Here is a 144,179-nt window from a genome sequence, read left to right as displayed (position 1 = left end):
ATGATAAGGAGCAGTCAGGACATGTAAGTTACTGAGTCACTATTATTTGATTTTTTTTTAAATGAATGACACAGAGAAGTCTAGCATAAGAGGAAGAGGAGTTAAAATATTTTCTGAAACCATTCCAAGTCAAATAGAAACTCAAGCCTCAGAAATGGACAAAATACATGTTTCAAGCTTTTGAATCTCCAGTCGCTTCTTCAAGTTGTCTCCATCCTTTGTGAAACTATAAGCTTTTACCCCTGGATATGTTTTCTATAAATAAGACCTGTTAGTCTGTCATTATAAAGTCTAGGCAGGGATGCAAAGAGATCCTGTAGCACCTTTGAGACTCACTGACAGAAAGGTAGCATAAGCTTTTGTAGACTTAATTCTACTTCCTCAGATGCACCAGAGGAAATAGACTTAAGTCCACAAAATCTATGCTATCAACTTTTTTCTTTTTCCTAGTTACTCAAAAGAGCTACAAGATCCCTTTGCATACTGATCCAGGCTAACATGGCTATGTTTTTGAATTCTAGACAGGGGTGCTCACATATTATTCAGTGGGCCCTTGGCATCCTGCTGGTTCCAGGATACTCCCTCCCCTGTGGATGCTCAAATCCTGTTAAATAAAATAAAGGTAAAGGTATTTCCCATTGACAAGGTTGTCAAGTCATGTCCGATCATAGGGGGCAGTGCTCATCTCCATTACTAAGCTGAAGAGCCAGCATTGTCAGAGATTACTCTGTGATCATGTGGCCAGCATAATTGCACAGAAAGCTGTTTACCTTCTCACCAGAGTGGTACTTATTTATTTACTTGCATTTGCAAGCTTTCAAACTGTTAGATTGGTAGAGGCTGGGACTAGTGATGGGAGCTCACCCCATCATCCATCACCTGGGCCTTGAAATGCCAACCTGCCTATCTTGCAGTCAACAGATTCAGCGTCTTAACCACTTGAGCCACCGCATCCCTATATTAAATGCAATGACATAGTAAAATGGTGTCCCTTATGAAAAATAACAAAATCAAGATTTGCTTTTTGGTGTGTGTGTGTGTGTGTGAGAGAGAGAGAGAGAGAGAGAGAGAGAGAGAGAGAATGTAATTTTCAAACCATGGATGGTTTAATCTGTTGATAAAGAATCCGTGGAAATGGGGGGGGGGGGCTGACTGCATTCAACATAGGTATAGTCTGTGTTCATCCATACAAAGATTGTTGATCTGTACACTGACATGGTGATTCACATGTAACATACCATATTTATATGCTGTACACACACACTTCTGATCAATACGTCCATACCCATACCCATACCATTCATGGGTAATCAAGTTGGTAGATGATGGTTTCCATGTCAGTGAGATAGTAAATCCAACTTAAAGGATCTATTCAAGGTGCTGAATTCTATCCCCAAAAGAGGTTCAGCAATGTGGATGACACCTTGCAAGTTCAGATTCAGAGCAGATTCACCAACTCAAAGACATGGCTGTCATGGTATGTAGTTAAATTTACACGTGCTCATGCAGAGGTTTCAGAATTTGGAGTGCATTGATGAACAAAAGAAAATGAATCAATGCAAAATACAACTAAATGTCCTTGTGAACTTCTCTGTCCCCTTGAAAGTTGCCAGAAACCCTCCCACATTTAAGGGAGACATAGGCTGCATCTGCACTGCAGAAATAATCAAGTTCGACACCACCTTAACTGTCATGGCTCTATGCTATAGAATATCGCATTTGCATAGCTGAACATAGCTTTGTTCTGGTACCACAACACACTACCACTCCCAGAATTCCATAGGAGTGATACATGGCAGTAAAAAGCGAGACAGATTAGGATTGTCAAATCACACCTGGGTATTCTCTTGTGTGAAGAAGAGCATTTGCAGATCTTTTATGCACGGCTGCTCTGGAATACAAGGTTCAGTAGCAGAATTATGATTTCCACATTTTCCCTCATCCAGGTATATTGCACGGTTTTAAAATAAAAATTGCAACCTTTCCGAATCATTTGTGTCAGCAGATTTAGTTCATCTTTGAGTCCCCCAAAACTTGACAGTCTATTTGTTATTATGGTAGTAAATAAACAAGAAACTTGTCAGAAGCAAAACTGGTCTGTATGCCTTTGTGAGATAAATGATACTGTTGAACAGACAAATATTTATGAACGTGGAGGGCAATGTTGTCAACCTAGCTAAAAATCCTACATTTGCCATTAAAGCGAAATACATAAATAAGCTATTTTTGGCTTCTGTATCCAAAAGGAGTAGAGATGAGTCAACTAATAAGAATTTATCTGCAAATTTCACAGTAGCAGGCAGAGCATAATTCAAATGCTACAACTCTATAGCTTTGGCTCCATAATAAAATGCATCATAAATGTTCTCAGTTTTAATAGTGAATGTGTTTAAGCAAAGCAACTTTACCCTGAGCTTTTGCATCGCAAAGGTTTGTATTGTATCTTGGAATTAGTATTTTGGGAAATGCATGCTATTCACTTGCTACAGCTATTTAACAGAAAGAAAAACTTTCCTTGTCTAGCCAACATTGTTCCTACTGCAACCTGGCATCAAGCTTTCTCTGGAAATGATCTCATTCTCATCGAACTTCCTGTGCATTCTCACAGGGCTCAGGTAGCTCAGTTTGAGAAGCTCTCTGCTTGGCTGAGCCAATATTTTTGCTTTTAGCTCCTTTCAGTTATAGCTCCATGTACCTTATACACTAGACTATTATTATCTACACACACACCACAATTTCACAGCATTCTACTGCATTATTTCTAATATTATGCCTACTTCTAACATGATCAGGAAATAGAAGTAAAGGTGAATCTGTGCAGATGAATTTTGTGTTGCTTCTGCTGAGCATTAGAGATAAAGGTTAATAATAGTAACAGTAACAACAACAACAACAACAACAACAATAATAATAATAATCATAATAATACCCACCTATCTTCATGGATCAAGGTGGGAACAACAGCAAATAAACAATGCACAAAAAGGCGAGTTTACATTCTGTTAAGAGGAGACTTTACTTCTCATGTCAGTTGCTGAGCTCAGAAGGGGTTGTTGGTAATGTCTGCCCATATTCTAGTGCTCTCCCTGTTTGCCTTTACACTTGTTCCTCCATATTTGCTAGGGTTAGGGGCACAGCACACCCATGAATATGGAAAAACTGCAAATAACAAAAACACCATGTCTTTACCTGAGAGGACACCTCTCTAGGAATCTCTAGGTCCTCCACTGCAACTCTGTGGTCAACGTCCAGCAGACACTGACCATAGAACTGCACTAGAGGAGCTACAAATGCCTAGTAGAGTATTCTCTCTAGGAATCTCTAGGCCTTTCAGTGCAACTTTTAGTTAAATAGAGTTGCGCTGGAGGACCTAGATATTCCTAGAGAGAACAAATCCATGAATAATCAAATCCGCAAATATCAAATCCGCAGATATGGAGGGATGATTGTATTATAGTCAGCCCTCCATATCCTCCATATCCACAGAATTCTTATCCATGGCTTCAACCATCCATGGTTTCAAAATATTTTTTATCGTATGTAAATTCCAAAAAGGAAACCTTGATTTTGTCATTTTACATAAGGGACACCATTTTACTACACCTAATCTTGCCTTCTTATTGACAAGCCAGGATTTTGGCTTGCCATTCTGTGTGAATATGACTGCCAGGATTAACCTCTGAATAAATATGCAAAGAACTACAGTGATAGATGATGCATAGGAGGGAGTATGATCACCAGTGGGGGTATCAAGGGGATCATTAGAGCCACATACACTTTGCTCTTCTCTGCTGGTTGGAAGAAGTATTGGGGCTTAGATGGGCAGTGCCACATCTGCCCAAGTGGTAGGACCATTCCTGGGTGTACATCAAGCATATACAGTTGAATTATTCACCTTAAACTGTCTCCTTAAACTGCTTTCTAATATTTGTAATATACATTTTTTTGATTGAACTACTCCCAGCATCTCCCAGTTTATAAGGCAGTTGTTGCTTTTGGAAAGCACCTAGAAAGCTCCTCAGTAAAACATGATTGTCCTCCATGAAAGACTAAAACAATCAAGATTAAATACCATCTAATTTCTACTTCTCAGTATTGTCTATAACACATGGCAGATAGAGCAGAATCTCCAAGGGTTTTGGCTGAACCACTGTCTGGCAGCCTGGGTGGTAGACAATATATTATTTATCATACTCAGTGGAATGAGGCGGGAACTAAAACTACTTACAGGAGCAGCTGTGAACCCCCACTCTCCTCAATTTCCCAAACAGGTAATTAACTGGAAAGTCATTTATAATAACTGCTGACATCTCCAGAGACCACAAAATGGACTGTTAAGTTTGTAGCATTGTCATAGTGATGTATTTGATGACAGTTCATCTTTTGAATTCATAAAAAAAATCTCAGTTGTTTATATTATATACACATTTTGCTACACAGGAGTCATGGTCCATGGCTTGATGGTTTGGGAGAGGAAAATGCTATCACAGGTCATTTTTGATGACTGCCCAAGGGTGATTATTTCCTAATAGTTTGTTGTTTCAGTGGCTGTCACAGTTCTAGAACATGATCTTTCAAAACTGGGCTTAACCAAATGTTTACAGAATTTGCATTATGACAGGATTTAATAATATGTTTTAGGCACAGTGCTTTCTCTATCAGAAAAATATGAGGAGTTGCCGTTTGGAAACTCTTAGTATATTTAATTCTGATTATCCAACTTTTTGGATCTCCCATTATATTGCAAACAATGATGTTATTGTATGTTCCAGTTTCAAAAACTAAATTTACTTCTATTACAGTATTAACAATGTATTAATTATTTACAAGAGGAAGAAGCAGGACTTCGATATACTACAGTGTTTATTATGGCTATACTGATTTGCTAATACCATCTGATACCATTTGGTGATACCAGCTGCAATATGTGGTGGGGAGGGGGGAGTCAACACTAATATATTACCGCTTCCATAGAAATCACCTCTACTAACTTCATCCAGTTCAATTGTGAATGCACTCAATAGTCTGTTTCCACCCACTAGCACCGAGTTATCAGAAGTTTCAACAGCTGTGTTCCAGATCTGCCAAGATAATTTCTTTAGTTTTCCATCACAGTTGGTGTTGAATTACTCCAAAAGACATAAACCCCATGCAGAGCAATCCTATGCAAATGTACTGACAACTAAGCCCTATTTAATTCAATGGGGCTTACTCCTAGGTAAGTGTGTATCAGATTGCAGACTTAATTTTGTTTCAGAAAGGGTAGAATGCACTACATGCTGCTATTCTCTTAGTTCCCATGATGATATTACCTAATTCATTCTCACAAGAGTCTTTCTAGCACACCATACTCAACTTTAATGCTCCCTAAACTTCTTTTATGTTCTAGAACACATTTTTTTTTGTTTCCATGTTTTCAAGTTTGCCTAATTTAATTGGTTTTTGCCTATTGAGGCAGGAAGCACATCTTCCTTCTTTGCTGAACATAAAATTAGCTTTCACTGCTGATTCGTGTTTGTTTGGCTCTGTATAAACTCTCCGTCTAAATGAGTTTGTTCATTCGAAAGCAAATATCGCTCACATATTTTGAAAGTGCAGGGAAAAAAAATCATAATCTGCTTTCTTCATTCTCCTTATTATGTTCTGTTAATTTATGTATACATTAGCATGTATTTGCATGATTTATTCATTTAAAGCTGTATATGTTTATTTGTATAGCAGCTCAGCAAGCTTTATCACAAAAAGTAAAGACTAAGTTTCAATACCATTCATGGATTATGGTCTTGGAATTTAGCCATGAGAGAATGATTCTGAGGCTTTGTCAGTTCGGCAAGAATGTTTCCAAGTAAGATGTTTACACTGTTTAACTCAGTAGTAGTGAAATTTATCCTGTAAAACTGATTCCTTGGAGTGCAGCTGCAATGCAAAGGGACTCAAGCAACCTCTCCAAAGTGACAGAGGAATTGCTGATGAGGCATGTGTCCATACTTCTCCTACCTTGACATTGTCAAATATGGTAGCAGCATATGACATTCCTGTGCCAAAATCAATGATAAGTATACCTTTGCTCCAGCTTAGCATTTGGCCTGGAAGCATCAGTGACCACAATGCTACTGAAACTGACCGACTTGGTCTAGTCAGGAGCAGAGCTTAGAAAAATTACTTTTTGAACTACAGCTCCCAGAATCCACCATCCAGCGTAGCAGGTTGGGGATTTTGGGTGTTGTCATCCATACAGCAATTTTTCAAATCGGGTCAATGCCTGAAATCAACTGGGAACCTTGAATACTTCTTCCTTCCTTCCTTCCTTCCTTCCTTCCTTCCTTCCTTCCTTCTTTCCTTCCCTCCTTCCTTCCTTTTTCAACAGATAAAAGAAGGAATCTAAATGAAATGCACAAACCCTGATGGAATAATTATGGCTGTATTATTTAAAAAGTAGCATAAGACTGAATTCTACTGAGGCTATCCAATGCTACTGTAGATTTCAAGTTGATTAGATTAGCGACTTTTGATTAAGAGGGAGAAATGGATAAACTAATTATTTTAATACATTTTAATAGACATGGGCTTTAGTGGAAAAGGTATGCACAAAACATGATATGTATTGACTTGAAAGCTTTTGTGTGACAGCTTGTACTTTTGCTGATGAGATTGGAAAGCTTTTGAGTGTCTAGATAGGTTGTTCCTGGAACTTCTCTCTCTGGATGATCCAACAATGTGTCTCTCCAGTGCTGTGATGCACAATTTTCACTAGATACCAGTGTCAGTGGAGCAGAGAATCTGAACTTTGTATTTTGAATTTTGTAGTATTTTGGAGATAGTGTTCAGCAGCTTGGGTAGCTCCTTCAAACTTCAGACTAAACCCAGAGCAGATTCACCACCCCACTGACATGGTACCTATGTCTGCCATGTTATATCTGTGTGGGAAAGAGAATGATCTGGTTTGGCATTTGAGTTGTATGATTAAGAAAATCTCAGAACTGGTAGGCAGAAAAGTTGCCACATGGAGTTGATCTATGCATTGCATGAAGAAAAGTTGTTATCTGGACTGGAGTTGTGTCTTCTGGGCAGAGGGAGCAGAGTTATGCTTTGCAGGCAAGAAAGCAGCAGCAATTTTGAGGACTGGCTTTGTATGGGAGATGTAATAATATCCAATTTGGCAATTTGTGCTCACTCTATCCTTTCTTCTGCCCTGTGCCATTAGACTAACCCACATCTGGAATGTGTCTCCCAACCCTTCCCAAATTAGAATTTGGCTCCTGAGCCAAAAAAACAGTTTTCTACTGTTTCTTTAGAACTCAGGAGCAGCTGTGTTTAACAGGTTAAACCAGTGTCCACCTACTTAGGCATGCTAATGTCTAACAGTGGCATTAGGACTGTCATTCACAGTTGAAACTGCAATTACAAGTATGATATTCCATAAAGAATTTTTCAGATCAAAAACATACTTTTTTTTGGACTCCAGCTTTCAGAAACATTCAAACAGCATGTCCACTGGACATATATGCCCCAAAGGTGAGTTTTCTAAGCTCTGAGTAAGACCACTATTTTTAATACCCATTTCTGTTATTAAAAGCAGCCTTGAAAGTCTTGGCTGGACCATAAGAAGTTATATAAAGTTGAAAAGTGAAATGTACAAAAATGAGAAAATTTTAAAGGGAAGAGAGAGAAAGGAAGGAATCAAGTAACACTTTTAAGACTAACTCATTTATTTCAGTGTGAGCTTTTATGAATAGCAATTCATTTCCTCAGGTGCACTGAGTAGTCTCTATCAATCTGAAGAAGTGGATTTAGATGGTGGATAGCTTATATATACTGAAATAAATCAGCTAGTCTTAAAGATGCTACTAGATTCCTTCTCTCTTTATAATCCTATTCCGATTCTCCTTTTTATCCTGTGAAAGACTAACATGGCTATTTTACTGAAAACTGAGAATACTCCCATCCTTTGGACTTCAAGAAAACTTCCAGTTAGTTTAGGGGAATATTGGGTGAGATTCCATGGTCAGAAATGCTCAAAGTGAAGGCAATTCATGATGTATGGTAGTTTCTGAAAAGTGCGATATTGAAGGCAATTTGCAAACACTTCCAGTGAGGAAGAAAAATGGGCAGTATCTAAAAAAAAAGGAGGGGGTTGATATACCTTCAGATGAGCTGAGATTCAAAAGAGACATGTGTAAGAAATGGAAGAAGGGGGAAATCACCAAAGAGGAATATAATGAATGGCCAGTACTTGCAGGAGAAAGCTAGAAAAGGAAAAGCTCAGTCTTGCTAGAGAGGTTAAAAATAATTTTTACAAAGGGTGGGTTTTTTGGCTATATTTAGAGCCAGAGGAAAAACAAGGAAATTGTAGAGCCACTGTGTAGAGAAGATGGTGAACTGTTCACAGGGGATAGTGAGAAGGATAGAATTATTTAACACTTTATTTGTCTCAGTCTTCTTCCAAAAGGAAAGCAGTGCTGGTAAAAATAGAGCAAATGATGCAGTAAGGGGACAGCAGTCCATAATAGCTTAAGAGATAGAAAAGGAATAACCAGCCACCATAAATAAATTGAAGTCTCTAGGGCTGGATGAAGTGCATGTAGGAGTATTTTTTTTAAAAAACTTGCAGACATTATCACAGAGCTACTGATCAAATATCTTTAAGATGAATTGAACAGGACAGAATAGGGGAATTTCAGCACAAAATAAGTAAAGAGATAGTACAGGAATACCTGTTTAACCTAAATGAATTTAAGTCTCCAGGACCAGATGAGCTACATCCAAGGGTATTAAAAGAACTGGCTAATGTAATATCGGAGCCATTGGCAATAATCTTTGAAAACTCCTGGAAAACAGGAGAGATCCCAGCCGACTGGAGGAGGGCAAACGTTGTCCCCATCTTCAAAAAGGGGAAAAAAGAGGATCCCAACAATTATCGTCCAGTTAGTCTGACATCAGTACTAGGAAAGATTCTGGAGCAGATCATTAAACAGAGAGTCTGTGAACATCTAGAAGCCAATGCCATAATCACAAAAAGTCAACATGGGTTTCAGAGAAACAAGTCATGCCAGACAAACCTAATCTCTTTCTTTGATAAAATTACCAGCTTGGTAGATGAAGGGAATGCTGTGGATATAGTATATCTTGATTTCAGTAAGGCCTTTGACAGGGTTCCCCATGACATTCTCACAAACAAGCTTGTAAAATGTGGGCTGGACAAGGCAACTGTTAAGTGGATTTGTAATTGGTTGACCGGCCGAACCCAAAGGGTGCTCAACAATGGCACCTTTTCATCCTGGAGAGAAGTAACCAGTGGGGTCCCACAGGGCTCTGTCCTTGGCCCAGTGCTATTCAACATCTTTATCAATGACTTGGAGGAAAAAATTGGGGGAATACTTATCAAATTTGCAGATGACACTAAAGTAGGAGGAATAGCTAATACTCCAGAGGACAGGATCAAAATTCAAAATGACCTGAATAGACTAGAAAGCTGGGCCAGAGCTAACAGAATGAACTTCAACAGGGAGAAATGTAAGGTACTGCACTTAGGGCAAAAAAATGAAATGCACAGATATAGGATGGGAGACACCTGGCTTAAGGAGACAACATGTGAAAGGGATCTAGGAGTCCAAGTAGACCACAAGTTGAACATGAGTCAACAGTGTGATGCGGCAGCTAACAAGGCCAATGCGATTTTAGGCTGCATCAATAGAAGTATCGTATCTAGATCCAGGGAAGTAATAGTGCCACTATATTCTGCTCTGGTCAGGCCCCACCTGGAATATTGTGTCCAGTTCTGGGCGCCACAATTCAAAAAGGACATTGAGAAACTGGAGCGTGTCCAAAGGAGGGCGACTAAAATGGTGAAAGGTCTGGAAACCTTGCCCTATGAGGAACGACTCAGGGAGCTGGGGATGTTTAGCCTGGAGAAGAGAAGGTTAAGAGGTGATATGATAGCCCTATTTAAATACTTGAAGGGATGTCATATTGAGGAGGGAGCAAACTTGTTTTCTGCTGCTCCAGAGACTAGGACCCGGAGCAATGGATGCAAGCTACAGGAAAAGAGATTCCACCTCAACATTAGGAGGAATTTCCTGACAGTAAGGGCTGTTCGACAGTGGAATGCACTTCCTCGGAGTGTAGTGGAGTCTCCCTCCTTGGAGGTCTTCAAACAGAGGCTGGATGGCCATCTGTCGACGATGCTTTGATCTGGATTTCCTGCATGGCAGGGGGTTGGACTGGATGGCCCTTGCGGTCTCTTCCAACTCTATGATTCTATGATTCTATGATTCTATGATTCTATGAAGAACAGGAGAGGGCCCATCAGATTGGAGGAAGGTGGATGTTGTCTCTGTCTTCAAAAGTGGGTGAGGGAAATTGCTGACCAATCACCTTGGTATATCAAGGAAAGGTTCTAGGATAGATCATTAAACAGTCAATCTATGCACATAGAAAGGAATGCTCTAATTAGTAAGAGCCAGAAAGGATTTTTTTTAAAAGTAATGCCAAACCAGTCATCTCTTTTTTGGGGATAGAGTTAAAAGATTGGAAGATCAGGGGAGTGTTGTAGATGTAGCATATATTGATTTCAGTAAGGCCTTTGATAAGGTTCCCCATCCTACTATGACATATTGGTTAACTGTGGGCTAGAAAGTGCTACTGTTAGATGGATTTCTAATTGGTTCATGCATCAAACCCAAAGAGTGCTTACCAATGGTTCCTCGTCATTCTGGAAAGAAGTGACTAGAGGGTTTCCTTAGGGTTCTGTCCTGGGCCCAGTGTTGTTCAAATTAGAAAGGGTAACTAACACCACAAAGGAAAGATATAGAATTCAAAATTACTTGAATGGATTGGAGAGCTTGTCCAAAATTAACAAAATTAATTTCAACAGGAATAAATATAATAATAATAATAAAGTTTTTATTTCTATCCCACTCCTTCCTACGATCAGGGTGGCTTACAGTATAAGTTAAAAACAACGACATTATAATACAATATAAAATACAAACACTTAAAAACAAACCATACAATCAAAAAAAAAAAAAAAATAACAGGCTAAAAGCCCCATAGCCCAACCTCTTGGCCACGGAAGAGGAGGGAGGCCCACAGGATTTTATTCGGGGAATGCCTGTTGAAACAGGAAGGTTTTTAGGTCCTTCCTGAATTGGGCCAGGGTGGTAGTCAGCGGAGCTCAGTGGGCAGCGTATTCCAAAGGGCTGGGCAGCAGTGGAAAATGTCCTCCGTGTGGTGGAGGATAATCTAGCCCCAGCACCCGTAATTGCTGCCCAGACGTTCTGAGGTGCGAGGCGGAATGTACGGGGAGAGGCGGTCCTTTAGGTATCCTGGGCCCAAGCCATTTAGGGCTTTATAGGTAATCACCAACACCTTATATTGAGCCCGGAAGCAAATGGGCAGCCAATGGAGATCTTTCAGTACCGGTGTTATGTGGCTGGTCCTGGAAACGCCAGTGACCAGCCGGGCAGCCATGTTCTGCACCATTTGCAGCTTCCGAGTTTGGTATAAGGGTTGCCTTATAATGTATTACATTTAGCCAGGGAAAATGAAATGCACAGATATAGAATGGGTAACAACTGGCCTGAAAGCAGTACATATTTAAAAGGACCCAGTGTTCTTAGGAGATCACAGGGAAAAGCATGAGTCAAAAGTATGAACACACCAGCCAAAAAAAAACCAATGCAACTCTAGGCTGTATCAATGGGAGTATAGTGTCCAGTATTTGAGAATCAAGTGTGAGAATCGTAGCACTATTCTTTTTTCTTTGGTCAGATGCTACCTGGAATAGTCTGGTTCTGGGCACCACAATTCAGGAAATATAAAGACAAGCTGGAACATGTCCAGAGGATGGTGACCAAGATGATATAGGAAACAAAGGCCTATATGGAACAATTTAGGGAGTTGTATATGTTTAGCTTGGAGAAGACAACGCTAAGAGGTGATATAACATATCTAAAGGGATGCCATCTAGATGATGTAGTGAGATTGCTTTCTACTGCTGGAGAGACTAGAACACAAACCAATGGTTTAAAATGGCAAGAAAAGATATTCCACCTAAGCATTAATAGAATAATGATTTAATGTATTTTGAACTGTTTTTGTCTGGTTTTAATAGTATTGTTATTTTTTATAAACTTTTGTAACATAACATTTAGCTAACTTCTGATTTACATTATTGTAAGCCATCTTTGATCCCATGGCATAAATAAGGCAGGATATAATTGAATAAATAAATAAATAAAATGGAAGATGCTAAACTCTCTTTCTTTGAAGGCCTCTAAAGAGAGATTGGATAGCCATGTCTCAGGAGTACTTTAGTTGTATATTCCTACATGACCCTTGGCATTACTTCCAGCTCTGTGATCCCATGGTTCCTTTCTAAGGTCTGATTTGCTCTCCCCCATCCCCACATATCTTATTTATTTATTTATTTATTTATTTATTTATTGTAATTTAAGCACCTCCACATACTTAATTCTCAGAGATATTACCATCCTGGACCTTCTTTCAAAGGTCTGAAAAATGCCAAATGTGACATATACATAATGACATTCTGAGGAAAATTGAAAATCGGTAGCACTGCATGGTGCTGCATGGAATAATTGATGTTAATTGCTGTTTGGAGCAGGAAATCAGTAATTTTCAATTGATGTTAAATGGAAAAATCACTTAATGACAATTGCTATTAAAATGATACAATTGTAGAAAAATATCAAATTCGAGCAAGGAAAAAGACATACCTTTAGAGGGATTTTCCAGCAAATGAACTGATGGTAACTGGGATGAACAGTATATCATAGAATTGTCTGGATTACCATAACAACACCATAATGGATATGGTCAAGGATTTAGTCTACTTTCAGAACAGGTCCAAGGGATCTATGGATTGCCCTTAATGATTGCTGCACTTTCTACCTTAGAAGCAACCCATTCACAGTTGGGATGCAGCACTTAAGGGTATGCCAATCCTTCCTGGCACTATCAACACATATGTGGGATGGTAAATCATGTAGCTTAGTTTTCACATATCTGTTGACAACACTGAGCAATTGACAGAAACAGTCACAACAGCTAGAGGAAAGGAAACATGTATTTTTAAAATTCTATGTAAAGAGATTTTGTAGCACCTTTGAAACTAACTAAAGAAAGACGTTGGAAGCATGAGCTTTCATAGACGTAGTACCTAATGTATCTGAGGAAGTAGAGTTAAGTCTATGAAAGCTCATACTGCCAACTTCTTTCTTTAGTTAGCGTCAAAAGTGCTACAGGATCTCTCTACATACTGATTCTACAGACTAACACAGCTATATCGTTGAATTCTACTACTTTTGAAATTCTAGTCCAAGCTGTCAATTACTGAGACAATTCTAGCTTCAAATAGTGGGTTACAATAAAATAGAAAGTGCCCTCAAATTAGAGGACAGTTAAATGTGCATGTATGATTGACACAAATGAAACATAATCTGACAGTGATCTTATAAATCAAATGCCTGTGGAGAAGTCTCTCCAACAGTCAAGCTGCATTACATGTGAATATGAAGAAGTCATATTTGCCACACAGATTGAGAAAATCCATTCCAGTATTGGACCCTCCTAACTTTTATGCTTTTCCTGCTCCCAGCATTCCTGTAGATTACTCTATGGGAAAATCTAAAGCCATCACATCATTTATAACAGTAGAGCCCCATTTGAATGTCTGCAGACCCCTTCCCTCTCAGTATATCATGCAAATGTCATGATTTTGACATCATATGTAATAACATGTGTAATATTATGAGGGGAAAAGTCTTTATTATGAATGGATCTTTATTATTATGGATCTAAGGCCTGGAACAGACCACCGCTTTGTGGCGGCCTGGGGCCAAAATTAGGGTTAGGGAGAATGGAGCAACCACATGCTATCGAACCCTAGTACGTGCCGGCAGCACCATCAAGGAGGCCTCCCATCCACACAGGGGGCTGCAATAATGATGCAAGCATGACACAGCATCTGCACATTGTGGCACCGTGCTTGCATCATTGATGCATGACAGTGCGCCAATGGCGCACTCATGGCGTCTGCTACATGAGCCAAAAAGAACCTGCTTTTAGCAGGTTCTTTTTGGTGCAGAGGAAGGCTGCGTGGTTTGGCTGCTGCGGGGCCCCTCAGGGGCAAACATGGGTGCCTCCAGCCTGCCTTTTCGGGCTGGTCTGTCGAGCCCCTAAGTGACTTTTACAGGGTTGAAAAATTTACTTTAAAAAGCAATTAGTTGCTGTTACAGTTTCATACTCCTTAGCTAGTTCAAATTTGAGTACTGTACCAGTTTTAAACAAGTACCTGATTCCATTGAATATTGCTTGTAGCAGTTAAAGTGGAATCATAGTGCTATGTTTGTATAGTCTGAAATGGCCTCTGATCTTATTTTGGACTTTTTGTTCCTGTTTCCTTTGTTGAACTTTTGTTTCTTCACCATGGGATCACAAATTTTGTTCCTTTTCTTTCTCGACTTCATGGAATTCATCATCAGTGGTGACCATTTCAATAGGATCTGTTAGCTCACAACTGTTCCAAACCTTGAAAAACTATGCATGGAGAGCACTGCCTGAAAACACTCCTATCTGCAGGTTTCAATAACATATACAGCAGGCTGCAGTCAATGTTTTGTTTTGTTTTTAAACATTTTGGGGAGTAATAAAAAATCCAGGGGAAGCTTTCAAAATAAAATGTAAATTGTAATAGCTGTTACAGGAACACACGGGAGTTTAATTATTTCTATTTTAATATAATTTTCCCCACAGCAGAGATGCAACAGTCATTAACTGTTTGCTCTAAACTCCCCTGCCCTCCACTGGTTTCTGCCTGCTTGCATCTGCTTGGAGTTGTATCCATCACATGCTTGGACAGGTCTGTTACTGAGAGCTCCTGACAAGAGACAGTATGATAAGAACACTATTTCTCGCCATATATTCATCTTCTGGCAACATGTTCACCTTTTCTGACACTGCGAGGTTATTCCAACCAGAAACATATGCTATAGTCATTTTATTCCATCTAAATCTATTCAGTTGTTGCCACAGCTTGGCAAAGTTATTTTCTGGGACTACAACTGGTCACACAGTCTGCGACATTCTGGAAGATGTGGGCCAAAGAAGTATCTTTTTTCAAGCTCTTGTTTTTGTGTGTCACTAGGGTTGTTTTCACCCCCAGAGAGCCACCCAGCCACCCCACAGTTCAGGTGAGTGGAACCACAAGTGAAGGGAAGGATCTGCTTTTGGTTACTTCCCTCTGTCCTTGGGGAAAAGATATGGGTAGGGTGGGGTACAAACTGGGGATTTCCCCTGGCACTGCAGAAGTGAGAGGCATGGAGAGAAAAAGGAGTATGCCAATGTCCTTGCAGTAGCTCCACCCAGCGTGATGCCTCAAAACCTATAGCAGGCAGTACCAGGTGCTGAGTCCTCCCTCCTCTCCATTCAGGATGTGCAATCCTAGGGAGAGAGTGTGACGGGAGATGGCAGTGGAAGGAGAAGCAGCAGCAGCAGGCAGGGAGGGAGGGGTACCCAGCATCACCCTCCCCATACTGCCCACCTCAGCACCACCTCTGTCTTTTCCCAGCTGCCTAGTACAGCACTGCCCTCCCTTCCCTTCTGCTGTACTTTCATCTGGGAAAAGGAAGGAGACCATGGTCACCACTGTCACTGTTTGCACCTCTTTTTCCTAGCTTGCCCAGGAGCCCTTCCAGACCTGGAAGGGGCTGCCAGGCAGCAAGGGTACACCACACCCACTAGTGGCCACAGACGAAGGATGGCAGAGGTACTTCAGCAGTCCAGAGGGGCAGTCGAGGAGGAAAGAGATCTTGAGATAGATAGTGAGTGATCACCCCACGGTGTCACTCGCTTCTGATGGTGTCACCCGATGTGATCCATATTTCCTGCACTGCCTTAGTGACACCACAGAGGAAGAGGGATAAACTGGAACATTTTTAATACATCTGAAAAAGTGGCAGAGGATTAATAAGGACTTTTCCTGCCAAACTGGGACAGCAGGAAGGTACATAGCCCTAAATTACAATTGTCAGAGGACTGGGGCCCTTGAAAGAAATAGCCCCTGTGTTTGATACTACCAAATCACACTTTGAAACTGATATTAAATTTGCCCACTTTGGCTCTCAGTTTCATGTCTTGGCAGTCAGTTCCTATCCCTAGTGTGCTTTAACTGTCTTTTTACCCTGGAGAGATTTTGTTGTGTAGCATTTCAAGATTTTGCTCCCACAAATTGATTGAGGTTTCCAGGATCACATGCTATGTTCAAAGTGCTATAAAATTATGTGGTTCCTGCAACACAAGCAGCAGCAAACAACAACAAAGTGCCTTTCTCTTTCATCTGCTCTTCACTCTTGGTTCACTCCATCCATCATAGGCTTTTTCTCCTTTTCTGTTTCTTTTTCCATTACCTGGCACAAACTACCCAAAATATTTTGTTTAACTCACCTTTCAGAAGATTCAGCAACACTTCTTGTGTCTTTTGTACTTATTTTTACCATGGCTACACCAGCACTTAAAGACTGCATTATTTTTTATTATTATTAAGAGATCTTAAATAGATAGAAGAGTTATACACAGAAGAATTATACAAAAGAGATGAGGGAATTAATGATATTTGGAATGAGAATCCATATGATGATGAACCACAAATTCTAAGAAGTGAAGTGGAATAAAGAAAATGGGAAAAATAAATCACCAAGAACAGATGATATCCCAATTGAACTGCTACAGTGCCTACAGACAGATGCAACGCTAGTGCTAACTGAAATATGCCAACCCACATGGAAAACAAAGTGGTGGCCAACAGACTGGAAATACTTGATATACATACCAGTCCACAAGAAAGGAAATACAAAAGACTGCGGCAACTATAGGACAATAGCACTAATCTCACTTGCAAGCAAAATGATGCTCAAAATTCTGCAGCATAGATTCCAACCATACATGGACAGAGAAATTCTAGAGGTGCAAGAAGGATTCAGAAAAGGAAGGGGTACTAGGGACTACATTACAAACATGCAATGGCTAATGGAGTGCACCAAATAATTTTAAAAAATCAGTATGTGTTTTATAGACTACAGCAAAGCATTTGGTTGTATTGATCATGAAAAGCTATGGAATGCACTCAAAGACACGAGTGTGCCACTACATCTGATAGTCCTGATGAGGAATGTGTACCAAAGACAAGAGGCTGCCATCAGAACAGAATTAGGGGAAACAGAGTGGTTCCCAATAGGCAAAGGGGTCAGGCAAGGCTGCATCCTATCACCTTACTTTTTTAATTTATATGCTGAAAACATCATAAGAAAAGCAGAATTAGAATCAGAAAAAGGAGTTCAGATAGGAGGAAGCAACATTAACAACCTAAGATATGCAGACGACACCATAATATTTACAAAAGACATTCAGGAACTGGAACAGTTAATATGGAAGGTAAAATATGAAAGTGCAAAGGTAGGTCTGATGCTGAACATAAAGAAAACAAAAATAATGACTACAGATGAAATACACAAATTCAATCTAGACAACGAGGAAATAGAAATAGTTAAAGAATTCCCATATCTAGGTCAAACATTGACCAAAATGGAGACTGCAGTAAAGAAATAAGAAGAAGACTAGGAATGGGAAGGGCAGCTATAAAAGAACTGGAAAAGATACTGAAGAGCAAAGCCATACAACTGAGCACTAAAATCAGAATTGTTCAGGCCATTCTATTCCCAATAACCATTTATGGTTGTGAGAGCTGGATAGTGAAGGGAGCAGATAGGAAAAAAAGCAACTCATTTGAAATATAGTGGTGGAGAAGAGAACTTAGGATACCATGGACAGTGAAGTAGACAAACAAATGGGTTCTTGAACAGATCAGATGAGGGCTCTCCTTGGAAGCAAAGATGATCAAGTTGAGACTACTGTATTGTACTTTGGCCACATAATGAGAAGGCATGGATCACTAGAAAAAACAGTAATGCTAGGAAAGGTAGAGGGTAGAAAGAGAAGAAGATCACAAACAAGATGGATAGACTCAATCAGGGGGATTATGGGCAAGGGCTTGCAGTATCTGGGCAGGGCAGTGGAGGACAGGGATTTTTGGAGATGTCTCATCCACGGGGTAGCCATGTGTCGGAACTGACTCAAGGGCAGCTAGCAACAAAATAGGTAGAATTTATATCCTCCATTTAATGCTTATAATTTTAAAAGAAATGGTTAAAAGTCATTGCAATCATTTATTAAAGCAGTTGAAAACTGTATCTGCCAGAGAGTCCTTTTAAAAATCTCTCTTCATTATAGTTTTTATATTCAAAGTTAAATCACTGGGATGCAGTGTCATCTCAAAGACAGAAAGAACAGTAATAGTGGATGAAAACATTGCTGATCAATCATGGAATAATGGGACCAGACACAGATAATTGAGTTGAACAAGGAACACTTAATTTAACCTGGAACCTATTTAATTGTGTTGAACCTGCAAAGATGGAAGAAGGGCAACATAGTGTAGAATCAGCACTGCCAAGGCAGATGTCAACCTTTTACTTCCTCTTTAGCCTTCCCTTGGGTGAAACACTGAAGCCCAAGGGCAATCCAATAGCTGGGTTGCTCCCCATCTGGCTATCCTCTGAAAGGCAAGACCGAAGGAACCCCCTTCCAAGTTGAAGAACTTGAAGGGCGCCAAATCCAAAGGGTAGTCTCCTTCCTCACCTGCCAGGTCCCAAGACCTAACAAGCCAATTCCAGAACTTCCTTTCACCAAAAGGGTACAAGGTGTTCATAATAACTGCTACTTTTCTGCCCACTACCTGCCAAGTAACTCCTATTTTAGAATTCTGCCCTTAGCCAATTGTCAAAGTCCCCTAGATACAGGATGGAATAAGTTATAAAAATCAGGTAAAAGAGAGCCAGCATGGTGTAGAGGTTTGAGCACGGGACTAGGCTCTGGAAACCAAAGTTCAATTCCCCATTCAGCCATGGAAACCCACTGAGTGATCCTGGGCAAGTCACACACTCTCCTCCCTAAGACTCCATGATTGCCATAAGTCAGAAATTACTTGAAGACACACAACAACAACAACAAAAGAGGAAAAATCCCTACCTGATCCCAAAGCAACCAGCAAAGCTCAAATTGCACTGGAAGTAGGAGGGTGTGTTTTTTTAGCCTCCAAAAGAGAATGCAAAGGGGGCTGAAGGGCCATAAATATTCTCCATCTCCACTATCCCCACGCTCACCATCCAAGCATAGTTGCACTTGGCATAAAAACCACCTGTCCTCTTTCCATTGGAAGCCAATAGAGGTGTTTCTTCCCCCATAGTGCCTTGTGCATTGCTGGTCCAGAGTGGCATTATTAAAGAGTGCCTCACAAATGTTGAGTAACTTATTTTTGTTATTCCTGGCCAGATTTTTGTTTCTGGAAATGGAAAAGGCATTTTGCAGGTTCTGCACTCAGAATCAGAACCGTAATGCTTTATGATTCCTGTTTCTACCCAGTGACTTCCTATTTAAATATAAGTTGAAATAGGTTCAATCAAACAACTTAACATGGCAATCCTGTAAGGCAATTCTGGAAATGAAAGAATCTCTTATTGCTACTTTATTATGATCACATTCTGCATGCTCAAATACCTGAATGCTTGCCCAACAAGGCAAATAGTCTTACTGTGGGGACCACACAACATGCCTTCTCACTCTTATTTTGCAATTGTTTGCTGAGCCAGCTGAGTTTCCTTTTGATTACATATATGTGATAAAACTGTGTAGTTTTTGATTTCTATTTTAGCACTCTGTTCTCCCATGACAGGGATATTAATCGGCATTTTAGTTTAGACCCAAAGCAATTAGTTCCCAGATCTATCTGTAAATCATGTGGCCAATGAAGCTTGATTAATATCCATCCTTTCTCTTTATGAAGCTGCAGCAGGTCTGGATTCAGCATTCTCAAAGTTACTGAACAACCTCAAAATGTCACATTTGCAAATTGAGCCATGAAGAAGTTATCCACCTGGGCATGAAGCAACATGGACCACAACCATGGTAAAGTCTTTATGTCCTTTTTATGCATAACAACTGAATCTTCTCTAGCTGGAATAGTCAAAGTGGTTACAATTTATTTCCTCATTATCAGATGTAATTGCTCTATTAATATGGAAATAAGACTGTCCTCTATAGATTCATCAGGGTACTTAATGCAGTAAAAGCTGGAGAATTGTTTAGGTTAAAGCAGAACAAATGAATATGTTATTCTTTATTATAAGTAGGGTGAAGATCAAAAGATGCAAGAATGAAATCCAGAAATAGACCTCCTTCAAAAACTATGCAAACAAAGATTCTCATTTGCTTTTAAAATACAAATAGCCTATTGTTTATTCATTGTCTAACCGCAAGTGAAAGCAGAACATTTATTTATTTTGCTTCATTTATTGTTAGGAAGGACTTTTGTTTCCCTCTGAATTGTTCCCTTACTCTCTGAAGGACTGCTTTGCACACAATTTTTTCCTGACACTTTGATTAACATTAGTGTTGGTATAACATATGTAACCTGTAACATTGGTGTCTTTTCCAGCACCAGACTCTGAGCTTCTTTCATGAGGATCACAAAGGCAGTCTGAGCCTTTTCTGTATGTAGGCCATGAGCAGTAGGTGTGAATTTCATGGTAAATATTACTTATCATGTCTGCTTTCATTAATAGCACTCTGCTTAGAAATTTTTCACATACAGTTTTTAAATCTGAGTTGATGCACTTGGCTGATGGAGGTGTTTGCATGATGTTGCCACTATCTTGCCACAATTCAACATTTATCTCCTTCAAAACCCAACTGTTTTCAGCTATAAAATATCCCACTGATTTTTAAAGGCCATTTTAAAACTTCCTGTAATACTCCTGTAATATGAAGTGGAGGTGGTTATTTTGGGTCATGCTTTTTACTTCTCTTTTTACAACAAACTGCTGAAAGGAAAGAACATGGATAATTCCAGCAGTATTTGCTGGGGGCGGAGGGAGAGGGATGGAGAAAAGAAGGAATGGAAGGATCCAGACTCCTGGGAAGGGGACAGGGGCACATGTTACGCAGAAGTCAATGCAGGCTTCAGTTAGGTGTTTCATTGCTCTTTCCTAAAGCCTTTGTGGGAAGGTGAACTGATTCACTCCAAAATGTTAATAGAACTGTTTTAACCTCCTTTTAACTTTCATCTCCTTTAGTAGTAAAATAAGTTTTAGCTTATTTTTATGGTTTTTATATCAGTTGCACTTGTTCACTGTCCTGAGATCTCATGAGTAAAAGGGCAAGAAGAAGCAGTGATACTTGAAGGCACCCAAACATCTACCTTGTATCTAGGAGCAGCAAGTGCCAGGGAAGTCAGTAAGGTTGGGAAGTCACAGGAAAGAGTGACTTCATACACATACACTCTAGAACAGTGGTTTTCAACCTTCCTAATGCTGTGACCTTTTAATACAGTTCCTCATGTTGTGGTGACCCCCAATCATAAAATTATGGCTGGAGATGGATAGAAGAGTGGTTTTGATCTTAGGCGACCCCTGTGAAAGGATCATTTGACCCCCAAAGGGGTGATGACCCACAGGTTGAGAACCACTGTTCTAGAAAGTTACATGAGAATGAAGGAAGGCACAGTAGCAAGGTCTCAAATGTCCTAAAGACAGTCCCCAGAAGGAAAAAGTTGTAGTTGGTCTTAAGGGTGATTCACATTCTGGTCTGTGGGTGGACATAACATTTTTGCATGCCATGATCTAAGAATTTGCAGGATGTGTGACTGTTGTCCAGATTTAGGAAACTCCTTTGGGCTGGCAGCCATCTGAAGCATGTGACCACAGTGTGTATCTTTATGTATACTGGCATGTTTAATAGCTCACTCACTCCTGGTTGCACAAATGGCTCTTCTGTAGACAGAGGCAGCTTATACTGTTAGTGCATTAGCATAGCACCAAAGCTGTGAGCCTGAGTGAGAAGAGTGATAGAAGTATCAGTTTCACATTACAGCCTTGTTTCTGTAGTACAACTCTCTTTGACTCAAAGATCCAAAGTAAGAGAATTTTTTAAAAACACAGCTCTTGGCTTTCACTTTGCACCATCTTTGTGTATAATAATTTGTAAAATGCTTTGGGATTTGGGTGCATACAATGTGCAATATAAACATCAACTAGACTTTCCACATTTGGGAAAACCATGAAATCTGAAAACAGAAATCTGAGTCAAAGATTTAAAAAGCTGAATCAAGCGGCTGTGTCTGTAAAGTATTTAGGTACCTAGTGGTAACTTAAGAAGTATCACCTTGCAGGATTGAGAAAAGAATTAGATAGGTTTGTCCTCTTCTCCTCTGTATGGATCAGTGTTTAATTTGCTAATGAGGATACTTTTTACTGCCTTCACCTCAACCCAGGTATAATATTTATCATGTAGTTTCCCCAAGGGCCACCAAGAGGTTTAATTCTCTTTAAAACACCAAAGAGAAAATAAATAGGATTGTGTGTTATCTTCTATGATAAAAGCTTAGCCAAAAGATCAAGGAAATATATGCAAGAGAGAAAAACAAATGAGACCAGGAAACCCTCCTAGGGCCACCTTGAATACCCTTGATTTTGTCTGATTTCAGTAACTAAGATCTGGCTAGTACTTGGATGGGAGATCATTCATAAGTGATTTCGAGGGGTTCTTTCATACTACAAAATCATAATGATATAATTCCATTTTAACTGCCACAATTCTAGGATCTATTATTATTATTATTATTATTATTATTATTATTATGCTTTATTTATATAGCGCTGTAGATTTGCACAGCACTTACATATAAACAATAAAATAGATAAGAGTAAACCTGCCCATGGTGTACAATCTAAGAAATGATAGCATAATATATATAAATAAAACATAACAATACAGGAAAGGGTTCAATAAAACAGGCAACAAATTAAAAATGTCAACTAGCAAATAATAGTCACACAGTGCTTGGGAACGCTTCTCTGAACAGGATGGTGTTAAAATGTTTCTGAAAAGCCACTTTTTATTTTCCCCTGCCTGCCTAGACAGTTTCAGCTTATTTTGAGCTTGAGCTTTCCTTATACTATTCCTGCATGTGTGGACTGTACATCTGTACTCTTCTTTAGTGGTTCGTCCTTGCATCCATTCTTTATGCATACTCTTTTTAATTTTCACTTCTTCTTTGATTTTGCTGTGCAGTATCACTGGCTTTTTCAGATATTTTCCATTTTTTCCCCTTCCATGGTATTTTTTGTGCTTTTGAAACTCCTTCTTCAAGAAAGCCTACCCTTGCTGGGTGTCTTTTTTGTTTAGCATTTCTAGCCGTGGGATTCCACCCAGTATTTCCTTGAGCTTGTTAAAACCAGCTTTCCTGAAATCCGAGGTCTATATTTGACTGTCCTTTTCTTTGTCCTGTCTGACAGTTATGAATTCTAGCATTACATGGTCATTTTTATCATAAAGTAACAACTATTTTGATACCAATGACCATCTCCACCCTATTGATTAGGATCAAGTCCAGGATTGCTGATCCCCTTGGTTCTTCCTCTGCATTTTTGAGACAGGAAAGCATCTGAACCAGGAATTTGTTGGGCAGCTTATACTTAGCAGAATTAGTCTCCCAGTTGATATCAGGACAATTTAAGTCCCTCATAACTACTAATTCTTGCATCTTTGAGATTTCCAAGATTTGTTTTTGAAAAGCATAACCCATCACCACAATGTGCACAATGACATGGGCAGGATATGACAGGCCAACCCCATCAATCCAGCCCATTCCCCTCTCAACACTTATCTGGTCCAGCACATCAATGGGCAGGTGTTCAGATGCCAACTCAGCCACCATGCCATGGTTAAAGAAGTGATGGCCCTTGCTCGTGGGGGAAGAAGATCTCTGTCGTAGATTTCTGTACAAGTTAATTTGACATATAATGTTACTCCTCATCTTTTTTTTATTTTTTTTATTTTTTTTTTTTTGGATAAGGCTTTAAACTAGCTAGCTAGAATAAAAAGTTGTTTATCTTCTGTACTGCAAATGCTGGCACTACACAGCTGCTATTAAGGCTCGTTTATAAGAGTCTTATGTGCTTCTTCCAGTGTCATTTCCACAGCAGATGGTAAGCCTCCTAGCTTAATTCAAACTATATTCTGAATCCAGTGAATAGCACTAAGGTTTACTGAAATTCCTAGTCATAGGTTAACTGATTAAAGCAAGGGAGATATCACAAATGGAGATACATGCATTCTCCAGCCATCAGTGATACAGTAATACTTCTGAACATAAGACATTAGTGATTTTTTTTACTTAATGAATTTACAAATGAGATATTTGACAATAAAAGTGCAGATCTATTAAGTTAAATGGTTAACCATGAGCAATTACAAAAATGTAGTTCTTTCTAGAACGTGGATACAAAATCAATGCAAATACAGGAATGCCTCTGTTAACAAAACTTCTGACCAAGAAATTCCTTTTTTCAAAGTCTTTCCAGACACACACACACACACACTCCCTCCCTCCTTCCCTCCTTTCCTACTTATCCTCTGTCTGGTAAAATTGAAGCAATATCAGCATAGGGAGGATGGTGAAGGAGGGATGGAGAAACACAGACTTGCAGTGTCAAGTTGCAGCATCTTTCTTCAGTATTCAATATACTGTATTTTCCAGCGTATAAGACGACCCCCAACTTTTCCAGTTAAAATATAGAGTTTGGGATATACTCGCCGTATAAGACTACCCCTTTTCCAACACACACCAAATAAAAATTGAAAAACATCAGATTTGATTTCAATATGGTAATTTTAATTCAAAGGCTTATGACATGCAGATATTTAACAGGAAAACTTATTGTATACCAAGCCTGCTTGGATTGGTCAGCTCTCCCTGCCTGCTCAGCCCTCCCTGTCTCCAAGACTATCAGAGCGGTATTGCAAACACAGCTCTTTTTCCCATACCCCGGGCATCCTGGATACCTGCAGCTTGTCCACCCTTCAGTTACATATGAGGCGACTGCAGATTCTCCAGTCTGTCTCAGAAGTTTCAGCACCTGCCCTATAAGATGACCCCTGACTTTTGAGAAGATTTTCCTGGGTTAAAAAGTAGTCTTATACGCCAGAAAATACAGTAATAAAGATTGAGCAGAGAAAGAATGAGCTGCTGCTTTAATTCATCTTACTGCAACTCTGCATGCCTGCATAGAAAAGGCAAGGTAAGCAGCAGCTACCTCCAGAATTTTTTACTGAGCATGTGTGAACAACAAAACTGAGAGACAAGGGGAAAGGACATAAGGTGAGATATAACTAGACAATTTAAATAAAATTAATACTGAGAAAAATAAAAGTGAAGGGTCATTTTCAATTCACTTTGGAGGCAGAATTCAGGATGCATAACGCCCTGGGTTTGCAACTATAAAGGGACTTCCAATATTTACAAAAGATAGGAATTCAGCAGTCTGAAGGATGCTTCAGTGGATGAAATTTACTTTATGTCATTTTGAGAAAGAATGTCTGAATTGCTCTTCAGGAAAAATAGTGCCATATCCCTAAAATTAATATATAGGAGGATAGTTAATAATGTGCAATATTCAAATAAAGGCAGCACATGCTCACCGGTACAGTTTAATCATTTTGAATAATTTAGTACAATAGAGGTACAGTATTATCTTATTGCAAGTTCAATTCAAATCTAAAAGTGGTTAGACCCAGGCTCAAGGCCAGTGCCTATGATTAGAAATGTTCTCTGGCGAATCCATTGTGAAGTTATTCTTGTACATTTATAAGGAAAGTGGATTAATAAAGTTGCTATTTTTTCTGACTTAAAAGCTTCACCAAAACAAGAGAACAGGAAGAAGAATGAGAAATGAAGGAATACTTGCTAATGTTTGAGAAAATGGAATTATTAACCATGGCACACTGAGGCATAGGGGTTGCTGGATATCATCACTGTTCAGTTCTCCTTGAAATTATGTTTATTTGCCCAAGATGATTTCCATTTGATATTCTTTTGGAGGAGGAAATATTCTGTGCTGGAATCCCAAACTGCTGAGGCTGTGTCCTTTTCATCCCTGTTTGTGATACCACAACAGCTGCAGCAGCAGCAGCAACAACAAAAGCACACACAGTCGCTAGCTAGGTACCTTATTATTGTGGTCACACTCCAGCACACAGCTGACTTGTTGGAACTTTCCAGAAATATTACACTGCAGTCATTTTCCTCGCCGTTATGCTAATGGAATCAGGAAAATCAATTGTCCTTAAGGAACAGGGGAATGAGATGTGCTGTAAATGCCACAGGATGAGTGATTGGTTGATTGCAGGGATGGTGATTCAAACGCGTCTCATCTCTACATTATCCTGATGAATTTTTATGGCCCTGCCTCCCCCCCCCCTTCTATAGCTGTGGAGGAAGGTTTATGGCTTGCAGCTTTTTAGTTGATTGAATGCAGCTGGCATTGTTGCAGTGCAGAACAAATAGGTGCTTTTTCTTTATAGCTTTAAAAAAATAGATGGAAGATATTGCACACCAACATTTTTTTTTTGCAACAAAAGCATTCTTTCCCTCCTCCCTTTTTTAATGCAGATATTTTGCGAAATTACCTTGGCGCCACTTTTGCTGCTAGGAAAAAAAAAAAGCAGGAGAGAAAATGGAAACATGGCTTCAGATTCTGAAGGGATATTGCATCATTAAAAACAGAAATCCTTCTCAGAAAGACATTATTTCATTATTACTCATTTTCATATGTTGTTTTCTACTTTAAAAAGAAAAGAAAAGAAAAGAAGACAACATCTTTGGTTGCATTTTTTTTGTTCCTAATAGCAGCTTGGCGGGAGTTGGCATAGATTTATACATAGGAAATACTACCTATCAGGAAAAGGTTAAAAATCTGCTGTCTCAGGACTGTGTTCCACTCAGATCCAGCCAGCTCCCCCCTGTTTGATTCAAAATCGTCATCAATATAATCACTGGAGTATCTTACATTGGACATTCTGTATCACATATGGTTTGGACCTTAGACGTTTTCTGTAACTATTTCAGACATTATGGCCAGGGTTGTAAAAATAAGTGCTTCAACACAAATTGTAACACTCCACTTTAAAGTACATGTAGTGTCATGTACTGTACCTGATCTTATTGGCTTGAGTTAAATAACACAGATGGTTGGCTTTATAAGGCATGAATTTGCGGATGGATTTTTTTTTTAAAGGCTCAAAGCCTTCTGTTTGGGTCAGGTTGAACTGTTTATGATTTATTCTTCTACTCATTTCACTCTGCATTTTGAGAGATGTTTGGGTTGCACACAAGAGGACTTTTAAAAAGGAATATTTCCTTTTACACAGAGGATTCTTCTCTGATTCATGTTGTGCTCATAATGTTTGTAATAGCCAATAAAAAACTGCAGTGGCTGTATTTTCTAACCCAATTTTCTGTAATGATGTGTTCATAGGTTTGGAGTTTCTGCAGTAATACACTCCCATACCTCCCCCTGAAAATTTAGTTGGCTCCATGAGCATGCACATTTTAGAAATATCGTACCCTCCGCCTATCCCAATTTGGCAGAAACAGTGCCTACTAATCCTCTATCACCCCACTTTTCACCTGCTTTTAAAATGTCCCAGTTTCTTTCTCTTCTCCTCTTCCTCATCACCGCTTTCCCCCCTTTGTCCTCAGCTTACCTCAGTTGCTGCCAACTGTGTCCAAAGTGAAAATTTAGTTTTCATTCAGTTAACTCATCAGAGAGGAGGAGAGAAATGGGGCAAAATCTTTCCATTCCCAATAGTCTCAGGCAAAAACAAACTGCTGTGGCTTCTGCTAACTCACATGTCCTTCGTTGTTAATGACTTTTACCATCTTGACCACACTCTTGTTAATGGCTTTTGCCATCTTGACCACAGGCCACATGTGTCCTGGTTTTCATCTTTGAAATGTATGCGATATTCCTTGCCTATTTCTATAAATGTGCATGATACTGGGATTTCAGGGAGACAAAAGTGCTAGAAATGCACTCACTATTATGTGGCTTTGGATTATTGATTGTCATTTGACATAATTTAATAGGCAATGGTTGGAATCCTGTCACTTCCTGCTTCATTCCCTATTAAGTGTGTACAATACTATAATCTAAGAGGTTTGAAAGCCTCAGTGATGTACAGTACCTTGTTAAAAGCTGGAGAAAGGATTAACTTGGGTGTTTTACATTAACATCCTTATTGGTTGCTCAGTAGTAAAATGACAGCTTGTTTCCAACAGCTCCAGCCTGTCTATACCTAATTCTCTCAACCACCATTAATGCATCCAAAGCTTTGTGTAGCTACAGTAGTCATATAATGATCCATAAATGATTATTGCAATGAGCACAACACTTCAGTTAGCATCAATTTACAGATAGTATGTTTGAAGTTGGGATTCTTTTAATAATCTGCGTATCCATGTATGCATTCTAAATGATTTATATGCTGCCTTTTCTTCAGGTAATAAAAGTGGCATACATATGCACATTTTAAAAGGAGGAAAAAACCCACTGGATACCTACAGATATAGTAACAGCAGTAAAAAAGCATAAAATAATTTGCCTATTATTACAACCAAAAATTTGATAGTTCAAACACCTGCTGGAATTAAATATTAAGAAATATGACCAGATATTCTATAGGGGAGACAAAAATCCATTTGCAGAAATAATAAAAGATATTTGTAGCTTTGCACATTTTATAATTTCTGTGAGGTAAAGTGTGCCCTAACCTCTGGAAAAAAATTCATTCTTCCGCCTAGCAAACCTTCAAAAGTTTTTTTGGGGGAGAAAGCTAGCGTAATAGTCATGCCATTGCTCTACTCTCTAAACAAACATTCAGATGACTCTGGAGGATTCCAGTGGACCTCAGGGTTGATGTAACCATTTTGTATCTGGTTACAGGGCCATAGCTATATGCATCTCCAATTCTGCCAACTCCCACAAGCATGAAATTGACATTCTGAGGGGCTTCAGGGGTTGTATGGTAAGTCCAGGTGGTGATGACATATGGCTCAGCCTAGTGTAAGTCCTCATACAGAACTACTACATGGTGCTGAGCCGTATAGAGTTGAGTCTGAAAACAAGTTAGCCTGAAACAAGTCCCCTTAAGTTTAGTAAGACACTAAGGATTTTATCACACAAGGCAGAGAATCGCAATTGGAGCTGGAGAACTGTGGCTTTGGCTGGCACTTATCACATGATGCTGGTCCTCTTCTGTTGTTCTCCCAGTGGGAGACTGTTTGGAAAGTGTTTCTTTTCATTAATTTCAAAAACTCCACTAATGACTTCCTTTCCTGTTACTGCTGAGCTATTATTCACAGTGTGATAATTCAGTTCTGTAAGTAGGTGGGCTTGAGGTGTGGCTTTAGTGCCCTTTGCTTATCAGTGATCAGGGTAAAAGGAGAAGGGGTGGACATTTCCATTTGATTTCCTTTCAATTAGCAATGTATTTGAGAAACTTTTAAAAATTTAAGCATTTGTTTCATTGCCCCTGTTCTGTTGTTCTCGTTGCTCAGCCTCAGACTTGATTAATTGCTGGCAGATTAATTGTTACTTTAGCTGCTGGCTTTCATCTCTGTCAGCAGAAACTCCCCCCCCCCCCCAATAAAAGGCTTTTTTTAAAACACAAGACTTTAAATTCTATTTTATATTTCAGGGGGGAAATCTGTGTGTGTGTGTGCATGCATATGCACACATGTGTTCAGACCAGGAAAAGAGATAGAGATAATGTATTGGGGAAGATAGTGGTTGGCATTGCCAGATGTTGTGTGTGACAAGCTGTGTGATAAGCTCTTAGCATGAAAGGAAGTTGCAGTGTTGGAAAGGTGCCAAAGGTGTGATAGGGAAGAGAGGAATCCCGATTGTGCAGGTTGAGTCTCCCTTATCCAGAGTTCCAAAATCCAAAACACTCCAAAATTGTCTGCCCAGGGGCTGAAATAGTGACACCTTTGCTTTCTGATGGTTCAGTGTACACAAACTTTGTTTCATACACAAAACTATTAAAAATATTGTGTATAAAATTATCTTCAGATTATGTGTATATGAACCATAAATGAATGTCTCATTTAGACTGTGGTCCCATCTCTAAGCCTTCTATGACATTTGAAAGTATTGCATTACCAGTTTATGAGCAGAGGACTGTGCGTATCTGGTGTTTATGTGTGGTACCATTCAACAGAGTATTTGACAGAAAATCTTTTCTGAGAATCTTTCTTTTGTTTCTGGTTCTTCTTCATATGAATTCAGGTTTTAAAATGCAAAATATAAAGATCTCATCATGTGGTAATATTCTACTTGGGATGTCCCATTTCAAATTGTAAGTGGAAGCTTTGCATGGATCAATATTCTTCAGTATCAACAAAAGCAAATAAGCAGACATTTCTCTTTGGACTGGATCCAAATTCAGATGAATGCAACTGCACTAGTCAAAGTAGATAGTCCTGTTACCATCTCACCATACATCCATCTCCATCTTTTCCTACGGAGAAGATTGTGGTACATGAAGGTGGGGGGTGGAGGGTGTGCCCCCTAAAATCTTTGAGAGGCACGTTCTAAGAAGTCCACTGTATGGACTGACTTATCCACCCATGAAAGCCAAATTCTTTCTGCACTTCAGTGTCATAGAAAAGTGTTCAAGATACATTTGTCATTATTTGAGTCAGAATTCACAATCTTGGCTGAATTACAAACCAAGCAATATGTGCAGCCTCACATCTTCTCAACCCTAGCATATTTATCAATTATTTGGCAAGCAGAGATTAGTAAAGCATCCTGGGAAGTATAGTTTTCCAAGGCATCTGCCATTTCTACTGATTACTTGGGCATTGTAGAAAACTGCATCAGCCAAACTATTTGTGCCTGGAATGCTATATAAAGCTAGTTGGCAATGCCGTAAGAGCCCAGGGACATTTAATTTCAGAAACACCTCATGAACCTATTTAATGTTTAGGTGCATTTCCCTGGGCATAGGGAGGTGAAACCATCAAGTACTAGGGAGAAATGTAAGCCTTCACTGAGGTATCTTCATGACTGATCTGTCTAACAGGATTATTCTATCACACCTACAATGAGGTAGTCAGAAGCACAGTGGACTTCCTAAATTTTAGAATGGGATCAGGGGGAAAAATCTCCTTCTCACAAGGAAACAGCTTTTATTTTCTGAGCTCATTCTGAAGTGAGCTGAAGCATATTTGCATAAATCTATGCTAACCCTTATATTTAGAAGCATCAATAGTCAAATATTCATGGAATCACAGAAACAGAGAGTTGGAAGAGATCACAAGGGCAATCCAATGCAGCTACCTGCCATGCATAGATAATCAAAACACTCCCAACAGATAGCCATCCTGACTGTTTGAAAACCTACAAAGAAGGATACTCCAACAAACTCCAAGGAAGTGTGTTCCACTGTAAAACAACTGATACCATCATGATGTCCTTCCTAATATTATCAGATAAGTTGGATAAGAGCCAACTTAGATGCCATTGTTATAGCAGAAGTTGACAATGGAGCGTCTGACAACTCTATGAGTAGGATTACACTGGATCAGTTTCAGTTTCAGTTGGTGAGTATTGTAAGATGGGGGACAGGTTGCTAGGACAAGTAAGGAAGACACCTTATCTTTCTTGGCTGGTCATCCAGAGAGGAGATGCAGTTAGATCTCAGCTGCAATGTATTATAAATGCATCTCTCAGGGAGGGAAATTTTCCATCCTGTGTGTTTTTTTAAATGTATGACCACATCTAGAAAGCCCTCCCTGGACCCCCCAGACCTAAACAACTATAGACTAGCATCAAACATCCCTTTTCTGAACAAGGTAATCAAGAGAACAGTTGCCTCTCAACTCCAGGCATTCTTGGATGATACAAGTTAACCCATTTCAAACTGACTTCAGAGCAAAATACCAAGTTGAGACTGTTAATGGTCACCTTTGTGGATGATCTTTGCTTGAGCATTGATAGGTAGAATGTATCTCGGCTGTTGCTTTTGGGCCTCTCAGCAGCATTCAACACCATCAACCATGGTATCCTTCTGAAATGTCTGTGGAGGCTGGGAATTGGAGGCACTGTGCATCAGTGGTTCTGGTCCTATCTCTCAGGTAGATTCCAGATGGTGGTGCTTGGGAACAGCTGCGCAACTCCACAAATCATGTATCTCTTCACAGATGTAAATATCATTGACATATAACACTACTTCTTCTCCTTTCCCGTTTGGTCTATTTTTCTGAAATAGGTTATGCCTCTCAGTCACTACATTCCAGGCATGAGACTCATCCCACCAGGTTTCATTAGTGCCTATTTGCTTCACCGTGTTAAGAGTTCTAGTTCAGCTTGTTTATTTCCCATGTTCTATTAATTAGAGATATCTAAGTCCATGGGTAAATTTCCTTATCTGTTTATTTAAGGGTTCCCCCCCCCCCCCCCCACTATTGGGTTCTTCTGCTATTTATCCCATTCTCTCTAATATTCTGGCCATTATTTCCAGCACTTGATGAACTCTTGTCCTCAAGAATACTGTCTCCCTCCCCCACATAACTAAGTTTAAAGCCCTGCTGATCAGGTTTGTGAGACTCTTAGCAAAAGCATTCCTGTCAACTGCTGTGAGGTGCAACCCATCACTTGTCAGAAATCCATTTTCAAGAAACTTCAGATCATGGTCCAAGAAACTAAATTGTTTTCAATGGCACCATTTCTGGAGCCAGTTTTTCATCTCAGCCATTCTTCTCTCCTTTCCTGGGTCATGTCCTTCAAATGGGAGGAGAATTAAAATGACATTTAAGTTCTTCAGTTTCCTACCCAGAGCTTCGTAACCACTTGTGATATCCTGAAGTGATTTCTTGCAGTGTCATTGGTTCCCACATGGACCAGAAGGAAAGGGTAATGGTCAGTGAGCTTGGTGGGTCTTGTCAGTCTCTCTGTTACATCACATATTTTGTCCCAGGGAGACAACCTATTTATTGAGATATATTGTCAGGCGCACAAACCACTGCTTATGTTCTCCTTAGCAAGGAGTCCCGTACCACCACTACCCATTTCCTGAGGATTACCAAAGGTCAATCCATGTGTTGAAACTTCCAAGGTCACCTGCATGTTCTCTGAGGACTGACTGTTGCTCTTGTTGCTGCTTCTTATAATCACTAATAAGTGAGAGAGCTTCAAATCAATTCTGTAGCTCCAAATTTACAGAATAATCCCTGGACCTTCTTCATCTCTGTGTCACATTGCTCTAAATGCCTACTCCCTGTATTTGGGAACTGATCTTGGAGACTTCCGCTGTGTGTTCCTTATCCAGGACAGTCTGTTCTGCCAAGAAAACCTTATGCTCCCTATTATGCTGAAGAGTAGATATACAGGGATCATGTTATTGTAACTTTCCTTCCAACAGGGCAACCATCTTCCATTTACTGCAGGTGTAACTAACCACTTGCTGCAGATGTAACTAACCACTTGCTGCAGGTGTATCTAACCACATCTTGACAGTTAGAGCTGTTCAAGAGTGGAACTCAGTCCCTCAGAGTGTGGTGCAGTCTCCTTCTTTGGAGGTCTTTAAGCAGAAGCTGGATTGTCATCTGTTGGGGGTGCTTTGATTGTGAGTTCCTGCATGGCAGGGGGTTGGACTGAATGGCCCTTGTGGTCTCTTCCAACTCTATGATTCTATGATTCTGCATCCTCATGGCAAGAATACAGACATACCAAAGCTGTTGCAGGTGATTGCAAAGCTCCCTCACCATGCATATTTAGCAGTCCTAAGTAGGCATTGAAACAGAACTCTAGGTCTCCCCCCAAAACTCCCCAACTAAACACCTGTTGGTTTTGCCCGTTGGCCAAGCTGTGCTCTAGGGACTGGGGCTGCGGCTATATTCTTCTGCACCCAGCATCTCCTTTCTGAAGCAGTGCATTATAGAAACAATTTACCATGTGTCAAGCAGTTTCTGTAGTGCAGAACTAATTTATGCAAATTATATAACATTTATGTCAACCTCATAATTTACACAATTGATCCTGAATATTCAGTATAGGTTTCCTTGGAGAAGTATTTGACATTTGGTGCGGAGAACACATGCAACATTATCAGCAGCCTCTATCTGGCTAGACTAGAAACCTAAGCAATTGTAGCTCAAAAAAGTCATCATTGTGGTGGGCTGTCAAGGTCTTAAGGACATATGTTAGTGATGTTTGTAAAGTGTCAGGCAGGATTTTGCAGAGCTTTCATGTGGCTATTTTTACACAAAATGCAGCCATCACATCCAAAAAGACGAATGAACAAAATTCATGAGAAGGACATTGATTTTCTTTGTACCCAGTTATAAAATACATCTAAATGCAAAAGATCAGCGAGATATCTTCTTACTTCTTTTTCTTTTTGTCACCCAGTATTAGACTGTTATGCATATCTCCGTACATTAAATCACAGTAGCAGAGAGGAGCAGGCGATACATCTTTCTGTGCATATTTAATATAATACACCATGTCAGCAGAATTTGCATTATTATCTAGGGGGCAGTTGCAATTGACCAAACTTCATTGCTACAAAAAAATTGTATGGACATTGTTAACATATATACTGTAAATGAGTTCTTGAGTATGTGGTTTTGCCAAATCAGGGTTATTTATCACATGTAAAGAATATGTATACAAGGAGGTGTACATTTTATAATAGGGCAATGGATATGATGGGACCAAACTGGCTCTTCAGGAAGGAGGGATTTGTTGTTGTTATGCCTCACTTACTCTGGCTTATGTGTTTAAGTTGTATCCTGCCTGTCTTTCATGAGCATACAATTGCATTAATAGTACTCCAAGGGTCACTTCCCATCTTGACATAGCAAGGCCAAAACCTCTTGAACAGCAGTAAAAGTGACATGTCCCTGCAAATATTATTGGATGCAATTCCCAGCATTCTTTATCATTGGGTCTGTTGATAGTCCATCTTCATTGGGAAGGCCATATGATTCCCACCCCAACTATGGGTCCCATTTTGGGAGAAAGGCAGGATAAAAATAGATAGATAGATAGATAGATAGATAGATCAGGTTGGGCAAGTTTGTGTGTGCTTGAGCAGATAAGGATCAAGACTATTTTTCCTGAGGAATACACAGAACATTTAAAAAGAATGGACCCAGGCCTCTAATCCATTTTTCAAATCTGTGTAAAGATGGAGTGCAGGACTCAGCTGTTTCAAAAGTAGCTTTTTAACTGGAATGAATTGTGGGCATGTGTTTTCTTATTCCTAAATCTAATCCAATTTAAATGTATTTGTGAAGCAATAGGAGAGGTGTGACTATTGGGCAGTACAGAAAGATAACAAATGAATAAGTGTATGATTTATGAGCTGCTTCATAAATGTCATTTTGAATGTGTTCATGTTCCATATTTTCCACATACAAGGAAATAGTTGAAATGCATGTTAATGACTTATGTATTAGAAATATATATGATCTTATTAGTGACATATGTTGATGTAATACTGGTCTATACCTTTTAATGAGGGTTGTGGAAGTAGGAATTCATGACATTCTTTGCACAATGATCCCCACCCCTTAGACATTTGCCTTTCTCTCACACTCCCACAATATGTCCGTATAGTGGCCAGGAGAAAGCAGGGAAGACTGAAGAGCACTCTGCTAGGTCTCTAAATCCAGATGCACAATGATGCTGTCATTTTTGGGACCTCTGGAGGAACCCCAAGAAGTTCTGGAGGATGGCTTTGTTAATATAGCAACATAGGGAGAAAATTCCCAGCTCCGTGGGCCACTAAATGGCTGTGGTTGGAGAAGAGGGAGAGGGAAGAGGAGGGAGGGGAACACTGCAGGAGGGGAGAGGAGAGATGGACCTTTCACCTGAGGGAATCATAGATTCACAGTTCACAAACTATGGAACAAGGACCAGCTACCTGTTGCCTTCAAAATGCTATTGGATTACAACACCCAGCTGCCCTAGCCAGTGGTGAAGACTAATGGGGGCTGCATTCCCAGCACATCTGGAGCTCCACAGTTTGCCTTTCCTTGGTACAGAACCATAGTAAGACAGGCTGTTGGCCTGTTGCAGGTCAGGGGGCAGCTAGATTAGAAAGTTCTGCTGACAGGTTGGCAAGGCTGGATCTCAGCTTCCAAGCTGGCCTTTCGCTCCCCCTTTTTATTCCTTTCTCACCGTTTCTACCTAGGTATGCCTGGTAGATTGTTTTGACAAGAAAATCTAAAGGAAAAACCTAAATCAAGAAAAGCATAGAATGCCAGTTATGGCTATATAAAATGACTTGATTTCTGTTTTCTTCATGTAATTCAGTTTTCATGTGCCATTTTCATTGACTCTTAGGTCATAAAAGGGCCTGACACTGAAAGTGGCATCAGAAAATTATACACAGCAACCTAAGATTACCACAAATGGCACTAAATTGATGTACTAAATGGTTGAAACCTTGGTTGTGTGCCTTCCATCTTTTCTTTCTTCTTTCTTTTCTGAATGCACTGTCTTCCGCTGAATCAGTTTAATTGCTGCTTTGTAAACTGGGGGGGGGGTGTCAATAAACAGAACTAAGAGCTTATCTTGTAAATAGCAAAGATGTCAACCAGTATAGCACAGCATAATAGCCACATGGTAGTTCAGGAGCAGACATTAAGTTTTCAAATAAAAGAGAAATAGATTCTTAGTTAAAGGAAGAAACTTGATGTTTTTCACTATAGTTTATCACTATGAATATGCCAATATGCCATTGCCTTAATGTAGAAAAAGATGTAAAAGGAAATCTTTCACTGTGTTGATAATGCATAGATTTAATGGAAGTCAAAGGGACTTGTTTGCTCAAAACCAGTGGCAGGATTGAACCAAGGGAAAGAAGAATAAGAATGAAAATTGGTATTTTTATTAATCTAAAAGGAACCCACTAGAGGGTGCAAGAGAGTAAATTACATTCAGCATGTAAATATGCTAAAATGAAAATTGCCATTTGTCAGAAAGCAGTTCCTAGAGTGAAATATGAAATGCAGTAACCTCCTATATCTGAATTGCCTGGGGGACATTGAGCACATTTGGATAATCAGAGGTTCATGCAAAAGGGAAAGCTATTTGCTGAGGGTTATGTTAACATTGGGTCTGTCTCTACAAAAGGTGCATTGTGAACTCCTTCTCTCCTGTTAGTTTACTCATTGCCAACTGTGAGCTGCAGTCCCGCATTTAGTAAAATGACCTGAATCCCACTGAAGTAAATAGATCTTCTGTTCATGCAGCTGTCCACTAATTCCCCCCATCACAAAAGTTATGATTTGTGCGATATACCCCATTGCAGGGAATTCTGCACTTGGCAGATGAGCAGAGACATTCTCTGTATTGTAATACATCCCACACCATCTTTTGTTTTTTAAAATGTCAAGGCTGAACTGACCAAATTGCTCTAGGTCTGTTAGTGTGTGTGTGTGTGTGTGTGTGTGAGAGAGAGAGAGAGAGAGAGAGAGAGAGAGAGAGAGAGCTACCCTTTCCACCAGTCCCACATTGCTATAATACAATTGCTGGGAAGCAGTCCAGCAAAACTGGGAAAGCTGTAGTGATGGTGGCAACTGGTCAGCTGTACTCTCAAAATTCAAAACATAAAATCTGCAAAAGATGAGAGCTGCTCATCCTTTTTTTGGGGTGAGGGAATAGACATTTCCTCCCCTATTCTAGTTACGTAGAGAACTGTTACAGAAAAGGCATCAAAGAGGAATCATTTTGCTGTTTTAATGGTGTTTTTTCCTCCCTCTTGGGCTCAGTTTCCAGAATATTATCTCATAATAACTGTAGATTTTCTTTAAATCTATATTTTAAAATAAGGAAAATGATTCAACCCGATACATCATCATCATAATCATCATCTTCATCACTATGATTTAAAAATCCAGCTATAGACAATCACAGTTTAATGCCATTCTTAGCTGGAAGAAATTTACAGATGTGTGCAGCTTTTGCCAATACAATAACAACTGACATCAAGCCAAGGAATTTAATGTATGAGCATTCTGGTAAATGAAACCATTTTATGTAAAAGTGCAGGTCATCATTTTCTTCCTGCATTCTAAAAGATAACAGCCACATCCCAGCTATAGTGTTTCCGAAAGAAGTAAGGGTACAGTCCTCTGCATTTTTACATAAAATGGTTTTGCTTACTGGCATATGCTTGCACTGTCTACTTCTTTGCTTAATGTCAGTTACTGTTGTTTTCTGTGGGCTTACATGTGCCTAATGTTGTGCTCAGTTATAACCAATGGTGCTTTTCTTTTTCAATTTGAGTTAGTTCATACCATATCTAAGCATGCAGTCATGTATTTCATAGCAAGTGGCTTTTTTTGCTTCTTGAAGTATAGATAAAAACTAGCACCCTCCGTTGCTGTTTTTCCCCAAGAGGGTTTTAAAACGCATTGATTCTCTTTGGTTTTTAACTGAAAATATTTTTTTAAATTGCATGCTGCTTTTGTCACTGGTTTATTTTTAAATTTGGTAAAATTAATGTTTACATGGGTGTATAATTGTATGTTTCATATGTTAAGCTGGTTTGAAAAGATGGTAGTCTAATGAGGGTTGCTAGGGTCCAAAACACAGTGCAGAAATAATCTAGTTTGAGACCGCTTTAACTGCCCTTGCTCAATGCTAGAGAATTGTGGAGACTGTAGTTTTTATGAGATATTTAGCCTTCTCTGTCAGACAGTGTAGGTCACTTCATTGTCTGCTGGGAAACCCCCCTCACCGTGGGTGGTTTTCATTTGCATTTGCTGGGTCTTGATTTTGGTTACTATAAGGGTTTCTTCTACCCACTGAAGTTGTCCAGGTATTTATGGATTTCAATGGCTTCCCTGTGCATTCTGACCTGATAGTTGTTAACATGATCCAGAATTTCAGTGCTTTCAAACAGCATTTTATACTCAGGATGGTTTATAACATGTTCTGCTACTGCTGATTTTTCTGGCTGACTCAGTTTGCAGTGTCTCTCATGTTCCCTGATTCGTGTTTGAACACTGCGTTTGGTGGTCCCAATGTAGACTTGTCCACAGCTGCATAGTATGCGGTAAACTCCTGCGGCCATGAGAGGGTCCCTCTTGTCCTTCTCTGAGTGCAGCACTGACTGAATTTTCTTGGTTGGTTTGTAGTCCATTTAGAGGTTGTGTTTCCTCACCAGTTTCCCTATTCTGTCTGTGACTCGTTTGATGTATGGTAAAAATACCTTCCCTTTGGGTGGTTGTTTGGCTTCACTCCTCTGTTATTTTCTGTGTCTGGTAGCTCTTCTGATGTCTGAGCTGGAATAACCATTAGCCAGTAGAGCCCAATCTAGGTGCTTCAATTCATCTTCCAGGAAGTGGGGTTCACAGATCATTTTGAGACAGAGCCTTTAGGGCTGAAGGTTGGGGTATAAAGACTGTCAATAAACAAACAAACAAACAAACAAATTTATTTGCACACCCTACCAGAGTTTTTATTGTGCTTCTTTTTTGTCCTGGCTGTTTGTGAGAGTTCTTGTCTCTGTGTGTAGGTTTTCTCTATACTGTGTACTGTGTGGCCCAACCATCGGTTTGGTTTGCTGATGACCAGGACAGCCAAGAATGGCAATATTCCTTCATTTTCTTTTTCTATTGTGAATTGAATGTTTGGGTGGATGTTGTTTAGATGGTTCAAAAACATAGTTAGATCTTCTTCTCCATGGCTCTAGATGGTGAAAGTGTTATCCATGTATTGGAACCATGTTGTGGACTTTTTTGGTGCTATTTCAAGGGCTTGCTTTTCAAAGTGTTCCATGTAAAAGTTTGCTATCACGGGGCTCAGAGGGCGTCTCATGGCTACCCCATCTCTCTGATTGTAGAATCCATTGTCCCACTGGAAGTAGCTTGTGGTGAGGCAGTGTTTGAACAGGGCTATGATGTCTTCTGTTTCTGGCCATACAATTACAAACCCATATTGGGCAACCATCCACTACATTAAGGATTCAGCTCAGTTCATAGAAAAAAAACCAACAACCTCAAACTCAAACCTGGAGGCATACTAATCAGCTTTGATGTGGTCTCCTTGTTCACCAAAGTCCCCATAATGGGCACCATGGCACTCATCCGACAATTTTTTCTGGAAGACATCACAGCCCTGAATATACAAAGAAAGTCAGTGTGGTATAGGGCTTTCAGTGTTGGTCTATGATTCTAGAGACCAGAGTTAAATTCTCCGTTCAGCCACTGGGTAACCTTGGACAAGCCACATGCTCTCAGCTTCAGGGGAAGGCAGTGGCAAATCTCCTCTGAACAAATCTTGCCGAGAAAACCCCATGATAGGGCCTCCAAAAGTCAGAACCAACTTGAAGGCACACAACAACAACATCAAATCCAACAAGGTGGCAAAATTTTGTGCATCTCCTATTTCTTGCAGGAAAGTGGTTATAAACAGTAAATAATTGGTTGAAATAATAAAACTTTTTACTTTATATAGTATAGTGTGTGTTTATTTTGTTTCAGCTGTGTGCTTTCATCTAAAATTATTTCTTTTTGCACATTGCAGTATCGTATATAGTTCTATTGTCAGTAAAATACTGCTGGTTTTTGGCCATAATACTTGTTTACATTTCACCTAAAAACTAAATCTACAATTGAGCAATACCTTTATGAAGAATAAATAATAGGACAAAAAGATATGCAAATTTTAAAGTTTTCTAGAGCACTTCATCAAGCCAATTACTAAATAAAATAAAATAGAAGAAAGATGGGGGAAAATTCATCCCGAGGTAGTAGGCATGGTTTGTTAATTTTTGTAGCATTTTGTTTGGTCTTATTAAGTATTATCCAAATGTGAATATTGGTTACTTGCCCTCTCATGTACCACAATGGCTACCATTGTTAAAAACAAAACAAAAGTTAAGGTAGATCCCACAAGTCTGTCCTTGGATTAGGATCCCTGGTGGCAAAGTGGTTAAATGCCCATACTCCAACCACTCACTCACAAACCATAAGATTGTGAGTTTATACCAGCCAGCGCTCAAGCTTGACTCAGGCTTGCATCCTTCTGAGGTCGCTAAAATGAGTACTGTACCCAGCTTGTTGGGGGCAATTAGCTTACAGTTGTAAACTGCTTAGACTGCTTAGTTCGGTATGAAGTGATATTTAAATGAAGCTGCTATTGCTGCTATTGCAATTAGATCCTAGCATATAGACCACATCTATAGTACTGCTGCTCTTGCCACTACAGAATCAAGGAAAAAATATTTTGTGCAAGCATGAGATGCCATGATGAGGGCTGATCCATCTTTCAGTGTTACAAGTAATTACCCATATGCAGGCCAGGCAAAAGAGTGATAGGAACACCTTCTTTGGGGCCATGGGCTATGGGATTTGCACAAAAAGAATGGCTTCTTTTCAGGCATTAACAGTGCCAGATGGTGCCTTTTGTAGAACAGCCAGTATGGCCTGGGTTGAAACAATCAAGAGAATGAAAGCTGCTTGCAGCTCCTGGCACCTCAATTCCATGGTATTTGGATTTGTCTAAAATAAACTGACAATGAGACAAATAGACCCAATATTATGGAACACATTAATAAAGTGTTCTGTTAAATATTTTATTTTTTGGTTGAAAAAGTGAATTGTTAGGCCTATTCATAACTGTTCAATGAAAGGGAAGAGTCAGTTTCTTCCAACTATCATGTGATTATATGGAGATGTAGAGAAATTAACATTTGCCACAAAATTAACAACCAACTTTTGCATGTCCTAAGTATAAATTTAGAAAGTATATAAAAGAGATATGAAGTATATAAAAGCAGAATGTTAGAGCTTTCCAGAAGAACCTAAATGACTGAGAGTCCTGTGTAAGGTATCTCAGATGGACTGCCAAAGACTTCTGAAAACCCAGAAAGCTCAGACATTCCAATTTTTCTCCTCCCCAGCACCTGGGAATCAATGGCATACTGCCACCAAACCTGGATGTTCCAGATTGGAAAGGTTACTGTTTTGGACTACAGCTCCCACCAACTCCCAGCCAGCTTTGCAAAAACCCACTCATTTGATTTCTGCTAACTGTTGTTGAGGGACCTGTCAACCATGAATACAGGTATACCTAAAAGAATGCAGTAGAAGACGTGATCCTGTGCATTGCTTCTTTAAATCTTTTATTCACAACTAACAATACATGCGTGTGAAATGAAACAAATAGGTCAGGTAAACCTTGCATATTTAAAAAAGAACATTTCCATCCTTCTAGAGAACACTTGAAGGTGTCTTCCAAAATGCATTCAAGAATGACTTTCCTTTCACCAGCCTCTGCTGTTCTTACGATTTCCATTCTGGTGGCCAGACTTCTCCATCTATACTTTTTAACATGCTGGTGGAAGCTGGTGAGGCAAAGTTATTTGCTCTCTTCCTTTTGTTCTATTTTACTGTTCACACATGCTCAGTAAGGGATTCTGGAGGCAACTGCTGTTCACCTTGCTTGTTGTAGGCAGTCACACACAGCTACATTAAGAACAGCCACAGTAGAATTATTACATTGTGTACGATAGTGGTGATGGTGCAACTCAACATCAAAAATCTGTCCTCCTTCATTGGCCTCCCAGTGCCAATTTTACTAAAATAAAATAAAAATAATTGTGTAATATAAATATTTTGAAATAGTGATTTAAAAACAAAACTGGGGACAAATAAAAAACCCAAATGTTCCTGTCTTTCCTCATAGGGAAGGTGCTTTAGCTCTCTGAATGGACTGTGAGTTCCATTAATGGACTGAGACCAAAAGTGAATATCAGGCACTTTTCAGCAATACGGAAAGTTATAAGGAATACTATCTTTTTGGATGGGAAGACAGCCAAGTTGATTATTATATAAGAGTTCTGAACCATGTGCCGATCTAGAATAATACTAATTCTTTTAGTTGTGTTGCTTATCATGGTTAATGTCGTAGTACTGTATAGGATATTTTTTATCCATGGATCCAACCATCCACAGCTTGAAAATATTTTGAAAATATGTAAATTCTAAAACAAACCATGATTTGCCATTTTATATAAAGACACCATTTTACTATGCCATTTATTTAATGGTACTTAAGCATCCACAGATTTTGGCATCCATGGGGATGGGGTGGGGTCCTGGAACCAAATTCTAGCAGATACCATTGTACCACAATTCTTAGCTTGCTTACTATGTCAGCCTAGCAAATATAGTTCCAGATCAGATAATATTTGTTTATGTAATGTCTTCTGATAACTTTGTCTAAGATCTTTTCCTAATCTTGACATCTGTTCCTACAAAGCACCGTGCAAGAAAAGAATGCATTAAAGGTTTTTCTATGTAATTGCTCTCCATTCCACTACCATCACAAGTGAGGACATTGGAGACATCCTTCTTGGTGGCTGTTCCCACACTATGAAACTGTGGAAAGATCCCACAGGAGGTTAGGTTGACCCCCTCTTCGATATATTTGTACCAGCAGGCAAAGACATCTTTATTTGAACAAGCATTTTGTCTTCAACTGGGTGTGGCAGAAGAGCCTTTTAATGGGCTGGACTATACTTTTATCTTATATTTTACATGTATTTGAAACTGTTTTAATATAATTGTTTATTGAATGGTTTTTAAATGTTTGTATCATATGTTGTTGTAAGTGTATTTAACTATATTGTAAGCTGCTTTGAGTCTCACATTGAGAGAATGGTGAGATTTAAATAAAAGGGGAAAAAAAACAAAAAAAAATATACTGCAACATTTGCCATAGCAGTAAGAGGAAAGAACAAGAGGAGTCATGTTATATCTGGATACTTCATGCAACAAAGTTGTAGAATATCCCAAGGTATTGCCCTGATACGATTAATCAGCAATGATATGTGAGGACATCACTGATTTACACCAAATGTCCTAAAATGAGCAGTGCATTCTGTTGCCAGGAAACATATGTTATACCGTGTACATTACTGATGGGACAAGAAGGGACATATCAGATTCTTCCACTATAGTGACTAGCTGAAATGTCATTTTGGTCTAGATGTTCAGTGCAGGATACTGTCTGTGATTTTCAGGACAAAGCCAACACACAGATGGGAAACAGATTTCTAACAAAATTCTCAGAACGAAGATGCCAGTTTGTCTGGAGTAAACTAATTGGAAAGCTGTTTCCTGTGAGACAGGGCTCCAGAGAAACGGCTGTTTGGTACCTTTGGGAACTCTTCTCTCACGTTGGTCTGTCTTTCCCTGTATTATTGAGTGCTTTCTAGGCAATTTCCTCCTAGGTAATGCACTTAGCTTTGTAATTAGAAAATAGAAGCTCATTATTAATTCATAAGAAAATGTTTTGGTGGGGGTTTTTTTATAAAAAGGATATAATCACAGTATGACTACTCAGAAAACACAAAGGCTGTGAAACTTCCTTGAACAGATGCAGCACCCATATGGAAATGCATAGATATTTCTTCCTTTCTGTTTATGAACACAGCCAGCACAACACCAAGTCAATACAGAGAACAGAAGGTCATATGTTCCCATTCTGCCCACTTCGGTTAGAGCTTATGTAATTTGCCTGAGCAAGGACAGAGGGCCAGATAGAGATATTGGAAGAAAACAAAATGGTTGTAAATCTCTCTTAGCAAAAGCATGGTATCTGCACCAAGATGCCTCTGGTTACCTCCTAAACAAGGATAATTCTTAGAAAGAAGAAGCTAGATCTATTGCAATAATGATATTGTCTTACCAATGTCATTTAGGAGTTCCCTTTGCCCACCCCTGAATTTGTGGAAGAGATATTGGTGAAGAACTTAGCTTGAAGACAAGCTCCAGATTGATCAAAGTGAAATTTCCATTTGGGAAGACATTTGTATTGTAAATAATCTCCTCCTGTCCTTACACTCTGGGGTGTATAAGCACTTATAAATGCTGGACCTACTTTAAATTATATGGGTTTCTGCATAATTTTCCTTCTTGACTGAGGCTCAACTATGCTGCCAATATAATGCAGGATCCTGTTTTATCCCTCAGTGAAGCATGGGGCATGTGTGGTCTTCCAGATATTATTAGACTGCAAATGCCAGCATTCTAACCAGCCTAGCAAACATTAAGAGATTTGGGGAGTTGATATGCAACAACACCTGGTGAGACTGATGTTTTGCACAATGAATCAGAAGCAAGACAAACTAACTATTGAAGGAATCCATGCCGTAGTGAATCAGAAATGAGATAAACTATACAAATATATTACTCCCAAAACATGGTCATGTAACCTCTGCTTTTGTTGTTGCTTGGTGCCTTCAAGGAGACTCCAATATATGCCCTATCATAGGGGTTTCTTGACAAGAGTATTTAGATGAGATTTTTGATTACCTTCTTCTAAAGCTGAGAGAGTATGGTTGCTTAAGTCACCAAGTAGGTTTCCATGTCTGAGCAGGAATTCCAACCTCAATCTCTTGGAGACATAGTCCAGCACTCAAACCACTACACAACACCAACTTTTAAACTTCTGCTTAAAGATTTCCAAACTACTGAGTGTAATGGGGTGCAAGTGGTGGGATCATTAGGTGGAAGTGACCATGTTCTCCTGGAGTTTGTAATACAGTGGAAAGGAGAAGCCAGGCATAGTCAGACACGCATCCTAGACTTTAGGAGAGCGGATTTCAGTAAAATTAGAGAAGTATTGAGGGCGATTCCATGGTCAGAAATACTAAAAGATAAAGGAGTTCAGGACGGATGGGACTTTCTCAAAAGGGAGATACTGAAGGCACAATTTCAAACAGTTCCAGTGAAAAAGAAAAATGGGAAGTGTCTCAAGAAACCAGGATGGATGACTAAGGAACTTTCAACCGAGCTAAGTTTGAAACGGAACATGTATAAGAAATGGAAAAAAGGGGAAATCACGAAAAAGGAATTCAAAGAAATAGCAGGCATGTGCAGGGGTAAAGTCAGAAAAGCTAAAGCGCAGAATGAACTCAGACTTGCTAGAGAGGTTAAAGACAACAAAAAGGGATTTTTTGGATATGTCCGCAGCAAAAGTAAGAAGAAGGAAATAGTAGGGCCACTGTGTCGAGAGGATGGCAAAATGTTAACAGGGGACAGAGAAAAGGCAGAATTACTCAACACCTTCTTTGCCTCAGTCTTCTCAGAAAAGGAAAAGGGTGCTCAACCTGAGGATAATGGAGCAGAGGACAGAATAGGGGAATTTCAGCACAGAATAAGTAAAGAGATAGTAGAGGAACACCTTATTAATCTAAATGAATTTAAGTCTCCAGGACCAGATGAACTCCATCCAAGGGTATTAAAAGAACTGGCAAATGTAATATCGGAACCATTGGCAATAATCTTTGAAAACTCCTGGAAAACAGGAGAGATCCCAGCAGACTGGCGGAGGGCAAACGTTGTCCCCATCTTCAAAAAGGGGAAAAAAGAGGATCCCAACAATTATCGTCCAGTTAGTCTGACATCAGTACTAGGAAAGATTCTGGAGCAGATCATTAAACAGAGAGTCTGTGAACATCTAGAAGGCAATGCCATAATCACAAAAAGTCAACATGGATTTCAGAGAAACAAGTCATGCCAGACAAACCTAATCTCTTTCTTTGATAAAATTACCAGCTTGGTAGATGAAGGGAATGCTGTGGATATAGTATATCTTGATTTCAGTAAGGCCTTTGACAAGGTTTCCCATGACATTCTTGCAAACAAGCTTGTAAAATGTGGACTAGACAAGGTAACTGTTACATGGATTTGTAACTGGTTGACTGGCCGAACCCAAAGGGTGCTCAACAATGGCTCCTTTTCATCCTGGAGAGAAGTGACCAGTGGGGTCCCACAGGGCTCTGTCCTGGGCCCAGTGATATTCAACATCTTTATCAATGACCTGGATGACAGAATTGGGAGCATACTTATCAAATTTGCAGATGATACCAAATTAGGGGGAATAGCTAATACCCCAGAGGACAGGATCAAGATTCAAAATGACCTGAATAGACTAGAAAGCTGGGCCAAAGCTAACAAAATGAAATTCAACACGGAGAAATGTAAGGTATTGCACTTAGGGCGGAAAAATAAAATGCACAGATATAGGATGGGTGACACCTGGCTGAATGAAACTACATGTGAAAGGGATCTAGGAGTCCAAGTAGACCACAAGTTGAACATGAGTGAACAGTGTGATGCGGCAGCTAAAAAGGCCAATGCGATTTTAGGCTGCATCAATAGAAGTATAGTGTCTAGATCAAGAGAAGTAATAGTGCCACTGTATTCTGCTTTGGTCAGGCCCCACCTAGAATATTGTGTCCAGTTCTGGGCGCCACAATTAAGAAAGGACATTGAGAAACTGGAGCGTGTCCAAAGGAGGGCGACAAAAATGGTGAAGGGTCTGGAAACCATGCCCTATGAGGAACGACTTAGGGAGCTGGGGATGTTTAGCCTGGAGAAAAGAAGGTTAAGAGGTGATATGACTGCCCTGTTTAAATATTTGAAGGGATGTCATATTGAGGAGGGAGCAAGCTTATTTTCTGCTGCTCCAGAGAACAGGACCCAGAACAATGGATGCAAGCTACAGGAAAAGAGATTCCACCTGAACATTAGGAGGAACTTCCTGACAGTAAGGGCTGTTCGACAGTGGAATGCACTCCCTCGGAGGGTGATAGAGTCTCCTTCCTTGGAGGTCTTTAAACAGAGGCTGGATGGCCATCTGTCAGGGATGCTTTGATTTGGATTTCCTGCATGGCAGGGGGTTGGACTGGATGGCCCGTGCGGTCTCTTCCAACTCTACGATTCTATGATTCTATGATTCTACTGAACAGCTCTTACTGTCAGGACATTCCCAGTATTAGAGGTGGAATCTCTTTTCTTGTGTTTAGGATCCATTGGTTCATGTGCAAGTATCTGGAGTAGCAGAAAACAAAAAGAAAACATCCAAAAGTGTGGCATTGTACACTTACCCTTTAGCAAGTGTGGCACTGTGCACTTATGCTTTATTTTTAACTGGTTTACTATGCACTGTGTACTACAAATAAAAAGACATGAATGTGTGTTGCTTTTACTAATTTTGTGCTTTTTTTGATTTGGGGGCAATTGCCTGTAGCAATAAGCAGTAAATGCTCTTTACTTCCTTAGCAGCAGTCTTCTGATATTGGGAAATTGTTGTGAAGAGTTCCCCTGCCATCTTTTCTTAATGTTAGAAATATCTATTTCCTTTAACCTTTCCTCATATAATTTTCCTTTTTCTTCAAAATCGTGAAGTGCATTTGGACATGAAGACATTTGACAATGCCCTGTAGACCCATGTAATAAGGGAAGTATGCTTTCTATCACCTAGACAAAAGAATGAGAAGGAATTAAATTGGACTAAGGAGTGATTTGTTTTGCCAGAAAAGCAGTGTGAATTGGCAAGCAAAGACAAAGATAGAGTGATTACCTATGAGGTTGGAAACATACTAATCAACTTTAGCAAAGCAGCCTCAGTTCTGGATGATAATTATCAAGTGTTTGACCTCTTTGTTGACCTGGCCAAGAAAAGCAAAATGTGCAAGATGAAGGGGTGCATGTAAGGAGATTATAGCATACAGCAGGCAAGCTGAGTGGTTTGCAATTCAAAGGCATACAAACAAAAGAGAATTGTTTAGAATAAATGTGCTAGTTTGGGGAATGGAAAAAGTTGGAAATTGAGGGGAGGAAAGAAGGCAAAACATCCAGTGGGAGGCAGAGAGGAGTGAAGGAAAAATAGTAGGTTTATGAACATCACCAATAAAGACAGGGTTTCGAGTAATGGGGTTCAAACAGTGGAAGATATGACAGATAGTTTGAGCTAATTCAACATGGAATAAGCAGCTGAAGTTAAATCATATATATGTCTCGTGGAAATGACAGATTTGCCTGGAAATGAGGTGAAAAATCACTCTCCATTGTGCAAAGATAATGGAATATAAAACCATTTCTCCAAAATTGGTTTCAAAAACCACTGACAAATACATGCAGTATTGCCACTGTGGAAAAACTGGACTTAAAATGTTAGTTATTCTTCTTGCAACAACAGAACAGAGGGACAGGTCTGCTTGTAAATTGCATGTAAATCGAGAAATTCGCTTGGGCTTCCGAAAAGGAAGGGCAGTGGCAGAGTCCCAACATTATATGTGTGCCTGGGTCCTTAAACTGACAGGTGGCTTTGGAGGGGAAGTGAAAAACACATGGTGTTGCCTACATCATTTATAATGGGGTTTTAAAGAATATGTTATGGTGGGGGGCAGGGGTGAGAATCATGTGGCTCTTCAGATATTGGCTGCATCTGCACTGCAGAAATAATGCAGTTTGACACCACTTTAACTGCATGGCTCAATGCTATGGAATTCTGTGAGCTGTAGTTTTGTAATACATTCAGGCTCTGGTGCTACAACAAACTACAATTCCCAGAATTCCAATAGCATTGAACCATGGCAATTAAAGTGGAGTCACACTTAATTATTTCTGCATTGTTGATGCAGTCCTAGTTTCACTAGTTTCAGCCTTGGTGATGCTGGCTAGGTCTGCTGGAAGATGCAGTTCAACAACATCTGGAGGGCTGCATGGTTCCCACCCATGTATTAGATCAGAACTTCATTGATTTTCACCTGTTTCTACTGAGCCATTTTTATTAATACAGTATGTAGGAGTTACAGTCAAGCTGCTGAAGTTCTTTAGCAATATACCACTAGTTAAACATTAGGATCATTTTGTTTTTGGTGCAAACATTCTTCTTTCTCTTGCCCGATCTCTACTGAATCTGTGTCCTAGAACAATAGCTGTGTTTACTGGCAGTGGCCAACTTAGCTGATTTTGAGATAATAAAACAGATAGCCAAGTAGAGATATATTTCATTTCAGAAAATGCTAGTTCAAGTTAAACTGACTTGGGAAGCAGGAATGAAAAGTCCTTGGTGAAGCTGGGAGTTCCCAGGAAATACTTCAAAATGAAAAAAAAATCTCATGTGGATCTCCAAAATAAAATTGGTTTACACAGGAACACAACGTGGGACTTTCAGAGACCTATTTCTTGCCTGAAGGGGCTCACAATTATGGACATGCATAGCACTAGTGAACAAGGAGCCACAATCATTATAAAGTTTTTTTATTCTTGCACCAAAAAGTTTCCAGGAAGTACCATCCAGGCTTAAAAGCTTGGGTGAATAACAGTTTAAAAGCAAAGCCACACTTTAAATTAATTATGAAAACCAAATTAAAATATGAAACTCATCAGATCTTACCATCAGCTTAGCTTTGGTCATCAAATACTAAAACAACAACAGCAACAGCTTGTGTAATATAATGGAATATCTATTGTACTATAAGATGAAATAATGGTTAAAAAAACCCAGACCTTGGCATCCTTCAGTATTATCATGCCCCAAAGCAATTGAGATTTTAGAAGAAACCCTTGGGAAATTGCAACTGCTGAGATGGAGTAAGAATATGTAAAGTTAAAAAAAATAAATATAAATCTTCTAAAATTCACTGGGGTATAGAGTTTAATATTTATTTCAATGATATTTGAAGTGGGATTTCTTTTTTATATATAAAAACGTCTGCCTCTAGGGATAAAGCAAATAGCTCCATTTACTCTAACTGTTTGATTAAATTCCCAAAGTAGCAAAGTTACTGGGCAACACTAATAAAGTTTGTAGCTATGTAAGCTAAAATAATGATTAGCACAATCAAGTCTAATGCTTCAAGGCGTAAGTTGATCATCTGTGGAGATCAGGAAGAAAATTTTCTACCCTTTTCCAGCAATGGATAATTTGTTTGGTATGTTCTGGAGCTTTTTTATTCCACTGTCTTCCAAGCATCAGGTATTAGTTACTGTTGTATTAATGTGGCTGCCTCCCACTGATAAGGATGACTAAAACAACAATATGTTGGATCAGAAATCATATTCAGCTTATGCTAATTATATTGCTAGCATGGGAGAACCAAGAGCTGGGAGGCAAAAGTAACTATTATTGTTGCAGATAATAGGAGTCTGAAATATGGCTTAGGATGTTGGGAGACACGAACAAGGTTCTCTGTTATTTTCATCCCTATCCCCTTATTGACATATGAGTATTTAGGATTCACTGAGAATGGGTCTTCCGGTTTGGCATGGCATCTAAATAGGTGAAAGGTTTACCTCCAATATACTGTACTGTCAGAAGTACATTGCTTTTCTCCCTGCTCCTGATGGCCTCCTCATAGTCCCTAATCATTGCACAGTAATGAAAGAATCATTGCACAGTAATGAAAGATGATGGCTTAGATTCTGGGAGCTGACAAGAATTGTGTATATGATGTGTATGTGTCTCTTTGTTTTTCAAAGGCACTTTCCGAAAGGGGCCAAAACTCAGTGGCTAAACCCAGTTCTTTTAGTAGGCAGAATGAAACAGCCATTTAAGAAGCTGATTGGTAGTACCTATGGGAATTTTTAATTTGATTGATGATAGGTACTGTGTAGTGTGACTTTGAGAGGAAGGACATCAGGTGCTGCTCCACTTTAGGAAGGGAAATATCTTGGGCCAGTCCTGTCAGGTGGCGTTCCCACTGGCCTAAAACGTGGATTAGGATGCGAATTAAGGGGGCATCATTCTCATTTAACCCCGAATCTGATCCCCATTGCCCCGGAATCGTTCCCATTCAGTTTCAAATCTGAATCGGGTTTTATTGTATAATCAGGATTATATGCCTATAAACCGCTTTAAAAAAACAGTAGGTTTTAAAGCGGATTATTTTTGCTCTTAGGGTCCGATTCGCGGTATCCGAATGGGAACGACAAGGGTATCTGATTCAGGAACCTGGAGATGGGAGGAGCAACGCTCAAGGGGCTGGCCTGGGGGTGTCACCCTCTTTGTTCTCTTTCTGCATCACCAGCGCCATTTTCTTCCATTCGCATAGCCTTTCCCCCGGTGGATTGCAACCTCCCCTCTGCTCCATATTCATAGACCGATGTGCGAGAAGAGCCATTGAACACCATTTTAAACTATTATTTTTTCTTCTTTTGCTTCTGCCTGAGCCCCTGAGCAGCAGATGGGTTTTGCAGTACATGCCTGCTTGATCGCCCCCCAAACAGCCCAGAGAGCAATGGGGCAGGCAAAGGGATTTGGGGGAATGGAGGCTCCTTCCCTCTTTCCCAGAGGAACTATGGGAAGACACAGCAGAGCCTGGACACCCAGGGATCTGAGGGGGGGACCTTCTCTTCTCTCTTCCCCAAAGAGTCTCTCCCCACTGAAGCCCACTGCCTTTCCCCCTTGATCCGATTTGCCAAGCTTGGGCTTTGAGTGCAGAGTCTCTCTCCACTGAAACAGTAGGTTTTATATGTGTGTGTGTGTGTGTGTGTGTGTGTGTATTTCTAAAGTAAATTATAAAGTAACAACTTTTTTAATTTATGAAAAAAACTGATCTGTAGTTCAAAACCCACTGTAGAAATAATATAGTTTGAGACCCCTTAATCTGCCCTACCTCAGTACTAAGGAATTATGGGAACTGTTGTGTTTGTGAGACATTTATCCTCCTCTGCCAGAGAGTGCTGGTGCCATAATAAACTACCATTCCCAGGATTCCCTAGCACTGAGTTATGGCAGTAAATATGGGGAGACACAGAAGAGCAAGGGGTTTAGGATGAATAGAGGCTCCTTCTAGTCTGCGGAGACACAACAGAAGAGTCTTGGATACAGCCGATTTTCATTGGCTGCCCCACCAAAAAAAAAACCAACAAAAACCCAAGACTTGTGACGTCTGAAGCCTACGTGCTTGATTGACAGCTTGCAGACACAAATGGGAACGGGGAGCAAATTAATCCGCTTTAAAATAAAGCAATTTAAAATAAATGGGAACGAAAACAGGATCTAAATGAATCGAGGTAATTTGCCTCTTTTCGTAATGGAAACAATGGAAAAAAATCGAATTATTCCTGGAACATAATCTGAATCAGAATCGCACCAATATAATCCATTTTATCTGCCAAGTGGGAACACCCCCTCAGTGGTAGAGCATATGCTTTGCATGTAAAAACAACCTGGTTCAGTCTCTAGGTGCTTCCAGACAGAGGAATTTTATCATTCCAAACACCTCACCAGCTATTCTGCATTTCCCTCTTTAAAGGTAAGAAAAAAGACCAAAGAAGAGACAGGAAAGCAAGGGAGCGTTACAAATGGAAAATAGTATAGACCCTTGTAAAAGATCATGGCCAAGATAGAGTATGGAATAAAAATCTCGCTTGGAAGCAGTTGTGGTGGAAATTCCTTGTTGAAATAGAAAGCTATAGAAAGATGGAGTCACCTTTATCAGCCAGAGAGATAGTTTTTAAAATGAGGCCTGAAAATTAGAGCAAAGGAGTAAAAAGAGCATCATGACCCGTAAGAAGTTGGCACCAACAGAATTAGACATAATATACACAATTTAAGATAAGGATACATTGTTGATGTTCAAAAGCAAGGTTAGAAGGAAAGCTACTAAATTCCTAAGGAGGGGGTAAGGAGTGATGATGCAGTTTTAATGTATGCATGTATTTCTGTTCTGATTGTAAGAATTCTGTATGTTTAAATTGTAATTAGCCAATCAGGTTTATTGAAGAAGCTTCTTTGTCTTCAATAATATAAAAAGAGCCATTTTGTCTTGTTCGGGGCCTCAGCTTTTTGGAACTTGAATTCCACTGAGTTCAATGTTTTCCTTTGTTGACAATTGGAAATAAACTTATGGATTTTCTATCTACTAGGTCCTCTTGTCAGTCATTGCTATGCCAGGCCTAGATCTTTAAGTTTCCTGAAATTTCTGTTCAAAAAAATTTTTTTTGAACTAAAACTCCCTATGTCCATTGGTTGGAGGATTCTGGGTTTTGTAGCTATACCAAATAACTTTTCCAGTGTCTCTTTGGAATTTCCAGCCCATCTTTTAAAGTTCTATGGTAGTGGTAATGATGACTAATGAAATTACAGTTTACTTGTATATAGGGTAATTTTGTTATATTCTACCAGTGGTCCAATGGTGAGAGTCAATGATGAAACAAACAATGGGGGGGGGTGCTTTACAAAAGAATGATTTACGAGCAGTACAACTGGTGAGTTCCCCTGATGAACTCCCCTGCAATGCTTTAAGGTATTTGATAATTTGGCCTGGTACTAGACACATTCATGGGTCTATAGTTTCTTCCAGAGGAGGACTGACAAGAGAACTACTGCTGCTGTTCCTACTATTGTCAAGAGAGTCATCACCCTTTGTTTTTGATCCATGTTACCTAGCTCTGGGACTTTTCTGTTTCTGCCATAAGCCAAACCACTTGGTGCTGCCTTTTGAGGTACTGGGGTAGACTTCTGGTATTGTAAAGCCCTGGCGTTTTGTCCTAGCTCATTTGTTCATATAGTGAATACAGATTGTAATCTTGGGAACTGCTTCTATTTTAAATTGTCACAGACAAAGTCCTGCCTTTTCTGACTCACACTGCCTGTCTTCCATCAAACCCCTAATAGCAACAATAAAAACATGTAGGAGAAATTGAGTTGAGGGGAGAGAACACGTTCTGACACTTAAAATTGTTATACAGACAAATTAACAAATTAAAAAGAAAAAATTCTAGGAGATTAGGCTAAGATGATCAACCAGCTAAAAGGGAATTAAAAAGAGTCTGAGACCAACTCAGATGCCAGCCCACAACCATTTACTTCTCACCTCAATTCTTTCACAATTTGCTAATAACATAGACTGAAGAGATGCCAAAGGAGATAACAGATAACTAACTGTATAACTTCAGTAATTTCCTACAGAGAACCAATGTGGGTAGTGGTTTGAGTGCTGGACAACAATTCTGGAAATCAGGGTTCGATTCCCTGCTCAGCTATGGAAACCCACTGAGTAACTTTGGGTGAATCACATACTCTGAGCCCAGAACCCATGATAGGTTTGTTTTAGGACTTGAAGGCATACAACAACACATCTCAAACAATCCCTTCTCATAAGCATTGTGTTTGGAAAGTGTGAGATTCATGCCCCAGTGTGCATGATATTGCTGTGAATGAACAAGGCTGGTTTCTCTACTCCACTCTACATCACACTAGCTTGGTAGTTTTTCTTACAATTGGCCTTCTGTATCCACGGATTTTTATCCATGGATTCAACAATCCACTGCTTTAAAATATTAAAAAATAATATAAATTCCAAAAACAAACTTTCTTTTTGCCATTTTATATAAGGGATACCATTTTAATATGTTATCCATGAGGGCTTCTGGAAGCAAATCCCAGCAGATATCAAGGGCGCATTGTACTTAGTTATGTTGGAGATGCTTATCTTAGGGGGTGGTACAGACAACCTCCAAAGGGGCGCTCTACACCTGCCCTTTTTCATGCTGGATTGGGGCCAGTGCAGCCTCACTGGCAGCCCTGAGGCCCTGAGGCACCAATCTGGCGTTTTCTGGGTCATGGAGAAGTAGTAAAATGCCGCCATGACCCGGAAAAGGGGTGTCCTTGGGGCTTCATGCCCCCGGACGCTCCGACCCTACAGAAGAGAAAGGGGTGGCCTCTTTCTCCTCAGAATCGTTGGCAGGGCTGTGTAGCTGCTGCGCAAACGATCCACTGGCAGGAAGAAGTTGTCTAGAGCAGCTTCTTCCTGAGATGTCATAAGGGCTGCGCAGCCCTAATGACATGTCTATGTGTCATGGACGTGTAGACGCTGTGCACTGCGCACGTCAATCATGGCAGCCCCCGTGTGGACAGGAGGCCACCATGATGATGGCGTCCACACATTCTAGGGTTCCGGACTGTGCAGTTGCCACGCAGTCTGGAACTGTAGAATCGGTGGCAGTCCGCCCCTTTATGCCTGTCTGTTCTGGGCCTTAATTATGTAATGTTATTTTATTATGTTGTTTATGTTGGAGGTTATGTCAGTTATGTCCAACTTCCTCCCACTTATTTTTACTATGTAGATCACAATTTTTATCTGAAGTGCTTTGGACTGCATAGCTCTGCTCTGCATATGAGGCAGGCCAATCCTGATCCAGATGTTGTACAGATTAATTTGTATCAGTCCAATTTGCTACATAGGCCCTGTACAGACCACCAGGACGCACCGTTCTGGAGGCAATAGTAGGGCTCTGGAGCGTGCACCAACCACACGCTCCTGAGCCCTACCACGTGCGGGTAGCACCATTTTTGAGTGGCACCACCCACACAGGAGTCATATGGATGATGTGTGGGTGTCTGAGCACCCACATGTCTCTGACAGGAAGCGGTGTCACTAGGGTTCTGATGAAGACCTTATGACGCCACAAAAAAGAAGCTGCTCTAGGTGGCTTCTTTTTTACTGCACAGCTGCACCATATGGTTTGGGTGCTGTGGTGCAGCTACACAGTACAAAGGGCCAGTGTTTCCCTGCCAGTCTGCACCGCACCATTATTTGGATTCAGATATCTTCAGATAAAAGAATCTCATGTCTGGGACCTGAGGAAGACCCAGAAAATCACTGCCAGTCAGAGGAAGCATTATTTGACTCAATGGGTCAATGGTATCATGTAACTATGTAGTTTCGCAGTGTGTGAGCTGAAAAGCTTTTGAGATACTGAAAGGGCAGAATGTTAATTTGAGGGCTCCCTGTGTCCTTAACCACCCTTTCCATGCCTCCTTCCTTTCCTCTCTTTCTCACAGCACTTTCTATCATTGTCCCTTGACTAGGGACAATGAATAATATACTTTGTATAACTTTGTACTTTGTATTTTGTTGTAACAGAACTGTTGTATACTGTATTGTTGTAAACCGCCCTGATGTTTACGAAGGGCGGTATATAAATAAATCTTTTATTTATTATTATTTTATTAAAAAGGAGCTTCATTTATCATCAAAATGTTCAGATTTTATTATTAATAAAATAATCACACATTATTACAAACTACATTCAGAATATTTTAAAAATTATTTTCTTTTTTCCTAGTTTCTTGTCCATGAATTCAGAGATTAAATTATTGAAAGATATTTCTCCCAGAATATCATATTCTATGGATACCTCAGATAATTAAGACAATCTTCTTGACTGTAGCACTGTAGAACATAACTTATAATAAAGGCTAATTTGGAGAATGCCTTTGCCCCATTGAAAGCTGAAATTGTCAAAGTTAGAAAAGAGGAGAAAGCTGGAGTAACATTTGAAAAACCTTTAACTTGCTGCAAGTTAAAATATATATATTTATAGCATTTATCTATCGCCACCACAATCCCTGAGGCAATGTACAACAAATGAAAACATTTGAATAATACAAATAAAACATTTGCAACATGCTAAAACAACTTCTTAAAAATAGTTTTAAAATCACAGACAGTTAAAACAGCCAGAGCACCCTCCTTGGTTTAAGGGCTGAAAGTCATGCCTCAAAGTGTGGTATTAGCTTCCTGCTTGTAACTCAAAAAGGATCAAGTGACTCCAGCATCCCTTGGATATTATATTATCTTCAAACTGTCTTCAGACTAGTATGTGCAGTATTTCTGAGATGTATTACACAATTTGCATTGTCTAAGAAATGGATAAAATGTTTTGGTTTGGCAGGTGGAGAAATCTAGAGATCATTTGAATATGTTCTCAGTAAAGCTTCTGCACTCCTTCATGGAGTACTATAATTTTGGGAAGAAAGGCCTTATCTTAACAGAAATCCAAAAGATTCACAACCATAAGTAGAGAAGCACTTCACTTCCATTTGAAATTAATCTAAAACACTGTGGTGTTTTTCTGCCGTGAACCTGTCTCTGTCTGTTAGTTTGCAGTCATATTTTCCATCTGGGAAAATTTATTTGCTTCTCTGAGCTGTTGATCTTTGATCTGAATATGTGGATTCCACTTGATTACTCAATTTCTCTGCCCTTTCTTCAAATTCTTCAGAGTTTTTCCACACATCATAGATAAAGGTTATGAGAGAAGAAAGCATTTCCTTCCCTGTCATTACATCAAGGCCTGCTTTTTTGTAGGATTTTGTTTACAGTCAAATCTGAGAAGAACTTTATGCCAGAATACTGCCATAAAAGATATTTCAAATGTTTTCATTTTCTTCACTAAAGGGGTTTGCTTCTAACATAACCACTACTTTCTCTTTGGAATCATTAGCAATTTTTATAAAGTGTTCCAAAATACAGTCATAATACATGACAAGAGTTTGTGTAGCATCTTTTCTATAGAGCTTTCTGTTCAAGACAGGTTATTCAAGCTGAGATTTAGCATATCATATTATATATTTTGGGCCAATGATCAATATTACCTTAAAAGTATTTTCCATCTGTGGATAGATGCTGAAAAGAAAACATAGAACACATCAAAAATGTGAACAGCTTTATTGGTGTTGTTATGACATCAACTAGTTTCCAACTTATGGCGACCCTACGGTCAACTTATCATGGGGCTTTATTAGCAAGTTTTGTTCAGAGGTGGTTTGCCATTGCCCACCTCCTGAGGCTAAGAGTACATGACTTGCCCAAGGTCACCCAGTGAGTTTGATGGCTGAGTGGGGAATCGAAACCTGGTCTCCAGAATCCTAGTCCAACACTCAAACCACTACACCAAGTTGGCTTTCGAACAGCTTCACTAAATAAAAATGATCATCCATTCTGTTTGGCTTAGCTAGGTCACAGACAAGCCATGAAAGGAGTATGGCTGTTCACATTTTTGTGTGAGTTTGCTCACCCTGGTATTAACCATCCATATTATATCTGTGCTCTATAATTATTGATGTCAATACCATGTTTCTGAAGATGACACTTTTACTTAAGTTTTCTCCATTGTGCCTGTTAATTGACACAAAGCACAAAAAGTATTTCTTCGTTTTTCTGTTTAAGCAATATTGGAAAACAGTGCATAACTGATCAGGAGTCAACAATAAGAGCAAAGTACTTTGCCTCTTTAGTCTCTTGAATGATTTTATATGAACCTTATTTCGCATTAGCTCAACCAGTTCCTCTCATATCTTGGAGGAAATGCATGTAACTTGAACCTCTGTGTACAAGAAAGGTAATAGCCGAAACAATACAATTCTTTCCAGTATTGATTTCTTCATACATCCACCTATGAACATTATATAGTCTTCCTGTTTTCAGAATCAAATATAATAAAGAGTTGTTGTTATTGTTGTTGTTGACTTTGCAGACTGCTCGGATCCATTCTCACTTGGATGCTGCAGTTGATACAGATATAGTGGATGAAACCTTGATTTTACTGTGTTTCAATTTGTGCAACCTGAAGATGTGGACTGGATTCTTGGAGAGGTGAGAGTCATCACATGCGTACTGAATGGGTGCCCTTCCCGAACCAATTGAAGCTTAATCCAAGCAAGACAGAGGGGCTCCTGATCATACAAAAAGCAAATCAGGGGGAAAGGATCCACCTAGGGCTGGATAGGATTGCACTCCCCTTGAAGACACAGGTCTGCAGCTTAAGTATACTCCTGGCCTCAGACCTGGCTCCACTCTCACTTGGATGCTTCAGTTGATACAGATATAGTGAATGTAACCTTGCGTTTACTGTGTTTCAATTTGTGCTACCTGAAGATGTGAACTGGATTCTTGGAGAGGTGAGAGTTACCACATGGGTGCCCTTCCAGGCTCATAAAATCATCCAGAAGGGGACTGACCAAGTGCTTAATGGATTGCTGCAGCAAGGCAAGTTCCATCCTGATTAAAAGAGGCTGTGGTATGATTGCTACTTAAAAAAAGCCTTCTTAGAACCCCATCATTGTTGAGCAGTATTAGCTAGTTTTTAGTATCCCATTCTTGGCCAAAGCTCCAGAGCATGTGATGGTCTTCTTCCTCCAAGGGATTCTGGATGAATGGGTTATCTATTTCAGTTTGGCTTCAGGGCTTGTTATGGGGCAGAAACAGATTTGCCTTAGGGGATAACTTACACTGGGAACTTGGCAGGGGAAGTGAATACCTATTCCTCCTGCTGGGCTTCCCTGCAGTTTTCAGTGTGCATGGTAACCTGGGATGACATTTGATTCCAGTTCTTCCTGGAGAGATAAACTCAGCAGGTGCTACTGGAGGATACCTGTTTGACACCCTAGCCATTAGTCTGTGGAGTACCTCAGGGCTTGGCTCCCCATCCCCACCCCTGCCATCTATATACAGTACTGTCCAGCATATACTGGAAACTGCTGAAAGAGGTTATCTGGTGTTTTGGGGTTCATGTCAACAGTATGCTGATGACAGCCACATCTATATCTCCTTTTTTCACCTCCTAATTCCAACTTTCAGTGACCAGTGTCACCTGTAAGGACTCAGTGAGGGTGAACCAATTGAAGCTGAATCCGAAAAAGACAGAGGGGCCCCTGGTCATATGAAAAGCAAATTAGGAGAAAGGGATGCTCCCAGTGCTGAATAGGGTTACACTCCCCTTGAAGACACAGGCCTGCAATGTAAGTGTACTTCTCGCCTCAGACCTGGGCCTGGATACCCAAATTTCAGTGGTAATCCAGGAGTGGATTTGTACATTTGCAAATAACTAGTGTGCCCATTCTTGAAGATGTCATATCTAGCTACATTGACATACACATTGATTGCATCCTATTTGGATAACTGAAATTTGTACTGGTTGGGGATGTCTTCGAAAACTGTTCAGAAACCTCATCATATACAAAATGCTGTGGTCAGGCTCTTGACTGGCCTTGTTACAGAGAACATATAACCCCCTTGTTGAGACAGCTGTACTGACCACCAGTTCATTTCTGGGTTCAATTCAAAGTGCAGGTTATAACCTTTAAACCCTGTTTGGCTTGGGTCCAGACAATCTAAAAGATCATATCTCCCTCTGTGAGCCTGTCTGAGTCTTAAGATACTTTGGGGAGTGCTTTCTCTTGGGCCCACTATTGTCAAGGACCTGTCTGGTGAGGATATATCAGAGGGGCTTCTCAGTGACTGTTCCTAGGCTTTGGAATTTCCTGTTAGAAGAGGCTAACCTGATTTCCTCTCTGCCAATGGCATCATTAGGGTGAGTGCCACCCGGTGCAGTAACTTATGGTGTCACCCCCACCACTGGCCTCCTACCATACCACACCATATAGAATCCTTAGTAATGTTTTTTGTACTAATGATACTCATTAGTTGTAATTCCTGTATATCACTGATTATAATGGTAATCACTACAACATACACAACTAGAAAGAAAAAAAAATTACCTTTAAATTACATTATCTTATGCCCAGCCTAAATGTGTTTAGATTTACTTAGTTTCATGTAATTAAAGTGAAAAATTGGTAAGATGTGTTTTTTAAAAGAAAATTTAAAAAGAGTACAATTTAAAACAACAACAACACCTGAGTCCTCACCCTTCTCCATCCAGTGAGCCTCACTTCACTCATATCTTCTTTTCTGCTGAGCTCTAGAGTTTTAAAGGGATGTGATACATTTAGGGATCAGTAGTGTCATCCCCCTAGTGGTGTCACCTCCACCCCCACACCCCCTAATGACGCCCCTGCTCTCTGCTCTCTTTTCATAAACAGCTAAAGACCTTTGTACTTGAAAAGGAACTTGGGCTGGCATCCTGCATTGCAGCTACAGATTTGTAACCTAGATCCAGAAGCACTTCATATTCAGCAATGCTACTTATTCATAATCATGGTACTATTCTCATCACCATAAATGCCCTCCCTCCCTCAATACCTACCTGAAGTAACATGAAGTTGCTCCAAAAGACAGAGATTTGCAGCATGGTCAAGTGGGGCATGTCAGGTTTCGAGAAAAGGAAGATAACTGAGGAGAAACAAGATTCAAATGTTTTCTGAGACAGGAAGTGCTGGAAAAAACTGATTTAAGTTTTTTTGCATTTTTCCACAGGCTCTTGTATGAGCCTCTTCATCTTTCTTTCGGCAGATGCACATTCAAATTATGTTATATAGACGTGGTGAGAACCATGCAGTGCATTATGGGTGGGCAAGCTGCATCCCATATTGCTTTGAGGATCCTGTAGTGTGTTTGGAACATTATAGTGTACTAGTTAGAATGTTGGACTGAGGCTGAGGAAATCCAGTCTTAGTCCCTGCTTGGCCCTGAACTCATTGGGTGACTCTGGGCCAGCCATTAAATCTCAGCCTAACCTATCTCATAGGGTTGTTATGAGGGTAAAATAGAGAGGAGGAGGAGGATTGTATAACTTCCCTCAGGTTCCTTGAAAGAAAAAAGGCAGGATATCCATACAATCTTAGTTTGTTTCCATTCTGTTTGTGGAGCATAAATTAGTGGAGTTCTGAAACAAGAGTTGGCACCAATGCCACAGTGCTAAAGTTGACATGGCCTCCTCCATGTAGGAGGCCACTATCAATATGTGAGGCCTCTTAATTGCTTCTTGTGCCACCTCACTTAAAAAGGCCCAAACCAAGCCTGTTTGAAGGCAAAGATCAGCAGACACTGATCTTTCTGGGCTGCCCTTCTAGTACCTAAGAGGAAAGTAGATTGCAATAGCAGTCTTCAGTTTGCTTGAGGCCGCTGCAGGTTTTTCAGGTGTTACAGTTATTTTCTGAAAACTGAGTAGGCATATTTTTCAAGGATATATTTCTGCTTTAGAAGAATAGGAGAAAACGTGATAAACCAGCCATAAAACTACTGCAAGGAAAAGGAAGATCTGTAGCTTGTATGGATTACATGTATACCCGGAGACCCATGCTGTTCTCAAGCAAAAGAGAAAAACTCTCATGCATAAACCATTATTTCCATAGGGGCCTGTGAAAATGTAAAGTCTTACACAGTGTTTGGAAGTACAAATGCTTGCTTTTGTTTCACAGCCTGCAGAATCTGGTGTTAAGAAATCAAGACCTGGAGTTGCTACAAAATATAAAATGGTTACTTACTGACACGAAATAAAGATCAGGCCTTTCATTTATGATTCTTATATATATGGCACACACTAATGGACTAAATGCATTTTTAAACCCAGCTGCCAATTTCCTCCTCTTTCAGTGAGAAGTTTATGAGTGCCCTTTGTTTAAGTGCACATTAACTAATAATGATGTTTCAAGGGCTATTACAATAATCGACTAAGTGTAGATATGGCATTTGAGGTGATTATGTCTCAAAACGGCTAAACAGCATGTGATGGGGCAGGTTTCCTTGTGTGTTAAAAGCCAGGAAGTATTTTCAGAGGAAACCAAATGAAAATATTGTAAGCAATCTGGATCATTGCTTAGTCAAGTTTTCATAGCTTACTGTGTATAGTATTGTTATAAAATAGAGCAGGAAGAAGACAAAGTATTATTTTAAAAGGGCGCTACTATAAAGACAGTAATATGATTGAGAATTAGAACATTGGCAGCAGAGGAATGGGCAAATGCAAAGGAGAATGGGGTTCTTTAATAGTTGTGTAGAATAAGAATCTTTGCTGCTCTATGACAGGTAGTAAAGGTAAAGGCCCTTGACATGAATGTCTAGTCATAACCAACTGTAAGGAGCAGTGCTCATCCCCATTACTCAGCCGAAGAGCCAGTGTTGTCTGAGGACTGCTCTGGTGGTCATGTGGCCAGCATGACTGCACTGCACACTGTTACCTTCCCACTAAAGTGGTACTTGAAGAAGGGCCCTCCCTCCAGTCCATCTGCCCTGGTCCAGGCATCAGAGGGAGAGAAGATCTGCTGGACTTTCCCCCTTCCCCACTGCCATTCCCTTCTCCTTTTGTGTCTTGTCTCTTTAGATTGTAAGCCTGAGGGCAGGGAAATGTCCAATTAACAATTTGTAAGCCGCTCTGATGGCCTTTTGGCTGAAGAGCGGGGTACAAGTAATAAATACTATTATTATTATTATTATTATTATTATTATTATTATTTATTTATTTATCTGCTTGCATTTGCATTCTTTCAAACTGGTAGGTTGGCAGAAGCTGGGACTAGTGACAGGAGCTCACCTCATCATGCAGCACTTGGGCCTCGAACTGCCAACATTCCGATCTTCCGATCATCAGAATTGGTAGGTCATGATAGTAAGGTCTTTGGGGAGAGTATAAGAGGAAGTCTAGACTCAGTAGGAAAGCCAGTGATCTCTAGGTTCAAAGTCTTGTCACTCTAGAATGTTACAATTTCATGCCAGAATGATGGGTAACAGATGCACGTGTAGGATTTTCATTTTGTGAAAGTTATGTGATAAAAATGGAGATGCCTTCAATCAACCAGCATTTTAGTGACCAGAATTATAAGGGATGATGAGTAATAACAGCAAAGTAAATTCTTTGTAATTTTGTTCAGCTTGGTTTCATTAGGAAGTACACATTTGAAGAAAAGCCATCAGCTGGCTGTCCTGATTTATGAAGAACCATATCAGAGGAAACTGACAAAGAGGCAGAAATGAAAGCTTCCTCCATGGAGATGTGGAAGAAGGGTTGAAACTATCTCATTTGGAAGTGGGGATAAGGAAGATGCCAGAGAAAGCGTGGATTTGAGCTGAGGAGAACAGAAATGAAAACAAAGAGGAAAAGAACACAGCAGAGGTGTGAACTGCAGAGTGGCCCAAATGGAAATTGCAGTCAGATGAGTGGCCAGAGGATGCGAGACTGCAGAGTGCTTGAAGAAAGTGACATATAAATAGCTGTGCTAAAGAAGACTGAGGAGCCAGTGCAGTTCAGCAAGGAGAAGCAAGCACAGTTTGGAAGCCAGCTAATGAAGGAGGTGTAACTAGAAATCCCAAGATTCTGGTTGAGGAATGCAATCTGCCCACTAGCAGTGGGGCTTGGCAGGCGGAGCAAAGTTCCTTAGTATGCCCAGCTAATATTTGCAATAGCATCACCTCATGTAAATAAACTATTTACCCAAAAAACAGACAAGGTGATATGCCATGGAGTGGGAGTGGGGAGCCTGTTTTTCATTCAGTTATAGGGAAGAATAAATGTGAGTCTCCAGTTCCATGGGACTGTGGGGGGAGGGGGGAATAGTGTAGGAAGAAATCTTCATAAAACCATCACTATATAGCAAAATAACTATTCCAAAACATGAAAGGAGAGCCACATGAATTAAATACAATTGATCAAAGCCTTAGATAGGAAACAAAAAACTGAAATAAGTTTATCTGCCATGTAAATTCATCTTCATTTTGACAACAGTGAGAATGTTTTAGGAAATAATCACTTCATTTGACCAATGGTGGTTGCATTTGAAATCCAATTATCCTTCTTTTTTTCTCTTCCCTTTTCCTTCCTTCCCTCCCTCCACATGTGAAACGGTACCCAAAGCAAATGCTAAGACTGGTGTTATACAGAGGTTTCTTGTTTCTAGACATTGGGTACGATATATGCTCCTCCAAGAAGGTTAGCTATTTTAAAAATATAATGAAGCAAATAAAATATATTTAGTTTTCTTTTTATCCACTGCATTTATTTATACCACAGGAAGCTTGTTTAATATAGCTACCAGAAAAGCCTCAGTAGTAATCTGTATGAAGTGAAGCAACAAAATTCACAAGAAGCAAGATTGAATTCAGTCGAAAAGTCATTTATAACTCCATTCAATGCTTCAGTTTTCTAAGGGCAACACCAAATGTCAGCATGGTTACAGTCTGGAAACTCATCACTTGACATCAGGAAAGAATGGTGACCTGCCCAATAAAGGAAGTTCTTTCTCTCCTTCCTTAATGGCATCACACAAAGCCATGTGAGAAGTTTACTGGGCTTCACCTTGGCATTTGAAGAGGGAAAAGAAAAAAGTCTCTTCTCAAACTATGTTAAATTAGGGACCCCTGACAGCACTGCCTGTAAAAGCAGAAGGTTCTGGAAGCGGCAGCCACATTCTCAGATGAAATAGGCCACCTTCTGGACTGAGAAGGGTTAATGAAACATTGATGCCCTTTGTGACAAAAGGAGGCTTGAAAGCTGGCAAAGCCACTTGTCAGGAAAACTGAAGAAATGAGAAAAGCTCTTATAAAGTGTGACTTTTTGTCACCATTAACCTCCTACCACATGCTAAAGCAGATGGGATTTCTCTGGGTTTTTGCCAAACACTGAGTTCATAAGAGACTAGAGGGGGGAAACTCAGCACCAAATGCAGACAGTGATAAGAGAGAGATTGTTCTCACACATCTCTCTGGTTGTAAAATAAAGACAATTGCTCCCAAAGTAACCGCAAGCTCAAGTCAGATTTGTTTTCACAGCATTTTCCTGTCCTGAGCTCTGCCTCAGGCTCCTAATGCGGCTTCTCCATTCTGTCCCATGGTGCAAAAATAGCAAAGTTTTATGCTTAGTGGTGAATTTCTGTTGGTTTTGACAGTTGTATAAGATGGCATTTGGGACCCCCACATGGAAGATGGCATTTGGGACACCCAGGGGAAGTAATTTATACAGCCAAAACTTTTGAACCTAATGCAAAAATGAGATCATCTGGTAAAATCTAACAATGGTAATGTCCAAGTATTTCCACTTCTGTTAATCTCCCATAAAGCAATGCATTTGGGATATTTCAGTCTCACAGGTTAAAAGAAGCAGGAAGATAATAACAAAAAAATAAATGCTACAGGCATACTTCAGTTAACAGAGGAAGCTTCATTTTACAAAGTCTTTTTACAGGCACCCAGCCCAGTCCCCTTTTCTTGGCTTCTGTCTAGCTGGATGTTTTCTTTCAGCATTGGCATTGGGAGGATGGTGAAGGAAGGCTGTAGAAAGACAGATTTCCAGTCTTGGTGCTGCAGCAGTATGTCTGCAGTAAATTGTGCAACAAACCTTGACCTGGGAAAGAATGGGATTCTGCTCTAGATGATCTTCCTGTAGCTCTGTGTGCTTATATCCAACAGGCACAGTGTTTTGTTTTTTAAACAAGGTTAACAAGGTAAATAGCTGACCCCAGAATCATTTACTGAGCATGTGTGAGAGCAAACTAGAAAGAAAGGGTGAAAGTAGAATCTTGAAAAGTACCATAGAAAACTATATATTCCAAACAATTACGTGGATGGAATAAAGCATACTATAGATGTACAATATGAATCAATTACACTGAAGACCAGAAAAGACATTCACCACTATTGTAAACACTTATATCCTGGTGATAAGTAAATTAACTAAGCTACTTTTCATTATGTATCAATTTGTACAGTAATTAGCATTGTTAGATCCTCCCTAGCTATCTTTTCAGTATTTTCTGTGAAACACTCCACTTGTGTGTTTTTGTTATCTGTTTTTGTCTGGATTATTGAACTGTTCCCATTTTACTCAGTGCCCAAATTTGGGACAGAGTTTAACTGAAAACTCCATGAGTCAAAACATCTAGCCCAGTTTTTGAAATTTTACACTTCTCTCCCTCTCTAATCTTTTACTAACTCACCTGATGAAGAGTTCTGGAAACCCAGGATGGTTTAAAAGCATTGTAGAGATGTAGTTTGTCCTGCTAAACATAATTTTCACCTGTGGGTAGGGGATGTTGTTTTGTTTTTATAGATCAACATGGTTACCTTTAGTTTTATGATTACCCTTTGTGACCCTTACTATCATTGTTAAAAAATGACTACAGTTACAGGCTTAAACTCTTTGCTGCATTTGTCTATGCATCTAACCATGGAACACATTGGCCTAAATCCTGTTGTTGCTTTACACATGTGTAAATTGCTCTATGGAAACAGATGAACATTTTCCTGAAAAGTACAATGTCCACCTTTGATCAATTTCATGGAAGCAGAATTGCTCATGCACTACCATTGCCCATGCAAATATAGATTCTCCACCAAGGCATACCTGTCTGCTGCTGCTGACATTAATCATGATTTTGGGGCCGACTTACAAAGTCAGGGTAATATCATGCTTATTCCAAGGTCATTGTTCTTTTTCATTAGAATGCCTTTAAAAGCACAGTGGATTACAGAAACAGTTGTAAAACCTGGCACACAATGGCCTTCATAAATCCATCCATTTCAGAAGATAAAATAAAGTGGACTAAATAACTACTTTGTTTCAGGTCTCACCTTATAGCTTCCCACAGATGAGAAAATAGTCTCTACACATAAATAATAATCTGTGCACAGCTGTTTATACAAAGCACAAAATGGCTAGAGCAAGATAATACATTAAGAGCCACAAATAAGTGAACAATGCAAGGCAGGCAAATATAGGACTCAAGAGATTATGAAAGTTTTAGTTCTTCCATATAGCATAAACCTATACTCTCACTAAGATAATCATGAATAATAAACTTTTCATTTTGATCAAAATGGGTTTCCAGAGAGATAAGAATGCATTTGAATTTAGTTTGATCGTGTTTCTACCAATCACCACCAGGAATATTAAAAAACTGTGTCTCGTATTTTATATCCACAGAATGTTCTTGGTCCCTGTGGTTAATTAAAATACATACACACACCCCAAATTAATAACTAAAAGAGAATTTGTTTGGTAAATTGCTTTGATGCTGCTATCTCATTAGGAAGTAGTTTAATTCCCAGGTATTTTGCAAATGTAGCCCAACACAATAATCTTTGGGAGTGTTTAACATTTCCCTATAGTTGGCCAAGGCATCGTTCCAATAAAATCTTTCAGCTGAATGGTTATAGTGAATGCCTATTAATATTCATTTTAATTGCTTAGGGATGCTACTAATAAGCATTTCTTCTTCTGTCTGTTTTGATACAACTGCATCCGTTTATTGGGGAAGGACACTATCATTTGGATAAGGTCATATTTATCTAAGGCCTAGAAAACATTGGGCCAGTTCATATGACATATTCATGGATATTGATCACATAGATAAGGGGAGGAAGAGTGTTTTTGTTGACCCACTTCTAGTCTTTTTGTCTTCAGTGAAAGATCTGAACAGAAACAAATGCAAATAAAATTAACTGGGGAGGCTTTCCTTTTTCAGGAAACCTGATCACATAGGGAGAGTTTACATGCACATAGTTTTATAAGCATATAACTCTGTTCAGACCTTCTGCATTTTGAATGTGATCCTGTTCATCTGAGTTGGTCTATTATTGCTGAAAGACAGAACTCATTTACCATAGTATTGACAAACTTATTATTCTCTACTCTTTTTAAGCATGCTGTTATCTCTCCTTTGTTAAAAGGCCCAACAATTTTGAAATGGCCACAGCCAGATAACCAAGCATTTTGCCTGCAAAACATACGCATTTTCAAAATACCTTTTGACTGACAGTTTGTATTTCCCATCTTTAAATCAACTCAGTAAAAAAATTATTATTTGGAAACAAATGCAGCAGCAAGAAACATAAATAAGTATCATCTTTTTTCATATATTCACATACTTTCCTTGCAAAAATAATGTGCTGTTTGTATGACAAATAGTCTTTAGTCATTTAACAGCTGTCTCGCAGTGGATGCACCATCGGCATTTGAAGCTCAACATGTCCAAGACGGAGCTTCTTGTCTTTCCTCCTAAGCCCAACCTTCAACACTCCTTTTCTGTCTCTGTGGACAACATTTCCATTCAACCAGTCCAGCAAGCCTGCAGTCTTGGCTTTATCTTTGACTCTTCTCTGTCGTGTATCCCTCAGATCCAGACCACTGCCAAGGCTTGTAGATTCTTTTTGTACAATATTGCCAAAATCCGACCATATCTCTCTGCCTCTACTGCCAAGATTCTGGTCCATGCCCTAGTGGTATCACAACTTGATTTCCATCCTCCTGGCTGGGCTTCCTCTTTCTCACTTCCGTCCTTTAATTTCTGTCCAGCATTCAGCTGCATGCATTATCACATCCGGCCACCGCTCTGACCACATCTCTCCTGTGTTGGCATCCCTTCACTGGATCCCCCTCCCTTTCTGTATTCAGCATAAGCTCCTGTTGTTGACATTTAAAGCCCTCCATGGGTTGGCCCCTCCTTACTTATCAGACCTTCTTTCTCCTCACCTTCCCACTCGGGTCCTCCGTTCTGGTAGTCAAGATTGGCTGTCTCAGCCCAGGATTTCCTCTGCCCCATCTAGGATTCACCCCTTTCCACTTGTTGCCCCTCACTCCTGGAACCTTCTTCCCCCACAAGCAAGGGCCATCACTTCTTTAACCAGCTTCAAAACGGAGTTGAAGACCATCCTGTTCAGAGAAGCGTTCCCAGGTATTGCATGATTGTCACTTGCTATTTGATGTTCTTTTGTTGACTGTTCTATTGAATCATTTCCTGTATTGCTATGTATTTTATATGTATTATCCTATTATTTCTTAGATTGTATGCCATAGGCAGGTTTACGCTTTTATATTTATTGTTTTTATGTACAGCGCTGTGCAAATCTACAGCACTATATAAATAATAATAATAATAATAATAATAATAATAATGGTATTGACTTTGACAAACTACTCATTGGGATAGGCCACTATAAGAAACTGAGACTGGCAAACAAAGAGCTTGCCCAAACCCTGGGCATGAGCTGATACTTGGCTTACCCACATGTTAACTCTATATCTGGCTTGGGCGTACAGCAGAGGTGGTGAATATTTCACATTGCATGCCAGGTTTGGTGGATTAAATCTATCAGTCTACATTATAGGTGTAGTCACCAATTTTGCCCCATAGACTTAAAATAGATTGTAGGCCATACCATTTGCTGCTGCCAAAATTCAACACAAAATGCAAAACATCATTAAAACAAATAGGAAATAGTTGCTTTAATGAAGTTTTCCTGGTGTGCTGTTGGGTTTTGACAGCAAACCGCAGACTGACAGACAGACAGACATATTGCAGCCATTCTGCTTGCTTCAGTGCAAAGATGGAGATATGTTTTTTTTCAGATGTTGTTGGGTTGTAATTCCTAGCATTCACCACAATTGGCTATATTAGCTAGGGCTACTGGAAGCTGCAGTCCAACAACAAATAGAAGGCAATTCCAGTAGTTTCAGTGTTCCTGTGGGAGTACACTGCAAAACCAACTTTTTGATTTGTGTGTTTACTAACCCTTTCCTACACAATGCACTCAAATTAGATTTATTGCCCAATACCTCAGGCCAACACAAAAATTTAACATATTACAGGTAGGTGAGGTGTTATTTTTCAATTCTCCAGATTGTTTTTAAAATGAGTTGATCTCAGTCACTCCTCCTATAAAGTACCAAACTTCATGTAATTTTTGAAATAATTATCTGTATGTAGCAAATTATCAATGGGGTGCCACAGGGTTCTGTTCTAGACCCCAGATTTTTAAATGACTTGGACTGTGGAACAGAAGTCATGCTTATCAAATCTGCAGATGATGCAAATTAGGTTTGCTAGCTAATACCCAGGAGACAGGAACAGAATTCAAAGTGGTGTAACAGATTGGAGAGTTTGGTCAAAACTAACCCAGTGAAATTCATCAAGAAAGGAAAAATCAATTGCACAAAAATAGGATGAGTGACACCTGGCATGATAAGAGTACATGTGAAAGGGAACTAGGGAGTCTTAGTAGACCACAAGCTAATCATGAATCATCAGTGTGATGCAGTAGTGTAGTGATCAGATTGAGCGAAATAATATCACTACTCTATTCTGCTTTGATCAGCACTCACGTGAAGTACCATGCCCAGTTCTGGGCAGCACATTTTAAGAAGGATATTGCCAAGTTGGAAAGTGTCAACAGAAGATTACCAAAGGTCTGGAAACCAATCCTTAGGAGCTGGATATGTAAGAAGCTGGATATGTTTAGCTTGGAGAAGAGATGACTGAGATAACATTCTGAGAGATGACATGATAGCTATTTTTAAATATCTGAAGGGATTTCATGCAGAAGATGGAGTGATCTTGTTTTCTGCTTGTGTTCAAGCTTGTGTTCTAGTTTCTCCAGGCTGGAGACCTAATATAAAAATGAAAACAATTTGTCCAATCACTATCACATGTGGTATGCAGCATGACTTGGGGTAGAAGCTATTCAAATTTCAAATGAAAAGAATGCCCTATATATAAGTTTTAAAATGTAGGAAATAGATCCTTGAAATTTCCCTCCACCTACTGCTAGTGGAAGAGGGTGGTTCTGATGTTAGTGAAGTGATGAATCTATTCTAAGTTTAAAGGAGACATCCAAGGTACTGAACTCTGTCCTCCCCAACCATTTCAACATTTTGGATAGCTCCCTTCAAATTTGGACCAGATTCACTACCCTACTGACATTAAAGTCATCAGCCTTCCCTCGCTACATACAATTGTAGGCAAAAGCTGAGGGAAGTTTTACAATACTAAGTTCCACTGTTTGTTAGAAGATCACAGCGTGGAGTCTCACTTGATCCCAGCCTGTTAAAATGAAACCTAGAATTTAAAGCTGTAACTTTCATTTTTTTACATATGTAGTTGGGCCAGAGAGTGTTTGGCACTCCAAATATTATTAGATTGCAATCCCTATCATCTACCACCTTGGCTGTGGTAGCTAGGACTCAAGGGAATTGCATTTCAGCAACATCTGAATGCCATTCATTCCTCATCCCACTTGTATTGTATGGGAAGGTGAAAAATGTCTGCTTATTAAAATGTCCAACATGGGACTTTTTTGTTTTGTTTTTCTAAGATTTCCATGTTTCCTGTTTCTTTTGCCTCAGCACACAGACTTCCATTCCATGTAGGAGATACTCCACACCAAACTATAAAAATAATGCTGGTGTTATGAGTAAAATTCTTATGATTTCATCAATAAATTATCATATAGCTGCTGCCACCTCTTACGTATGCACATCCATGTGCTCATGCTTGTTTGATTTGGTTACCGTGTTTGATTACAATATTACTATACATGCACCATCGTGCAATCTCTTTTCACTAATTTTTCATTTGTCTTTTCATTAATTGCACCAATTTCATTTGCACTTTTAAATTAAAATTTAAATTTATCATCTGATAAATGTCTTCCCAGGAGTAAATGCCATTCAATACCATAGCTTTCTTCTCAGTAAACTTGCCAGCTTGCATTGCTCATTCTCAAAGCTTGGAACATTACTTTTCAAAGAATGAATAAATCACTGATGTTGTAAAGTTCATAATCTATAGTGCAGTGATGGCGACCCACTGCACGCCTGCCGCCAGTGGCACTTTGGGCCATTTCCTTGGGCATGGGCGAGGGAGAAGACGGAAGAGGCACGCATGCCTGTTCCTCCCCCACCCAGCTTTCCTGCCTTTCCCCCATCTGTCTCTCGGAGACAGCAGGAAGCCAGAAAAGGGCACTCCAGGAGGGGCCAGAGGAGCGCACCTCTGGCTCCTCATCACAGCCTTTTCCCAGCCCCCAGCTGCCTCTTCAAGAGAGCTAGAGGCTGGGAAAAGGGCGGGGAGAGGAGGAGTGACCGGCACACGCCAGTGCCTCCTCCTCAGAGCTTTGCCTGCCTCCAGCTATCTCTGGGAGACACCTGGAAGCAGGGAACTCTGTGGGGAGGGAGGCAGGGGCCCTCCTTCCCCAACAGGGCCCCTAGAGGGCAGGAAGGTCCGTGGGGAGGGAGGAAGGGGCCCTCCCCATCTCCCTCCTTCCCACTTACCCTTCCTGCCCTCCAAGTGCCCCAAATGGGGCACTTACAGGGCAGGGAAAGGTCCGTGGGGAGGGAGGCAGGGGCCCTGCCCTTCCTTTCTTCCCCTTTGCCTTTCCTCGCCCCCAAGGGTCTTAGAGAGCCCTTGGGGTGAAGAAAGGTCCGGGAAGAGGGGACTGGGGCCATGCCCAGGCTCCTCCCCTCATGGCCTTTGCTGACCTCCAGCTTCTCTGAGAGACAGCTGGGGGCCGGAAAAAAACAGGGAAGAGCCCCACCCAGAGGGTGGAAGCTCCACCCATGGAGGGTGGAAGCCACACCCCTGGGCCAGAAGCCCCGCCCCAGCATGCAGCCCCATCCCAGGGGCAGAGCCCCGCCCCTGGCACGTGAACCTAAAAGGTTCGCCATCACTGTATAGTGCATTTCCAATGTACAAAGGATTTTGATGATTGGCCTGTATTGCCAGAATTTGTAATTTCAGCCTTGAAAATGACTGCTTGAACGAGGTAAGATTTAGACCATCTCAAAAATCACAATACTGAGACAGCATGGTGGTATAAGTGCTTGTGAAACACAACGACTCAAATACTCCATCAGCCATGGAAAATCACTGTGTGACTTTGGACTTGCTCTGTGCCTCAGAGGAAGGCAATAAAAAACCCTTCTCAACAAATCTTACCAGGTAAATCTTGTGATAATGTCATCATTAAGTCATGTCAACTTGAAAGCATACAACAATAACAGCAACAAATACAACCTAGTAGTTTAGTAAATAAAATCCTTATCTTAAGCACTCGAAGCTAATGCCCATCCTACAAAAAAACATGAAATGAGTACTGCAAGAACAATGGATGTGTACTTTGTAAAAAAAAATAAAAGGTGATTGAAGGTGCACAGCAATAGTAAAGTAAACAGTGAAAGCACACCATCTCACCTGGAAACAGCCCAGAAAAGTTCAAATCCTCAGTGAACATGAACTGCACAAGGTGCCCTTGTATTAGTCACTAGGTCTCACTCAAACTTCACCTCACAGGAGGTGACAATAACTCATGCATTATTTTCAACTACTGGCTAGAAATGTACTAAATAATAAATAAATAAAGACTGCATGCATCAGAACACACAAACACTTTGTGGTGTGCTATTTTCATAGTCCATTCACACAAAACAAAAGTTTGGTGTATTTCCTTTGTCACTAGACTATCTTATCTTTATACTAGCAGTGTTTTGGCAGTCTACTAGAAGGAGGGATGAGATTATATTTTAAAACCTACAAACATACATACTTGGGGAGAGGTCCCCATGAACTTTATTCATTCGAATAAACATGTTTATGATTTGGCTATTATGTCAGTTTCCTCCTTTTCCTTCTACTTCATGTTCTTTGTTTCTTTCATGTGAATTTAGCATTGTTGCATTTTGGTATGGAAACTGTTGTTTATCACACTATGCTCTTAAAGAGCTACTATTCCAGTGTGACTCCTCTAGCATCCTGTTGCATGCGGGATTGGCAGTTTTAAGGAGCTGACTTCTCTGCCTGAGAATTCTAAATACCCCTCCTTAAACTGCCAATCCCAGCATGCAACAGGAGGCACTAGAGGGTCACACTGGAATAGTAGCTCTTTAAGAGCTCGTCTGAAACACTGTGTGTTCCTTCCCCAAGGAAGGCCTTTTAAATCCCAATCTAAAACCATTGGTTGTTGAACTCAAATTATTTTAATAAACTATTGTCACTATGGTGGAGGTGTTTACTACACCAACACTGTTCTGCAAGTAAGATTCCTTTCATATATATTATATATAATGCACAATAAAACACAACACATAGATGTACAGTGGTACCTCGGGATACGAATTACCCAGCTTACGAATTTTTCGGGATACGAAAAAATCCCATAGGGATTATTGTTTCGGCTTACGAAGGTTTTTTCGGGTTACGAAAAACCCCGCGCTGTTTTAAATGGAGCCGCGGCAGAGCCGCGGCTTTTTCTCCATTAGCGCCTATGGCAATTCGGGTTCGAAGGTTTTTTCGGGTTACGAAATTAGCCGCGGAACGAATTAATTCGTAACCCGAGGTACCACTGTATAGAAGCATTATCCACAACTGAACAGTGGTAGGATATGCTCCAGAATCCAGAACGTCACCCAATCCCGGCTCAGTTATGGGTGGCTTCTGCCTGTCATTATAGTCATCTTCTTATGATGAAGCTTGCAAGCAAGGAACTCCATGACAAAAAGGTAACTTATAGGCGGGTTACACACCGCCATTAGTACATGCAGAGCGCGTACTAGGGTTAGGAAGAGGCGGTGCTTCTGCACCCTCCTAACCCTAGCACGCGCTCCGCGCACACAAAATGGCGGTGGCCGTTCCACACGGCCGCCGCCCTGATGGCGTGACGAACGTGCCGCCATCGCTCCGCGCGGGGTGCTTAATGCACCCTTGCGCGGAGCAGGAAGGAGCTCCATTTCGGAGCTCCTTCCTGGTTTGCATTGCTGGGCGCAGCCTTCAGATGACTGCGCCAGCAACGCAGGGAGAAAGTGGCCAAGCGGCCCCTTTGTCCTCCTCCCGGCGCTTCGGGGGTGTCCTTGGGGCTTGAAGCCTCAAGGACACCCCTTTCCAGGCTGCGGGGAAACGGCAAAAGGCAGCTTCCCCGCGGCCCGGAAAGCGGCGGATCAGGGCCTCAGCGGCTGCCGTTCTGACCGCTGAGACCCCGATACACTGGGGAAAGGCAGCCTACAGGCCGCCCCAAGGGGCGGTCTGTAACGCGCCTTAGAAAGCTTTTTATGTGGTAAGCTGGTCTGATGTTTGTAGTTCAAAGAAATCCTCAGTAGTTATTGTATTACCAAAATGAACACGTGTGAGTATCCACAGAGAAGCCTATGTGAACTCCTGGCTTTAACTGCTGGAAATTTTAAATTTAGGATAGCACCTTGCCTCTGAAGAACCATCTTTTTCCTCCTCAGACTTTTCAAAACTATTTGTATTTCACCGTGATCCTTGGTGTTTTAATGACTAAAATCATGAATATTAAACCCAAGAAAAGTTGACAGTATTTAAATGAGCATCATTAAGAGACACATAAATTACAGGATTTTTAGTTCTTGTGGAACTGCCGTTTCAATGTTAATTAAACAACTGGAGTGCTCTTGTGCATTCCCAGCAAACTGTCCCTAATGTGCACTGCTGAATATCATTATGGGTGGCTGACTTGCTGTTTATTATTTTCAAACTGATATTTCCCCCCCGCTGCTGCAGCAATTTTATGCTTGTCTTGCATTCAGAGGTGATGGGGTTTCTTCCCCAAGGAGTCTTGTCAGTTTGATTACATGTGGGCTATACCGAAAATACCATTTTTTCAAATGCTATAACATGCGTACATAACGTCTTCCCTAGCCCTACTGAAAAAAAGGCTTTTGATACTGACTGCACTATCTTTGTACACAACAGCCATTTGATGACTTACTAGGATTTTAGCAGGCATTCTCCATCACAGTAGTAATCATTATTCATTCCATTCTCAATACGCAGGTGGTAAAGAAACTGAATTGAAGAATGGAGAGGGGAAAGGAGATACAAAATATGCATGCCTCAAACAGATCTTTTCTTATTATTTCACACATGAGAGCCAAAATGATATACTGCCAGATGAACTATGGGGCTATACAGACTGGCACTTTGTGATGGCCTGTGGGCAGGGTGAAGGTTCAGCATCCGCATGCTCCAAGCCCTAACAATGGCACCTGGGTGCCATTTTGCTGCACACCCTTTTAGACAGCACACGCCATGATGACGCACCTCCGGCGCAGTGCCCAAATGGCACAGCGCTGAAGAAATGTCATCATGGTGCACCAGCACATCTATGATGACCCTTCCAGGGAAGAAGAAGAAGCCACTTTTTGTGGCTTCTTTTTGCTCCCTCCAGGGACTGGATCAGTGCTGCTGCGTGAGGTTGCTGTGGCACCAATCCGGGGCAAAAAGGGTTTTTTAAATAATACTCAGGCATCCTGTTCACAAATGTTCATCTGCTTAGTCTTATAAATGTCATGTAATTGAGAATCTCCATGATAGGGCTATCCCTCCATTTGATCAGTTTTCGCTCACTGTACTAGTGTAAACTGTATCAGTTTACCCTTTCTTGGGCTGGACTATTCTTGGACTGTGCTTTTTAAGAAGCTGGGTCTACAGAACATTTACCTAGGGATGTACAAGGAATCTGCTCTTAACCAGTTTTATGTAGGTACATGTGTAGACATTTAGAATGCCCCCAAAATACAGGTAGATTAAATGCTCCTTGTGTCTGGAAGTCCATGCATTCCAAGACTGGCAACATGGAACAGAAAAAGCTCATCTCATAACATCTGGACAGTTTGAAAAGAGCATAAAGAAAAATGTGTACATTTTTTAATGTACAGAAGTCAATGGGGGGATGTGGCTAGAATACATAAAGCCTAGAAAGTTTGCACATAACATGTACATTTGATTTCCCCTTTGTAAAATGTATATATTTTTTTAAATAGCAGAAAAGACTTTTTGGGACTGTAAAAAAAGAGGATGGGCATGTCAAAACCCTGGTAATCACACAGTTCTGGAAACATTCTTGGCAGATCTGTCCACTCCTACATATGAGAGGAGCCAAACTGAGCATACACATACAGCCTATCATTTATTTTGTCACCAAACAGAATGATTAAAAGAATTATTATGTTTCTGATAAGTTACTGTATATTGTTGTTACAACAAGGGAACACACAATTTCCTTGTTGCAACAGCTTCACTGGCTGCCATTCTATTTCTGGGCACAATTCTAACTGGTTGTATTGACCTATGAAGGCCTAAACAGTTTTGTTAACTGCTCTTAAATTGACCTCAGCTCATAGTGACCCTGTGGATGAGACATCTCCAAGACCCCCTGTCCTCCACTGTACTGCTCAGGTCCCGTAGGCTCAGGCTCATGGCCTCTTTGATTGAGTCTATCTATCTGCCATGTAGTCTCTCTCTCCTGGAACCATTGTCTTTTCTAATGATTCATAACTTTCATAGGCTTAAGTCTACTTCCTCAGATGCATTTCTTTTTGAAGACATTCATTTACCACCTCTTGACACCCCCGCCTAGAGCCCTTGAAGCAACACATAACTGATCATTTCATAATGATTCATAACTTCTCATGATGTGGCCAAGGTATGATAGCCTCAATCTAGACATCCTGGCTTCCAGGGGGAGTTCGGGCTTGATCTGTTCTAGAACACATTTGTTTGTCTTCTTGCCCATCCACTGAATTCTCAGCACTCTTCTTCAGCACCACATCTCAAATGAGTTGATTTTTCCTATCTGCTTCCTTTACTGACCAGCTCTCGTATCTGTACATGATGATGGGAATACGATAGCTTGGAAAATCCTCACTTTAGTGTTCAGAATTATAGCTCTTTAGGATTTTATCTACTTCTCCCATAGCTGTTCATAGGTTCAGGTTATTTGAAATACCTCTTTCTCCCTTACAAACCAGCCTGTGCTTTGAGATCCACTGGGGAGGTCCTTCTCTCTGCTCCATCATACTTAGGTACCTCTGGTGGAAATGTGGGAGAGGGTCTTCTCAGTGGCTGCTCACAGGTTCTAAAACTCCCTCCCAGAAAAGCTAGACTGGTACCCTGCCTACTTTCTTTTTGCAGACAAGTAAAGACTTTTCTGTTTAAACCAGTGTTTGGGGGTTGACTATATAAGGTCCATGCTGTGGCAATAATGTGCTGAATCTTGCTACTTGTTGTGGTAATGTGTGTATGTGGGTGTGCGCATGCATGCATTAAAGGATATATGTTTTAATCTGGTTTTAATTTTTTTATTGTTTAATCTTGTTTTAACGTTTATAATTTTGTTTATTTTTAACAGTATGATTTTTAATGTGAAGTTGAAAGCTTTAATGGCTGGCATCCATGGTTTTTTGTGGGTTTTTCGGGCTATGTGGACATGTTCTAGAAAATTTTCTTCCTGATGTTTCACCAGCATCTGTGGCTGGCATCTTCAGAGAATGCTTTGCCTGGAAAAAGTTGGGTGCATATATACTGTGTGAGCCTGGTAATGCAGGAGTGATTTGCATGCGTATTGTTCTGTGCTGATGGCTGGCCTCAGGCTGGGAGGCTAATGCAAACGAGGATTAATGTCTGCTAATTGGTGATCATTATCTGCTGGGAAAGCCCCTGATTCTGAATGGTTTCCCATTTGCATTTGCTGAGTCCTTATTTTGCTATTCCTCAGGACTGGTAGCCAAATTTTGTTCACTTTAAGGGTTTCTTCTTTCCGGTTGAAATTGTCCAGGTGTTTGTGGATTTCAATGGCTTCCCTGTGTATCCTGACATGGTAGTGGCTGGCATGGTCCAGAACTTCAGTGTTTTCAAACAGTATTTTATGCCCAGGATGGTTTGTGGCATGTTCTGCTACTGCTGATTTTTCTGGCTGGCCCAGTCTGCAGTGCTTCTATGTTGTTTGTAAATCCTACCAGTAGTAGAGGCTCTTGCTGTTCCTGGGAACTAATATGCCTATCTCTTCAATGCATAGTTACAACAGGTGGCATCAGACCTAACTAAGTGGAGTGAAAATCCAACTGTCTCATAATCTGCTTGTTTACTGAAGATTACACTACATGGCGCTGATGAAATGAACTACAGTTCACAAGAGTTTGTGCCATAATTAATATGTTGCACTTCAGAAGAATTGTTTTTGCTGCAAGAAACCAACATGGCCAGCCAGTGGAATATGAATATTATAATGTTTTGTCAGATTAACTGTCCATTTGTCCTACTCCCATGCAAGGAACTCTGCAACTAGTAGGCTTTGACCATACCACAGAAAGAACCACCTCTTTCACTCTCACTCTTAAACTCCATATTCCAAAGGAAGCCAGTGTCTTTCTGCTCTGAATCTTTTTTTTTTGTGCTTGAATTTATTTATTTTTTGCTTGACTCCAGAAACTTGCACAAGATTTAGACTATATGTAGAGTGATACAGAGAAAAACCACAGAGAAAAAAATACATGGAAAAACAAATCTCCATAAATATCATAGGGCATAAATTGTACATCATTTTTCTCCCCACTCATGGTACTAAGATTGCATCCTGGCCTAATCTTTTTTGGATCTTCAGGCCCCTGTCAAGTCTATCCCTTTCCCGCCTCCTCCTCATTTGTGGCTTGAGCTAGACTTCTTGTCTGTAAAATTTCCTGTGTGATCCATAAATTGTTTGTTTCTTTGCTTTCTGGAACACCCACGAGTATCAACTGCAGTAACAAAGGAGGAAAGAACAAATATTTTGTCCATTGTGCTATATAATTCATAGAACTGAACTGCATTTTGTCTAAACATGAAGATATATGAATATGTGAATTCAAAATATTATACTCCCTTAGGCTCCAGGATTATCTTTCACTCAGAAATAAGACAGTGAAAAGTTTTGAAATGGTTGTCTGGGATATGATCAAACATTTGTTGAGGTGGGAAAATATTTTGCATCCATACATCAATTTAATTAACTAAAAAGTTGTTTATGAATGTTCTTCCTTCCTACCTACCAATAGATGCCTGTATTAATAGAAACAGTTGATAGATGTCTTTAGGGGAACTTCCTATCTAATTAGTGGATATTTCATACTGCTTCTTGCCAATTGAAACAAAATTAAAATAACCAAACAAAACTAATTATGTGATACTCTGAAATACCTGTCATGCAGTTAAAGCAATATTTTTTTCCTGTTAGTATAGTGTGGGTGTATTTAAATGCAGGAATTGTACAATTTGATGCTACCTCAGCTGCATGGCTTCATTCTGTGGGATCCTAGGGTTTATAGTTTGGTGAGGGACAGTACACTCTCTTGTACTATGCTACTAGAGCTCTCTAGCAGAGAATTGTAGGTACCTCACCAAAATTAAAGTGTCCCTGGCTTCCACTCCACCAAAAGCATATGAGGAAGTAGACTGAAGTCTATCAATGCTCATGCTGCCAACTTCTTTCTTTCAGTTAGTCTCAAAGGTGCTACAAGATCTCTCTACATACTGATTCTACAGATTAACATGGCTATATCTTTGAACTCTATCACCAAAGTTAAGGTTATGATCAAGTTATTGTAAGCCTGCGGTATGTATATACCCTACGTTAAACTGGAAATTGAGCTACAGTCATGGTTCACATTCTAGCTTTTCCATACCAAATTCCCTAACATGTTTTTCAAAAAGTGGATTTATTATTATTATTATTATTATTATTATTATTATTATTATTATTATTATTATTATTATTATCCTTTATTTATGAAGCACTGTAAATTTACACAGTGCTGTACATACAATCTTTTAAGTAGACGGTTTCCTGCCCTCGGGCTTACAATCTAAAAAGACATGACACAGAAGGAGAAGGGAGTGGTGGAGGGAAAGGGTAAGAGGTCCAGCAGTTCCTCTCTACTTCCAAGGCCTGGACCAAGGCAGATGGACTGGAGGGAGGGCTTGGCTTCATAATGGATGGTTAATCTTCTTCCAGGCCTCTGGAAATTTGTACTCTTTAATTCCAAACAGCATATTTATGATCTAAGAAGCTTCCCAGCCTCTTTCTTGCCTGACCATTTTTGCCCCCATAGCTTTCTTTGTTGGCTCACAGCCAGCAAATGGTGAACCATACATGTGGGGCTTCTTAGCCCCAGTTCCATACTCCTGAAACTGTTTGTTCCCTGCTCAAGTCAACAGTCTTCCTTATCTGCTTCACTTCTATATCTGCCTAATTATTGCTCACTTGGATACCATCCAGTATTTCACAGAGAAAAACTAGGACACAGTGTGGTCAAGATGGTAAAAGGTGGCTATTAACAAGGGACATACAAGCTAGGAGAGGCTCCAGACAATTTCTTTTGCCTGAGTCTACAGAGAAGGGCAAGAGTCTGCCCTTCCTCTCCTTTCCCCCTTCCTGAGTTAATGGAGTGAAAACTACTTTTGCACTTTGAATTCTGTTTGCAACAATGGAAGTAAGCTGCGGACAAAAGAGGGGTGTAGGGGCAGAAAAAGAAACTGGGACATTTTAAATGCAGTTGAAAAATCTAGGTGCAAATTATTAATCAGGATTGTCCTTGCCAAACTGGGACAGCTGGAGGGTATGCACTTGGACTGATTTCTCTTGACTTAATTCACTAAATGAGCCATGGACTAGAAATTTATGTTTTCATATCAACAAGGTGAGTTGTTTCATCAGTATCCATTTTTTCTGAAAAGCAGTCATTTGTTTCTTGTGTCTCTGATCTCAGTGCATGAGAGGAACCCAGAAACTTGCAGTTGAACAACCTCTAAAGGCCAAACCTTGTAATAGGACACTTGTTCCAATGGTTCGCAGCATGAATATACTCATATGTGGAGGAAACTGAACCAAGTGTAAGCGGAATGAGGTAAAAGAGTAGCCATGATTGGAATGCTGACATCTTAGGTATGCTCTTTAAAGGAAAGACGAGAGCTAGCAATAAAGTAGCATTATACAACCAACATGACAACAGTTCTGATGATTATGATGTATGAACAATCAGTCATAATGGGTAGCCTAAGATGGCAAGGGATTACAAGAGTGGTTTCATTTGAATTAAAATTAACGGTATGCTACATAGACTGAAGTCTTGGACAATACACTAATCTGTATTATGTTATTATGGATGATTTCAATTTCTGAATGATTTTATTTTTCCTATTTTCTCTAAATTTGGAAAGAAATAAGTGCTATCAGGAAGAGAAAATCCCAGCAATTCTGTTATATCGTCCAGTTCTCTGTCATCTACCCTATCACACAACTAGGTTAAAATTGTGCCTAGTAGTTTAGCAGAAATATGATGAGGGAAATGATAAACTAGACGTAACCTTCAATCAAATTATCATGAACCTATCTAGCAGCTGATTATGATAATTTAACAGAAAGGACTGCTGAAATTCAAGCATCAGCTATACAAACTGATTTTTTAAATGGTAGATTTATAAAATTAGGAAAGTGAATTAGCACGATGAATTTGGATTAAGAGGACTCAAATTTAGAGGTACCGAAATGAAGAAGAAAATAGTTATGCTTTACATAAAATGACAGATTGTATGGATTCAGTCTTCACATTAGTGCAAATGCAAAAACTTTTTAATGGCAAGAATGGTTTTCAGGAGCTTCATGTAGCTAAATTTCAGAGCTAGGAAAAGTTACTTGTTTATGCTCAAGAGAATCGCTGGGGAAATGTTAGGGAAGCGTGCATGTGGGTAACCCTGAAGTGCATCCTCAGCATCAAGGAATCATGAGCTCCCTCTAGCATCCTGGAATCATTCAGGGAGGGTGACTTAATGAAAACTTTGCATCAAGGGGGTAATTTGTTGGCAGTCATGGTGAACCATGGTGATACATAACAGTGGTCAGGGTTAGAGCTAAAGCCACTGGTGGAATTAAAAGTAGGTGAGACTACCCTGCCTTTCTCTCTCTTTCTGCAATCTTCTCCTCTCTTTCTCCCCTTCTGTGTCACTCTTTCTTTCCTTCAGTCTTTCTTTTCTGCCCTTTTCTTCTCCACTTAGTGGGTTTTTGGGAAAGAAAAAGCTGCTCTTGCAGTTTGCCTGAACAGTTAATTTGCAATGGCTTTTCATCTGGAAATTAAGTCAGGGATTGCATGATATCAGGCTCAGGGGTGCAGGTTGTCCATCTCTGAACAAGAGGAAGCAATAAGCATTGCAACCAAAACCTAGGGTTCTGTGACAGCAGCAAGAATAAAAATATCACCTAAGAATCCTTCAAAGTGTCGCTACACTGGTTACACGAGATAACGTGCATGCATTACTTTGGAAGTGTGCTGTTCACTGACCTGCATTTCCTGCTTGAAAAACCAAATAATGCTTGCCTGTTTTGTTGCATATTTTAGTCTACCAGCAAGTTTTATATTATAAAAAGGAGGTTCTTTTTCTTGACAGAGATTACACTTGATTGTAGTCAATGGATACTCCCTTTTCGCAAATCACTAGTGTAGTTGAAACACCGGCCTTAGTTATTACTCTCAATTCTACTAAACCCAGAAAATATCTGCTTCAGCATATGGCTCCTTATGGAATTAAAATACTCTGGAATAAAATTTGGTCCATGTTTTATTAGACCATAGGTTTTTAGTCCAGCGTTCTGTTTCTGCAGTGGCCTATTCAATGCACATGTGATATCCACAGGCAGGAAATAATCACAGAAACACCCTCTTACACCTGATGTCCAATAAAGAAGGGTAAGTCTGAATCGATCCCATTAAGAACAAGTTTACTATGGAGCCCAAATGGCGTAGTGGTTAAATGCTTGTACCACTCATAAACCACAAGCTTATGAGTTCAATACCAGACAGGAGTCTGAGCTGACTCAGCCTGGCATCTTTCCGTAGGTCACTAAAATGAGTACCCAGCTTGTTGGGGTTAGCATACACTTGGGTAAACCACAGTACGTTTGGGTAAGCAGCAAAGAAATGTACTTTATTATTATTATTATATTATTATTATTATTATTATTTACCTTATTTATATAAGTGCTGTAAATTTGCACAGTGCTGTACATACAATCTTTAGTTAGACGGTTCCCTGCCCTCGGCTTACAATCTAAAAGACATGACACAAAGGAGAAGGAGTGGTGGTGAGAATGGGATCAGGTCCAGCAGTCTTCTCCACCTCCAAGGCCTGGACCAAGGCAGATGGACTGGAGAAAGGGCTTGGCTTCTTAATGGATGCTTAAAAGGAGGCTTCCTGGGTCAGAGAGGGCTCACCTCTGGGAATGCTTTTCTAAACAATAGTCTTTAACTCAGTTTGAAACTGGGTAGAGAAGTGATGAGGTGTGCATGTGGGGAAGAAGGTTCCAGGATAAGGGGCAGCAAGCGAGAAAGGATGAATTCGGGAGGGGCAGTGGTAGTCCTACACTGTGACAGGAGACCTTGACTACCAGAGCGGAGGGTGCGAGTAGGAATGTAAGGAGAAAGAGGGTCAGATAAGTAAGGAGGGGCCAATCCATGGAGGGCTTTGAAAGTCAATAACAAAAGCTTGTACCAGATGTGGAAGGGAAGGGGAGCCAATGAAGGGAGGAGAAAGAGGAGAAACATGGTCAAAGCGCGAGCGGATGTGACAATACGGGCAGCTGAATACTGGACAGAGATTAAAGGATGGAGGTGTGAAAGAGAAGCCCTGTCAGAAGGAGGTTACAATATCTAGTTGCGAAACAACTAGGGCATAGACAGAGTCTTGGCAGTAGAGGCTGAGAGGAATGGACGGATCTTGGCAATGTTTGTGGAGAAAAACACAGGCCTTGGCGGTGGCCTGGATCTGGGGAATAAATACAGAGAAGAGTAAAAATGAAGCCAAGACTGCGGGCTTGATGCCCGATTGAATAGAAGTGTCGTCAAACAGAACAGAAAAGATAGTGGAAGGTGGGTTTAGGAGGAAAGACGAGAAGTTCAGTCTTAGACATGTTGAGCTTCAAGCGCCGAAGCCACATCCACTGAGAGATGGCAGTCAGACAAGAAGAAACTTGCTGTTCAAGCCCCGTCGAAAGGTCAGGGGTGGGAGAGATACAGCTGAGTGTCGTCGGCGTACAGATGATAGGAGAAACCAAAAGAACTGTGAGTTTACATAGGGACAATTTGTATAGAGAGAAACAGAGGGACCCAAGACCCCTGGGGAACTCCAACAGGTGGGAAACAGAGACGAAGTCTGACCACCCATGACCACTCGCAAAAGATCTGTCTGACAAGTAAGATTTAAACCAGTCGAGAGCAGAGTTGGAGAACCCAAGGTCAGAAAGTAAATCAACCAGGGACAGTGATCAACAGTTGTCAAAGGCCGAAGACACAATCAAGAAGAATAATGAGTAGAGGCCGTTTGCCTTGGCCCGCAAGAGTTCGTTTGAGATCTTGGTGAGGGCTGTCTCTGTAGAGTGCCTGGGCGGAAGCCAGACTGGAAAAGTTCCAGGATGGAGTTGGCTTCAAGAAAACTTAATACAGCGAGAATAACGACCCCATTCAGGAGACCTAGAAAGAAAGGAAAGAGAAATTGGACGATAGCTAGACAAAAGAGGGGTCGAGAGGAGGGTTTCTTCAGAATTGGGGAAACGAACATGTTTGAAGTCAGAAGGGAAGGACCCATAGAGAGAGAGAGAGATTAAAGATATAGAGGAGCGAGGGCAGAAGAGAAGAGGCTATAGAATTAGGAGACGGGAGGGAATAGGATCAAGAGAGCAGATAGTAGGTTTGGAAGAATTTAGCAGCGTAGAGAGTTCATCCAGAGAAACAGGGGGAAACCCAGAGAGTTTATTAGTAGAGCACCAGGAGGTTAGTGGTAAGGGGCAAGTCGGGAGGAAACTATCTTCAGATCGAATAGTAGTGACTTTAGTGATGAAGTAGTTGGCAAAGTCAGTGGAGGAAAATGATAAGACAGGGGGAGAGGAAGGTTTTGTAGTGTATTGAAGCAGGAACAAACGCTGCGGACCGCCTCTCATTAGCGCATATCAGCGATTTAAAATAGTTCTGTTTGCCATAGACAGAGCGCGTGAAAAAATAAAAGGATGAATTATAATGAATGAAATCGGCCGGTTCTCTAAACTTTTTCCAAAGACATTCGGCCACTCGAGAGCAGGACCGAGGAACCTGATAGTGGGAGTGAGCCAGGGCTGAGCCTAGTCATAGGGAAGACATGCGTACAGATAACAGTTTTATTATTAATATTATTATATTATTATATTATATTATATTATATTGCTACTCTGTTTATCTGGATCTTGCTTTTGGTTCTGAATCCAAATTTGTTTGTATCAGCTTGGTTCCTAATTGAGTCTCTTAGCTACAGAATTACCTTATTTTTTCTGAAACATCTATGATTATTTTTAATCAAATATTCTGACAATTCAGTAGTTGGCTATCATAAGTACTATTTCTTCTATAAGAGAGTTTCACCCACCCATTACTGTTTTTGTATATTCTGTCATTTGTTATTTAAAATGCATTTTTAAAACTTCCATTTTTATATGGCACACTATCTTCAAAATAAAATAACTAAGAGATCAATCAGAAGTCAATAGTAACTGTGAAATAAATATATTTCAGATATGCAAATATCTTTTAATCATTCTTGTTTTTTCAATACAAATAATCTGTATGCAATTTACTTGATATCAGTATTTCTGATCAACATAGCTCCCATATTTTGTTCTCACCAGAGTTCATCTACACTGTAGAAAATGCAGTTTGACACTTTAACTGTCAAGGCTCCACCCTACAAAATCTGGGATTTGCAACACTCTTTGGCAGAGAAGACTAAAGACCTTGTAAAACTACAGATCCCAAGTTTCATCAGGATGGGACTATAACACTTAAAGGGGGTCAAACGTATTATTTCTACAGTGTAGATGGACCCTATAACTGGCTAAACAGTGGTGCTGGTATGATATCCTGTTATGGCATTTCTGTTCCAACCCTACATACAGTAGGCCCCTGTAGCCACTCTATCTACACACCCACAGATTCAGCTATCTAGAGTTTGAAAATGTTTTTAAAAAACCAAAAAGCAATTCTTTTGCCATTTATATAAGGGGCACCATTTCACTCTACCATTGTGCAAGTGGGACTTGGTCATCCACAGATTTGGTATCCACAGAGGGTCCCAGAACCAACCCCAGTAGATACCAAGATCTCTTGTATTACCTGGGAGTAAGCCCAACTGAATCCAGTGGACAAAATCCAGCACAGCCATTCCATGGCCAGAATCTTTATCTTGAAAGAACTGAGATGGGATCTTCTTTCACCACACCATTCATCCTTATGTGCTCCAGACATGCTCCACAGGACACCACAGGGCTGGGGAACCTCCTGGAACATGTTTTAAGGTGGCATAGAGCCAGCATGGCAGAGTTGGTTGAGTGTTGGACTACAATTAGGGAGATCCGGTTTCAAACCCCATATTTGCGCATGGAAACATACTGGGTGACTTTGGGCAAGTCACACACCATCAGCAAAAGAAAACCGTGTGATAGTTTTGCCTTAGGAGCCTCATAAATCAGAAACAACTTGAAGGCACACACCACCAACAATGGAAGGATGCAGATGAGAGTGGGAAGAAAATTTTTGTCAATTAGTACTACCACATTGGATTTAAATTTGTTGGACTGGATTACTTCTGAATATACATGCAGTATGATTTCATTTGCACTTGAAGCAAAATTATTCCATTGTCAAAACTGAAATAAATATATCTTCCTCATGGACGCTGTCTCTCCTGCTGGGTGATAAATAAATTTACTATTTTTTTCTCCAGAATTTAGAATTTCAAAAGCGTGCTACTCCAGTTATTTCTTGGAATTTTTAAAGACAGTGGCTTGAGAGAAGATGCCCTGGAACATTGACTTTGATTTCTTCCTATCAACTTAAATTTGGAGAGGAAAACTGGTCATGTGGTGCAATAGTTCCAACTCTAGAAAGCACTCATTTTCATTCCTAAAAGCTGACTTGTATATACCAGCACCTCTGGATATAGAGTCAGATTTTGCCCCCAATAACTTTTCTGTTTCAGCTCTTTTAATGTTGTTTTCCCCACATTTGCAAGGACAGTTCTAGTTAAAATAATATGGTACCATTTGGCTCAGGTTACTAGATAATTAGAGAGTCTTTAAAATAGATTATCAAGTTGAGAGAATGGAAGCAATTTATAGTAGAACAGATGGTTGGCCTTCATTTGCCTGTTGACGTAGTGTGTTGTGTCAGCACTTCAGTGTTTATCATACAGGAACAGCAGTTCAGTATCTTAATTGGGACCCTGAAGAATACACAGTGCAACTATTGTTGGGCATTTTCAGGCACAAGAATCTATAGAATACCGGGTCATATGTATAAAAAGTTAGGCTGCACACCTCTCTGCACCACACTATTAACCCATTGACACTGGACAAATGGTGTCCTATAAAGACCAGTGATAGAAGAATTCATGTGAAATTTATTCCAGTGGTTTCTGTGAGGAAATCACAATCAATCTTAGCAGGATTTGGGTCTGCCGTGGGCCTTGTCCTCATTGGCCAGGATACACTGGGGGCAGCCTGTTCTAACCTGCCCTTACCTTGGTCTTTGTTCCATACCGTAATGTCGGTTTGCACAGGCATTCTGCTGAGCCACCTACCATGTTCTCCGCCATTGTGAGTTGCTTGCTCTGAGGTCAGAAGGAGGGTGCTAGTGACAGACACATAGCTGGGAGTTCTCATTCCTGATCTCAGGTCTAATGGTCGCAACAGCAGCAATTGCGGGAGGCTCAGTGGGATGTCTATGCAGTCCAGCTGCCATAACATGAAAACAAGGGCTTTGGATCTTCCCAGAAGATCCAGAATAACAGGTAACTTTAAAAAAAAACATTTCAAGGGTGTATAACCCAGTACTGTGCTGAATGTGCCAGACGTTATTCCAATTGCCTGAAGCACAACTGGGGTTTGGAATGTGCCTTGTCCGAACAGGCAGCAGGGGGAATGGGCCTGTTGGCGCATGCAACAGGCCATGGAGAGAAACAGGAGCACTAGTTCAAAATAATCTCACATGCCAAGAATAAATTAAAATAATTTTCTTGTGTCGAAGAATGGACGCAGGTTGTTATTTTCAAAGATAAGAAAGCAAATTATTTTAAATTTGGGAAGCTTTAAAATTACAACTATAAATGATACATAAAGAATTTCAAAAAAACCAGATGTTTTTACAGTTGCCAAAACATGCGTAGTGTGTTGCCTTTAAAGACCTACCTCACTCTGTTATATGACTGGTGCCTAACCTGGTGAGAACTGTGCTAAATCCCAGAGGATTGTAAAATGGGTATGTTTACTGACAGAGCAACTGTGGGGGACAAGAGCATCTGTGGCAGAGACAGCTAGATAGATCTATGCCAGGGAGGGAGTATAGGGAACAGCAGAAAGCAAATATTTTAGCTCCAAGGATGGCAGAACATGTCCGAAGGGTGATACAGGAATAAGAATAGGTCTTTGTAAAATAATGGACATGACTATTCTCTCGTTGCTCCCAGCTGCTGTTGGAATATCAAAAGCAAAAAATATAAATAAAAAAAAAAAAAAAACAAAAAAAAAAAGGGGGGATGTTTATGGGAGTTTTCTGCAACACTGCAACATAAAATTCTCTTTCAAGGAACCTCATTCTCTGCCATAGAATGGAAGGTCTTCAATAAACTAAGCAGGGAGGAAGGAAAGTTTGCTATTTGTTTCTCATCTGAGAAAGGGTTTTTGGAGGCTTGGGAAATCCCATTAGGACAAATACAGGCAGTCATGAGCCTACTATGAGAACCTGGACACACTGGAAAGTATTCACATGAATAGAAATACACATTATTTTTCTGTATATAAATATGCTTTCCGCACAGAAAAACAATGTGTAATTCTGCACAGAAAGCATATTTCTGCACAGATAGCAAGGGTTTTTTGCTCAAAAATGTCATTCTTTGTAGGGAAAAATATTGTATATTTCTCCACAGTATGAACAGTGATCAGGCACAGAACATAATTCTTCACTGGAGACTTCTGCTGGACTTATTCTTTCTTTCTTCCAAGAAAGATGTACCTTCCTAACAGGTTCTTGAGATGCACTCCCAGAAACCATGAAATTTCCCCCTAATACTGAAGGAAATACTTGTTAATGGTAGTCAGGGACATTCTTTTATTGTATTTATTTATTGAGTTTTATTTGTCTGCTGCCTTTCTCCCACTGTGGACCCAAGGCAGCTCACATTACTACTTTACACATTCCAAGGATGTACTTTGGGATTTAATGTGTTCGAGGCTTGGTTGATCTATTCATCATCTGTATATTATTTTAAGCTGTCTTGGCCTAAATCCTGTCATTACTTCCAATTAGAGTAGAGTTATTAAATTAACTAAATTTACCTGTATTTTGACTCACCATTTAACAGTTGATTAAATGGATCTACTCTAGTTAGGACTAACCAACAGGATTCTGGCCATTATTTCTAACTTTAGCACAAGTTACAAGCAAAATAAAAACAAAAGTTAGATTTTTATTATGAGCTCTAGATGGCCCAAAATTATCTAGTGTGTCCTTCCAAGCTTTCTGAGGTAGGGTCTGGCAGTTCCTTTGGGCAGCTTTCATGGGAGTGGGATTGAGATGCTGGAGGATGAAGGTACATGTGCCTACAAAAATACCCTGCTACCTTCAAGTATGCTACTCTGTTGCAGATGTTCCCTGGGGTCAATGTGTAAGTAATATTCAACCTCCAGTCCTGTACTGACTTCTGTACAAGGAACTGGGAATTACACTTTTTGCCTCAGGCAGCAGAATGTCTTGGACTAATTCTGATACACACTAAAGAAACAACAACAACAAAAAGATTCGCTATAATGAAATGGTTGCTACCATTTTCATTATCATATGCCATGGTACGTGAATTAGACAGAGGATGGATAAAATATCCGTTTTATACAGCTGACTTCTGGAAGTCAAATTCTGCTCTCAGACTGGAATGTGAACCTTTAATGTGATTTATTCTGATTTGTCAAGTTGGTTGTCTGGGTAGTTTTTCAGGTAAAAGCAGTTCTTTCTCAAAGTTTTCTAGTGGGTTTTGCAGATCAATACAAGGATTTGGCACAATATCTGAAACTGTACAACTCCACCCGCTGAATTACAGCTGCTTGCCCTTATCTGTGTCTCCATGGAAAGTAGTAATGAAAAAAAAAAAAAGACACAGTAAGGTTTCTTTTATACATGCCACAGAAAGAGGTGATAAACTGAGGTTACAGAATTGTGGAACGTACCATTTTTGAGATGCTCTTTTTGAATGCTTCACAGTATAAATAAGCTCAGTGAAAGAAACATAAAATTAAAAATAGCACATTAGAAAAAGATATCGCTGAATCTTCTTTCTCAGTGTTAGTTTATATTACATTGGGGACTTAATTTAATATGAAGAACTCAGAAATATGATTCCAAATGTGCAACCTGAAGTGTACAATCAATTCATCTTAGAAATGTACTTCATCCTTTCAACCTTATTTTTTTCCCCTTTACATATGTATGCCAGGCCTTAAAGACATCATTCAGTGGAAAGAAAATGTGCAACATAAATGAAAAAAGTCTCTGAAAAATTACTGTCTGAAACACTCTAATTCAGATGTAAGTGCTGTAGTAGGAGAAAGGTTATCTGGATGTATTTCTGGAACATGCTTCAAAATATAGAACTTGTTACTTATGTTAGAACTGTTACACAAATTATACAGAGTGCCCACTAAAATCACCACTTAAATGGAGGACAGTTATTCTGAAAGATACATACAGTGATGTAAAACAGGCGCAGATGTAAAACAGGAATCAAACTGGAGTGTCACACTAGATTTCTAGTCCTCTGATCTCATGTGTGCTGTGTGACATGACCACAATCCCTTGATCTCACAGGCTCTCTGGCCAAAATGCCAGCTAGATCTTCCAGCCAGTGCTAGTAAAAGACCCAATTTTGGTCCTTCCTCGCTTTTTCCACACAAGAAACTGTGAGTGAGGAGCAGTGCTGGCTGGCTGGGTGGGTGCTCTTACTCCTTTCTTGTGTTCTGCACACATGCAGACCAAAATATCAGCTGCAGTAATGCCTTCTCCTTTGGGCAGCATGCAGGGTAGGCAAAACTGACTCAAAGTCTCAAGCATTGGCCCCAGAAATGTTTGGCAGAACAATCTCTGTGCTATCCTTGGACCCAGGGCTCTATGCCCACACAGCTCTCACCTGTCAGAAGTGAGGTCATAAACAACAAGTAATCTCCCTCTGCCACCCAGCTCCATCCTAATTTTCTGCAACATGTACCTATGCTGTTTTGCTGGTATCTGAAAGTGTATTGTGTGTGTGTATAAAGTGAGATCTCATAAGTGGTGGATTGAAAATGGCAGCTGTACAGCCCCTTGATGGACAGAATGGATGGATCAAGACTGTTCTTTTAATTCCAAGACTAGGAATGAGAAGCAGCTGACAACAAGGGATTAAATAAGAACAAATACAAGTCAGTATGTATAGCATTTTTTAAAAAATTAATTAAAGGAATGCTTTTTTGGCCCATTCTGAATACAAAAAGCTTATGTGCCCCACACCTGTCCTTATTGGGGACGATCCAAAGTGGACAAAGGTCCCTGCTATTAGCTCTAACCAGAGGAATGAGATAACAGTGAGTTTTCCAACTGGTGGAAACACTATGCAGGAGAGGATAACTGGGGATTTCCCCTTCCCCTTTGTTTCCAATTGGGATGCTTAGTGGTGTTTAGACTCCTTAGAAGATTCAGCTTTGGTGAAGAGGTTGTACATTCTTGACACCCTTCATTGGGCAGTCTGGATCTGCTTGTGTCTAGATTAAACCCCTTGCCAGAGATTCCTTGATGTAAAACATAGGTATGTATGCCAGGAAGTTGGTGATAAATTTGGACTCTCCTAATGTGCATACACGCCACACAGTGTGCAAAGTAACCCTTGATATCTTGAAATATAATGCTAGCATTCCTAATGCAACACTTCAGCTTCAGTCATATGAGCCTCTTCTAAAAACCTTATCACATGGGGTTAAAACCCCGGCTTACTTTCCCCAAATTCAGTCCTAATTCGAGAGGCAGCTCAGTGTTAGCACAAAGAAATCACTGCCGAATTGCCAGCCAGGTCCATCCCAGATGCAGCCCGGGTCCCATAAACCGCTTCCACAGCTATTTTTAGAAATCAGAAGATATAAGGCATTATACTTTTACTCTGTTTAGATTTTGGTTCCTTTAGTAATGTGAAGGTCCATATGATTATTCTCTAATATTACAGGCACCTCTTCCATGGTGGCTTCCATGCATTCATTAGTGATGATGAAGCACTTCTTTCCCACATTGAGCTAGAAATGAAACTAAACCAAAGTTCCACACAGCACATTATTAACAACAATACTCTTCCCTATGGTAAAAGATATCCTATAACATACGTTCATCCATTCATCAGCAAGTTTGATTAATCAATGGGCTTTCCTAATCTTAAATGAAAGCTTCCTGTTTGCATGCACATGCATTTGGGTTTCCTAACCAACATGTCTGGGGGATTTAAATTTTAATTTTTTACTGAAAAATCATTTAAACTGATTTTATGTATGAGCTGCCTTAGATCCCCTTCTTGGAGAAGGACAGCATAGAAATGAAATAAACGAAGAAAAAGAGGAGGAGGAGGAGGAGGAAGTGGAAGGGGGAGTATTGCCTCTTCTTTAGTCAACAGTTGCCTCCAGTAAGAGCCAGTGTGGTGTAGTAGTTTGAGTATTGGACTCAGACTTAAATGTTGGACTCAAATCCTCACTGAGGAGCTTATTGCTCAGCATTTTAAACCGGCTCCAGCCTCCCAGGTTGGAGCCAGGACACGGAATAAAGACAGAGAGTATTGCACACTAAATCACCACCAAACTGTTGGCCGCCATCAGCCTGGGTCCCAGCCACAATCCGCCAGTACTTTTTAGAAGTCAGAAAGCTTTCTGACTTCTAAAAAGTGCTGGCAGAGCATGGCTTGGACCCAGCTGGGACCCGGGGTGATGGTGGCTGGCAGTTTGACGGCAACATAGTGTGTGATAATCCCTGCTTCCATCCCATGTCCCTGGGAGGCTGGAACCAATTTAAAATGCTGAGCAATAATTTTTTCAGTCACACACACTCACTGGGTAACCTTGGGTTGAAAGTCACATTCTCTCAGCCTCAGGACAAAGCAATGGCAATCCCCCTCCAAATAAATCATACCAAGAAAGCCCTGTGATAGAGTAACCTTGCGGTCACCATAAGTTGTCAATGATTTGAAGGCAGTGGCATCATTAGAGTTGGTGTTACCCAGTGTGGTAACTCATGGTGTCACCCTCCCCTCCATTGACCTCTTCTCATTTCACACCATACAGAATCCTCAGTAATGCTCTTTTGCATTAATGTTACTCGTAAATCATAATTCCCATATACCACTGAATGTAATGCTAATAGTTGTGACATAAACAACTAGCAAAATTAAAATTATACCTTCACATTTCAATGTCATATGCACAACCTAAATGTTTTTTACATATACATAGTGAAGATTTGGTTAAAATGTAATGTTTTTAAAGAAAAATTTAAAATAAAAAACATTTTTTTAAAATTTAGAATTTAGAATTTTGAAATTTTAATTTTTAAAAATTCTGGGGCATCTCCTTTCTCCTCCCACTGAGCTTCCCCCCACTCCCCCCATCTCTTAAAGCATTTTAAAGGGAAGCAAATGAATGCAACAGCCCATTTCTGTCAAAAAGTAGGTGTTTGAGGAACAGTGGTGTCACCACCCCCCTCTTAGGGTGTCCCCTGGTGTGGTCCGCATCCCCTGCACCCTCTAGTGATGCCACTGCTTGAAGACACACAACAACAACAAATACTTCTTCTGTTTGGTTTTCTCCATCTCCTCTTCAGCCAAAACAGCTAGATTATACTGGTTATACTGTTTTACTAAACTGGAAAAAAAAAAAGAGGTGGAAGAGAGAACTGGCTGAGCATGTCACACACATACATGCACCCAGCAGCTGTGGCTCAGCTTCTCTTGCCTCCCCTGCTGCCTGCTAGCCAGACCCACTCATCCCACCCTTGCAATCTGGTGCCTCAGCAGCTGCTCTCACATCCCTCCTGTCTCTGTTACTTATGCCAGACTTCTGTATGTCTCTTGACTTTAGTTGTCTTTCTCAGTTTTGATACGGATGCATGTTCTGTTTGTTGAGAAGCTTCATAGCTCAAGCATAGTACTGTATAAAAGACTGCGGCAGGTAGATATAACTGCAGCATTCATAAAGCCAATCTGAAAACGTATACATGCAAATATATTAAAAGTCAGAGAGTGTTTGTTGTTATTTATTTCACTCATCAAGGCAATTTATACCGACTGGAAAAGACAGAGACGGTGGAGGTTAAATATTCAGGGTGAGGATTAAGCGGCATGAATCCCCATTAAGGTTAATAGGAGTCACACTGCTAAATCCCTAAACATAGCATGCTGAATAGTCAGTCACCCCTGTATGGCAGGCTTTGGCAGGAGCCAAGAAGTAAACAGCAGCAGCTTTGGATAGACAGCTCATTGGATGAGTTAAATGAAACAGTAATTTTGCAAGACTTTGAGAAACCTGTTTTAACAGTGATTGGCATTTGGAGGTTAAGGTACACTGTAGTATAGAGAGAGGAGATTAAAATGCAGTATGGCTACATATCTTTTCAAATGGTCTGGATCCTTGCTTTCTGGGAGTATCTGTACCACAAACATTTTTCATGTCTACTCAAAGGAGCAGGTCTGAGAATGCAAAACTAGACCAAATCTACACCTCAGTATATGGACATAAAGCCATGTTTAAAGCTATGGCCTTCTATTCAGGCTAAAATTTTCCTTCCTTTCTGAAAAATAGTGGAAAAAGCTGCATCCTCACTGCAGAAACAATGCAGTTTGACACCACTTTAATTGCCATGGCTCAGTGCTATGGAATTCTGGGATTTGTAATTTTGTGAGATATTTAACCTTCTCTGTCAGAGAGCTCTGGTGCTACAACAAATTACAAATCCTAGGGTTCCATAGCATTAAGTCATGGCAGTAAGTGGTATCAAACTGCATTATTTCTGCAGTGCAGATGCAGCCTAAGTGAATTTAAAACTTTCAGCCTGAATAAAACACTGTGGTCCAAAACACAGTGCAGAAATAATCCACTTTGAGACCGCTTTAACTGCCCTGGCTCAATGCTAGGGAATTCTGAGAATTGTAGTTTTGTGAGACATTTATCCTTCTCTGTCAGAGAGCTCTGTGCCACAACAAACTATAATTCCCAGGATTCCCTAGCACTGAGCCAGGGCAATTAAAGTGCTCTCAAACTGGATTATTTCTGCACTGTGTTTTGGGCCTATGTAAACCTTTTAAATAAGAGCACCTTACAAACACCAACAAAACATATACAGTTGTATGTGTTTCGAAGAGGGAGATATCTATTGTCATACATCTCAGGGAAGATGACTTACCAGATGACTTGAATATTTCCGAAATTTCAGATCTGCAGGGTCCCCGGAATGTATCCCCCACGAGGGACCACTGGACAAGGCTACGATATTGTGAAAATGGGATTTAACTCTGGATTAGACATCAATGTATAGGCAGAAACAAAGCCCATGAAATAGGCATTTTCAGCTTCATGTTAGAGTTCTGAAATCCTAAATACTCTAGTTAGGCTGCACAAAAATGCAGGGTTCAGCACACCAACATAAATAATTGAATTCTGAATACTGAAGAAAAATGATGGAAGTGCCAGAAAAGCATGCACTTTCCATTTTCATTACTGAGTTCAATTTTTGGCATAAGGTAGTGAAGCATGGAAGCTTCTGAATAACGAAAAGTTCTGTAATCCAAATGTTTATATGCTGTTTCTCCAACTTCACTGCAAAGAATTCTGTATACTAATAAACTTTAATAATGTTTAATCTATAGCATTTGGTTCAAATGAAGGATTTATTTTAACAAATTATGTTTCTCTCTTTTTTCAGAACCCTCAAGGAATGGTTCTCCAGATCAGAAATTTGGCCTTCTGCTTTAGAACTCAAGTGAGATCTCATTATGAAATAATTAAAGGAACACAAAGACACAAGGGGGTAAAATGATACCTTTTATTGGGCTGGCATCTGTTGGTGAGGGATTATGCAAGCCTTTAAGTGCTACCCTTCCTGGAGGGTTCACCGAGGTGAAAAGTTTGAACTCTCTAACAGATGTCAGCCCTATAAAAACTATTTCCTTACCTTTTTGGTGTTTCTCATTCTCTAGGGTCAAGAGTGCATCAACATTCTGTCTGAAGGTATTAAAGATATCTTCTTTGAGTTTGAAAAAAACCCATAGATTTTGAAAAGACTGACTACTGTACTCTTATAGCATATGAATAAAAACATTGAAAGACATGCTTCCCTCTTTGGAAGTTAATATTATATGCATTTACTTGTCCAGAGAAAGAAAACCAAAATGGTGAAAGGCCTGGAAGCCATGCCCTATGAAGAATGGATTAGGGGGCTAGCCTGAGCATTAGCCTGGGAAAGAGGACATGATAACCATCTTTATATATTTGAGTGATTCCATACTGAGGATGGAAGAAGCTTGTTTTGCCCTGAGTCAGAGTCTAGGACATGGAGCAAGGGATTCATACTATAGGATAAGAGATTGCACCTGAACATTAGGAAAAACTTCTTAATGGTAAGTAAGGCCCGAGACAGACGGGTGAGAAGCATGGTTGTTGGGCCAAAACTAGGGTTTGGGAGTGCACAGTGTCCACATGCTTCCGAACCCTAGTGCGCGGCGGTGGCGCCTTCATGGCAGCCACCCGTCCGCACATCGCAGCACCATGCTTGCATCATGGACACCCCACAGTGCGCTAATGGAGCACTAATGGTGGCGCCCATGTATGCATGCCAAAATAAACCTTTTTGGTGTGGAGGGAGCCTGCACGATTTGGTTGCTGCAGGCTCCCTCCAGAGGAAAAACAAGCGGCTCAAGACCGCCCTTTTGGGGCAGTCTGTTGAGTCCCTAAGTACTGTTTGACAGTGGAACATGCTGCCTCATAATGTGTTGGGGTCCCCTTCATTGTTGTTTTTTAAACAGACTGATTGACCATTTGTTAGGAGTACTTTGATTGTGTATTCCTGCATGGTCCTTGTTGTCTTTTCCAACTCTATCATTCTATAATATGGTTGGCTGTTTGTATCCACAGGCTTTCCATGTGTGAACTGGTGCATCTGCAGATGGCCCCGCCCCATTCTCCCCAATGACAGCATGTGCAATGATAGCATGTGCACCCTAATGTAGCCACATGTATGGCATGCTGCCATTAAAAACAATGGGACCAGAATGGAACCCGCATGGATACGAAGGGCCAACTGTACTTCAGAATAAGTCCCATGGAATTCAGGGGGGTACTAGGGAAAGGCTGCACATTACATTCTCTGTGCAGTTTGTATATGTACGTTTTCTTGTAAAAGAGCCACAGGGAATGATCCTGGTTAGGACAAGGTTGGAAGGGTCTAAACATATCTAATTCCACATGTCCAATCCCAGTCAAAATCGCTTTGCCAAAAGATGCTATTTGTCCCACACTATAAACTGCTATTGGTACTAATGTCCCTGTCTCCAGGGGATGATTTCCATCACAACATTACATAATGGAAAGAACTTATTTGTCCAATCCCTGCCATAGTTTATGTGAATGTATATGTGATGTTATATATAGATGTTTTAATTGTTTGAATTCTATTGCAGTTTTAAAGGTTTTATATGTGAGCTGCCTTGGGTCCCTCTGGGGAGAAAGGTGGGATATAAATGAAATAAATAAATAAATAAATAAATAAATAGTTCTAATCCAGGTCAAGTGTAACCTCCACACATTTAATGCACTGTGTTGCAGGCCTTGATTCTTAGTTTCATAAGGCTGTATCATTAGAGTTAAAGAGCTGAACCAATGGAGAGGATCTCAGTTCTACTGGATTTTTTCTTTGCAGTTTTCACAAGTGATGCTTAGCAAGCTGTTTCATCTGGAATGTGTCAGTTGTGAATGCTTTTCCAATGAGGCAGAAAGTGGGCTATTTTTAAAATGAATATACATTTGATTCACTGTGGCTTTTTCAGTCAGTTTAGGCAAATGTTTCAGGGGTTGGGGGAAGGGTTTAGCTTCACTTGTGAAAATGGCCTCACAATGTGTAATCTTAGTAAGTCATCATGTCAAAATCCATTTAATAAGTAAACAGAACTGTGACTGATTTACACCTCTACAGATGACATCAGTGATGTTTTCCATTTTTATCTATTTTATCAGTTTTGTTGGCAAACCATCAAAACCCTAATTCATGATAAATTATCCTTCTTGTGTTGCTTCCTTCCTTTTTGAGTTTGTGTACTGCTAAGGAATACTGATAAAAATTAATAACTGATAAGTAAGAGCTAGAAGTTTATCGTACCGGGTTCTCGGCCCGGCCCGACAGGAAACGGAAACGAGTGGGGGATGGATTTTACCGCACACACCCGTCCCTCACTCGTTCCGTTCCCCCTCTCTTCCCTGCCCTTTCCGTTCCAGAGGGGACGCTTTTTGAGAACTGTTCAGAACAGTTCTCAAAAATTTCCCCCTCTGGAACAGATTAAGAACGGAAGAGAGGGGGAACGGAACGAATGAGGGACGGATGCGTGCGGTAAAATCCGTCCCCCACTCGTTCCGCACTCAGCCCTGCTCCTTCCGTTCCGTTCTCAGAACGCACGGAAGGAACGCAGTGCGATAAACCTCCTAGTTACAAATAGCAAGTAGAAAGGAAGGCAGTAGGAAAAGTTTACTCTGCATGAATTTTAATTAGTAGCATAGTTGATTGGTGACTCCACAACAGGATTGACACAGAAAAGTGAGCAGTCACAGTTGGTGTTCACAAGGACTAGTAGAGTGGACAGTGGGTTGTCCAATGATATGTGAGGCCTTAGCCAATGGTAGGTAGAGAGAGCTCCCTTGTAGTGAACACTTCAGCACTTCAGTACAACTCATTGACACTTATTATGTAACTGGACTGAAGTATCTTAGATCAGCAGTTTTTCCTTTTTTGTGTCCACCCTGTCCAGCCTTACTTACCATTCCAGAGTAAAAGATGATGGGTCTACAAATCATAGAGTCACAGAGTTGGAAGGGACCTCAAGAACCATCTATTCCAACCCCTTGCCACACAGGAACACACAACTAAAGCACTCCTAGAAGATAGTTATTCAGTGTCTGTTCAAACGAAGGGGAATCCACCATCCTTTGAGACAGTCTGTTCCACTGACAACAGCTTTTACAGTAAAGTTGTTATTTGAAATGTTTTGGAGAAATCTCTTTTCTTATTAGGTGAATCCCTAGGTTCATGTTCTCATCTCTGGAGGAGCAGAAAGCAAGTTTACTCCAGCTTCTACATGACAACACATCAGGTATTTAAATATGGCTCTCAAACTACCTCTCAGTCTTATCTTCTGTATGTGAAATATACCCAGCTCCCTAAGCCATTATTTATAGGGCTTGGTTTCCAGACATTTTGCCATTTCGGTCAGCTGCTTCTGAAAACATTCCAGCTTGTCAGTATCCTTCTCGAATTGTAGTTCAGGTACTCAGAACTTGATGCAGTATTGCAGGTGATGTATGATCAAAGTTGAAGTGGTACTGTGGGTAAGGAATAATGCTGTAGCAAACATTCATATCACATAGTTGCAACATACTCCATCCCCACTGTTGTTGTTGTGTGCCTTCAAGTCATTTCCAACTTATGGTGACCCTAAGCAATACCTATCACAGGGTTTTCTTGGCAAAATTTGTTCTGGCGGAGTTTGCCTTTGCCTTCCTTTGAGGCTGATACAAATGTAGATATTATGCTTCTACACACCTCATCTCCTATAACTGACCATGCTGATGACTTCTCTCCTCAGTATTTTGGGATGCTGATTGACAGTGGAAATCTGTGCTGGGTTGTTAAAGTGGAATCGAAATGGAGTAGCTGCCAGACTATGGCGCGCCCATTTTGGGCGCTCTGCTGGCGCTGCTGGTTGCTGCGTCCGGGAACCGCAGTGGTTCCCGGACATAACAAAAAGAACCCGCAAAAAGTGGCTTCTTTTTGCGCCCCGGAAGTGGTGCCGCAAGTGGCCAATGGCACACTCATGATGTCACTTCTGTTGCGGGACGTGCGGATGCTATGCGTCCACAACGTCAAGATGGCGGCGCCCATGTAGAACGGGTGCCGCCATTTTGTATGTCCCCAGGACATACTAGGGTTAGGGTGTCCGTAAATGACACTTTTTCCTAACCCTAGTACGTCCTGGGGAAGTACTTTACGCCCATGTGGAACGGGCCTATGACACTGATGATGATCTTCCTTTCATCATTTCTTCCAGAGGAAAGTAAGGCCATATTCCCACTATGATTTAAATCGGTTCCGATCCTACAGTGATTGGTTTCAATCGTGATGATGGGAGGCAAACGCAAACAACCCTACTCTTTCCTGACACTAGTTTTTTGGTGATTCTTTTGAAAAAAAAAATGATTCCAAATTGTGTTCAACAAGTGGGAACGATGGATCTGAATTGCATCATTCTGCAGCGGAGAGACTAATGGCAGATATCGCTCCTCGGTTTTTGGTAGATCCACCATTTCCCCCTCCCTCTCAGCACTGCCTTTGTGCTGTGGTGTGACCTATGGGTGCATGATTTTTTTTTAAAAAAAATTGACAGAAGATTTGATTCATTGATCTTACAACTACTTGCAGTTACTCAGGCAGCAAGCCAGGCTCAGTGGAGCAAACAGTTGCAAAGCGAATGAATCGAATCTTCTATTAATTTTTTTTAAAAAAATATAGTTCCCAAACCAGGCTGCCGCTTATGTCACTGATGACGCACAGAAGATTGATGTGCATTTTGAAGCAGCGCAAACTAGTGGGGACAACAATCATGCCAAAAAAGAAGCGATTACAAGGGGGTAATGAAAAGATCTGCTTTCATAGTGGGAATGACAGACCTTTTGGAATCGATTCACTGACATGGAGTGAAGGCAAATCGCATACCAATTTAAATGTAAGTGGGAATGAGCCCTAAGTTTCCAGGAGTCTGAGGGAGAAAGCCTTTGTCTGAAGGGGGAGAAATGGGTACTGTGCTTGATGAGCCAGGAACTGACCTGTTGTAATATTTCTTAACATGAAGAGTGAAACTGCATTTTAGAAGGTCAGACTTCTTTAAAATCTTTGTGCCAGTGGTAGGGTTGCCAAGTCAAGAAATTTTCAGGGCCCAAAACTGAGACTTAGGCTTTAGGGTGTCAGAGAATTGGTCCCTGGTGATGTTACAAGGTTGATGTTGAAGTAGCAGCCCTAGTCATGTTATTAATTGGGTCACATCTAACATCAACCACAATAGCCTACAGTATACAATTCAAATAAAAAAAGAACCATGTATAACAAATAAGGAGAATACATATACACCCACTGGAAATGCTTTTCAAATGTCTGAACACTTGTGTTTCCCTGCAGACCTTTGCTTATGTTTAATTATTATTTCTCAAATAATCTGGGATTATTCACATCACTGCTCCAACCATGTTGTGGGCGGGGGGGCAGCCCTACCATTAATCATGGCAAGTTAAATTACCCATGCAGCAGATTTTAGGGGACAACAATGGTCAATGCCATGATGCTCCTCATTTAATCTGCAGATGTTCCTCACTGTTCTGTTGGAGGACAGAATTGTGTATGCTTTGGCCTCCCTAAACTAGTCTTCTGCATTGATGTGGTAAATTCAACTGCCAGTCCAATAAGCTTTTCTACATGGAGCCTCAGGAAGCAGAATGGGCCTTCTTTTGGAGGAAATGTTCAAGGTTTTGCTCATGGAATACCAACAAAGTGTGTAAAAAGCCAACAGGATCACCAATCAGCCTGGGCAGGGTTTACCACATCCCAGCCCCCAAAAGGCTGCCACATACCTAGCAAACCATTTTTTTTCTACCCAGGCTTTACAGAAGATGGTTTGTATGCCTTGTCAAATTCTGGTCAAAGTCAGGATCCAATTGCAGATGGTGAGGTTGAGGGTGGAAAAAGAAGACCTGTGCCCCATGTGAATCAAGCGTTTTCCTAAGCAATGGGCAAGGGATGAGCCAATTCAGAAAGGGATCTCTGAGAGTCAAAAACAGTATTCATTTCAAATACCCAGGGGCACCTTAACCGTTATGATTTATGAATACACCTTCCATGACCTCAGAAAAGAAGCTGTTTTCAGTAAGTCACACAAGAGGAAGACATGAAATCTACAAATATGCACAGCAAGCACACAGGCTCTATGAAGGGCAAGCTTGTGACTGTCACTTTATAGACTTTGCCCCTTTAGGATAATACGATGTAGCAAAGAAGGTGTGAATGAGGGAACTCCGAGCCCAGGTAATTCAGCTCACGTTTGAAAGGAGGTTTTGCTTGTTGATTAGGTAATCCTTCTCGAGGAAATGTGCAGCACCAACTGCTTTTCATGCTAGATTAGTGCTCCTGTGGTCAATTTGCTTTTACTAATGTCAGGGCCCTACAGTGCAGGTTCATCTGTCGCATAGCAACTGCCTCAGCAGCAGTGGAGGTAGCCATGCATAAAAGATTACACATGATGGCAGGGCACAAGTGTGAAGATTTTCAAAATTAGATACAATCTCAGCATGAATATGAACTGCAGAATTGACATGGAAGGATTTTTTTTTTTCATGTCATCAGGTTTTCCATATTTATCAGGTAAAAGTCATTTAACTGCAGTGCACGTAAAACTGAGAAAATTCAAAGGGCAGTCATTTAGGTGGAGGAAAAACCAATAACAGAACACAAATAAATGTAAACAGAAAGGCCCTATATGTCTCCTACAGCAAGTTTTTGACAGTAAGGCCTAGTTATGATATTTTGCCTTACAGATGCCTTTGGTGAAATACATATTTGAAAATATTTTTCCATCACTTTCTGTTCCATGAAGACTGATCTTTCCAGGTTTTCCCACTGACCAGCAAAAGGGTAGTGCAATTCACAAGTAATGCTAGCTAAACCAAAAACTGGAGCGTGGCTTGTAATCCAAGACATTTTACTGTATGAGTCAGAAAACAAGATGTTTTCCTCTCTGTGATTCTGACTATAGTGTAGTAGAATCTTATTTCAATGGTAGTAATTTTCACAGATGAACAAAACACATTGGGCCAAGTAACATCAGAGTTTGGTTGAGATGGCAAAAAGTATTAAAGAAGGAGAACACACAAGCTAGGACAGGCTGCAGCAGTTTGGTTTTGCTTGAATCTACAGGGAAGGGCAAGGTTTAGTCCTCTCTACTTGTCTCGTTCCTAGTGAGTTAAAATCATAGAATCATAGAGTTGGAAGAGACCGCAAGGGCCATCCAGTCCAACCCCCTGCCATACAGGAAATCTAAATCAAAGCATCCCCGACAGATGGCCATCCAGCCTCTGCTTAAAGACCTCTAAGGAAGGAGACTCCACCACTCTCCGAGGGAGAAGTGTGTTCCACTGTCGAACAGCCCTTATTGTCAGGAAGTTCCTCCTAATGTTGAGGTGGAATCTCTTTTCCTGTAGCGTGCATCAATTGTTCTGCGTTCTAGTCTCTGGAGCAGCAGAAAACAAGCTTGCTCCCTCCTCAATATGACATCCCTTCAAATATTTAAACAGGGCTGTCATATCACCTCTTAACTTTCTCTTCTCCAGGCTAAACATCCCCAGCTCCCTAAGTCGTTCCTCATAGGGCATGGCTTCCAGACCCTTTACCATTTTAGTTGCTCTCCTTGGGACATGGTCCAGTTTCTCAATGTCCTTTTTAAATTGTGATGCCCTGAACTGGACACAATATTCCAGGTGGGGCCTGACCAAAGCAGAACATAGTGGCACTATTACTTTCCTTGTTCTAGACACTATACTTCTATTGATGCAGCCTAAAATCGTATTGGTCTTGTTAGCTGCCGCATCACACTGTTGACTCATATTCAACTTGTGGTCTACTTGGACTCCTAGATCCCTTTCACACGTAGTTTCATTCAGCCAGGTGTCACCCATCCTATATCTGCAATTCATTTTTCCACCCTAAGTGCAGTACCTTACATTTCCCTGTGATGAAATTCATTTTGTTAGCTTTGGCCCAGCTTTCTAATCTATTAATTTTGAAATTTGATCCTGTCCTCTGGGATATTAGCTACTCCTCCTAGTTTGTTGTCATCTGCAAATTTGATAAGTATGCCCCAAATTCTGTCATCCAAGTCACTGAGAAAGATGTTGAATAGCACTGGGCCCAGGACAGAGCCCTGTGGGACCCCACTGGTCACTTCTCTCCAGGATGAAAAGGAGCCATTGTTGAGCACCCTTTGGGTTCGGCCAGTCAACCAATTACAAATCCATGTAACAGTTACCTTGTCTAGCCCACATTTCACTAGCTAGCTTGTTTGCAAGTATGTCATGGGGAACCTTGTCAAAGGCCTTACTGAAATCAAGATATACTATATCCACAGCATTCCCTTCATCTACTATTGTATTTTGAATTCAGTTTGCAGCAATTGAAGTAAGGCAAGACCAAAGGGGGAAGTAGGAAGAAGACAGACAAATTAGGACATGTTTAAAAGCAGCTGAAAAAGTAGAACTACAGAAGAGTAATCAGGACTGTCCCTGACAAATTAGGACAGCAGGAGGGCAGGTGGCAATGGAATAGCAACTTGCACTGCACATGAGGGGCAGCTTACCTTAGAGAAACCAGAGAAATCTGTTAACTGATTTCTGTGAAATAAAAAAGATGGAACAGTAATGAGAAGACATGGAAAGATTCTAAGTTGAAGACAAAGATCCAAATCCAGTTGTCACCCCCAACTAGTGGAAGTTCATGGAATCCACAGAAATTTCCTAAATACTGATTTACAAGGTTCCCATTGAGTCAATGAGTCTACTCCAGTTGGGACTCACAATAGGATTCAGGGCAACATCTAGGGCGTCAATAAAATTGCTCAAATGAAGGAGGGGCTTGTTGTTGCTAACTGTCCTCAAGTCAGTCCCAACTCATGGTGACTCTGTGGATAAGACATCTCTAAGCACTGGATGATAAGAGGCACATGTAGAAGGTCATGTAGAATTTGCAGCACTAAAGTATGGAATAGTTTTTTGTGGGGTTTTCGGGCTATGTGGCCATGTTTTAGAAGAGTTTCTTCCTGACGTTTCGCCAGCATCTGTGGCTGGCATCTTCAGAGATGCTGGCGAAACGTCAGGAAGAAACTCTTCTAGAACATGGCCCCATAGCCCGAAAACCCCACAAAAAACTATGGATGCCAGCCATGAAAGCCTTCAACTCCACAAAGTATGGAATCATACCATGACACTGACTGGCTGGAGTTTAAGACTGAGAAAGAAGTAATGTGTTTGTTTTGTGTGTTATGAAATCTATTGCCACAATATGTGATCAGATCTTGGAGAAGTTACTTTTTAGATTACAAAAAAATAGTAATCCAAAGAATTAGCTCCTCTAAGCCATGCTGGGGAGGGGATGGTGCTGCATTCTAGAATTGTAAAAAAAAGTAACAAGGATCTGACAAATTCATGGTGAATTTATTGATTCACTCTTGATTAGTAAATGGAATTTCAGTTTTAAGAAGCAAAATCCCTCTGAACACCAGAGGTTGGTGACTAACAAGCAAAGAATTGTGTTGTTTTTTCATGCTCCTGTTTGTGTGCTCCCTCAAGCATTTCTGTAATTTCACTGTAATTTCATTGTCTGCAGTAGGAAAGGGAATGGCAGCCTTAGTGGATCTTTGATATGAACCAGCATATCTCTAGTTGTGTTTCCATAACAAGATTGTAACTGCCTTATAATTAAAGCTGCATACATGTCTCTAGTTAATATCATTTGTTCTGCTTCTTGTAATTGTCTGGAGGACCAATGAACCACAGAGAACTACAGTCATGGCCCCACATAAGAAACATTTCATATGTTCCTGGGAGCAATATATAAACAACCACAGAGAGAAAGGCAACATCCACCCCACATACATATCAATGGAATACAGATACCAAAGTACTCCATGGGTTTTGAAAAATCAGGACTACTTTGGCACATTGGAAATACCATGGCATCTATTCCAACCTCCAGAAACAAGAGTCAGAATACTAACAGCAGGGTTAGTAGCACAGGGCTTCTTTTCATGCTTTTAAAAATCTAAATAATAATAAAGGACTAAATAGGGATGCTCAAGTATATATGTACTATATCTAGGTTTCATAAGAATATAAATGGTACATGTTATTTTCTCAATATTTTATGTAACATATGTAGTAAAACCCTTGCTTCCTCAGCAACAGTTTTTCCCCTTGTACAGTCCTTATCCACGGACTATTTTATCCATGGATTCAAGCATCCACAGCTTGAAAATATTCAAAGAAAGTATAAATTCCAAATATCAAACCTTGATTTTGCCATTTTATATAAGGGACACCATTTTGCTATGCCATTGTATTTAATGGAACTTGATCATCAACAGATTATGTTATGCACGAGGGTCTTGGAATCAAACTTCAGCAGATAACAAGGGCCCACTGTAGTTATACATGCCTCATTTTAAGGAATACAGGGGAGGATGGGGGTCTGCTATGAACCATGAGGCATTAAACTTCAGAATCTTGATTGTTTTCTTCCCAAGAGAATTGAATTCTTAAATGAACAAACGGAATCTAATATGAGTTTTGTTTTTTAAATGTATTGGACTCCTTCACCCCTGGTCTCTCAAACGTCCTTTAACAGTCTTATTTTTATTTTTATGTTTTTTGCTCTTGAAGACTGCACAAGAGAGAAGTCTACCTTACGCTTTGACGGGAAGGACAAAAAACTCTGATGGTTCTGCAGGGAGTTTGCGACTGCTTCTCACACACGCAAAAGCAGCAGAATGCTGAAAAGAGGAACCTGGGAGGTAAATCAGACTAATGAAGCAGCTCAGGTGGTGCAACTTGCATTACTTCATTGCCACAATGACTTGAAAGCCAAGTCGCATATGGCACAGAGAATATGGACAGCTAGACTATGTTGGGCGAAGTCTAAGAGAAAGCTGTTCCATCAAGTCCTTTGAGCTTTTGTTTAACCAACAGTAATTAACTCCTTCTCTCTTGAGTTAGAAAGGTACCAGCCATTCCTGTCCCTGGACAAATGTGTATTCGGGCAAGAAATTATATTGTGACAGTTGCTGTCTTTTGATGTTAAAAGAGTACTTTTATTAGGACAATTAGAGCACCTTTTACTCTAGGGCAGGGAAGGCACTGAGGCAATGATGCCTTTGTGAAGAAAGCAGTTTTTTTAAAATGGCCTTTTGCTGCAAAAGCGAACAGGGCCTTCTAGATTAATCTTTGGATTATGCAGATTTCCCAAGGATAAGCAGCTAAATCGTTTGCTATCTCAAAGCAGGGCAGGAGAGGAGCTGATCTGACTAATCTAAAACAACAGCTTCCCCCTTGAAGGGTATCACTAATCCTCATGATTGGTAGATAAAATAATTGAAGTTCTCAGGGGTTACATTTGAGTACTGGAGACATTTTTCTTACAGAAGTGGTTTATTAAAGTGACAAAGTTACACTTTAGCGTGGGGCAGCTCAGTTCTTTCCCAGAACAACCATCAAAATCATAATTTTTCCCTCTGGGTTTGAGCATCCAGGGTGTTTTAGGGCAGAGGGGATAGAAGTTTAAGGGGCTTAAAATCCCTACATTTTACCAACAAATAGCTAACAGAAATAGTCTGAACTGGTTTGCGGGGGGGGGGGGGGGGGGGGGTGGAGTCAGGATTCCAAAAACTAAAATGAAACTTTTAGATGTATATTTGGGCAAATGTGAAGGAAAGCTCTCTGAGCAGCACTATAAAACACAACACTATGTACTGCACATAATATTGTATCCTTGTGATGTTGCTTAGGATTCATGTTTCTTGGGATTTTATGTCCACTTTAAAAATGTCTCCACCTTTATTCTGAGATCCAAACCAGTCACTCAAAATCTGTTTCAGAGTTATGACTTTCCAGTGATGCTGTTGTCCCCTTTGTCCCACCTCATGAAAAAACAAAAAGAAAAACCAAACACTGGCCTTTTCTCTTGTACTCTTGTCTTATTGTAGTAAGTAGCTTTATGAGCTATCAATGAAAGACTTCGTTGAATTGGATATTATATCTGGGGAAGAAAGGGAATGCATCCACACGGTGCCATTACTGCATTTTGATAGCACTTTAACTGCCATGGTTCCATCCTACGGAATCCTAGGGTTTGAAGTTTACTTAGAATTCTCTGCCAAAAACTTCTAACATGGTATTTCAGGAAACAGCACAAAAGAGTTCTGGAAACCACACCAAATCACAAATTCCAGGATGCCATAGGATGGAGACATGGAAATTAAAGTGGTATGAGACTGGCCCAATAGTGCAGCACCAATATAGTGAAAGTATGTGGAAAGTGAAGAGAATATGTGAACTATAATTACATTTGAAGAAATCTCCTATGAAGAGAAATTAGCTTCCAGTTTCCAGTGCAAGAAATTCTAAAATAGAAGGTGCAATTTATTATTACAGCCTTAGTTTGTATTTGTGGGAAACAGCCTGAGTATTCTAGGCTTTTAGCTTGTCCCCATCCTTGAATGTATCTACTACAGGAGGCAAAACTCATTAATGCCATATTGCTGTCCACGCCTTGTGGATCTGCACTTTGCTACTACAGTGGAAGAGAGATGTACTCCCTGAAGCCTCACTTGCCTTCTGAGGGGTGCACTGTATGACATTTTCTTAAAGTGTAATAGTTTATTTTCCTTAAAATATAAAAAATAATCACAGACAAGGTTCCCTCCCTGCTCTCCTTCTATGTGTATTGTGTGCCTTCAGGTTGTTTCTGACTTATGGTGACCTTAAGGTACACCTGTCATGTGGTTTTCTTGGCAAGATTTGTTCAGAGGAGGTTTTCCATTTCCTTTCCCTGAGGCTGAGAGACTGTGACTTGACCAAGGTCTCCTTCTATCTGCAAGTAAAAACTTTCCTGGTTCTTCAGGTTTCTAGGAATTGACTATGATCGGCTTTAATTGTCTGCTGTATTTTTTGTTGATTTTTAAAAATAATATCTTATAATAAATAACCTATAGATTTATGTGTGTATATGTATAGACATACACTCAATGTTTTCATGTGTTCTTAATTTGTATGAATTTTAATAATTTGTAAGCCACCATGAGTCCCGTTACTGGGACTCAAGTTGAACAAAATGAACAAAAAACAATTGTTGAAATTAATTAATTAGTCAACCTTCCTATTGCTGTAAATGAAACCCTCATTTGTGAATCCTTTAGCACCAACAGATGATAGAAAGATGTAAGCCAACCTATTTGTATGGGAGACCGTTCTTTGTCACTTGACAGCTATCAATTGACATACTCTGTTGTGTGTGTGTCTGTGTATATCTTTTTCAAAAGTTGTGGGACTATTGGGAATCTCTTCCCTGTTCTCAACTGAACAGTCTGTAGAGCCTGGGAAAGTTTAATGAGCACTGGCCATGGTGGTAAAAGGTTTCTGGGAACTGTAGTCCCAAAAGTAAATTTTCTAAGCCCATGTCACTGTTCTGAAGGAAAGGTGGATTGTATCAACATGGAATCATCAATCAAATTTACAATGAAACTTAAGCAATATTCCATAGCAGTTAGTCTTACTGATTTGATTGTCACTTTCATGCTGAATCCTACTGCTGAGTAGGATCTCAGGGTAATCTTTTGTCCCTGCCTCACAAATAAAATTTAATTCTAGCAAAGAAAAGATTGCAAAGGTCTTGCCCTCCTTGGTATCCCGAGGCAACAGGTCTTTCAGCTTTAGTGTTATCTGAAAATGGTTTTCCTTGATCAATTTTGGATTTGGCACCTTTGATATATTCTCTGAATGTGTTCTTTTTCTTCTCTGAGAAGAAATGAATAGATGCCCCTGATCTATTTTCTCCTCTACCATTCACTAGTTACATTCCTCCCCCTTTTAAAAACCACATCTTTTCTTGTTAATTTTCCTCCACAGGTCAAGGTCTGAATTCTCTCAGCCTCTCATTCTGTGTACTAAACATACTAATAATATCTGATTAATGCAAATCTGCAAAGAACAGTAAAATATTTCTAAATCAGAACTGTACTTCAGTATTTTCCCCTAGGAAAGGAACTTAAGCACTGTATTGATTTTGTTTCCATTTTCTGTACATATTCAAAACTGATGATACCTGTTTCAAAGTGGGGTGATTAGATCTGTATATATTGTGCTGGATAATGCCTATACACTTGAATAAGAACATTACAACTTTTCTTTTTAGCTGTTGTTGTGTGCCTTCAAGGCACGTCCAATTTATGGCAACCCTAAGGGGGTTTTCTTGGTAAGATTTGTTCAGAGGGGGTTTGCCTTTGCCTTCCTCTGAAGCTGATAGAGTATGACAAGGTTTCCATGTCTGAATAGGGATTTGAACCTTGGTCTACAGAGTCATAGGACCTGATCTCACAAGACTCGGTCTCATCACAAAGTTGCATTAATAAAAGGAAAAGGATACATACCGGCTTAAGAGTATTCAATATTTCACCACTCCGCAATAGCATGACTGGACTGTTTGTGCAGTCAATGGTCCTTCACAATTTCTTCCACACTCCTCCTTAAGCCAAATGTCCTGTCCTGTTCCCCACTCATCATGCCTTTCTTTTCTTTTCTTTTTTACTTTTATTTGTAATGCTGTTGAACAGTTATGTTAATGTGATTTAGTAAAAGAAAGGAAGGAAGGAAGGAAGGAAAAAGAAAAGAAAGTTTTTAAAAAAGAAAAAGAAAAACAACCTGCTTGGGAACAGTGAGGGGGGAGAGAGGGAGAAGAGGACAATCACACCCTCTGACGCCACATGACTGCTGCAGCAGGAGGAACTTATTGCACTTGTGGAGTAATGAAAAAGCAGAGCAATTGGGAGCGTATTGATGGGTTTCCTGTTAATTAAAAGGGATGCTGTACTAGTTGTTTGAAAGCAAAGCAATAATGAGATCTAGATGACATCACTATTCTTCACCTTTAAATGCTGTTTAAAAGCCTTGTCTGATAATCTCCACAGTCTTTTTCATACCTTTTTCAAATGACCTCACCTACGTACCTACCTACTTACCTACCTCTTTATTTATACCTTGCCATTTTTGCAAATCTGGGATTCAAAGCAACCTACAAGATAAAAAGCTGTACAATGTAGCAAAAAACGTGCAAGAAGTTACAATTAAATAGTATTACACTGCCTATAAAATTGATACCATTTAAAACATTAATTTAAAAGCAAAGAACAGAAATACTAGAAAAGCAATCTGTCCTCCAAAGCATGGTGGAACAAAAAGGTTGTCAGCTGCTACTGAAAGGACAGCAAGAAAGAAGCCAGTGTAAAAAAAGAAGCTCTAGAGTCTAGAAGCAGCCATGGAGAAGGCTTTCTCTAGCAATTCTAGTAAAACAGAAGAATTTGGAACATGGAATTTCCCATTTATTACTGCTACTTGAGGTGGAAGTCAATGGTTTGAGCTATCCAACACATCCTCGATATCTCTTTCTTGGAGAATCACACCCAAATCAGATCTATTCAGCCTGTGTGTAAAGTTAATTTCTTTGCACCAGCATGCATCACCTTATACTTACTCCAGTGATGTGTTATGTGGAAGATTTATCATATAATGTATGAGTAACAATATTAACATCAGTATTTGGGGGCTGTGATTCTTATCAAAATCTTTATATCTTGGCAAAGTTGCAGCTTTCATGTGGGATTCATCTCATAGCTAGCAGGATTTTATTATAGTTAGAGTGAGGGGTTTTTTTTTTTGGAGTGGAATTAATTTTAATTAAGTCCTCTGTGCCTTTTCCATCTTTTTACTGCATTCTTCATAACAAATACTGTATTCTAGTCGTGTAATACGTAACAGTGGCATTGCTACAGTGATATTTCAAGCCTAATAATATGATTAGTTGTATGCTAGTTATACAACTGAAACCAAGCTTTATGGATTTTAGGTAGTGAACTAAATGCTACTAATGTGTTCTACTGGTTTATCTTTTACTAATATTGACCTTTTTGGATCAGGGTGCCTCGTTTTTTTAAAAAAAAAATCTGGGTGGGAGCAACTGAACCTTTTCAAGCTACACTTTGTCTTCCACATGAGAAGATGAGATTAATAAATGTTCTGTTTTCATATTTTCTGTTTTCAAGTGCTAACAATGGGATGTTGTTCCTAAGGACCTTTGCAAACTACATATCATGTAGAGCATATGGGTTCTGCTCATGCTGACTGGGTCTGCAGTAGCTAACATTATTTTCATTTTCTTCAGTTATACTCCTGCACTCCTGTCTGTCCCTGGCTTCCACTCCACCATAAGCATCTGAAGAAGTAGAAGAAAGTTTACGAAAGCTCATGCTACAGACTTCTTTCTTTTGTTCTTTTTTTTAGTTAGTCTCAAAGATGCTACAAAATCTCTACACTGTTTTCATATGTTTCTAATATTGGGGGAGGCCTACACATGTACCAAATTTTAAGTTTCTTGCTCTTTTAAACCAGAGAGACCTATGTGTTTTTATACGGTAATGAAAATTTGTGGTTCATCCATACATACAAATGCACCAGCAGAACATACGTAGATGCAGGCCCACGAACACCAGTGCAAGGCAAGATTGTTAGTATACTGAAGGTGAAAATGTTCAGATGTGGCAATGGCTGCAGAATCCAGAGCAGCAGCCGGATGTTCAAGGTCAACTGAACAGGACTAAATGTAAATATGCTGTGTCTTCAGTCTGAAGAGGGATTGGTGTCTGTGGTGCATAGCAACTTATATATGAAGAGGCTGGACTTAGTGGTCGCCTCATGGTAATACTGTATATAAGGAAAACGCTGTTCTGGTGGATTGTGAGAGTTTGGAGATAGTGTGGTGTGTCAGTAAGAGTTTTTGTATAGTAGTGACTAGCTTGTGTTTATTTGAAAGAAAGTAATAAAGCCCTCTAAGGAGTGAACTACTGAAGAGTGATTCTTTGATTTAGCAGCTGTCTCTCCAGGCATTGTTCCAGCAAGCTGAAAGCTTGTATTCGGAGTTTCGCTCTGTTCCTGTGTTGGAGAGATAACTGGCATCTTCATCCATTTGGCACTGGACCAGAATTATGGGCAAGGTTCATCACTCAAAATATCAACAAAGATGCCTTCTGGCTGTATACCCTAGTTTCAGCTAACTCTAGCTAGAGTTGGGGAGTTTGCTTCCTCCTTGCCTCTGTTCATTCTGAACTACTCCATATTATTTCTCTCACACAGAAATGCCGTATTCACCAGCGTTGTTTGAGGCTCTGATGAGGATCTATTTTAAAAACATAGGCTGGCATTCTGTATTGCAGTTATGGATTTGTAATCTAGAGTTGCAGATTTACTATGCAGTAAGACTATGAAGACTCTGTAAATGCCCCACACAACAGGCCATCTGAACAGCTGGCAGCCACATCAGATGAAGGAGGTCTGTTCAGTTGCTGATCTGAGTGCAAAAAGGATGATGTTTCTCCCCATCACAAAGTGGTGCTGCAACGATCAGATGAGGGTCACAATTCTTTGTCACAGCTTCATTCACTGGTGCAAGGGGACAGAACGGTCATCCTCCTTGCATCCTAAGAGGCAGCTGAACAGATCTTCTTCACCTAGTTGTGCTGTCAGCTGTTCAGGTGGGATGTGGGGCAACAGGCAGGAGACATCACTTGGTTACACATATGTAGCAAAGTAGTTGATGTAGAAATACTGGCCATCTTTGGAAATAAACCTTCAGTTCTTTCAGCAAAAGAATTGTTGACCAGCAGCTTTAATTGCTGCCTCCCCCTTTGTCTCTTGATCATGAGCCAATAAGATCTTTAAAAGGCAATGCATTTGTGTGTAGACAGCATGGAGAACTATACATCAGCTTTTTGGTAATGGCTCTGTTAACAGTAAAACAAATAATTCTTTGGGCTGTCTGTCTGTCCAAACACAAGCTGTTTTAGTTTGGTCTATATTGTGATTAGTCATCATGAGGTAAACACAAGTTTAATTTGCAAGTTTGATTGTAGGGGCATATATATCCCAGGAAGACCTATAGCCAGACTGAAAATGTGCTAACTGCAAGAAATAGAATCTAGTTTGATTCCAGTTGGCCATAGGGTTATTACAAGGTTCAAATACTATTCTGAGGCACTTTACTTCTGAGCCAGGTGAATCAAGAAATTCAGTGAAGGACAGGAAAAATTTATTCAGACTAGGATAAATTCAACAGGGTGGAAGTAAAGGGAGAAGCATGCAAAAATAACAATGATGATATTAGTGGACTACTGAACTTTTATGTGCATCAGAGCAACTGAATCTCTTTTATGTTTATACCAGTCAAATTAGCATCCAGATTTTTATTATTTGAGCATTTAGATTTATTATTATTTGTTGTATTTCTTTTTCACAGTTTCCCAGACTACCAAAGTGCCTCAAAATGTATAAAGCCCCAATCCTGTTTTAGATGCAAAGCTCCTGATTGGAAATGCAAGTCCCCACCAGACCAGCCAGATTGATCAATCACAATCAAGTAAGCATTTGTATCAGTTATAGAATAGAATCAGAGCACTGGAAGAGACCACAAGGGCCATCCAATCCACTACCCCCACCATGCCATCTAGTCTTTGTTTAAAAGAAGGAGACTTCACCACACACCAAGGCAGCGTATTCAAATGTCAGACATCTCTTACTGACAGGAAGTTTTTCCCAATGTATAGGTGGGATCTCTTTTCCTCTAGTATGACTCCATTGTACTATGTGCTAGTTCTGGAGCAGCCGAAAACAATCTTGTTCCATATTCAATAAGTCACCCTTTCAAATATTTAAACATGGCTTTCACATCACTTCTTAACCATCTCTTTGCTAGGCTAAACATACCCAGTTCCCTAAGCTGCTCTTCACAGGGCATGGTTTTCAGCCTTTTACCATTTTGGTTGTTTTCCTCTGGATATTTTCCAGCTTGTCAATATCCTTCTTGAATTGTGGCGCCCAGAACTGTACATAGTATTCAAGTTAAGGTATGACCAAAGAAGAATAGAGTGGCACTATTGCTTCCCTTGATCTAGACATTATACTCTTATTGATGCAGCCTAGGCTCCCATTGGCTTTTTAAACTGCTACATCACATTGTTGACTCATATTCAGCTTGTGATCTACTAAGATCTGTAGATCCGCTTTGCATGTACTGTTCTTAAGCCAGGCATCTCCCATTCTTTATCTATGCATTTTCTTTTTTTCTGCCTAAGAGTAGTATCTTACATTTCTTCCTGTTGAAATTTATTTTGTTAGTTTTGGCCCAGCTTTCTAATCTGTTTAGGTCATTTTGAATTTTGATCCTGTCCTCTGGAGTGTTAGTGGCCCCTCCTAATTTGGTATCATCTGCAAATTTGACAAACATGTCCCCTATTCCATCATCAATTTCTTTGATAAAGATGTTGAATAGTACTGGGCCCAGGACAGAACCCTGTGGCACCCTATTAGTCACTTTTCTCCAGGATGAGGAGGAGTCATTGATGAGCAGCCTTTGTGTTCTGTCGTTCAACCAATTACAAATCCACCTGATTTTTGTTAGCTTGTTTGCAAGAATATCATGGGGGACCTTGTGAAAGGCCTTCCTGAAATCAAGATGCACTACATCCACAGCATTGCCTTCATTTACCAAGCTTGTAACTATCAAAAAAAGAGATCAACTTTGTCTGGCATGACTTGATTTTGAGAAACCTATGATGACTTTTAGTGTTTACAGACTATCTGTTTCTTGACTTCTCCAGAATCCTTCCTGGTAGTGAGGTTAGGCTGACTGAGCAGCAATTGTTTGGGTCCTCCTTTCCCCCTTTTCTGAAGAAGGGGACAGCATTTTCCTCCATTCTTCTGCGACTTCTCCTGTTTTCTAAGAGTTCTCAAAGATTATTGACAGTGATTCTGAGATTACTTCTGCCAGTTTTTTAATACCTTGATATAGTTCTTCTGGCTCTGGAGACTTGAATTTGTTTAGAGTAGCCACATATTTCTGTACTACCTCTTTGCCTTTTCTGTGCTGCATTTCCCCTACTGCATCATCTGCTCCATATCTCCCAGGTTGAGTGCTGTTCTCTTTTTCAGAGAAAATCAAACCAAAGAAGGTGTTGAGTAATTATGCCTTTTCTCTGTCCCCTGTTACCCTTTTGCCATCTTCACAAAACAGTAGCCCTACCATTTCCTCCTTCTTCCTTTTGTTACACACACCCATTGCTTTTAACCTCTAGCGAGCTTCAGTTCATTCTGTGCTTTAGCTTTTCTGACTTTTTCTCTACACGTGCTGGCTATTTATTTTTTTTATTGGAATTCCTCTTTGGTGATCTGCCCCTTTTTCCATTCCTTATACATGTCCCTTTAAAAAACTTATTGCAGTTGAAAGTTCATTAAACATTTATCCTGGCTTCTTTAAAATTCCCATTGGAAACTGTACCTTCAATAGCTCACTTTAAGAAACTCCTGTCCATCATGAACATCCTTCTCTTTTAGTATTCCTGACCACAGAATCACCACCAGTATTTCCTTACATTTACGGAAATCAGCTCTTATAAAGTCTAAACTGTGTGTCTGTCTATGTGTGGCTTCTCCTTTCCACTGTATAACAAACTTCAGGAGAACATGGCCATCCCACCTAAGTATCTTGCTACTTCCACCACTTTAACCAGATCATCACTGCTATTTAGGATCAAATCTAAGATAACTGACCTTCTTATGCCTCTTTCACCTTTTGAGCAATGAAATTGTATGGAAGGCAAACAAGGAATTTATTCAACATTATATACAGAGTCTGGCTTTTAACAATAAAGTTATCAATAAAGTTGTTATCAATAAAGTTGTTATAGAAAATGGAATTCATAAAAGGCCTTGATTACAGGCCATGGCATGGTAATGCTAACCCTCCAGATGAAACATCAGGAATAAACTCTTCTAGAACATGGCCACATAGCCTGAAAAACGCACAAAAAACCCCCAAATGTTGTCGGACTGCAACTCCCAGTATTCTTCACCATCAACAATACATTCCGACAACATGGGGGGGGGGGGGCTGCATGCTATCCAGTTCTACTATAGGACCTAAATGATGGAGAAGGTTGTTCAGGAGAAAATGGGTTATAGGAGGGGAATCATTTTCATAAAGTTTCTTACAAATATGAAGATTTGCAATCTAGTCAGAACTTTCACATCTCATGTAAGTGCCTGGGAAGTAGTGTCAATAGAGAAATGAAGTGGAATACAAATGGAATAGAATAGAAATAAAAATAATAAAACAAAGAAAAGGAAAAGAAAGAGGACTGTGGGTTTCTGTCTTTCCACAGAGGCATTTAAAGTTTTCCATTCAATGTTTCCATTTCTAAATCTGTCCATTTCAGACACCAGGGACATTGAGTAATAAAACAGCTACATCCTTCTGCGTTCTAGCCACTGCAGTGTCATTTCATTATGTCATCTGTAAATTTAATATAGTCATGTGTAAACTTAAGCAGGGAATGGACAGATGCAATTGATGGTGAAATTTCAGATCCTGTTGTTGCACATACTTCTTGGAAAAATAATCTTAGCCTTTACTAACAAGTTACTATCTGATTAGTTCCAAAGAAAATCCTATTAAAGAGGCATATGTACGAACCCCATGATTTCCTCCCCCCCTTCTAATCAAATTCATGGACATTTAAGCTTTGTAGGATTTAATGTGGTCTCATAGTTAGATGGCACATTAGAGACAGCATAAGATATGCCATAAATGTATTACAGAGGCTTTTACTGGAAACCCTTCCAATGTCAAAAACTGGCACAGTTTTAATCTTTTCCAAATGCAGCCATAATAGAATCAAGTGCTTTACCAGAAGAGCATACAATGCCCATATTGTAATGGACAGTTGTTCATCCATCTAATATTTTATCAAAATTAGAAAGTGGCTTATAACTACATGGAGATGGGTCTCTCTTTGGGTAACTATTTGTAGACAAGCCAGCTATTCTAATACTTGAATCTAATAAAAGTTATTTGATGCAAACAGGGATGCATAAGGGGGGGAAAGTAGGGTTTGTTTGTTTTTTACATTAAGCTCCCAGATCCATGATAAAGGAGAGAAGATTACCATAGTATGGACTGCATAATTCCTCTTCTGGAAGATTTTACTCCATTAGTACTGGACCAAATATCTATTTAAATCAAGAAAGCCTATCAGAAAAACAAAGGGGCAAGTTCTTCATTTATAAAAACAAATGTGACAGAGTCAAATCGCCTTTACAGACATACTTTAGTTTTGTACTTGTTCCTCTATCACCGTTTTCTCCAGTGATTTCTAGGTATTGTAGGTTATTGTGAATCCTTTGTTTGAGATGCCTTCTAGCTCCTCAAACAAAAGGTATTTCCCAGAATTTCCTGTGGAAATGAAGTGGCTGTTATGGCTACAGTCCTGAACTCATTACAGTCCTAACTCAGTGAGTAATCCCTCATTGAGCACAATGAGAATTTTTACACAGCAATCATGTAAAATTGTGCACCAAATTTCTTTGTGGTGTAGCTAAATGTGCATGGAGTATATATCCATAAATGATATTTGATTGTTTTATTAATTTTCTGGATGAAGATGAAAAGGGAGCTATTTTGGTAATAAATATATGTGAGTCATGAGACATCTTAGACTAGAGACTAACATCTTTGCTTATAAGAAAATAAAATGGAGCTTTCATGGAAGATAATAACACAAGAATGACTGCTAGATGAAACCAAAGGTACAAATAGTCCAGGATTGTTCCCCTATTCCAGTCAGCCTCCTTAATCCATTTACCAGAATCTGCAAACAGCTTGCTGCTCTAATTCAATTTTCTGGCATCCAGTCAAGTAAACTGACATATATAAAACCTTACTATCTTATAAATATGGCATTTGTCTCTAAGGAACCACACAAGCTATACATTTTTAAAATATACAACTACTAAAACAGCTTACGACCAGTGTTTTGATTGTGTTTTCAATATTATCTGTCCTGGGCCTTCAGGAATATGGCAGGATGTAATTTCATAAATAAATACTGCATTTTATCCACTTAGAATTCAATTACTGTTGTACTTTTTAGAAGGAAGATGGAGGCCATGTAAAAATCATGTTTTGCCCTATAATATCCCAAAGATTGCTACATGCCAGTGTGGTGTAGTGGTCTGAGCATTGGACTATGTCTTTGAAGACCAGGTGAACTTGACCTTGGACAAGTCTCGGTCTCAGAAGAATGCAAAGGCAACCATCCTCTGAACAAATCTTGCCATTAAAACCCCGTGATAGGTTCATGCTAAGGTTGGTATAAAGTCAGAAATGTCTTGAAGTCACACAACAACAATCCTGAAGGATTGGAGAAAAATACCTTGTGGGGTTGTCATCTATTGAAAACAATTGGTCTGTCTGCCAAAAATTAGTATTTTTGCTTTTTAACAAATATCCTAGTGTCACTAGAAGAGCTGCAACTTTTTAAACGGCACTAGCTAAAGTTATTATGAGGCATTCCCCCAAGTTTGAAGTCTCACTGCTCTTAAGGCCTCATTTTGTATATGTTGTAAATTTAATTCATATTGGTAAGTTTAGTCATATTAGAAATGGTATTTGAAATTTTATGTTATGTTTTATATTTTTATATTTAACTCTGTTTTATATTGTGATGACCTATAGTTATAAGCAATTAAAATTTTGATCCTGGACAATCCCAAAGATTGCCACTGGGGCTGAAAGGATTCAGTTAACCTTTTCAGTAAGAGTTCTTGCCTATTTGTAATTAATATGCCAGCTTGAAATGATATAGAGCCAGAGGAGCAACCCAATGAGAGGGTTTAGAGCAAGAGGATCAAACTCTGTGTGATTGTATTTAAAACATTTAACACTACTCAGTTGTATACATTTTAAATTTTTCTTTTTAAAAATGATCTGACGACAAATTATTACACTATGAGATTGTATGGATAAATGTTGATTCGGTGACCTTTCCTGAGTTCTCATAATTTCTCTTTCAAAATGTTGGCTTTTTCAGAACTTTCATGTACACTTTTCCAAATTTAATATCAATAATATCTGTTTATGATGAGGTTAATAATCTTCATGAAGAATCAGAGTCCCACTCTGTGTGCATTCCTGGATCTCACCTTGTATCTTGATTACCTGATGCCAAGAGAACCTTTGCTCACTTTAGGCTCATGTGCTTGTTCCTGAGAAGATTAGACCACACTATTATCTGATGATGATGATGACGACATGTACTCTGTTGTTGTTGCTAGCTGCTTACAAGTCGACCTTGACTCATGGCGACCCTGTAAATGAGACATCTCCAAGCCTCCCTATCCTCTACCTCACTGCTCAGGTCTTGCAGGCTCAGGCCCATGGTCTCCCTGATTGAGTCTATCCTGGCTTGTGGTCTTCATCTCTTTCTACTTCCCTCCACCTTTCCCACCATGATTGTCTTTTCTAATGAGTCATGCCTTCTCACTATGTGGCCCAAGTATGACAGCCTCAATTTAGTCACCTTGGCTTCCAGGGAGAGTTCTGGCTTGCTCTGTTCCAGGACCCATTTGTTTGTGCTTTTAGCTGTCCATAGTATCCTCAGCACTCTTCTCCAACACCAATCTCAAATGAATAAATTTTCTTTGGTTACAGAGGCTGCACTAGCTTAATTGTGCAAAAGGATTCCTGGTCATTACCAAGACCTGGGCCTACAGCTTTGGAGCTGAATCCAGGAGTATTCCCAAAGTAAAGTAAGGATTGCCTATGCCATCATATTTCCATTTCTATGTATGGTTGTGAAAGCTGGACAGTGAAGAAAGCTGATAGCAAGAAAATCGACTCATTTGAAATGTAGTGCAGTGGGCCCTTGGTATCCAAAGGTTGGAGCCTTTGGTTCCAACACCCCCCTGTGGATACCAAAATCTGTAGATGCTCAAGTCCCATTGAATACAGTGGAGAAGTAAAATGATGTCCCTGATATAAAATTGAAAAATTAAGGCTTGCTTTTTGAAATGTATATTTTTTTGGAGTATTTTCAAACCATCGACGCTTGAATCCATGGATATCAAGGGCTGACTGTACTAAAGAATATTGTGGTACACTATGGATACTGTGGACTACTAAAATGACAGATAAATAGGTCTTAAAGCAAATTAAGCTTGAACTCCCCTTAAACACCAAAGACTGTCTTACTTGGGCCATACCATGAGACAATATGTTTCATTAAAGAAAAATATAATGAATGATAAACTGGGAGGGAGTAGCAAAAGAGTTGGATAGATTAAATCAAGGAAGCCACAGCCCTGACTGCAGGAGCAGAACAGGGTGTTAATGACAGAGTGTCTTGGAGGTTTCCCATTCGTAGGATCACCATAAGTCAAAGTTGACTTGACAGCAATTAACAACAATAAAATAAGTAAACTAACTGAGGTATTTCTCATTCACAATTTCATTATCTCTTGTTTTGAACCAACTGTTTAATAAAATCCTGTGATCTGACTGAAATGTGTATTGGACAATTAAATGTTGCATTTCCTTGAATATACTGTCATTTAATCTACTTGTTCTGCCATTTTATTTGATTTATCAGCTGTGAAGACCTGAGAACTTCATCTGCAGAATTAGCTATATTTGATGAGCACTGATGGAGTTTTTAAAAACTGTGAAATATTGAGATAGAGATATGATAAACACCTACTTGTTACAATTCACAGTAACCAGGAATGGAGCTGTCCTGTGAATAGTCAGTTTCAGAGCAGAAGAAACTCATTCTTTAAAGTGTTGACAAATAATTTTTCAAGCCAGTCTCTTCAAACCAGTTGTCAGGTTCTTTCAGCTTATACCAAAAATTCTTTGTGTTGTAATGCTTTATATTTGGAAGTCAAACTCACAGCATGAGCTCAGCTATTGCTACGAGAGAGATATGTGATTATCCAGTGTTAGATTAGAAAAGCTGATTTAGGGATTCATAGAAAAGAAGCATGTACCTTCTCTAAAGGTTAACTTTGAGTTATACAAAATGCATTAAAGATGAATGCTCTCTGCCAGTATTAAGACTCTTCAGAATTTCACAATGATTGAGCTACATGTCATCAATTATTTACAGAGGGCTCCATAGCATAGTACTTCCAAAGTAATATTGAGATCTATGTGTCCTGAAGGTTGCTGGAATGGAAGAAATGTTGCCAGTGATATTTGGTGAAATAAGTACAATGGAAAGGTCATCCAGCGAAGGTGTAAAATTTCAGGATATCTTGGTCACAAAACTCATCTAAAACAAGATCAGGAATTATTAATAGGTCCTCAGAGTGAAGCGATGCACTGGCAACTTTATAGTGAACTGAATTTCACTTAGGTTTTTGTTTCAAGAAAAGAACCTAAAGTGGAGTTCTGGGTGGGGAAGGATCAACAGCACAAAGATTTAAGAATTTTGCCACAGTGTAACTGGTGTTTTGACAGGGTTTTAAGTTTGAGTTGGCAGCACATCCCAAAAGAATTCCACTCACCTTTTTTCCCCCTTATACAAAGACTGAATTTAGTTCTCTCTCTTTCTTTCACTCTGCATGTGTGTTTGCCTGGAGCAATCAGACTTACTAAGTTTTCCTAATAGCTATTCACATTTGATTTGAATATTATTGCTTTTCAAAGTTTGCAATGGTATTTTAGTTTTAATTTGACAGAAATTAATAAGTAGACAGGGAAAGAAATCGTACATCAGGGCTGCATGGCAGTAACTGTCACACTTCCTAATTTGTTAGACAATAGGAATAATCTACCACTTCCAATTTAGGCTCAGCAAAATAAACACATGTATATTAATGATCTTCAAATATTTCTGTGCAGCCAAGTATGTCGCCTGTATATAGAACAGCATCAGATCAATAATTAGTGGCTATACATTTTAATAACCTGAGTTTTCATTAATATTGTTGGTTTGTTTGGGGGTTTGGAATTTTAATGTTTCACAAGATTAGGAAACTTATTTTATTTGAAGAATAAAATATTAATATATAAAAATAACGTTATAGTGTGCTAATGCTTTCCAAATGTAATATGCAAATACTTGGTAGACTCTATCCTTGTAATAATAGGATGAGGTTCATAGGAAGCTTGCAGAAGAAGTTCCATTTAGTATCACTTTGCTCAGCACATTAGTACTCCCCATGGTATTTAATTATTCACTGTTTTAGAGTTTAAATTAAAAATAAATACCATACATGAATGATAATTTGTGTACAATGATGATAGTATACTGTCAAGTCCAACATGAAATACATTCCCTAAAGGTATGTGTTTGGTCAATTATATTTTCTCTCAAAATATATACTGAATCTTTTGGCTTAAAACAACTTTAGAGGTTAAAATGGTAGAGATGGGAAAGAACAAGAAGAAATTGTTGTACTACTAAAGTTAAATTTTTTAGTTTTAAGCACATATGGAAAATTGGAGTGATAGTAATTATCTTTCTAAATAGACATTTAGCTATTCAAAGGTTCTATGTTGTCTTATTTTTAATATGATGACCAAAATTTTCCAGTGAGCTGAAAGTCAATGACAGATCCTTGATAAATTATGCTGGTAGCAAAATATTTAAATAAGGTCCCAACGATTACTCACTTATCTGGAAATAAGCGTCACTGAATTCAATGGGACTTACTTTGCAGAGTACACACGTATAGGATTGTATTGTAAGTTCTTGATCAAACTTTCACCTGAACCATCACACTAAGCGCAATAAATGCCTTTGCTACTATAAGGACCATTCATACAATGTTTTGAGCAATATGTTCTATTTGTGATAGCTTCCCCTCTGTGTGTGAATTTGTATGTGTTCACACATACATGAGGCAAGTTCTAATGTTCCACAATGTGCCCAAGTCTAAATTGTGTACATTACTGCAAAAAATTCAAAAGCAATGTATACAGCAGTGTTCAAACTAAGGCTCCATTCTGAATTCTTTCTCCAAATTGGTGCTACATGTATGGATATTTCACACCATTGAAAATATTCTGTTGGTGGGATCTGCTCTAAGAACACTAATGAAAATTACTTTTCTAAAGGTAAGTAGTGCAAAAAAGGAGATTGTGAGGCAATACTGGACAGGAAAATTAGTGCAAATAGTAACAACAGATGGAGGAAGGGGGGGGGGAGGAAGCATTTCCAAATGGAACTTACAGTTAGGCTTTCTGTCTTTAAATTATTTCCTGAAGGAAAAGCAATGTAAGAAAAAAGAGGGTTACAAATGGAATACAGTATCATCTGGATATTCCACAAAGGAATATAAACCTCATCAAAAGTCATCCCGAAAGCAGAAGTGTGAGCATGCCTTTCATTTTACTAAAGAAGATTCTGTTTAATTATTTAGGTGTTGGACTATTTCTGACACACACACACTACTGCTGTGTCACCCCACCACTGCCAACCAGTGTAACTCTGGAAAAGAGTTGAGGGAGAGGTGTTCAAGAAGAAGAGGATGCTGCCATTGCCCTGCCCTTCCTTCCCTCCCACTGCCATGCCCTCCCACCTGGTCAACCACCCAGCCAGCCCCAGACATTTCAGGCCTGGCCAGACAGCTGGACTGGCAGGCAGTGGGAGGGAAATGAGGGCAGGTCAGGGAATTCACTGCCACTCTCCACAGCCCTTTGTGGGTCTGGCCAGGTGGCTGATTAGTGAGCAAGGCTTTGGAAGGGGTGAGAGGGTGGGGCACTTGCCCCCTGGCAGACTTTTATGGCTCTGGTCCAGTGGAAAGCAAGTGAATAAGTGAGGTAGTGGAAGGGAAAGGAAAGCAGGGCAGAGTACCACCACCTCATCCAGCAGCTCTCTCTAGGTCTGGTAAGGGGTGGGCAATTGAGGCACTGGGAAGAAAGGGAGAGTTGGGAGTGCCACTGTCACTGCTGCCCCCTGTCAGCCCTCTCTGGGCACCTGCACTAAGTGACACCAACCCTAGTGACACCACTGATGTTGAATAACCAAACACTATGACTATTCCAATTTGTATATATTTTTTTCATTCCCTACAACCACTGTTATATACACACTGGGTACCACATAAATAACAAAGGATAAAACCTAACAAGTAAGTAATGTTCTGTACCTTGTGTGTGTGAACACATATTCACTTGATTCTGGTACATATTAATAGCAGTATTCAGTGGACTTCACCCAAGACAATATTTTATTACAATGGCAATGAGGAGCACATTTGACAAAATATATATGCAGGAGCTGCCTTCTGGCTATTTTATCTTCCTTGCAATGGAAACATATATGGTATTCTTCCACAGTAGGCTTATTCCCATTGTTTCACAGTAGGCTTATTCCCACATCCAGAGAACTTTAATAATGTCTTTTTTTAAAAAAAATGCAAAGGAACAGAAAAGAGAGGATAAAAATAATCCAGTATCATCTCAGTAACATATTCCTACTAACTGGGGCAGCAAATTTAATGATTTGGTCTTAAATTAATACCAAGGGACCAAAAATGTGAGACATTAATAATCTTTGCTAGATATTAGGATCACTGATAGCCTTTTCTCAGTGGTTCCAGTGTTTTATGCTAAGCAGTGAAAAAACTGAACTCTGGTTTTTAAGATTGATTTATTTTGCATTTTGAATATTTTGATGGTTAATAATCCTATGGAAAGAAACTGAACTGTCACACAGATGGGTAGAAAACAAGAGTTTATGAGTGAGTCCATGTGTGAAGATGATTTTTATAATCTACTGGCTATTGCTGCAGTAATGTTGTAATCCTATGCCTATTTACCCTGGAGTAAACAATGCCTTTTGAGTGTGTTTTTAAAAATTTCTTATTTTAGAATTTTCTAGCTTCTTTTTGTGCAGGTCAATGTGACTGTTTGTCCAGAGCTAAATGAGTAAACAACAAAATGAATGTGAAGTCAAAGGCTTTCATGGCAGGTATCCATACTTTTTTGTGGGTTTTTGGGACTATGAGGCCATGTTCTAGAAAAGTTTTATTCCTAATATTTCTCCAGCAGCTATGGCTGGCATCTTCAGAGAATACTGGCATGGAGGTAAGTGGGGTATATATACTGTTGGTTGAGAGGAGGTGATTTGCATGTCAATCTGTGTATTATTTTGTTGTTGAATGGCAAGGCCTATAGGGTGTCCATTTACTTAATGATCCATTAAGTCTGCTGGGATTCCCGGTCACCCTGGATGGTTTTCATTTGCATTTTCTGGGTGTTGATTTTGGTGTTTTTCAGGACTAGTAGCCAAACTTTGTTTACTTTAAGGGTTTTTTCTTTCCTGTTGAAATTGTCCAGGTGTTTATGGATTTCAGTGGCTTCCCTGTGCATTCTGGCCTGATAGTTGTTGGCATGGTCCAGAATTTCAGTATTTTCAGTATATCCCCCAGGGGGGGGGGGGGGGGGGGTCCCAGCAGACAATGGATCATTAAGCAAATGGACACCTGTAGGCCTTGTCATTCAACAACAGAACAATACAAAGATTAACATGCAAATCACCTCCTCTCAACCAACACTATATATTCCATGCCAGCATTCTCTGAAGATGCCAGCTGCAGCTGCTGGCGAAACATCAGGAATAAACTCTTCTAGAACATGGCCTCATAGCCTGAAAAACCCACAAAAAACTAACAAAATGAAGTTTTACTTGACATTATTTGGATGTCACTAATAATTCCATTCCTTCTTCGTTTTAAACTACTTCCTCCCCACATTTTTGAACTTTGTTATATTGGCCTGTTACAGACTGCCAAAATAAAGCTGCTTCGGGTCTCTTTGGAGGTATGCTGTTTAAATGATGCATGCATCCTAAGAATCCGGAAGCTGCACCAAAGCTGCACTCCAGTGCTTAGGAATGGAGTGTGGCTTTGGCGTGACCTCCAGACTCTTAGGACCCAAGCATCATTTAAATAGCATACCTCCAAAGAGACCCAAAGCAGCTTTATTTTGGCAGTCTGGAACAGGCCATTGTTCTGGTTTTTTTGTTCTGGAATGTGAAGCCTTATTGGTGTGCCATTGTTTCTCTGACACAGGCTGAGCAAGAGTCAAAACATTCCCATTAGGTAAAGGATATACCTCGCAGCTCCCAAGGTGCCCCTGGAGACTTAGGGAGCTGGGGATGTTTAGCCTGGAGAAAAGAAGGTTAGAGGTGATCTGATCGCCCTGTTTAATATTTGAAGGGATGTCCTATTGAAGAGGGGCAGCTTTTTTTTCTGCTGCTCCAGAGAACAGGACCCGGAACAATGGTGCAAGCTACAGGAAAGAGATTCCACCTGAACTTAGGGGAACTTCCTGACAGTAAGGCTGTTCGACAGTGGAATGCACTCCCTCGGAGGGTGATAGAGTCTCCTTCCTTGGAGGTCTTTAAACAGAGGCTGGTGGCCTCTGTCAGGGATGCTTTGATTTGGATTTCCTGCATGGCCGGGGGTTGGACTGGTGGCCCTAGTGGTCTCTTCAACTCTATGATTCTATGATTCTATGATTCTATGTATGTCTTGGACCAGTTGAATAAAATCATAATGACAGCTATGAGAGTGGGAGGCCTAGTTATTTGAATTCAAAATACATATTCTTTAGAAGAATAGAAAACTGTACCTGCTGGGGTACAGTGAGCTGTGGTTTTTGTGGGTGGACATCAACCCTAACAGTTTTGCTTGGAATAAGCATCACAGAGTTGTATGCTACTTGCTGGCAATTCCCAGCATCCCCCACTTTTTTTCTGTATTTAGCATTTCCACTAAGACTAAACTGTAGCTTAATTATCTTGTGCATATATCTAGCACTGCTCTGAGCCAAGCTTTAGTCCACTGGTAATTCTACATGAAGGTGAATATGATAAAAACAGACTCAAAATAGGGGAGGAAATAGAATAATGCAGTTTTTTGGGAGTACTCTGGAGCATCTTACACTTGACACTGAGGATCTCAGTCTGTATGAACTGACTCTGCTTAGGGAGACAAGGTTGAATGAATGGGATACAAAATTGGTAGGATTTGAAAGAGTGATCAATCCAACCATACTGTATTGTGCTCTAATATGATCGGCTCTGAGTGGATATCCTGGCTGAATTTGTTCTTGGGCAAAGCAAAGCGTATCTACTGTATTTCCGTCTTTAAAAAGTGATGAAAAAGTAGACATTCATTAGGTACACTTTTGCTCCTGCTGTCAATGGGAAATCTGTATTTGTATTTCTACCTGTCACACCGCTTTGATACATCCCTGGTAGGCAAAGGCTCTCAGTCTATGATTGGGGGGGATGGAAACCCTAGGGGCATTTTCTATTACAAAATCTGTGGAGAGGGTACTTGTTAGTGGAAATGGGTTCGTAAGCACAATTAATCAGAATTTAGTTCCGAACAGAGATGTCACTTCCAATATTACTTTTACAGATTTTAAATACCACTGAGTCTGATTATTTTGGAAGCTCAAGGTAAACAAAAAACCCATCTGAAAGGCGGTTTACATTGATTAGGTGCCTCCTAACAATATCTTCCTATCATACAATTTGTTCCCGTAGAAGTGGTCTATTGTTGTTAAATTTATAGCCGCAGACACACGACTTTAAAAAAATCTGTGACTCAGAATGTGTCTCAGAAATGAAGTATTATATACATAAGAATAGGAACCAATAGGATTCTGCCCCTCCCCCATCTGTTGTCTTTCCTAATCTGGAAATGTGACAACTCTGTAAAAAATTACAAGCAGATATCAAAATTATTAAGACTAAAGCTGTAATTTTACCATATATTAGACCCATTCTACCATTCACAGAGGGCACATGTCAGTTGATTTAAAATTATTTGAGTCATGTAGAAAGTCTCATAACTGCAATATTTGTCTTTCAGTTTCAGATTAGGACATTCCTTAGACTTGGAAAGATGACACGTGATGGTATTTTTTGTAGGTACTTGCAGAAAAGTTTAAGTGTAAGTAATGCATCTAGATTGGAACTACTGATGATGAAGGATTTATTTATCTGTTTTGCATTCATAGTAATAAATAAAAAAAAGGTTTAGCTGCCACCAAAGAGCTGTGCCAGCTACTAACGAAATTCAATTATAGTTGCTATTTTTTAACAGTGAGCTTTAGAATGCATTTGATTAAATTCTGCTTTCCTGTGGACTTAATGAGAATTTTAATTCTCAAGAGATTTTTAGCCGGCTGAATGGTAAAATAAGCTTCAGTTCCGTGAGTGCAAAAGCTGACTTCTTTGAACCAAATAAAATCCATAAGTGTGTCTGCATTATTTTAATATTCGTGTGATACACATTGGCAGAACAATAATAGCACAAAGATTCAATCCCTTCACTCTCCTGATTTCCCACTATAGAAAAATCTCTATCTTGTGTATGCTCTTCCGAAAGACAACCCAACTTTTGCACAATCCATTAAAACGTTAATGCCGACTAGTAATTTAGGGCATTTAAACAAAAACGGCATTAACAAATCATAAAAGTCACAGACATGACATGTCAATGAGCTATTCTGGCTGGCTCCATGGTTCATAATACTGCTTAAGGTTTTCCATTGCATAACCAGTCGCGCAAAAGATAGCATATATTTACCATCTGTTTTACTACTGTGTGCACTACAGTAAATATGGACATGTGTGCTAGTGAATTTCTGCTGTCTGCTTGCATCCACCGAATTTGGGCTTAGGTTGTAATGTATACTCATTACGTCCGTGGAGTTTACGTATGAGTTGACTAGTAGAGGATGCTGCTGACAGGTTGCATAAGGTGCAAATCTTAGGATTGCTTATACCAACAAATAAACATCTAGTTAATTTATTTAATTTTTATATGTTCAAAACAATCTAATCAATTGAAGTATGTTACAGAGTCTCATTATTTTTCCTCTAACCTTTTTGGCTACACCTGGACTGCAGAAATAATCCAGTTTGACATAATTTAACTTCTATGGCTCAATGCGATGGATTCTGGGTTTTTGGTTTGTTGTGGCACCCGAGCTCTCTGACAGAGAAGGCGAAATGTCTCACAAAACTACCATTCTCAGATTCCCTAGTTAAAGTCATGTCAAACTGGATTATGTATGTGGTGTCCTTTGAATCTCAGTACTGTATATGAACTATCATATGATATTTTTTTTTAAAAAAAGAAGAAACAGATTGTCAAGGATGAATTGAAAAAAATGACCTCATCCTATCACTCAGGTAGATACCTCCTAAAAAGCCCTAATATTCTTCAGCCTCTTACAATACACAGTTTGGAAAAATTACTTTTGGAAAAACTCCCAGAATCCCCTCGCTAGCATGGGTCCATGTAGCCAGTGAATTGAAACAAAAATATTTTTCAAGTTCATTTTGCATTACATTCAGCACTAGTTTTCTGTTTCAAAGGTAATTTTTTTCTTCCTCACTCTTTTCTATATGAATTTGCTCTTAGTACTGTTTGTCAAATTATGCACCTTTTCTGGATAATTACAATTTAAAACTGCTGTCTTGTGCTTGTATTTGTGAATCTTTGAGGAATCAGAAAGTATTTTAACAAAAGCTTTTCAGTTCTATGGCAATTAAACCTAGAGCTGTTCGCTAAATACCTTTCTTTCAGTTGTTTATACTTTTGCAAACATTAAAAAGCAATTCCAGACTATCCCAGGAATGAGATTTCAACATCATAGGCATAGAGTAACTTCTTGTAATGTACAGAGAACAGCCCCTGGTTGTCTTTAAGCATGTATTAAGCATAATAAGCCTTACATGGAGTATGCAGTTTAAATGAGGAAAACAGAGCTTTTTTTTCAAGGCAGTGCTCTTACCTTGACATTTCCTCCTCTGGAGAGACAAGACCTTGAGGTGTTGGAGCCTTAGTACAGAGACACAAGTCACAGGTTTTGATTGCATGAGCCAAAAAACCGGCCTTTCCTTATTTTCTTTGCGGGGAACCAGACAATGCAGGGTCCAATCCCCGAATCTGGCAAAAATAGTCTGGACAAGTTTTGGTCCATTCAGCTCTAAATCTGGGGTATAGTCTTCTTACCCTAGATTTAAAAAAATCTCAGTCGTTCCGGTCTTCCTAGAAGATCATTGTTCTCCATAGTTCTAAAAAATTATCCCTGAGTCCTCGAAACATCAATGCCTCTATTACATCACTTATCCACTTGCGATTTACAAAGCTTTAAAATACACCGGTATCAGTTAAATCGATTCAAAATAACCCTGGTCTTATCCCGTGTTCCGAATGCTCTTTTTTTCTTCTTTCTCATTTACCACTGCTTCACTTTAGTGATCCGCTTCATTCCTATTCAAATAACACGGTGTATATATAAATCGGTTTTAGCCTTATTTCGTTCCCACTCACCATTTTGGGGCTGTCAATCAAGCAACTCATCATAACGTCACTTTTATTTCGCGGTTTGTTATAAAAGAGCCAAAGAGAGGCGCTTAAAGTGCCTATGAGTCCTGCAATTATTCATGGGGAAGGATGGTTGAGGGAGAGAAAACTGCCCAAAGCACTTTTGCTGCCTTGGAAGAAAGACCCCAGGCTGGGGAGAGGTTTCTGGCAAGCGAATTTGGGGAGCCCAAGCTGTTTCAGAGAAACTATGGGGATGAGTTTGCAGGACAGCATCTCCTTCATGTCTCCCAAGACAGCCAGGAGAATCCCTTCAGAGAGCCCAGAGATCCATTGGGGAGGCTTCTGGCAAAGCGAATTGGGGAGCCCAAGCTGTTCCAGAGAAACTATGGGGATGGTTTTGCAGGACAGCTCCCTCTCATGTCTCCCAAGACAGCCAGGAGAATCCCTTCAGGAGCCCAGAGTCAATGGGAGGGCTTTGGCAAAGCGAATTTGGGGAGCCCAAGCTGTTTCCAGAGAAAATATGGGATGGGTTCGCAGGACATCATCCCCGCTTCATGGCTCCCAAGACAGCCAGGAGCATCCCTTCAGAGAGCCAGAGATCAATGAGGAGGCTGCTGGAAAAGCAGGGAGGAGCACTCTTCCCAAAGATTCTCTTCCAGGATTGGAGAAGAAGGCAGATTCTGTTTGAGAAAGAGAGGTGGAAAGGTCTATTCCCCCCCCCCCCCATTTGATAAGAGCCCTTCCCTGCCTGGGCGAGATCAGATGCTCTCCGAGGAGGCTTCCCTTCCCTGCCTGGGAGGATCAGAGCCCAGCGGGCAGGGAATGCCTCTTTGAGAGCTTCCCCTTCTGCTCTCCTCCGTTAGAAATGGGCTCTCCCACACCAGAGGGGAGGTTGCAATCCACCAGGGAGCCTTGTAGTCCTTTGGCCGATGCAGGCGCTTGGCAGCGGGACTGATCATAGAATCATAGAATCATAGAGTTGGAAGAGACCACTAGGGCCATCCCGTCCAACCCCCTGCCTGCAGGAAATCCAAATCAACGATCCCTGACAGTGGTCATCCAGCCTCTGTTTAAGACCTCCAGGAAGGAGACTCTATCACCCTCCGAGGGAGTGCATTCCATTGTCGAACAGCCCTAACTGTCAGGAAGTTCCTCTAATGTTCAGGTGGAATCTCTTTTCCGCAGCTTGCATCCATTGTCCGGGTCCTGTTCTCGGAGCAGCCGAAAACAAGCTTGCTCCCTCTTCAATATGACATCCTTCAAATATTTAAACAGGGCGTCATATCACCTCTTAACCTTCTTTCTCCAGGCTAAACATCCCAGCTCCCTAAGTCGTTCCTCATAGGGCATGGTTTCCAGACCTTTCACCATTTTGTCGCCCTCCTTTGGACCCGCTCCGTTTTCAATGTCCTTTCTGAATTGTGGTGCCCAGAACTGGACACAATATTCTAGGTTGGGCCTGACCAGGCAGAATACAGTGGCACTATACTTCTCTTGATCTAGACACTATACTTCTATTGATGCAGCCTAAATAGCATTGGCCTTTTTAGCTGCCGCATCACACTGTTCACTCATGTTCAACTTGTGGTCTACTTGGACTCCTAGATCCCTTTCACACGTGTTTCATTCAGCAGGTGTCACCCATCCTATATCTGTGCATTTTATTTTTCGCCCTAAGTGCATACCTTACATTTCTCCGTGTTGAATTTCATTTTGTTAGCTTTGGCCCAGCTTTCTAGTCTATTCAGGTCATTTTGAATCTTGATCCTGTCCTCTGGGTATTAGCTTTCCCCCTAATTTGGTATCATCTGCAAATTTGATAAGTATGCTTCCAATTCTGTCATCCAGGTCATTAAAGATGTTGAATAGCACTGGGCCCAGGACAGGCCCTGTGGGACCCCACTGGTCACTTCTCTCCAGGATGAAAAGAGCCATTGTTGAGCACCCTTTGGGTTCGGCCGGTCAACCAATTACAGATCCATTTAACAGTTCCTTTGTCTAGCCCCATTTTACAAGCTTGTTTGCAAGAATGTCATGGGAAACCTTGTCAAAGGCCTTACTGAAATCAAAGTTACTATATCCACAGCATTCCCTTCATCTACCAAGCTGGTAATTTATCAAAGAAAGAGATCAGGTTTGTCTGGCATGACTTGTTTCTCTGAAACCCCTGTTGACTTTTTGTGTTATGGCATTGCCTTCTAGAGTTCACAGACTCTCTGTTTAATGATCTGCTCCAGAACTTTCCTATATACTGATGTCAGACTAACTGGACGATAATTGTTGGGATCCTCTTTTTTCCCCTTTTGAAGATGGGGCAACGTTTGCCCTCCGCCGTCTGCTGGGATCTCTCCTGTTTTCCAGGAGTTTTCAAAGATTATTGCCATGGCTCCGATATTACATTTGCCAGTTCTTTTAATCCCTTGGATGGAGTTCATCTGGTCCCGGAGACTTAAATTCATTTAGATTAACAAGGTGTTCCTCTACTATCTCTTCACTTATTCTGTGCTGAAATGCCTCTTCTGTCCTCTGCTCCATTATCCTCAGTGAGCACCCTTTGCCTTTTCTGAGAAGACTGAGGCAAAAGGGTTGAGTAATTCTGCCTTTTCTCTGTCTTCTGTTAGCATTTGCCATCTTCTCCCCGCAGTGGCCCTACCGTTTCCTTCTTCTTCCTTTTGTGCGGACATTCCAAAAAAGCCCTTTTTATTGTTCTTAACCTCTCTAGCAGCCTGAGTTCATTCTGTGCTTTAGCTTTTCTGACTTTACCCCTACACATGCCTGCTATTTCTTTGAATTCCTTTTTGTGATTTCCCCCTTTTTCCATTTCTTATACATGTTCCGTTTCAAACTTAGCTCGGTTGAAAGTTCCTTAGTCATCCATCCTGGTTTCTTGAGACACCTCCCGTTTTTCTTTCTCACTGGAACTGTTTGAAATTGTGCCTTCAGTATCTCCCTTTTGAGAAAGTCCCATCCGTCCTGAACTCCTTTATCTTTTGTATTTCTGACCATGGAATTGCCCTCAATATCTCTAAGTTTACTGAAATCCGCTCTCCTAAAGTCTAGGTGCGTGTCTGACTATGCCTGGCTTCTCCTTTCCACTGTATTACAACATCCCGGAGAAACATGGTCCCTTCACCTAATGATCCCACCACTTGCACCACCATTAACCAGTCATCCTTGTTGGTTATCAGATCTAAAATAAGCTGGCCCCTTGTTGCCTCTTCCCCCTTTTGGACCATGAAATTGTCTTCCAGGCAAGTGAGGAATTTGCTAGGCTTGAGGATTTTGCTGAGTTTGACTTCCAACAAATATCAGGATAGTTGAAGTCGCCCATCACTACTACATCTCTCTTTTCTGACTGTGTGGTCATCTGTTCTAGAAGTATCATCCAATTCCTCAGTCTGACTTGGGGTCTGTAGTAGACTCCCACCGTAACATCCTGTTGTTTCCCTCCCTTTAATTTTACCCAGATGCTCTCCACCTGGCTTCCATGATTGATGTCCTGGATCTCTTCACTGTTAATATCTCTGACTATAGTGCTATTCCCTCCTTTTTGTTTGGCCTATTCTCTTAAAAGGTTATCCCCTCTATTTCCACATTCCAATCATGAGACTCATCCCACAGGTTTCAGTGATGCCTATTATATCATATTGCTTGTTGTTGTACTAGGAGTTCGAGTTCATCTTGCTTATTTCCCATGCTCTGTGCATTAGTGTAGAGACATCGCAGACCCTAGTTCCCTTTTACTTGCTGCCTGTGCAAGTTTTTTGCCTCCCCCTGTTGGGTCCTTGCACTTTTTTCTTGTTTCCTCTATGTCAGTTTGACTATTTTCGCCATCCTTTTTGCCTTCTTAATATTGTCTCCTTCCCTCGGAACTCAGTTTAAAGCCCTCCTGATCAGTTCTGAGACTGTTGGCAAAAACCTTTCTTCCAACTGGCGTGAGATGCAACCCGTCTGTTGCAAGAGTCCCTCCTCGTGGAACCGCAGCCCATTTCGAAGATCCAAATCCTTCTCGGGGCACCATCTGCGAAGCCAGTTGTTCACATCCGCTATTTTCCTCTCCCTTCCTGGACCATGCCCTTCAACTGCAGAAGAGACGAGATGACAACCTGTGCATCCATTCCTTTCAGCTTCCTACCAGCGCCTCGTAATCCCTTTTGTGTTCTGAAGGCTGTGTCTTGCAGTATCATTAGTTCCACGTGGACCAAAAGGAAGGGGTATTTGTCAGTAGGCTTGACCAGTCTTGTCAGCCTCTCTGTCACATCACGGATCTTTGCACCTGGAGACAAACACCTCTCGAGACATCTTGTCAGGCCTACTATCACTGCTTCTGTACCCTTCAGCAAGGAGTCCCCCACTACGACCACACGCCTCCTCGAGGCTAGCGACTGCTTCCCTGGTGGGACTCTCAGGCTCCCTGCTCCGTCCCGAAGTCTGTTCATGCTGCTCTTCTTATCCTCCTTGATAAGGGAAAGGCTTCGAATCGATTCCCTAGCTGCAAGCTCCCAGAACAATTCCTTCTTGGCTTACTTTCTTTGTGACATTCCTCAGCTGTCTGCCTCCTGTGTTGGCAAGTGACCTCTTCCACCCTAGCATCTTCCTCTGCATGGTACTCGTCCAAGATGGTTAGTTCTATTGTGTCCAGGAAATCCTCTTGTTCCCTAATATGGCTGAAGTGTAACTACTCTTGACTCCAGCTGCTGCACTTTCTCCTCCAAGAGTGCTACCAACTTGCACTTGGTGCATGTGGAGTTCTCGACTTTTGTAGGCAAGAAGAGAACATCCCACAAGGTTGCAGGTGACTACAGCCGATCCCCGTTGTCCATACTGCAAAGTCTTTAGTAATGACTATAACGTCAATCTACTGAGATACTTCTTTAAAGGAATGTACTGGCTGCTATCTGATACTTAAAGGCAAGGTTCTATTTCAATATCTGATTCTAACCTGATGCCACTTGAGTAGAGTTGTTGAGTTAAAGAAAACTAAAATGAAAACTAAAACTGGAAGTTGGTATATAAAACTAGTCTGCTAGCTCCGCCTCTTGTGACTCACAGATGTGACTCACAGAAGCTCCTCCCCTTCAGCAATGAGCACACGGTCTCAAGCACACGGTCTCAAAATGGCTGCCAAGCAGCTCCTCTCCTTCTCCTCTCTCTGGCCGGACTGCTCTGAAAGGCTCTGGAAGTTGGTATATAAAGCTAGTCTGCTAGCTCCGCCCCTGTGGACTCACAGATTGACTCACGAGAAGCTCTCCCCTTCAGAATGAGCACACGGTCTCAAGCACACGGTCTCAAAATGGCTGCCAAGCAGCTCCTCTCTTCTCCTCTCTCTGGCCCTGAGCTCTGAAAGGCTCTGGAAGTTGGTTATAAGCTAGTCTGCTAGCTCCGCCCCTTGTGACTCACAGATGTGACTCACGAAGCTCCTCCCTTCAGCAATGAGCACACGGTCTCAAGCACACGGTCTCAAAATGGCTGCCAAGAGCTCCTCTCCTTCTCCTCTCTCTGGCCGGACTGCTCTGAAGGCTCTGGAAGTTGGTATATAAAGCTAGTCTGCTAGCTCCGCCCCTTGTGACTCACAGATGTGACTACAGCAGCTCCTCCCCTTCGCAATGGGCACACGGTCTCAAGCACACGGTCTCAAAATGGCTGCCAAGCAGCTCCTCTCCTTTCCCTTCTCTGGCCGGACTGCTCTGAAAAGGCTCTGGAAGTTGGTATATAAAGCTAGTTGCTCGATCCGCCCCTTGTGACTCACAGTGTGCTCACAGAAGCTCCTCCCTTCAGCAATGAGCACACGGTCTCAAGCACACGGTCTCAAAATGGCTGCCAAGCAGCTCCTCTCCTTCTCCTCTCTGGCCGGAAGCGCTTAAGCGCTGAAGAGATTAAGCGCCTGTAAACCATTAAAATAAAAAAAAATTAAAATCCTTATCTCTTATTGAAAGACCACAGCGGACAAAGGGGTGAGGGAAGCAAAAATGGCGATAGCCACGACAGATGGGGACAGAAAGGGCGACTCCCCCCCAAGCCAGCCCATCGCGCTCCGCTCCTCCCATCCAGCTAACCCGATTTCAAAGGCTGTCGTTCCTATTTCAATGCTCCGATTCCTATCCCGATTCAAGGAAAAAATGTAGGTTCGACCCTTCTATTTTTTTAACCCGCATTAAATGACGATAACACGAATCAAATAATAAACTGCTTTACGATTCGACTTTAGGTGGGAACGATTGCGGGTTACTCTAGAACTGTTCTAGAGTTAATTCGGTTTCCAATAGGAACGCCTCACCTTGGATTCGATTTGAATCCCGGCGTATCAACCAGTGGGAACCACCCCTTCAAGAGGCTTGCAGTCCAACTAGGGGGGCACCTCACTCTACTATTTTGGAAGGAGCTATCCTGCTGTCTGGACCAGAGGCTCTCCCTGTATATCACCTTTTAACTCTGGAAACCACCACAAACTATTCCTCATTTCTGATCTTTCTGACTACATTCAGCATAAAACTCATACATGGTATCATCATTCATAGCAATCTACACACGCAGCAATGTGTTTAATCTGCAGTAATCACCTATGCAGTAACTGAAGTGGGGGAAAAGAATTATTGGTCTTACTGTAACCATGAGAACAGGGGTAATTCAGTGCAGGCAGAAATATTTCAAAAAATAACCATACAAATTTGTTTGCAGACAGCAGGCCAGTTAGTAGCCATGCATTTACATCAGTGATGGAGACAATGTGACCCTCCAGTTGTTGTTGGACTGCAAGGCCCATCTCCTGTCACTTTTGACTATGCTGTCAAGGTCTGCTGGGAATTACAGTCTACCAATATACAGTGTATATCCTGACTTGCATCATGCTGTCAAAGGAATTAGGCACCTCACTGTTACCTTCCACGAACAATTGGTGATTTCCACTAACAAACCAGCTCCTGCTTAAATTTTTCTCAGTTCACTGAAGAAGCTCTGTGTATACAAAAAGCAATATGCTTTACACCAGTGATGAGTGATTTTGGTGAATGTGGGGCCAAGTTTTCACTACACCCAGTCTTGGAAATGGCAAAAAAAGTCCTCAGTTGTTGTTGTTGTTAAAAAACAGAACTGGAAGTGTCTAGACATCTACTTTTTTTAATTAGGAGTTGGACAGGTGTTGGAAGGATTTGAAGGGGCTTGGGGGAACAGTTTTATTTAACACAACTCCTTATAGATGCCAGTTTTTAGCACTAGCGCCATCAGAGGGTCTCAATGAGGAACTAATGCCTTCGGAAACAACCTTTAGGGCTTCATGAAGACTACAGACCACATTTAAATTAGTCTTCTTTTACATACTAAAGCCACTATTGGTTTACACAATAATACTCCACTGCTATGAATTTATTCTGGACCTAAGTACAAAGAGAGCTATTAGGATAACCAAGTTGTCTAAACCATGTCCATTTAGAGCTGATCTATAAATTATACTCACTGCAGGGATGAGGAAGCAATTTAACAACTTTCCCACTTCCTGACTATATTAGAACTCACTCTAAGTCAGGACCTTGATGTTGTGAGTTGCAAAAGGAAACAGCAATACAATTTTGTTTCAGTAAACACTGTTGTAGAATCTTTTTCCACATGGGTTCTGATCAGTGAGGTAGCAAGTTGGTTCCAAATGGGAGGCTTTCCTAAATTACCAATTTTGGTTCCTTCAAGAGATTAAAAATAAGTTTCTCAAATGATAAACTGGGCAAGACAGTAACAAGATTAAATGCACCATGAATTCCAGGCAATAAAATATTACTGCTACAATGTTAAACTGGGAGGAGGAATTGTAAAATTTCATTTTGCAGAATTCTATAGATGAGATTAACTAACATCCTCTTCTTGCTAGCTAGCTAGCTACACTTTAATAGACAGTGTTTTCAGTCCTTTTCCTTTTCATGTGTATGCTTCTTATTAGGAGAAAGGAAAGACATATTCTGCACTTATAAATAAAACTGCTCCAAGATTGGAGGAAATGGGAGAACATCATCATAGCTGAATAAAGCTTGGACCATATGAACTGGAGAATACAAAACCTAGCTTTGTGATATCGTTACAGTAAGTGAAACTTTTACCTCTAGACCAGCAATATTTTTTTAAAAAGTACTGAAATTTGATTTTTTTTAAAAAAAAATCTTTTTTTCTTTACATTTTTATCCTCCAAGGAGTTGGGAAAATTATTCTCATTATTATTTTTACAATATTCTTGTAAGGCTGACATATTTATTGGTTGTCAATCTGCTTCTGAGCACACAACCTTAGAGGAAAATATTAGACAGATAATGCATTTATCCGAACTTTCTGGGGGGGGGGGAGGAAGAAAGATCTGTCCTGACTCTGCCTACCATGCTGTGTTGATATTCTTTTATGTTAATATTGTGGATCTAATTGATGTAAATGAGACCTGGTAGCTCAAGTGGTTAAGATGCTGACTCTGTTGATTGCAAGATTGGCAGGTTGGCAGTTTGAGGCCCGAGTGCCACATGATGGCTTCTGCCAACCTAGCAGTTCAAAAGCATACAAATGCAAAACAAAAAACAAAGCAAATAAATTCTAGAAAGAAATTCCAGGGTGGTCCTCATCACAGGAGGCATTTTTATACAAAACTAGAAACAATGAGTCCCAGTCCTGGGAAAAGAGCGGGATACAAATAAATAAATAAATAAATAAATAAATAACCATGGCTGAAATATAAAGATTTATTATTAATAGAGGACAACAATGAATGCAGAATGAAATCCTTAGATCAATTACAAAAAGAAGATTCAAATGTAAATTGTTTTTATATAACCAACTATATACACGATTTAGATAAGATAAAGAACAAGGAATAACCAAAACTAGAAATGAATTAGATGAAATCTTCTTTGATAAGAATGGACCTTGTTTAGCTAAATGCTATAAACTATTTTAAAAATTAGACTTAGAAACTGAGGTAAAACACACAATGTTACAATGGGCACGTGATATAGGAAGAGCTATAGATCTTGATTCCTGGGGGAAATCATGGTTAATCACAAATAGATTTACGTTATGTCAAAATTAAAAAGAGAATTATTTTAAAATGATGTATCGGTGGTACATGACACCCACGGAGATAAATAAAATATACAAAACAGGAACAAAAAATGTTGGAAGTGTGATACACAGGAGGAAAACTACTACCAAAAAGCAAAAGAATATTGGAAACTAATAATAATAATAATACATGAAACGATTAACATTTTACAGATAAAAATACCTCTGACCCGAGCTATTCTTATTCAACATGATAGATAAAAAAATTAACACAAATACTAATAACAGAAAGTTTGATAAAATTATAATATACATGGTCACCTCAGGAAGAATCCTATATGCTAAGTACTGGAAAAAAAACACAAAAATCCCATTTAAAGAGGAATGGTTGTTGAAAGTAAGAGAAAATACAGACATGGACATACTCACAACATTAATGAAAACTGAATCCTTGAAAGATATTATAAAGGATTAGAATTGCATAAAAGAAATTGGTAAAAAACAAAGATGGATCTTTAATGTAACATAATTAGTGAATGTAATTAAGTAGTAGAACAATGGAAATCATATCATATAGTAATATAAGCAACTCACAGAAATGGTTATAGGAATCTTGAAGTTGGGGGGATTGTAATAGTTTATTTATAGTTTATTTAAGGATATATAATTCTATACTTGTTATTATCACCGTAAAACTGATACTACTCTACAGAATTCATTATTATTTGTTAAATAAGAATCTAGGGATACAGGAAAAATTTCATTGATAAAGATGATGTAACAAAGATAGGAAGTACATGGATAGAAAATGAAAATATGTATATTAGAAGAATCTCCTGATTTTTGTAACTATATTTGTTATATGCTGAGATTTTGTCTGTATGTTATTTTTGTTGTTTTGTTTTTCAGATGTTTGTATAGCTTTTTTAATTTTATGAATAAAAACTATTTTTTAAAAAAGAAGAAAGCATATAAATGCAAGTAGATAAATAGATACCACTTCGGTGGGCAAGTAAACAGTGTTCTGTGCAGTCATGCTGGCCACATGACCCATAGAGTCTCTGACTATGTTGGCTCTTTGGCTTAGTAACGGAGATGAGCACCACTCCCTACAGTCAGACACGACTTAACCTTGTCAAAGGGGAATATCTTTACCTTTACCTTTAATTGATGTAAACCACCTCTGTAGTATGTATCACTAGAATAGTTGGTAGAAATAAATATTAGCACTAAAAAGATTTAATCCAGTTATATTTAAAAAAGGGATTTACAACTAATCATATGTTTGAATCCAAGCTTATCTGAAATCTAAAAGCTCTGCATATCTCATTTTAATATGGATAGGTCAAATCCTTTAAGTACAAATATGAACTGGACAAAATAAAGAAAACGTTACATAAAAATCGGACTCTTCTAATTTTCACTAACAAAACTGATGGAAAAATAAAACTTTGGGCTCTGAAGTTTCTTTCCAGTCTGACTGGTGGACTATCTCTATGAATTAGTAGAGAAAAAAAGAGAAACCTATATCTCTCTACATACTGTAGATATATAAATACTGAAAATAAAATTTAAAACATAAAAAATAAAGAGGGATGAAGGAGGGTGTGATGTAATCATGTGATGGATAATGACTTCATATGAGTAATGCATAATTCTATGTTCAAAATATGAATGTTCCCTGAAATACAGAAAGAGAATTATAGAATTAGGTAGCCAGAAATATATGGAGTACTCTGTGATCCACTTTGCCTGGTCTCTTTATACCTCTGCTGATTTTGTCAGAGAACACTAAATTTTGAATTGAGTTATATGCTGCCCCCAAATTGTTTTCCAAATTCTCCAAGTTTTTCCAAACTGTTTGAATAAAAATTATAGCAACATGCTGTCACTTAAAAACAAAAGCAACAAAACATATCAGAGGTGAGCAG

This window comes from Sceloporus undulatus, chromosome 4, assembly GCF_019175285.1.
Source record: "Sceloporus undulatus isolate JIND9_A2432 ecotype Alabama chromosome 4, SceUnd_v1.1, whole genome shotgun sequence".
NCBI classification, from domain to species: Eukaryota; Metazoa; Chordata; class Lepidosauria; order Squamata; family Phrynosomatidae; genus Sceloporus; species Sceloporus undulatus.
The sequence above is the reverse complement of the archived record's forward strand: the minus strand, read 5'-3'. Positions refer to the sequence as shown.